At 40.5% G+C, this 142,131-nt stretch overlaps 2 protein-coding genes and 1 long non-coding RNA gene across 4 annotated transcripts in view; 2 read left to right on the top strand and 1 right to left on the bottom strand.

Annotated features, from left to right (window-relative positions):
• The window catches only part of LOC122554097 (putative ATP-dependent RNA helicase DDX60), a 101,391-nt gene extending 50,696 nt beyond the window's left edge, over positions 1 to 50,695 (top strand). The window contains exons 14-37 of the mRNA XM_043698564.2: positions 920 to 1,089; positions 2,564 to 2,722; positions 3,237 to 3,386; positions 7,226 to 7,345; positions 9,487 to 9,582; positions 10,922 to 11,037; positions 12,518 to 12,651; positions 16,361 to 16,470; positions 17,195 to 17,299; positions 18,077 to 18,205; positions 19,404 to 19,531; positions 24,469 to 24,627; positions 28,285 to 28,423; positions 29,417 to 29,569; positions 31,704 to 31,808; positions 34,373 to 34,573; positions 35,447 to 35,551; positions 39,441 to 39,594; positions 40,257 to 40,381; positions 42,699 to 42,846; positions 44,066 to 44,214; positions 45,876 to 46,027; positions 46,116 to 46,178; positions 49,297 to 50,695. Coding sequence (XP_043554499.2) covers positions 920 to 1,089; positions 2,564 to 2,722; positions 3,237 to 3,386; positions 7,226 to 7,345; positions 9,487 to 9,582; positions 10,922 to 11,037; positions 12,518 to 12,651; positions 16,361 to 16,470; positions 17,195 to 17,299; positions 18,077 to 18,205; positions 19,404 to 19,531; positions 24,469 to 24,627; positions 28,285 to 28,423; positions 29,417 to 29,569; positions 31,704 to 31,808; positions 34,373 to 34,573; positions 35,447 to 35,551; positions 39,441 to 39,594; positions 40,257 to 40,381; positions 42,699 to 42,846; positions 44,066 to 44,214; positions 45,876 to 46,027; positions 46,116 to 46,178; positions 49,297 to 49,402 — 3,176 coding nt within the window. The 3' untranslated portion in view covers positions 49,403 to 50,695. The remainder of the gene's footprint in view (positions 1 to 919; positions 1,090 to 2,563; positions 2,723 to 3,236; positions 3,387 to 7,225; positions 7,346 to 9,486; positions 9,583 to 10,921; positions 11,038 to 12,517; positions 12,652 to 16,360; positions 16,471 to 17,194; positions 17,300 to 18,076; positions 18,206 to 19,403; positions 19,532 to 24,468; positions 24,628 to 28,284; positions 28,424 to 29,416; positions 29,570 to 31,703; positions 31,809 to 34,372; positions 34,574 to 35,446; positions 35,552 to 39,440; positions 39,595 to 40,256; positions 40,382 to 42,698; positions 42,847 to 44,065; positions 44,215 to 45,875; positions 46,028 to 46,115; positions 46,179 to 49,296) is intronic.
• A 5,573-nt stretch (positions 50,696 to 56,268) lies between these two features.
• On the bottom strand, positions 56,269 to 89,910 carry LOC122554085 (uncharacterized). Of its 2 annotated transcripts, XM_043698541.2 has the most exons (11): positions 89,254 to 89,910; positions 82,868 to 82,954; positions 82,369 to 82,602; positions 78,409 to 78,431; positions 73,711 to 73,865; positions 71,839 to 71,942; positions 71,616 to 71,699; positions 67,682 to 71,156; positions 63,695 to 63,850; positions 62,065 to 62,135; positions 56,269 to 59,125 (listed from the first exon to the last, which is right to left on the bottom strand). In XM_043698541.2, the coding sequence occupies exons 1-10, from the start codon at positions 89,776 to 89,778 to the stop codon at positions 62,077 to 62,079; spliced, it is 4,902 nt and encodes a 1,633-aa protein (XP_043554476.2). In that variant the 5' UTR covers positions 89,779 to 89,910; the 3' UTR covers positions 56,269 to 59,125; positions 62,065 to 62,076. The 2 variants fall into 2 exon arrangements, with proteins under 2 accessions (XP_043554476.2, XP_043554484.2); XM_043698549.2 differs by lacking the exon at positions 63,695 to 63,850.
• Positions 89,911 to 89,922: 12 nt separating this feature from the next.
• On the top strand, positions 89,923 to 102,826 carry LOC148152078 (uncharacterized). Its single transcript, XR_015752514.1, has 2 exons — positions 89,923 to 90,057; positions 99,859 to 102,826. It is a non-coding gene; the product is annotated as an uncharacterized LOC148152078 (long non-coding RNA).
• Positions 102,827 to 142,131: the final 39,305 nt, after the last annotated feature.

The raw sequence follows: 142,131 nt of genomic DNA on the forward strand, positions 1-142,131 counted from the left end.
TGATCTTTTGGATTTGTGGAAATGAAGTTTGGAAATGTACAAGGAATCAAGCAAGATTGGAGAGCATATGAATTTTGCTGCGTCATGAGCAGTGAAGTTGGAAGTAGGGCAGGGTCAGCTATCAATGGCAAGTAGTGTTATGAATAGAACATTGAAGACTCCGAGTTGTAAATAACTTGAAGAGTTGGACACAGGAGGAGATAGACTTAGAACCAGTCAGGTAATCAAATGATAGACACAAAGTGGTTAGCAATGACCTTGCCTGTGATTGAGATCATAATTGGGGAATCTATTTGGTGATATGGTCAAAAGAGTGGCTATGAAATGGATGTCAGTTTATCTTAAGGGAAGGTTAAGAAATTGGAGGAAAAACTAGGTGAGCTGTGGCTGATGGTGATTAAAATCAGTGAGTTACTCCGCAGAAGCGGAGGGGAAAAGGATGAAGCAATCTCAATAAGATTTTTTGAGGGGATGAAGGATTTTAAAGGAGAGTTGAGAACTTTGAAGGAGAAGGTGACAGGAGTGGATGTCATTACGGTATTAAACAGGCAAACTTTATATGAATAGGATTATCTAATGTTCTGTGCTTTCGAAGACCAGGCTCCTCACTTATCTATCCTTAGCTGTCAAATCTCTTGCACATCTCGTGATGGCAGTGAAACTTTCTTAAATAACGTAAAATACACCATTATAAACTTCTGTATACAAAAGCAAACCAGTAGCTCTGCAGGTTGGGATAAGGTCAAAAGTATAGCACAAGATAAACTGTAATTTAAGGGTCCATGTAATTTTGTTCAAAGCATTTCTATTTAATGGATCTTTGCCAGGAATGCAAAATTATAACATTTATCCCCATGTGTTAAGAAATTTTAAAACCAAGTAAAAGTCAATATTGATCAGATTATTTTTGTTTCTTTAGAAAGCACCAAGAGAAACAATCTTATAGCAGGTCGAGTGATGAAAAGAATTCACAATATTTTGGACAAGTACGAAAAGATGATGGAGAAGAACCAACTGAAATTGATAGCTACTTATCTCAAAGAGCTTGGATTTGACAAATTAGCGCAATGTCTCCCAGACATTGATCAGGTGAAGTGAAATAGCTTTAAATTCTCTGACCAAGCAACCTGGATTCATTCCCTTTTATGTTGTCATTGAAAACAAGCGGGCACTGTCTGAAGGTTAATTGCCAGTGATCTGGAGTTACTCGCCATGGTGATCTATTAAATTGACTTTTGCATGATTCTTAGTTTCCATTAATTTTCATGTTTTGAATGAACACAAATGAAAACAGTGACAGGAAGTTAAATTCTGAGTGGTTATTTTGTTTCATATTTAAGTTTCTGTAGGACTTAGGAGTTAAAATAGGACATTTGACCCATTGAATCTGCCCTATCATTCAATGCAATCATGGCTAATCTGGTAATCCTCAAATGCCCTTTTCTGTTTTATCTCCATAACCATTGATTCTCTTACAAATTAAACATCTTGTCTATTTCAGCCTTGAATGCCGATAATTACCAGCCTTGACTCCCATCTTCAGTAACAAATTCCATAGATTCGCTTGCTTCTGAGAGAACGAGTTCCTCCTCATCTCTTAACCGGGTGACCCCCATAATCTGAGATTTTCCATTCTGGTGTATCTGCTGTATCCAACCCCGGCAGAATCTTATGTGTCACACTGAGGTTTCCAGTCATCCTATTGAACTCTAAGGTGTACAAGCTGAACCCAATCAACCTTAAAATCTGTCTTGCCTGGGATCAATTTAATGAATCTCCGGGCACCTATAATGCCAGTTTATCTCTCCTTACATAAAGAGAATCAAAGCTGTTCACCGTTTTCCAAGTGTGATTTCCCAAGTGCTTTGTATAACTTAAGCAAGACTGCCTGTTTCTTTCCTTGGTTTTGCATTTGGAATGCTGCATAGAAATGTTAACATATTTGTAAAAAGTTCCGTAAGCATGAGGGTCTTGAAGCAGAGAGACAGTAGCAAATACGTTTTGAAAATATTGGAGTAAATTATGTAAATGGAAATTTGTTCTGTACTTTATTTGAAACAATAGAATGCTGACTGCACCAGTTTATAACTGCACATTTTAGTTAAAATCTGAAGCACTTCTGATCACGAACCGCATACTACAAGTAATATTGTACTTGCTTCATCTGAAGCACGGTGGGTGTGACTGTGAACGGGCGAGGGGCTGAAAGGAGGGGGCTGCTCCAGGATCTATCTTGTCGTCTTCCACAGTACCCCATGCACCCTCCCGCATCCTCACGCCATTCCCCAATTAAGAGAAGCATTTTCTCAGCATTCACCTTGCCAAGCCCTTTAAGGATTTGACGTTGTAATTCGATCATCTAACATTGCTTTGAACGCCAGGCCGTATATTCTGAGTGTATTAAATCTCTCCTTCTAGAACCATCCACTCATATCAGGAAACAATCGATTAAACCTTTTGGTGAGACTTAGCTGAAGAATGTGGTTAGTAATGATTTAAACAATTTGTTTCTTAATTGCTGTCTTAATAGTAAAACCATAATTTTCTTTTTACTTTCAACTAGAAAGCGGCACGTTCTAAAAATTCCAAGAAAGAGAACATGCTCACAGTTGGTGTTGAACCTGCTCGTTTCCAGCTGAAATTCATGGGTCCTTACTTGTTGCGCGATGAAAGAAATGATCCAGATCCTAGAGTTGCTCATTTCATTCCAGACACATGGCAGGTAATTATAAAATACTACTATATAAATTTACAAATACATTAATTAAGTCAAGAAAGGTTTCAAAATAAGTGTCATTGAAGTAAGATTACCTTGGCTTCAGCAGTAAATTTTATTTTTTGAATTCAAGCAAAATTCAAGTGTGCGCGGACATTTCAATTTGTTCAATTACTTTAAACTCAACTGTTAAATTTCAAATCAGTAACATTTACTGAAGACTTGTATGAGAGAGAGTTGAGGGATACTGGGTAGAGAAAACCTACGTGGAACTTTCAAGACTTGAGTCACATCAGGTCACCACTTTTGGCAGTAAGAGGTAAGATATCATTGGAGATAAAAAATGTTACATTAGAAAATACCAAGTTAGCACATATTTGCAACAGAAAAAATGAGTAGAATATACCCAAGTTTTCTGGTGTTGCTGTACCCCTTTTGGGAGCATGGACTGTTCTGGCGTAAAGTTTGAGCTAATTTTATAGTGGTTCTTAGTGTTGTTTTTGTGTCTAATTAATTACAGCGCGAACTTCTAGATGCTGTGGACAGCAATGAATCTGCTGTGATAGTTGCTCCAACCTCATCAGGAAAAACTTATGCCTCGTATTACTGCATGGAAAAAGTTCTACGAGATAGTGATGATGGTGTACTGGTGTATATTGCACCCACTAAGGTATAATTCATTTATTGTACATAATAAAACAAAATATGTTTAAAAACGAAATATCTAAAGTGGCAGAATTATGGAGTTGCTTGATAAATGGAAAATATTTATTTGAGTTCTGGTTTGGATTTGAAACATTGCTGTTGCTGCATTTAAAGACTTCTGAATTGTAGGAGAAAGCATATACTTCCACATGAGAACTAATGTTCAGTATACGAATACATGGAGAAAGTGGACCCTATTTTTAAAATTCAATTATGGGACAGCATTTCTTGCCCAGGGAGGACATTGCTGTGGATCTAGAGTCATGTATAGGCCAGATCAGGTAAGGGTGGCCGTTTCTTTCCTTAAAGAACATTAGTGAACCAGATGGGTTTTTCCAACAATAGACAATGCATTCATGGTCGTCATTTTTAAACTCTTAATTCCAGGTTTTTTAAAATTGAATTCAGATTCCACTATCCGCCATGAGGGAATTCGAACATGGGTCCCCAGAACATTACCTGGGTCCCTGGACTAACAGTCCAGTGACAATGCCTTTGGGCCATCGCCTCCCCTTGTAATATATGCTTAAAATATGGAAGCCTAAATGGTCTCCAAATCAACTGATAAGAACTTATTCGCAGCCCAATTCAATTTAATTTTCCTGGATCCCAGCACTCATTAGGCCTTCTCAGACTTGTCTGCAATAATTGTTGGGAAGACACCCCCACCCCCACCCCCACCCCCACCCCCACCCTCCTCTAGCTTATCTCTCCACGCTTCAGGCTCACTGCCTTTATTCCTGATGAAGGGCTTTTGCCCGAAACATAGATTTCGAAGCTCCTTGGATGCTGCCTGAACTGCTGTGCTCTTCCAGCACCACTAATCCAGAATCTGGTTTCCAGCATCTGCAGTCATTATTTTTACCCATAATTGTTGGCAAGTCTATCTGTCTGTTTCCAAGCCAGATCCAATATCAGTTGTAGGTTATCTACAGAGCTTGCTGTGATATCGTTAAGATCTCTTGCTCTCTTTGGTCAGTAAAAATAACAAGTAGTCTGAGAAGTCAGACCCCTTTAATCTGAATGAATCCTTGAAAAAATTATTCTGGGATCTAGATCTGTGCCTCAAAGTAGTATTGAGAGTTTTTATAGATGAGTCTTGTCTAAAATAGGGGGTCATTGCATATTTTGGCTCCTGCTGGAGACTGCAAAGGCTTCAGGGGCAGTTGTGCCCACATTGTCAAGAGCATTTAGCTCTGGTATGAATGTAGGCGTAAGCTGATTTGGTGTCTGACCAGTTTAATACGGCATCTTTATCAATTTGGGTTCAGAAAAGATTTACAAGGATGTTGCCAGAGTTGGAGGAATTGAGCTATAGGGAGATGTTGAAAAGACCTTGATTGTTCACCCTGCCCATGCCCCTCATGATTTTATAAACCTCTCTAACATCACCCCTCAGCCTCTGATGCTCCAGGGAAAACTGCTCTAGCCTGTTCAGCCTCTCCCCATAGCTTAAATCCTCCAACCCTGACAACATCCTTGAAAATCTTTGCTGAATCCTTTCAAGCTTCACAACAGGTTTTCGATAGGAAGGAGACCAGAATTGCATGCAATATTCCAAAAGTGGCCTAACCAATGTTCTGTACAGCTGCAACGTGACCTCCCAATTCCTATATTCAATACTCTGACCAATAAAGGAAAGCATACCAAACTCCTCCTTCACTATCCTATCTACGTGCGACTCCATTTTCAAGGAGCTATGAACCTGCACTCCAAGATCTCTTTGTTCAGCAACACTCCCTCTGACCTTACCATTAAGTGTATAAGTCCTGCTAAGGTTTGCTTTCCCAAAATGCAGCACCTCGCATTTATCTAAATTAAACTCCATCTGCCACTCCTTAGCCCAATGACCTATCTAATCAAGATCCCGTTGTAATCTGAGGTAACCATCTTCACTGTCCACTACAGCTCCAATTTTGGTGTCATCTGCAAACTTACTAAGTAATACCTCCTATGTTCACATCCAAATACTGATATAAACGACAAAAAAGTAGTGGACTCAGCACCAATCCTTGTGGCACTCCATTGGTCACAGGCCTCCAGTCTGAAAAACAACCTACCACTACCACCCTCTGTGTTCTACCTTCTGTATCCAAATGGCTAGTTCTCCTTGTATTCTGAGATCTAACCTTGCTAACCAGTCTCGCACGGGGAAACCTTGTTGAATGCCTTACTGAAGTCCAAGTAGATCATGTCCGCCACTCTGCTCTCATCAATCCTCTTCATTGCTTCTTCAAAAACTCAATCAAGTTTGTGAGGCATGATTTCCCATGCACAAAGCCATGTTGACTATCCCTAATCAGTCCTTGCCTTTCCAAATACATGTAAATCCTGTCCCTCAGGGTTCCCTCCAACAGCTTGCCCATCACCGATATCAAGTTCACCAGTCTGTAGTTCGCTGGCTTATCCTTACCACCTTTCCTAAATAGTGGTATCATGTTAGCCAACCTCCAGTTTTATGGTAACCCACCTGTGGCTATTGATGAAACAAATGTTAGATATCTTAAAAACAAATGCAGGCATTTTACTTCTCTGAATTAACAAAACACAACCCTTCAAACGTGCCTACACTGCCAAAAATGTAAACATGGTGTTCACTTTTTTTTAATGCATTCTGGTGAACTGAATTGTCATGTCATAAAATTGAGTGTTCATGCTCTGAAGTCATACCTCAATGTCATGTCCTAAAGCCACTCAAGTGAAAATCAGGTGCTGTTCCTCAGATTGTGTTGAAACTAGCTGAAATGCTGAAACGGTCTCCTTTCAGTTAGCTGATCTTGCTAACTAAGTTAATAGTATTGATTTGAATGAAGGGCATTCTGCTGTGATTCATCCACTCTAGATAAGTCTCTGAGTCAATTGGTGGAGTCTAAAGTTGCTTTTTGGACACAATCTGCAAATAAAAATTGATTTCAGGTCATTTGGTCTTGTGCATTTTGTGAATGTATTTTGAAAATTGGAATGTGTTTAATTGGTATCTGCTTCCTGTTGTCTGTTCAGCTGTGTAAACTAACCTTCATAGAATAACTCCTTTGCAGAAATTGGCAGCTATTGTGTTGCCCATGATATAAATGGAATATGTTTTAAGGACAATGCTCATTGCTGGCTAGCAATTGAAGCTTCTCTGCATAGCACTTGAGCCATGGGACCAATGCCCCCACCTTTATCTTTGATAAAATATTAACTTTGAAATGTTTCTTAATGCAAGAGCTTTTCAATTAAGGGGAACTTTGAAAGATGTATATTAACATTTAAAGCATCGGTATGCATGCAAAGAGCACTAACACACTGGAATAAACTAGTTAACATTGCTCGATAGAAGCAGTCACTTAAAAGGATTGCATTATCATTATACAAATTACATGCTAGTTTTTTTGATTAAATTTGTTTTGCATGGGATAAGCAACAATGCTAAACCCGCAGTGATGAACTGTGCCTGGAAACCATAACTAACATTAAATGCACTTGAAATATGGATGAATTCAACTGAAAGCAAAAGATAATAGTGAGATGTATACAGGTAGCTGATTCTCCACTTGTTTTGGGGGCTGGCAGGCAAAATAAAAAACAAAATAAAATCTACCATAGATGCACTGCCCCTTTCTCAGGTGCAGTTATAAGAGCTGATCTGATCTGATGCTTAGCTTCATTTGGTGTTTTGCAGTTAATCGTCATTCTGTTGCTGGTAAATGTGTTTACTCAAAACAACACCAATCATACCTTGGTGCTTAAAATTATTTTCATTGGTTATTTTGGAGGTTTAACGGTTTTGAAGTACAATCTATTTCATGTTTTAATGACTAGGCTCTTGTGAACCAAGTGGTAGCAACTGTTTATAACCGATTCAGCAAGACTTTACCTGATGGAATGGTGGTCTGTGGAGTATACACACGAGACTATCGCCAAGATGCTTTAAACTGTCAGGTATCTTTTTTGCTCATAATTAAGCTAGAAATCTGTGACTTTTCTCCCCCTCTCTTAATTTATGTGACACCATTGTTTTGTTCCAATTGTTTGGCTGGTAATTTATTTGCCTCATGTCCTGATCTTTTGGCAGGTGGTAGGAGACTTGAATGCATTTTTTCTTCAATTGCTTTGCTTAATTTTCACTGAAAATATTTAAATATTCCTCATCTTCTAAAATTGCCAAATTTGTACAACTGCGCATTGTAAGAAGCAGGTCCTATGACTTTAGAAGCTACTGTAAATTTAAGATGGGTCATTCATTTTCAGATTTATTTGGCAGTTTTCCTGATGGGATGAGCATCGTTTTAAAATGGACTTCCAAAGAATTAAGTACTTTTAGGTTATGGAAAGGGTGTATGTATTCCAAACATGTCTTCAATTTTTTTTTTAAAGTTTACGATGTTTTTTCCTTCCCCTTATTATATGTTCCCATGCACCTTTATTGATCTAACTTGTTTCCACTGCCACTGTGCCTGACACCAATCATCTGCTCAGATGTGCCTGTATTTAGCATGTTGGGAGTTCGAGTTGACTTCATGGGAGAGATGTCAGGCAGTTGTGCGTGCAAAAGACATGCTTTCAGCCCACCCAAAGGGACATATTCACATTTCGAGAGGTTAAAAATCTCCGATGACAGGTGGATGGCCCGTTAAGTCTGTTCTGCCAATCAGATGTCTAATCTGACACACTTCATGCCCACGTTCGTGCCCTTTTTATCTTACCTTTGAATTCCCTACATGTTCTCATATGCCTTTATTGGTCTAACTTGTATGTGACAGTGGTTAGCACCACTGCTTCACAGCGCCAGGGACCCAGACTTGGGTGACTGTGTGGAGTTTGCACATTCTCCCTGTGTCTGCGTGAGTTTTCTCCAGGTGCTCCGGTTTCCTCCACAGTCCTAAGATGTGCAGGTAACTGGATTGGCCATGCTAAATTGCCCATAGTGTTTAGGGATATGCTGACGAGGTGGATTGGCCAGGCTAAACTGCCCATAGTGTTTAGGGATATGCTGACTAGGTGGATTGGCCATGGCAAATGCAAGGTTACAGAGATGGGCTGGGTCTGGATGGGATACTCTTCTAAAGGTTGGTATGGACTCCTATATTTCTGAACCAAAGAAGAAATATGGCTGTGTTCCTAATGGGTGCTCATTATGCCTTTCTTTGGTTACGTATGTTAATGGATGCTTGAAGGAGAGAGGAAATGTAACCTGTACCTTGGCATTCAGGCAGGGAGTGATCAAGCTTGGGGCAGAAAGCGGAGGAAGTCCTTTGCAGTAATTGGTTGGATGTGTATGGGCACAAATAAAGGAGAGTCCAGTTTCAATAAGTTCTGGTGATGGTTTTGCAGGTGCTGGAAGTGTGAATGGTTTTTCGCCCTGAAATGGAGAGTCTTGGGGTTAGTTGTCCTACTGCTACCCTGACATTGAATAGGCACAAAGCAGTGATCACAGTTTGAACTTTCTACCAACTGTGTTGCTCAGCTGCTCACTGAATAAATTCTCTGAAGAATTAGGAGACCATTATTTTGTGTACTAACCCTTTTGGAGTTAAAGAACAAAGTAGGAACCAATTAAAATGGTTGTACCCTCCTGATCCAAATTTAAGAATGAAACTGGTGAGCACTTCGCAACTTTGGAATGGCATAATTTTCATCAGTATATTGTTACCCAAATGCTGTTGAAGCAAATAACTTGACATAAATTCTGCAAACGATCAAGCGGGAGTCTACATTAGATTCCTGAAGAAGGGGTTTTGCTTGAAATGTATGTTTTCCTGCTCCTTGGATGCTGCCTGACGTGCTGTGCTTTTCCAGCACCACTCTCATCTAGACTTTGATCTCCAACATCTGCAGTCCTCACTTTTGCCTAACAGATCACGCGAATCAACTTCTGGGGCTAAATCAATGAAAGCAGTTTTTGCAGTTTTTTTTAATCTTGAGTGGTAGTTTAGAGCGGATTGCTTGTCTTTTGTGGAGGTCACCTGACTTTGCCATGTATTTTAGGATTCCTCTGATCAGATTTATGCCGTGATATATTGAGACATGCTACAGATGTATTGAACTTGCCAAATCCAGTTTTGTCCAATTCTTTGTTTCAGATTCTCATCACAATTCCTCAGTGTTTAGAAAGTCTCATTCTTAATTCTCAACGACAAGCTTGGATTAAGAAGCTTAAGTATGTAATTTTTGATGAGGTAAGATGAAACTTTAATTGCTGCAATTTGAAAAGTAAAATTGCATTAATCTAGGAACAGAAATATTAACTTAACAGGTGCTTTTGCATTGCACCCCAATGTGAGACCACCTTGAGCTATCAGTGCGAGTACTGTGAGAAGAAATGATGTTGGAAATAAATGAATGCCCATCCAAATACCTGCTCCCAGAAAATATACAAAGCTGAACATTTATAATTCTCATGTTTGCTATTACTTCCCTGGTAGTATATTGAGTTACATACATTGAGCTGCGAGATCAGGCAATTCTTCTCTTGGGCCTTGAGTTAAGGGTTCTCAGCCAAATACGAGTTGGAAGATGTGGCAGTTGCTTGTCACTGGACTATGTTTTCTCTGTTAACATTCAATAAATGTTGTTCGAAGTGTCCATCCCTATTTCAGCTGATGGCAGAATCAAATTTATCTTGAATAATTTATTGTCATTTAATCCATAGTCAAATATATAGACTTGTACGTGAAAGGTGATTACTTAGATGGGCAAGCAAAATATCATCATGATTATTGAAACTATTCTCCGATTATGGCCGTCTTGAGAGGAACAAAGCAAGATTTTGCTTCAGAGGACAATGTGGAAAATACAATCTCACAATTGTATTGCTAAAGTGTTTTAGATAAGACTGCTTTATTTTGTACAGATAATATGTTTTGTAAGGTGAAAGTGGAATGTTTTAAGTGAATCTATGGTCATCTAATGTAACTAAATTTGAATTAGAGGACTCACCTTTTCAAATTCGATGTTTCCTGACTGATTACTTAAAGCAAAAATTAATATTGGGTCTCTATTATCCTGATGTACAGAGCTGAGTTCAGAAAACCAATTTTGCTTTCTGCTGTTGACCACTTTCTTTATTGATACATGATTCCACAAGATCGTTTACAGGTTCTGACAACAAAATATGGAAGCCTCATTTGGTAGTACTTTGCTGTATTACGTGAATGATCATAATGTTGCTGGAGGAGTGGCTGGGACAAGAAAATAAAAACAGCCAAATAAAGTGAATCTGAAAAATACATTCTTCTGACCTGCCATGACGCATTTCCGATCAGAGGAGGTGATAGATAGATACTTAAGAATCATCTATCAGAAGAAATCCTAGGCACATAATTTTCTTAAAAGGCTGACTCGAAATGACTAATTAATCTTTGCCATAAAACTTGCAGGATCCTTGCTATTTGATATTCTGAAATCCACCTCTATTTGATGTAATGAAATAAACTTGCTAAATTCTTGTTGGTAAAAATTACTTGTTTTGAGGTTTAGTAGTCTTAATATCAGTTAGTTACTCTGTTTTGTTCATAGGTCCACTGTCTCGGTGGAGAGATTGGCGCAGAAGTTTGGGAGCATCTACTAGTGATGATTCGATGTCCGTTCCTGGCTTTATCCGCAACAATCAGCAAACCGGAAGCGCTCTCCCAGTAATTTTTAAAATAATTTATACTTACTGTTTTACACAACAGCATCTTGCTACTCTGAGTAATACTAGTCGATGTGTCATACTGGTCAAACATGTGAGATTGCGAGCTGATAAACCATGGGTTCATGTGTGTTCCTTTTGTGAGGTTAAATTCTTCAATTTGCCAAATGTGTTAAATCCTGTGCACCAAAAGGTAATGAAATTCTACTTTAAAGCCATGTACACCGAGAAAGGGATGTGGAAAGAAATCATACGAGCTGTTTCTTTAGAAATTGAGGAATGATCTTCACAATTAGGTTCGACCAATTCTCTGACATAGGGTGGACCTCAAGTTTCTTGCTTGATCATGTTGGTCTGACCATTACCAATTTTTTTAGATTACTTAGTGTGGAAACAGGCCCTTTGGCCCAACAAGTCCACACCGACCTTCCGAAGCGTAACCCACCCATTCCCCTACATTCACCCCTTTTACCTAACACTACAGGCAATTTAGCATGGCCAATTCATCTGACGTGCACATCTTTGTACTGTGGGAGGAAACCGGAGCACCCGGAGGAAACCCACGCAGACACAAGGAGAATGTGCAAACTCCACACAGTCAGTCGCCTGAGTCGGGAATTGAACCCGGGTCTCTGGCGCTGTGAGGCAGCAGTGCTAACCAATTTGTAGGTTTAGAAGACATTCTGTGCAGATGTTTTTCTCCATCAGCGTCCTATTCCAATCCTGTTCATTATTTGTAGAGTTATTTTCAAAATTTCAAATGTTACGTTAAGTTAGAATTCCCTTTGTAGAACATCTGATCCAGTTAAATTGACACTACTGCATATTCTAACATGGTATCAAACTGAATTTGATTGCTGGGAGCAAATTAATTATTTATAGGTATGTGAATATTATGCTACCCATGCCAGTTTTCTGACTCGGTGCAATTGAGTCATTTGCTTAATGGGAAACTACTCTTCCCTCACCTCTTGCCAGGTGTTAATACCTTTTTTTCCTGGTTTCTACATTTGATCCTCAATTTCTACTGTTGCTCATAAACAAGTTATTAAACCCTGTTAAGTGACTTCACTACATTGATAGTAGACTGACTTTCATACCCAGCAGAAACTGAGTGGCCATTTCAACAGCATTTTATGAATTTATTCTTTATTTAAAGACCAGGGACAATGAGATTGACTCACACATGTGCAAGAAAAAACTCTGGCAGAGCAGTAATAGACGGACAGTGAATAGGTTAACAATAGAAATCCGAGGTGACAGAGGAAGAAAATGGGGAAAACAGAAGCAGAAACTTGTCATTAATGTTCTTTATTATTCTTCATAAGTAATTACCACACTGTTTCCAGTGTTGTCTTCTGTAGCAATGATAAGCATCACTTGACTGCAGAAAAGAGCATTGTACCTTAGAACTGAGAAGAAGGAAACTCGGGATGTTTTCACTTAATTTAGTTATGGTCTTACCGTGCCTGTTTTAATAGGTGGCTTCAAACAGTGAAGAATTTCTGGCAACGAGCAGAGAAGACCATGGAAAATCCTGTGAAAGTTAGTGGTGGAAAGAAGAAACAGCAAATTAAAATTCCAAGGGACCAAAAATCCTACAAAGTCAGACTAGGTATGGATGGCTGTTGCATTATTTTCTTGGGATACAGAGGCATCCACAATGATATTAGAATGGAAATTCCAGATTTTAAATCAGTGACAGTGATCTACTATAGCTTACAGGATGATGTGTGGCTTGGAGAGAAACTGGCCATCTTCCCATGCGTTCCCTTTCCTTCCAGGTGGAAGAGGATACGGGTTTGTAAGGTACTGTCGGAGGAGCCAGTCTGAGTTGTTGCAGTGCATCTTGTGATCTTACACACTGCTACCACTAAGCGTCAGTGGTGAAGGGAGTGATTGTTGAAGGTGTTGAATGAGGTGCCAGTCAAGTCATCTGTCTCTTTCCTGGATGGTTTGAGCTTCTTGAGTGTTGTTGAAGCTGGACATCAAGGCAAGCAGTGAATATTCCATCGCAACCCTGACTTGTGCCTTGGTGGGTGGACAGACAATGGAAGTCAGGAGGTGAGTTACTTGCCACATGATTCCTTAACCTTCTGACCTGATATTGTAGCCACAGATTTGTAAAACTGATATGCTTCAGTTTCTGGTCAACAGTAACCTTTCGGAAGGTTTGTAGTAGATGTTTCAGCAACACTGATGCCATTAAGTGTTGCATGATGATGTTTAGATTCAGGTGATGATCATTGGCTGTTAGTTGAGTAGTGAACATGTTACTTATCAGTCCAAGCCTAGACTCTGTCTTGCTGAATATGGATATAGCTCCTTCAGTATTTGAGGATTTGTGAATGGTGCTATGCCTTTTACAGTCATCAACAAACGTCCCTCTTCTGGCTTTATTATGGAGAGTGGATTATTGATGAAGCAGCTGAAGATGGTTCATCTTAAGTACCACATTGATTAACATCTGCGGTGATGTCTTGTGGCTATTAAGACCCTCAAATTTTCAGTTCTGTAATTTCCTTATTCGTGGGGTACGGGCAGCGCTGTCTAATGTTTTGACACTCCATCCATAATTGGTTAACTAAACCTAAATAGGTTACATTTTTCTCTTTCTGCACTTGTGTTGGATTTTCTGTACATGACCTTGAGGAAAACTGAGCGACATTGTACCCATTGCTTAGCAATTTTCTAATGCATGTGCACCTTTTCCGCATCCAAGAAATTTTGGAATGTCGCGGGCCTTGTGTGCAGTGATATTGTCCCTACCCCTGGATCTTTAAGAACTGTTCCAAAGGTGTATAATAACACCTCTGAACAGGTTGATTAGAAAAATAGGTTAGCTTTTTTAAAAAGCTGGATCGACTATCTCTGCTGCCATATCCGTTAAGACTCTAGGGCATGGCACGTTGTCTGCTTTCAAACCCAATGGTTTGCTCAGTACCTTTTCCCTAGTGAAGGTAATTATTCTAAGTTCTACCCTTTCTATAACCCCTGCATTTGCTGTTGTTGTAATGGTACTAATGTTTTCCACTTTGAAAATTGAGATGAAATAATTGTAACTCTGCCATTTGTGTGTGTGTGTCCCCCCCCCCACTATTAAGTTGCTGGTCTCGTTTTTCCAAAGACCAGCATTCACTTCAGCTACTGTCTTCCTGTTTTTAGACTTTGAAGCTTTTAAGACATTTTAAGAAGCTTTAAAGAATTTCTACTCTGCATGCTGAATTTGTGAAATTTTTACTACATAGGACTGTAGCATCTAGTTTGTTAAGAATATTCAAAGGTGTAATAAATTTTTAATTAGTAAGGGAATCAGGGTAAGGTAGGACAGTGGAATTCAGGATTAACAGATCAGCCATGATCTTATTGAATGGCGGAGAACACACAGATCTACTGGTCTGTAACGGCCTGGAATTTCACTGATTCACTACACTTGAAGGGAACATTCCTCGTCTATTCATCTGCGAATATATCATCTGTTCAGAGATTTCATCTTTCAGGCAGGTAATATTTTAAGGTGATTGGATGAGCACAGAACTCTGATTATCTAAATGGTGAAGCGTCTTTTATACCAGTCTTACCTTTTTTAAATCAAGCTACTGATTTTTATCATTTTAAAAAGCTGAAATGCCAAGGTGTGAATCTTCTAAGCAGTACTTTGTTGGATGGTGGGGGAACTTGTGTTTAATTTTTCAACCAGGCATGCTGAAGTTTGAATATTATGACTTACACTGCATTGATAACCTAGGTTCATGTTAAATACATGAGAATCAGCCTTTAATCCCATCAATTTCCCCAACACCATTCCCTTACTTTCCTTCAGTTCCTCCTTGTTCTCCCCAACATTTTTGCAATGATATTTATGTATGTCTTTGTGAAGGCAGAACCAAGCACATGCATTTAATTGATCTATCATCTCTTTGTTACCCATTATGACTTTCCATGTTTCTGACTGTAGGAGACCTACATTTATCTTCACAAATTCTTTTCTCTTCACCTACCTATCATGCTTCTCCAGTCCATTTGTATATCTCCACATGCTCACTCTGCTCTATTTTCTAGCTTTTCAATCAATCCCTTTGTCCTCCTTTGCTGACACCTTAACTACTCCCCATCATCAGGTCTGTTGCTTGCTTTTTTTGGTAAATCTTTCTAATGCTATCCCTAATTTCCCTTGTTGGCCATTGTTGGGCTACCTTTCCTGGTTTTTGTGTGTCAGAATATGCAAACTCCACATAGTCACCCAAGGCTGGTGAACCTTGGGTCCCTGGCGTAGTGAGACAGCAGTGCTAGTGACCATGCTGCCCAAGTTTCCTCTATCATGGTTTCCTATTATTTAGATTCGAGGCCGTAGCCTCAGAATCACCTGCATCACATTTCATCTTAAGGGAGAGTTTTTCCATATATGGTCACTTTCCTAAGGGGCTTCGCAGAGATAGATTGGCAGTGTAATGAGAAAGAAATAATTGGCAATGTATGATGGCCTGTTCTCGAGTTGGTTGCTCAACATATTGATGCAGAAAACTATTTTATACACACTTCTCTGGAATTCTTCTATGGTATTGTTACTGATTTGAGTATACAGATGAAAATTGTGTATAATTGTAGTTTACCTTCATAACATATGTTTCTAATTTCATGTTTAAAGCCTTCCCTAACATTGCCGCTACAGTTTTGGGGGCCTGTATACAATCCCCATTATTGTTTTCTGCACCTTAGTGTTTTGAAGCTCTGTCTATACTGCTCCATTTCACTGTATCTAATGTCCTTCCTCACTATTGCATTAATTTCCTTCCAAAAAACTGAAAACTCCTGGATGTTCAATTCCCATCCCTGGAAAGGCTGCAGCCATGACTCGAGCTAATTATTATCATACCCATTTATATCTATTTGCATGACACATTCAACCACTTTATTGCAAGTGCTTCATGAGTTAAGACACGATGTATTATGGCTTGTCTTTTTAAATTTTGAGTCCTGTTTGTATTACTGTGCACTGTAGCCCTGTTTGATTTTTGCCCTTGAGTTTTCTGCCTCCGACTTTTCTTATTTCCCATTCTGTCTTCTGTTTTTACTCTTGTTTCCCTTTCTTTTCTCTCCCTGTATAAATTCCTACTCCCTGCCATTTCGGTCCAAGCCAGCCCAATCGTAATTGGCAGAGTGCTGTGTTTGTCCAGCACGGTTTTTGTTTTAGATTTCCATCATCCACAGTTCTTTGTGTTCCTTTAAAAATCAGTTGCATCATCGTGGTAATTGGGATTTTGTTTGAATATCAGCATAATGGCAACTGAGCTCACTTTGGTATTTATTTTCAACTTTTTTAGTGGTCTATGGAGAACGATACAATGATCTGGAAAAGTATGTGTGTAGTTCAAAAGATTCTGGGCTTGACTTTGTTCCCTATCATCCCTGTGCTGCTTTAACTGTGGATCATGTAAGTACTTCAGTCACTTTAAGTGGGAATTCTACAGTAATGAATCTGCATTTAGCAGTTCTGACGTCTTCATAGTTTGTATGAATAATGACAAATACAAAAAAAATCTTCCATCCAACCAGGCCTGCACAATAGTGGTCAATACATAAACTCTCAATGTAGCTCAGTTTATTGCCACCAATCTTCAGAGAAGCATTTTATGTGATGCCTTATTAAAAATGCTTTTTAAAAGTTTTAGTGGAAATGTCTTGTAGTTTTTCTAAATCTGCCAATTTAGTAACTTGTATTGAATGTCCCAAGTGAGCAGCTTCTCCATCCAAGCACTATTTATACTCCAGGAGAAAGTGAGGACTGGAGATCAAATGAAGGGCTTCTGTCCGAAACATCGATTCTTCTGCTCCTTGGATGCTGCCTAACCTGCTGTGCTTTTCTAACACCACACTCATTACTTATACTCAACCTAATGAAATGTAAAGATCATTTGTTTAAGGTAGCAATTGCAAGTGAAGGTGGAATTGGTATTGTATTTTTTTTGGTTTAATGGAATAATTTGTTTAGCTCTTAAGTATTGGCCATTGAATGTGAGAAGAATGACTATTTAGCAAATTCAACTTTGATCCTTTTGACAAAGTTGAACAATACTTTAAGGCACAATAGTTCAAATAATTTTACCTGTTTTGTAACAAACGTGTATAATTAAATGATTGTTGTATTTGGTTGTTAGATTGAGACGTATGGTTTTCCTTCAGACCTCAGTCTGTCTCCTCCAGAGTGCTTACGGTTGTATGATACGATGGCTGAAACCTGGAAGCAGTGGCCTCGTGCGCAGGTACTTTGGCTAAGATCTTTCCATAATGTGATGGCCCATGTAGTCTTAGGGGAGAAAGCAAACTTTTATGTTGGAGCGATAGTCCCTTCAATAATTGCCTTTCTCTGAAATGTGTGAATTTAAAAAAACTTCTAAAGTGAAAATACATCCCATCTGCCATTTGACCTCTAGTTTTATCAAACATTAGAAGATTAACTATTTACTTTGAGTACTGTTCCAAAAATTTGTTTTAGAATTGAAATTTCTATAAACAACTACTTCCTTTTGGTAAGGTTTTTGTTCAAATTCCCTCCAACCATCTTAGTTGTAGTTTTGATTTCAGCGTAGGTGTTACATCTGTCTTCAACATAATCACTTCTGATTGGGACACTCCTGGTTCTAATGTTCTTTAACGCTGGTATCTTGTCAATAGTGTTCTCTCTCAGTTTCTCCTTCCATTTTTTTTCTTTCTCAATTTGGCTTTTCTTGAAGTCAACTCAGATCGTCTGTTGAAAAAACTACCTGCAGCCAGCTTTCACAAAACTTAGTTGTTAACGTAGATGTTCCCTGCAATAAATATCATGTTTATAATGTTGGAAAAAGAAGCTTGTTTCAAAAACTGATCCTGTGATTAGGCTAACTGACAAATAGAAAAGCTTTTAGTAAATATGTGAGGGTTTTCAGATATTAAAATGGAAAAAAGTTTTTTGTTTCTCCTGGCATCATAACGATATGGTCTAAGTACGCTTCTACTTAAACCTCCATGCTTGTTGCTGATTGCTTCGTCTTTCCTAAAAGGAGCTCGAGCCGGAAGAATATAAGGGATTCAAGGATAAAATTGTTATTAAAAAGAATGATGTAAGAAAATATGAGGCAGAATTAAAACAAGAATTGGAGAAATGGATCACTTCAGAACAGAAAAATCAGGTATTAAATCATTAACCTGCGTGTATTAAGATAAAAAAATTAAAAATGAGAGAGATAACGTACAAGGTAATATTGATCTGATTTTCATGGTATACTTGTACTGAAGTTGCATGGTTGAATATAGTGCAAAGTAGCTATGAGAATGTGGTTTTGCTCATTAGAATGATAACCTGAACAGAGGCTTATCTATGTTCAAGTGATACACTTGTGGATTGCCAAAAACCTTTCTGCTTGCTGTAAAGCAGAGTTCAGAAGTGTAATGGAATCCTATCGCTTGGGTAGTCCAGTTGCATTTGAAACTCTACTCCATCCAGGAAAAATGCCTGCTTAATTGACCCCCCTTGCCACCACCATCACTTCATAGCTGCAGTCTATAGATATTTTCTAATTGTTCTGTACTGATGTGTTAACATGCAACTCAAGCAATTGAGACTTAAATCTTCTAGCTCGGAGAAAGGGGCTCATCCACTGTAACACAAAGACGTTTTTGGCTGTTGTGTATGCTTTTTTGATAGTTCCACCCAAACCAAACACTCAGATGGACAAGTGCATCTAAACTCTTAGACCAAAATAAAACGAAGTGGTGGGACTGCTGGAAGCCTGAAGCAGAAACAAAAATTGCTGGGACAACTCAGTCTGGCAACAGCTATGGAGAGTAAACAGGGTTAAGGTTTCAAGCCCTGAAAGGAGCACTGGACTTTGTCTACACAGATGCTACCAGACCTGCTGAGTTGCTCCAGCAGTTTTTGTTTCAGAACTACACCATCTGCAGGTTATCAATGTTCACATTCACTTTCATTAAAATTCCAGAATAGAAATCATCTAACCCTGCAGGTCCCTGACTCTTGAGTGCCATTGTTTTTCTTCATTGCTGAAGGTATCTGACATCTGGCTCATGCTAAAGAAACAATATTTAATATTTCTTAACAAGCCCCTGCTCTGCCTAGAATTCTTCAGTGTGTTCTCCATCAACCTAAGATCAGCAAAATTGTTAACAACTCCACTGTCATTGTCTACACATGAGATTTGCTGTATGTATCTTGGTATTGAGATCAGACCTTCTAGCTGTGGTTTTAGTAATCTTAATGATCAATTAATTGAAGTATTTTTGCAAAATGCTTATGTAAATTTGTGTACTATTAATGATTTATTTTGTGCTTATGTATCTTATTAGTAATTCTGTCAACATTACCTTAAGGCTCTGGAAGTGTTAGACAAGCTGAAACCCACAAGTGTTGTGAATTCTACAGCAACAATGGTGAAGCAATTTCCCATGTTGGTGGAAGCCTTACAGAAAGAGAACCAGCTGCCAGCTTTGTTTTTCTCGTAAGTTTTAAAATATGTGCAGTTTTAATATTTGCTGTTGAATAGGGATTTTCTCCACTCTGTTGCTGTAAATGTTGAAAATAAGGTGTTTTCTTAGGGTGGCGGGAGTTCACCACCAAGCATTGCACTAAAACTCGTGAACAAGGGTCATTTACATAAAGTAGGTGGTTGAAAGTACTGGCATCACTCCCAGTAAATCAGCTGCAGTGTCAAAACACTGCAGAAATATTGTGCTCCCTCACAGCAATGTTCACCAAACCTTACCCTCCCTAACAGACCCTACCTCCCAACACAACGTCCTCTCTCCCCATTGAGCAGTTTGAATATTTTCAGCATTCAGTGAAATAATGATGTACAAGTACCAGAGGGTAACCTGCAAATCATTTGGCATATGGTTGCCAGGAAATCATAGCTTAGAATCCCTACAGTGTAAAAACACGCCATTGGCCCAACAAGTGCATACTGAATGTTAGAAGAGTAACCCACCCAGACTCATTCCCAAACCCTATTACCCTACATTTACCCCCTGACTAATGCCCCAAGCTACATATCCCTGAACACTATGGGCAATTTAGCATGGCCAATTCACCTGACCTGCACATCTATTGATTGTGGGAGGATGGAGGAAATACACGCAGACACTAGGAGAATGTGCAAACTCCATACAAACAGTTGCGCAAGGCTGGAATTGAACCTGGGTCCCTGGCGCTGAGGCAGCAGTGCTAACCACTCAGCCATTGTGAAATGAACTAATCTACAACATGATAGCTTTTGTTAACTTGTCTAAATTGACTGCTGTTTATTGCTGCCTTCAATTAACTAATTATTGTGGATCAGAACATGGCTTCAGTTGGATCACTGGTCTTGTCTTGGAGATCAGTTGAATGATCGTAAACTGATTGCAGCAAGTGAACATATCTTGGTCAAACTTAAGCTAATTTGCAGTATCAGTCAACTAATTTAGACAAGATCCAAGTAACTTGTGGTGGCAAAAATTTAGTGAGCATTCGCAACAAGCAAGAACTCAAAGCGGAGATGTGGACAGCTTTCGGATAAAGGATAGTTGGTGCTCAGCTGAGGTTTGTTAATCAGATTACCACAAGAAAATATTAAACTATGTTCAGTGAGATAAGGGGGTGTTGGAGTGAGCACAGTTGGAGAGGGTGGTGGTTGGTGAACACTGCTGTGAGGGAGAGAGCATTGCTACAATGCTATAACACTCCGGCTGATTTCCTGAGAGTTATGCTGCTGGGCAGCCTTTAGACCAACTACTGTGTTTGAATCAAATTAGCCACAGGAACAAGTACAAATAAAAGCAGTGAGTACAGTTACTTCAATTTATTCGAATTTATTTATTTGCAATGAAGAAAAGCTGGCTACAGGAGCATCTGAAAGATCATTCTTTATAGTTGGGACATGTGATATTGATGCTAAATCAGGAATCAGATCTTTAATGGTTGGTGTGCTTTGTCGAGAACCCTTTTTGAAAAGTTCTTTCAGCATTATCTATCTCATTACCTTTGATTTTTCTTACAGCGGTTTGTCCTTTATTTTACACCCAGGTGTTATTTTCTGCTTGTAAAGCCATGTTGTTCCAGTGCATTTATCAAATTGTCTCACTTCTTTACGTTATCATCTATGTATGTTTTTATTGTATCCATGTCATCATCTTTGTTTCTTTTATTTTGCCCAAACATCATTTGTGAAATCTTTGTCGGTCATTAAGTTCGAGGTGGGAAATATCATTATCAGAGTTACGCATTTCTTTGATATCCTTAGCATCAAGCTTGTTTATGCATTTCAAAAATATACATTTTGTATACTCTAAAATTTGGTTGACAATTTACTTGCTCACAAACTGTTCAAAGTTGTCGTCGATACTGTTTTTTATTCATTTGAGCGTTGTTACAGGCCAAAGATTATGTCAAGCATTTGTCAAAGTTGTTTCATCATCAAAGCTTCCGACGTTATCTGATACATAGAGGGCATCTATGACTGTAAACTCTTTTTGGAAGCCTACCACTCAAGGCCTCTGTTTATGGCACCAAGTGTATTATTCACAAGGGTCTTTATATTTACATAGAAGGATGACTTGGTCCACAGGCTGAATGAATGATGCCTCTTTGGTGAGGAAAGTAAACAATGAAAACATTGTCCAGATGCTGATTTCGCAATATTCTTGAGATCGAACTACCTGACAATGTGAACGTTCTTCTGGAGCCAATCAAAAAAAAAAATTTCCCTGGTTTAGTAATGGGCTGGTAGTGTCTGAATCCCTTCAGTTACTTCATATTTGGGTGTGCCAATGAAGCTGGCGTACCCATGAAAGGATATTCAACTCCTCTTTGGCATCCTTGACATCTATTGATTCTTTCTCTTTGGCTGCTATTGGCGTTTCCCTAGGGACATAGTACCAGAACAGACCTGTTTCATCTGTATTGTATATTTGTTCTGGTGAAAGATTATTGTCCGAAATTAGCTTTGTAAGCCTATCAATAAATTTTCAACCGTCTTATGGTCTGCAGATGCCATCTCACTACACACTTGAAAAAAAATTATACCGTGATGCTTCTTGAATTTCTGCAGCCAGCCAGTCGTGTACTTATACCTTAAAGCTTTTGTTCTATGTGGAGGATCTCAGTTGACTTCATGATCAGTGGCCAGACAATAGAACAGTTTTGCTGCTTTGTTGACAGATCCACTCCAACATGACACAGCTGAGTTATTTTTTGACCTGTGCATTGTTTTTCTATTCATTAATGATTGAAATTCACTTTTGCTACAAAATTTCAACAATTGCTTGTCATTATTAAATTTTATATGGTAGTGACACCAACACTATACTCTACACCCAGTCACTTCACAGATGCATCATGGTGAAGGATTTGTGACAGGTCTTTGCTATTGGTAATGCTTCCTTTGTCTTGTACCATTACTAGGGGCATTTTTGGCCTATGACATGTTTATTGGAAAAATAAAACTACTTTTGCACTGCGAAGCATCAAAGTTATGTGATGTCAATAGTGTTACTAAACAGCTGATTTTGACTGGCTTCAAATCAGAGTTGGTGACGGCCCTTTGTCGAGGTTGGTGACGGCCCTTTGTCGAGGTTGGTGACGGCCCTTTGTCGAAGCATCAAAGTGCAAACAAATGACCTTACATTGACACTAGTATGTTTTCTGGGGTGACTGCAGTACTGGAATGTAACATTGAGGTTGGAGGAAAATTACCAACTGAAGTGTTCAGGTCCCAGATTTCTTACTCAAATTGACATGAGGGTGTGTTTGAAAAAATCTGTTTTTAGTCATTTTAGGTTTACAATGTGCGGTTAAAGGATACCTGACCTATAAACTCCAATCTAAAGTCATGATGGATGCAACTCCATTATGCTTAAAAATATCTTAAACTTCAATATTTATCATTACTCCCTGTTGTAGGTGAAAATTATGCATTAACTACTGTTTATGATGTTTCTGCATTAAGCTGGTCTAAGGATTTAAAATAAAATAAATCACTGTGATGGGACATGTAGGAAATAACCTCGTGATTCACCAAGATAAAAATGAAACAGCATTTTTTCGTGCTTTGCTATTGTCCCTCCATTGACTATATTAAAGTCATGGAATTGCATATAATTTTATGCATATATGGAAAATTTCCATTCTTATGTAGACATTATCCATTGTGTAAATGCACGTTGGCAGCCTCTGTGGGGGAGCAAAATTAATGTTGGATATGACTTTTGGCAATTGTGTTGAGTTCACTCCTATTTGTATGTGAACATTATCCCTTTTATGTAATGTATTTGCACCTTCACATAGACACTGTCTATTCTATGCATTATAATTCTATTTGTGGCTGCTGTTACTTCTATACAATCCGGTTAAACTTGTGTATGATTGTAATTCCCCCAATTTTATTGACCGTTCCTCCAATTGATAGGAAGTAAAATTAGACATGGATGACTACTCTAAATTAGGCAGGTCTATTAGCCCAATGGTCATTGAGCCTTCAGTGATTGAATTCTTAACCCTGCAAATGTGTTCATGATGCCTCAGAAATGGTTGTCAACTGACAGTGGTTCATTCATAAGCTTTTTTTTAAGTTTAAGTTTAAAGAATGCTTCAGTGCTTTAATCCAGTCCATAGTTTTACCCTTTTATAATGTGTAAAAGGATTTAGATGGCAAAGGACTGTTTGGAGAAAGGATATTAGTAGCCTTTGAAGGCAAGCAGGACAATAGGGAATGTGGTTTAGAAGCGACCTTCTTAACAAATGACAAATTCAATAATTTTAGAAAAGTGATTTATGCTCTGAGCTGCAAAGCTAGTAAAATTTCCTAATTCACTTATGGTACAGTAGTTCAAATGATGGCCACAATGAAGTATGTTTGATGTAGCCCAAGTGAAGCTATGAGTCAGCTGAACATTTGTCATTTGAAGTTGTGCTGTGGTTGGAGAGGTTTATGTGCAAATATACATTTTACCAACTGATGCAGATTCAAGAGGTAGCTCATTTTATTTCAGCAGCAAACCTATGAGGAAGTTTTGGAAACTGTGTTGGTGAATTCATTGAGAAGGTACTGGGTGATTTTCACATCAAGGATATTTGAACACTGAAACATGGGATTGAAGCAGCTGTTTGAGGAGTGGCAGTATTGTTTATTGCATTGGGAATGCAAAACAATACTCTGGTTAGAGCAATATGAAGGGAATTAAGACTGTAGTCTCAAAGATTTATTTCAATAAGATGGAAATAATGTGCTAGTTGAAGTGAAAAGATGTCTTTAATTTGCGAACTCCAATTGCGAAATGATAAATGTTCCGATGTGCTAATATGAGAGATGGCTTGCTGAATTTCTGCTTGTTTTAATGTTGCACGAAGACCATAGTTATATCTTGTTTTATTGCATATTGTCCTCTTTCTTTTTCATTGTAGATTTAGTGCTTCTGTAGTGGAGCGTTTAGCCAAAGAAACGTTCGTACATGTCACCAACAAGGAACAGATGAAAAGAGGTTCAGATGATGCAAAGAAAAGAATTGAATTTGAAAACAAGCTTCGCAAATTATCAAAGCGTGCTGGAAAAAAGCAACCCTCGTAAGTGCCGTTGTTTGCTTCATGTTGGTATTTTCAGATAGTGTAACCTGATTTAACTATGTTCATTTGAGAAGGCAACTCAGCACATTGAGAGATACCACTTAACGCTAGACTGTGCTGGATTAATGCAGAACAAACTGAGTTGTGATCTTAGTCTGAACTGTTCAGAAGACTAACTTATATACTATATTTAATTTAGCATTCTGTATTGAGTCAAGGCAGGGTAGAATTAAGTGGTATGAAAAGATCGCGGGCGGCACGGTGTCTCAGTGGTTAGCAGTGCTGTCTCTCAGCACCAGAGACCTGGGTTCAATTCCTGTCTCGAGCGACTGTCTGTGTAGAGTTTGCACATTCTCCCCATGTCTGTGTGGGTTTCCTCCCACAGTCCAAAAATGTGCAATTGGCCATGCTAAATTAACCATAGTACATTCGTTGGGGGTAATTTTAGAGTAGGGGAATGGGTCTGAGTGGGTTGCTCTTTGGAGGGTCGGTGTGGGCTTGTTGGGCCAAAGGGCCTATTTCCATACTGTAGGGAATCTAATCTAATCAATATTTGATATGAGCTCAATAAAAACATCGGAACAGCCTATCTGTTATTCAGTATTGTTGTGACTCATTCAACGCGTCGATGCCTTTCACTCACCCATTCCCATAAGCCTGTACATCACTAGAAATTGAAATCTATCCACCTCTACCTTAAATACACTCGAGCACAGTCTCCATAGCCCTTTCTGGTAGAGAATTCCAAGGGTTCAGAAACCTGATTGAAATGATCTCTCAACTTCAACCTAAGTGGTACCCCCTTGGTTTTAGGCTCCCCAATATGGAGGAATGTCTTATTTGCAGCTACGCTGTCTATCCCATTAAGTACTTTGGAGGTTTCAATGAGATTGCCCCTCATTCTTCAGAGTTCCAGAGAACACAGGCCCAATTTTCCCCAATCTCTCTCTCTCTAAGGCATTTCTGATGTTCTGTGAATAAGTCCCGTGAAATTTTGATGCATTCCGTCAATGGCAAAAATATCCTTTCCGAGATAAGGAAATGAAAGCAGGTCCAGGTACAATCTAACCATGCTTTCATGCAACTCAAACAGGACTTCACTGTTCCTGTACCAGTGTAAGTAGCAATCCCATTTCACAACACAGAAGCCCGAAGGCAGAACCAAGAGATAAGCTTCAGCCTTAGATATTTCTAATTAATCTGTTCAGAACTGTTATGACACACCTCTGGAGTAGCTGGGATTCACATGAGAATGACTGGCACAAGTCCCCAAGTGCTTGGGAAGCTCACTGTAATGGCTTAATTTTGTGTGGAGCTAAGAAAAATCCAGGGAGAACTACATTTTACATTTGTATGCATGTTTATGGATATTGATTACTTGTGAATAAACTGAGGCTTATTCATCTAAATTACTATCCAAAATTAAATTATTGCAGTAAAATGCAAACTGGAGAGATTGGGGTGGCAATCCCAGAAGCCAGTCAATTTGAGGGTTGATCACTTGGCCTGGCAACATTCAAGCATAGCCCTAATAGTGCTGAAAATGTGTTGCTGGAAAAGCGAATCAGGTAAGGGAGCATCCAAGGAACAGGAGAATCGACATTTCGGGCATAAGCCCTTCTTCAGGAATGAGGAAAGTGTGTCCAGCAGGCTAAGATAAAAGGTAGGGAGGAGGGACTTGGGGGAGGGGCGTTGGAAATGCGATAGGTGGAAAGAAGTCAAGGTGAGGGTGATATTTCCCTTCCCTCCCCTCCCCTATCAGCGTTCCGAAAAGACCACTCCCTCCGTGACTCCCTCGTCAGGTCCACACCCCCCACCAACCCAACCTCCACTCCCGGCACCTTCCCCTGCAACCGCAAGAAATGCAAAACTTGCGCCCACACCTCCCCCCTTACTTCCCTCCAAGGCCCCAAGGGATACTTCCATATCCGCTACAAATTCACCTGCACCTCCACACACGTCATCTATTGCATCCGCTGCACCCGATGTGGCCTCCTCTATATTGGGGAGACAGGCCGCCTACTTGCGGAACGTTTCAGAGAACACCTCTGGGACACCCGGACCAACCAACCCAACCACCCCGTGGCTCAACACTTCAACTCCCCCTCCCATTCCACCAAGGACATGCAGGTCCTTGGACTCCTCCATCGCCAGACCATAGCAACATGACGGTTGGAGGAAGAGCGCCTCATCTTCCGCCTAGGAACCCTCCAACCACAAGGGATGAACTCAGATTTCTCCAGTTTCCTCATTTCCCCATCCCCCACCTTGTCTCAATCAAATCCCTCGAACTCAGCACCGCCTTCCTAACCTGCAATCTTCTTCCTGACCTCTCCGCCCCACCCCACCCCACTCCGGCCTATCACCCTCACCTTGACCTCTTTCCACCTATCGCATTTCCAACGCCCCTCCCCCAAGTCCCTCCTCCCTATCTTTTATCTTAGCCTGCTGGACACACTTTCCTCATTCCTGAAGAAGGGCTTATGCCCGAAACGTCGATTCTCCTGTTCCTTGGATGCTGCCTGACCAGCGCTTTTCCAGCAACACATTTTCAGCTCTGATCTCCAGCATCTGCAGTCCTCACTTTCTCCTCGAAGAATTTAGCCCTAATAGTGGTAAGGTCCCCTTATTTCTGTGTGTAATCCTGTTCCAGGTGTCCGGATGAGTGCTACTGTTCTCTCTTCAATGATGGTTTTATGAAGCCTGGTAACTGTAACAAAAAGTCATGAGGCCAACAGAAACTTATTAAAATTAAACCAAAGTGTCACTAACTAATGGTGGTGATGCACTTCAGAAGCGTAGTGTTTCTCTACCTCGACCAATATCAAGATAATACACTGTAGTGTCCCTTTGTATTACCTCAATTGGATTTTTTTTAATATTGGATATTATTGGTGATCTTTGGTACCAAGAAAACTTTGTGCAGTACCATCTAATTTCTCAGCTCAATGAGTTATTACTGTAGTATTCCACGTAATAAATTTATCTATGTAGTCTGAAATATTTTCTGCCCAATCTTGTCCCCGTATCTGCTCTTCCCTTCTCCCTGAAAGTGATGAATTCATTTGTGGATATAAATGCATGATCAACCTTTTTATGGTGGCTTCGGGCTTTTGAATCTTTATTTCTAGAAGTCGCTTGTATTGGGCAAACAAAGCTAAATTCCTGTTCTGCTGAATTGGTTACAATGATGTGATTATTCTGATGACCTGAAAGTTGTTGGAACAGCATAGACTGAAGTTATGCATTGGCACTGCGTCAGATTTCCAATATAGCTGACTTTGAGAATTGCCCAGGAAATTGAAGATTCCACAATTTTCCTATGTCTGGAATCCTCAGAAGTTCCATTAAAGAGAATTTGATTGCTTGCAACTCTATTGGGCTTAACAGTTAGCCCCGAGGCTTGCTTTGCTCAGGGAATGTGGGCTTAATGTCTCAGCCAGCTTTTATTGCCCATCCTTAAATGCTGTGGAGGGCTTATGGTGAACTTTCTTAATGCTGTATCTATTTTCTTTGACAAATGGTTCCAAGACACTCTTGTCTCCATTATTGTGTTGCAAGTCACAGTATTTCCATTGTTTCCCAAATTACTTCATGGTCATTGGCTTATGCTTCAACCACATTGTGTTTGCAGTAAATGGTTACTTTTGGTTGCAGTGATCCAAAGGAGTCCCATGTATCTGACAACATGGTAATGAAAGAAACTGAGCAAGAAATGCTATACCAGAAACTTCAGGAAATGAGAAAGATTCCTGCGGACTGCACCTATGCAGTGGAAACTGCTGCAGACCGTAAGGTACAAATCTGCTTTGTACTATCAAATTTGGTTTAACTGTGTATAGACAATTATAGTTTCCAAATAATTGCATTTTTGTCAACTGTCTGTTGTTTCTGCAATTGGATCGCACTTGCTGAATGGTTCTCAGTGCACTAACAATGAAAACATTCAGATTTGTAACGTGGCTTAAATGTGGATGTAGGTTTGCTCGTTGACCTGGAAGCCTCATTTTCAGACTTTTTGTCACCATACTAGGTATCATCTTCAGTGAGCCTCCGGCCGATGCCAATGTGACCTAGTATGGTGATGAAATGTCTGAAAATGAACCTTTCAGCTCAGCGAGCAAACCTACATCCAGAACCTCAAACTGAGCTACAAATCTTCTCTAAATTCACTAACCGCTTAAATATGCTTGCTAGCCAAGATGTACGTTCGTATGCAAGTTGTGGTTTTCTGAAAACAAAAAGAATATGCTCTAGCTTTGAGTCTTTTTGAATTGCTTGTGGAGATGATCGCTCCCATTTGTTTCTACCATAGGAACAGCTCGGCCATCAAAGTCAGGCTGCCTACTGCTCAGCACTATTTTTCTCCTGTAATACGTTGTGTGGTGATTTGAAATTTGGCATTATTGTGTTTGATGTACTCAGTGCAAGACAAAAATGTCAGCTGCCTGTCTGTTTCCTCTAGTATTTTGTTTGCAATAGTGGAAAAACAATAAATATATTTGAGTCACACTCAGTACTTCTTTGTGAGCTATAAAATCTTAATATTTGAGTAAGTCTAAAAATGTAAAATTGAATTATCATATAACAATAGACACAAGAATTCAAATTCAGATGGGTGGGTTATAAAATTTGAATGCCATGAAGGGAAAGGTATTTTTGGCTTTAAAAAAAATCAGCACCATTATGCTCTCTTGTTTTAATTTGAGTTTTTTAAAAAAAGCTTTGTGCAGCATAGGAAAGAATCAATTTTTCTAAGTGATGCTTAACCAATTCTTTGTTTTACTAGATTCTCGATACAATCTTCCAACGATTGCAGCAAGTGAAAACTGCCAATCAGCTACGTTTTTATTTGGAAAGAGGCATTGGATTTCACCATGCTTCACTGAACAGTAAAGGAAGACAAGCTGTGGAGATGCTGTTCAGGCTTGGATTTGCCAGGGTGAGATTTAATGTTCTGTGTCTTTCCTTACTGTGAGACTGTTAAAGTCGGAATACCGATGTTATAACTTGGTCAGAGTTCCGCAGTGACCATTGCTGCCTCAGAGCTCATAGCCCTACTTCAGGAGGTTTGGTCTCAATGTTTGTAGAAGGTAGGCCACAGCATGAATAAAATATCGAGAGGATTCGGAATCCATTTCATCGATTGTTTGTGTTCTTTTGCGGTTAGCTTTGTACTTCATTGTGTAGAGACCAATTCTTTTTTATTATGCGTTTTTCACTGAATTCAAAAGAGAACAGGATTGATTTTTAAAAATAGAATCAAGGATTGTAGAATTTTGCACAAAGGGAGTGTGTGCAAAATGGCTGACAAGTCTGTGATTGACTCCCAAGTAATTGAATGGCTTGTGGGTGAGAAATGTTTGGTTCTTTGGACCTCTGGGAAAGGCATGTGCTGTCCCTCACCCTGCAATTTAAAAAAAAAACCTAAAGGCAATTTATTTTCTATGATCAGTTGCTGTAAACTGGCTTCTAACCAATAAGTCAGAAACTTTAAACATGTGAACCAGTTGCATGTGCCTTTTGCAGGCAAGTGAAAGTATCTGGAAGAGGATTAAGTCTTGATAAGCCAAAGGGATAGCCTCTGTGGATGGACATCATTGAACCGCCTTCCCCATCTTACCCTCCAACCACAACACACACTGTTTCTTTTCTGTCTGTCTTTGTGTGTAGGGAGAGTTTTATCATGTATTAGAGTTTTAACTGATAGTTGTATTTGTCAGTTCAGATTTGTTGATTTCTAGCTAGAATCTATTTATTTCTAACAAATTGTAGTCCTTGTTAGCACAAAAACCTGGTCCAAAAGTCAAGTAAATTGGGGAATTACTTCAATTAAAATAACTTTCCGGCAATTCATGGAACAGAGAGGCTTGAAAACTAGTGCAAGTACTTCAGTGAGGCATAACAGTTGTTTGTAACTACGTGTCTGAATTTGTGCTGTAATCTGCTATTAAAAATGTTTTGTAACTAGCCATCACCATTGATATTCTTTTAGATATATGATTAATTGAAAAAGAGAATCTTTCAGGTTTGAACCGCATTTCTGCAGCGCAGTGGCATGTTTGATTAGTAATCGAATGGGGTTATGATGACAAGGAGATTAGTTGAAGGTTGGGGTTAGTCTTGCATTAACTTTTGTCTGGTACATTTGGATTTGCTGGATCCAAAGACTAGCGGGGACATAAGAGATTGGTCTCCATTATCCCTTTGTCAGTAATCCGTTTGCAACTGACTCACTATTATCAAGCTGTATGGAATCCCCACAAGAATGAAATCTGCCATGTATGAATTCTAGCCTAATTTGCAGCCCGAATGGTCATTTAAGACATCTATGGCAAGGGTGCACTGGGAAGATTTCCTATGAGTGCTGCCATTGCTGCTTATCAGGAGTGAAAATTCATAATATTCATATGACAGTCTACTGAAATTGTACTTGAGTCCATGTCTATTAACTGTTCTTCGTTAGGATCAGAATCAGATCATGTGAGGAATTCTAACATTGGTTGGTATTCCAGTTATATCCTCATCAATAGGGAGACTTATTTTCTATTTGCATCCAAGATATGCAAATTAATTATATTTGAGAATGTTGTTATAATTACTTTTTCCTTGTCCTTTGTGCGTCATCTACATGACCATTTGGTCTTTATTCTGTTAGCAATACTGAGATGATTAGCAGATCTTTATTCTAACAGATCAAGGAACCGTTTCTTACAACATGAATCTTCTATGTATCTTTTGGATACTTTTAAAGTTTCGTATTGGTGAGATGAAAACAGTATGAAAGCCTGTTTCCTGCTTTTATTTTTGCACTGGCTACTTGTTCTGTTATGAAAATGCTACCATTATTTTTGAAAAGCTGCAAATTTGGTCACTTTACAGCTAATGCTGATTCTGCTATATAAAGTAAAATTATGTAAATTAAAGTAAAAAAGAAAATTGATTTCTGAATTGAATATTGGGAGTAACTTACTGTGGAATTGACTGACCTCTGTACAGTCATTCGGATTCAGTATGTACTTCAATTAAACTTGCTCTTTATGGAGCACTTATTTAGAGAAATATTTTTTCCACAGGTTGTGACTGCGACTGGAACTCTTGCTTTGGGAATTAACATGCCATGCAAAACTGTTGTCTTTCTCGATGATTCAGTATTCCTGGATGCTTTACAATACAGACAGGTATCCACATCCCATTCTTTCATTGGGCTTGCTTTTAAATAATATAGTGAAGTTTATAATTTCTAAGTTAAAACATGTTCACATTTTGATTCTAGACTAACTTCTAATTTTCTAACAAATAATTTCATATCAACAACTCTGGTTGTTTCAAACTATTGCAGCAATTTTTAATCTTTTTAATGAAAGTCATTTCAGCTTTTGATCATGTATTATCATTGCACAAGATCATGACTAAGCATGGCATCCATTTGCTTGCTTTTTGCTTCATGTCACTTGTCTGTTAATATCTGAAACTTTTGGCTGTTGAGTATTCTGTTTGATACTGTCAGATATCTTTCACAGATATAGTCATGTGCTTGGGCATTACTTTTACAATACAATCCATTATTTAGAATTTTATTATGTTTACATGAAAAACCTAGCTCTTAAGCCTTTCCTAAGCTTACTTGAAAATTATCCCATGTTATGGTATCCAGACACATGCTAATTACTGATATTATCCCGTGGTTTAGTTGTCTTCCTTGAACAAATGTGAGATATCCTCAGCCCTTCATTATTCTGTTTGACCTTTGCATCCTGTTGAAATATTTTGTCAGACTATTGTTTTCTGCTATTACTTCCTGTGACTTTCCTTAGCTTTCTAGGATCTGTGCAATCAGGCCTCTAGTGGCTATTTCACTGAGACCCATTTATTTTCCTTTCAGTCAAACTCCTTGTCTCTCCTGTTAAATTTGGCCCAACATTTCACAGGTCGGGCACAACGTCGAGGGCCGAAGGGACTGTACTAAGCTGTAACGTTCTATGTTCTTTGAAAACCAGGTTGAAGTACCCAGTATCCCTGCGATTCTGTCATCACTAATCTACCCTGTCTGCCAACTTTTTACTTGAAACCCATTGCACTTTGTCATTTATTCATCGTTCTCTTAGTCTTTCTAATTTTTGATTTGCTCCTCTGCCTTCATTTTAAGAATGTCTGAGATTTGTTTAGTTAATTCTTAATTTTTTTTATTTCTGAAGAAAACTTGAGCTTTTGCTGAACAAATGTTGAACTAAGCCACCATATAAACCTAAGAACAGGAGAATGCAATTCAGCCCCTCTTGCATCAAATACAATCATGACTAATCTCATCTCAGCCTCCCCTCTCCATAACTTTTCAACCTATTGCTCGTTAAAATCTCTCTCTTTCCTCCTCAAGCTGCTTGAGTGTCCTGGCAGCTACTGCACTCTGGGTCATCTGTGCATTTCACACCCCCTTTCCTCCTCATCTCTCAAATCTGCCACCCCTCAACCTAACAACCTAACCTAGATTTGTCTCAAAAGGAAACATCTATTCAGTGTTTACAAACACTGTATCTCAATTTGATCTCCTCTCAATCTTTTAAACTCTACTGAGTATAGGCCTAACTGCTCATTCTCTCTCAGCAAAGCAAACTCCTCATCTCTGGAATTAACCTAGTGAACCTTCTCTGATCTGCCTTCAATGCAATTATATTCTTAAATAAAAGGGACCAAAACTGTATGGTCTCATCAGACTAAACCAGCAACTTAGAGTCATAGAGATACACAGCACAGAAACAGTCCAACTCTTCCATGCCGACCAGATATCCTAAATGAATCTAGTCCCATTTGTCAGCATTTGGCCCATATCCCTCAACCCTTCCTATTCATATACCCATCCAGATGCCTCTTAAATGTTGTAATTGTACAACCTCCACCATTTCCTCTGGCAGCTCATTCCATACACGCCACCCTCTGAGTGAAAAGGTTGCCCCTTTCATCCTGTTTAAATGTTTCCCTTCTCACCTTAAAACTATGCTCTTTACTTTTGGACTCCCCCAATCCTGAAAAAACACCTTGGCTGCTTACTCTATCCATGCCTATCATGAATTTATAAACTATAAGATCACCCTTCTGCCCCCCCCCCCCCCCCCCCCCCCCCCGATGCTTCAGGGAAAATAGCCCAAGTCAATTTGGCGCCTCCCTATAGCTCAAATCCTTCAACCCTGGCAAACATCTTTGTAAACCTTTTCTGATACCTTTCCGGTTTCACAATGTCCTTCCTACAGCTGGGAGACCAGAATTGCATGCGGTATTCCGATAGTGGCTTAACCAATGTCCTGTACAGCTACAGGATGACCTCCCAACTCCTATAATCGATGCTTTGACCAAAAAGGCAAGCATACCAAATGCTGCCTTTACTATCCTATCTACCTGTGACTCCGCTTTCAAGGAACTATGAGCCGACACTACAAGGTCTCTTTGTTCAGCAACACTCCTCAGGACCTTACCATTAAGTGTATAAGTTCTGCCCTGATTTGCCTTTCCAAAATGCAGCACCTCACATTTGTCTAAATAACATTCTATCTGCCACTCCTTGGCTAGTTGGCTCATCTAATCAAGATCCAGTTATACTCTGAGATAACCGTCGCAGTTCACTCACCTCCGATTTACTCTTTAATCTGTTGAAACAAATTTCTTTCTGCAAATAATTATTGCAGTGATCTCAAATGAATACAGTAATTTAAATTTGTAACAACTAATCTTGCTTATCTTCTCTCTTCAGATGTCTGGTAGAGCTGGAAGGCGAGGTTTCGATTTGATTGGTAATGTGGTCTTTTATAGTATTCCAATGCCGAAGGTACAGAGACTTCTCAAAGCAAGTGTTCCCCTACTGAGTGGCCAGTTCCCTCTATCTGTCTCCCTTGTGCTTCGTCTTCTGCTGTTGGTTGCTAAAGCTGAGGATGTGATGGATGCAAAAGCTAAGGTATTCAAATGTGAAAAATTGATGAAGCAAGCATTGTATTAGTTGGATACATAAAGCTGTATTGTAACTTTGCAGAAGCTTGTTTTTTTGTTTACCCATACCATTTAGAAATGTTCATCGTAGTTTAACTATTTCCAAATTTTTGGATGCTGCCAAATTTGGGGAATAGTCGATACTGAGGAAAAATGAAACAAATTGCAGCAGGACATTTGCGTGCTTGCAGAATGGGCCAATAATTGGCAAATGATCTTCAGCCAACATAAATTTGTTGGTATATCTAAGTAGGAAGATTAGGAAGGCCACTTAGTACTTGGAAGATGCACATCTATGTAAGATGGAGAAACAAAGGAAGTGGAGTACAGATATATTGTCACTAATAGGTTGTAACACAGTTTAATGTGACCTTAACGAGAGCAAACCATGCCTTTAAAATTATGAAGCATTTTGATAGAGAGAATGCTTCTCCTGTTACAGAATTAGGAAGAGAGAAATAAAAAAAGTGTAAAAAGAATAAGTAATTAAAATTTGGCCTTTTGTTGCTCTTCTTATCTTGCATTCAAAGTTACAGAAATCAAATGAACTGTTCTATTACATTGTAATAGCTGGAGAAAGTTATCGGCATTTCTTCTGTAGCTACTCCAGTCACTACTTTGGTTATCTCATTCTACATAATTTTAACTTTTAATTACTAATTTGATTATTTATCAACAGTGCTGTTTAAATAAAGTTTTGACTCAAGATATTTCACCATATCTACAATGCACTTATAATAGAAATGAGCAGAATAAATTTATAGCTTGACTAAACCTATTAAATAAGCTTATGAAACCGTTGTATTTTGACAAGCATTGACAAACTCACTTCTTTCCTCAGGCTTTGTCTCTGTTGCAGCATTCGATGTTGTGTTATAATAACCCGAAAAAGCAATGGGTATTGAAGCTCTACTTCCTATCCTGCTTGCAGTTTCTTCTCAAGGGGGTAAGATTTAAAGCTTTTGAGAAGATTTATAACTCGGGTTGAGGTTCTGGATATAGGTTTGCTCGCTGAGCTGGAAGGTTCATGTTCAGACGTTTCATCACCATACTAGGTAACATCTTCAGTGAGCCTCCGGACAAAGCGTGGGCTTCGTCCTGAGGCTCATTGAAGATGTTACCTAGTATGGTGACAAAACATCTGAATGTCAACCTTCCAGCTCAGTGAGCAAACCTACATCCAGAAGATTTAAAGCTGTCTTGCCAAACATGTCAACAGATAAGATTATCCGAACACAACGTGGGCTAAGAAATTAACCCAAAATATTTCTTTTTATGACCTCTTATTTGATGGGACAATATGGGATCTATCTTATGACTCTTTTAAAGAAAATGATGAAAATTTATTCTTTATAAATAAAATGTTTTCTAAATCAAGAAGAACCACCAAAACATTTGACAATTTTGTCGAATCAGGTATATCGTTTTGAAAAGTTAAGTATTGAAAAGACCGTTAAATACAATAATCCCATTTAATACAATAATCCCATTTATTGAAGTAAAAGCAAAATGCTGCAAAGCTGGAAATCTGAAATTAAAAATAAAATGCTGCAGAGGAGGGGGAAAGTTTTATCAGACTCAGTGTGAACTTTATTTTTCTCTCCACAGATGCTGCTGAGTTCCTCTAACTACTTTGTGTTTAAACCCCATTTGCTGACTTTCTCAACAGAGCTTTCCACTCCTTTCAGGAAAAAACATTGCTCTGATGTATGAACCAGCACCAAATTTGTTAATATCTTATAATCTTAAAATCATCACTACTTAAAAGTTCTTGTCTTTCAAAGTGTATATTTCAAGCTTCTGAGGCACTCTTCAAATTCATAGAATCCTTACAGTGTGGAAACCGGCCATTACGTCCAACATGTTCACACTGACCCTCCGAAGAGTAACCCACCCAGGCCTATATGCTACCCTATTATTCTACGTTATTGTATTCTACTAATGCACCCAACCTACACTTCCCTGAACATTGTGGGCAATCTAGCATGGCCAGTTCACCTAACCTGCACATCTTTGAGTTGTGGGAGGAAACCGGAGCACCTGGAGGAAACCCACGCAGACACAGACAGTAACCCAAGGCAGGAATCGAACCCAGGTCCCTAGCCACTGAGCCACCGTGCCACCAAAAACTTGTTTGATTTACTTTTATTTTCTTGTTCTTGTTGTGATTGTTACAGTTTTTTAACATGTTCTATCAGGTTTCATGAGTGCAATGACAGTGCCCAGTTCTATTTCACCACTACCTCACTCAACTCTTGTACTACTGTAAGATAATGAGACAGCTTGAATCACATCCAGGACAAGAAGGGCTTATGCCCGAAACGTCGATTCTCCTGCTCCTTGGATGCTGCCTGACCTGCGCTTTTCCAGCAACACATTTTTCAGCTCACATCCAGGACAGTGTGATTAGTTTCATCCGATTAAAAGGCATGTGAATGGAAGAAAGACTGAAACCATTGTCTTCGGTCCACATTACAAGCTACATTCCTTTACTAATAAGTATATCCTTGTTCTTAGCAACTGTCTGGTTGCTGAACCAGATTGGTCTTGACTTTGGTGTCCAATTTGAACCCAAGCTTCCACCTGCATGAGACAACCTGGCTTTGCCCATACTTCCACCTGACTATTGCTGAATTCCTCATTCATTCGTTTATTACTTCCAGACTTCACTCAATGCACTCTGCCAACATCCCGCATCCTATTCTCCATGAATGGTCAGGGCATCACCTAAAACTCTATTGCATGTGTCCTTACTTGCTTTATTCATGTGCTATCCCTGTGCTTACTGACCCATATTGTCTCCCAGTTAAACATCACCTCCATTTTAAAATTCGCAACTTCACAAGAAACTGACTTCAAAGTCCCCCATTTTCAGTAAAGCACTTTAATGTGTCCTTAGGTCATAAAATAGCTTGTATAAATGCAAGTCTGCCTCTTCTCTTTGTATTTGAGCCTCTCCCTGACCTCAACCTTCCCATTCTCTGTAACCACTTTTAGCCCCATAACTCTAAAATATCAAATCTCATTCATGTCTGCCCTTGTGAGCATTATTTTGTAAAGACTACATTTTTAAAAAAATTATTTATTTTTGGATTATGAACGAGGAAGTGAAAAGAATATTGCTTTAAATGAAGGAAATTGTGGAAGGAAGTGTTGCATTTTTAAATAAGTTACTGGAACTAATCATGAATGCTTGAACCTGATAATGTTAATATAAATGGTGACAGTTGCTGAACTCATCAGCACAATCGGTGTATGTTCAGGGCAGTTGCTGAGACACATTGATGTTTGGTTTTTCAGTCAAGACCAGGAATCATCAGCATGACAGCAACTCTGGTTTCTGGCAGGTGCAGAGCCTGTGTGCACAATACAGAGGCAGAAAGCCTCCAGACTCTAAAAAGACAGCATCTCTCTTTTCAGACAAATAATTTGAAGATAACTATTCTCACTCTGTTTTCCTATGAGCTGCTGCCTCTAGCTCGTGACTGGAAGACTGAGTAATTAGTATGCTAACTGCCCAGTGTCCTCAGTAAATAACTGAGGAGACTTAGGATAAAGAAGGTTGGTGATTAGAAGAAATTTGGACATATGTGGACTAGTGCTGTTGAACTATGCATATCTTTTTTTCCTAACATCTATTTTCTTCTGCTTGTCATGTCTGTGTGTGTTAATCATAAGGGTTTAAGAAACGGTAGGGTTTAGAGAGGTAAAAGTTTGTTTTTGAATTCATTCATGGGATGTGGTCGTTGCTTGAGGCCAGCACTTGTTGCACATCCTTAATTGCCTACAGGACGGTTAAGAGTCAAGCACATTTCTGTTGGTTTGGAGTCACATGTAGGCCAGACCAGGTAAGGGCAGCAGTTTCCTTCTCAAAAAAAAATTAGTGAACCATACATGTTTTTTTCCACAATTGACAGCTGTTTCATAGTCACCATTAGACTCTTAATTCCTGATTGTTAATGAATTCATATTCCACCATTTGACATGGCAGGGTTTGCATTCTAGCCCCTAGAATAATATCTGGGTCTCTGGATTAATAGTCTATTGCCACTAGGCCATTATCTCTTAAGTATAGAAACCTGGTCTGGCGTTTCCGTTAACCAGAATTGATCATACAAGAATATTGAGCACTTTAAATAATTTGATTAAGACGTTATGCCCAGAATTATCACAAAAGCTAGTTGGGCTCAAGTATAGTATGCTTTCATAAATAATTTGGGACACTTTATTTTAATTGCTCCACCTTTGGTGGACATGCTTTCAGATATCTAGACCGTAAAATCTGAAATTCTTTGCTTAAAGCTCTTGCTTTTTTGCTCTGTCTTGATATTATTAAACTATTCCTGACCAGGTCTTTTACCACCTGGCATGATGTCATTTGTGACTCCTGGCATTTTGTTTCTCCATTCATGTGAAATGCTTGGGAGCATTTTGTATTTAAAGTGACATACAAATAGACTTGATTTTTCATGAGACAGTAGTTATGGTAAAGAATACACACCACTCTGGATTCTGTCTTCCTATGTATCTGTGCTATTCTGATCCAAATGTTTTGAGACTTGAGTAGTGGAATGGTTGGAGTTGTATGTTTGTCAGTTCTGTTCAAAATTATTAAAATTTTTAGAAAAACTATAAAATGTGCAAATTATAAGGAATGAAAATTTAATCATTTGAGCTTTATCTGAAACCTCGTGCGTTTTCACTTTGGTGTTTATGTATTTCTGTTGATTTAAGACGACAGTATTAATATCCTGATCATGGTAATGTTATACTCCTGTGACTGAAAAAGAATGCATGTCTGTTGCTAAAATGAATAGTTACCTGTATTTTTGCAGGGCTTTGTGGATTTAGATGGTACACCCCAAGGGCTTGCAGAACTGGTGACCCAGTTGCATTATCATGAGCCAGCAAATTTTGTTTTTGTCAGCTTCCTGGTAAAAGGTCTGTTTCACAAGATTTGCTCACAGCCTGATAAATCGGCAGGAAAAGGTAGGATTTCAATTTTGTCAGTTTTTAAAGCAGCAGTGTGTAATGTTTATGAACGGAACTCTGATCATGTCTTCTGCTGGATAACTTTACGATTTCAAAAAAACTAATTTTTGAGCTCTGTTGTTATTTTGAATGTTGTTTGTGACCAGGTATAATCAACAATGCACTACACGGTAGCAGTATATTAATCTTGCACATTTGAGTCGACTTGCAAAAATCAAACTATGAATAATTCGTGAGTCAGGTGGTCAATGTGGACTTGCATTGCTGAGGGGACCAAGAACAGTGTTCATCAGCCCTCTTGGGCACAAACGGTGCAAGTCCCAGGAAGTCATTAGAGAGAGTGGGTTTGGTAGTTTCACAGAATCAATAGATATGATTATGCTGGTTTGACTTGATTTTGATAAAAGTAATAATTTGTAATCTGCAATAATTTGATTGGTTTAATAGATCTGGTAGTGCATTTCAAGATCAGTCAGAAAGGTGAAGTTGAAACCACAATCAGAGGTGCCATGATCTTATTGAATGGTGGAGCAAGCTATAGGGATCAAATTACCTATTACTTATTATTTGTATTTGTATAGCTATAAATGAGAATAACGTGAGTTTTACCAAAATGCCAGAATAATGATCATTTGTATATTATTTCAATAATTTTATAGGTTCAGACTGCTTTTCTGATGAAATTATGGAGTCTTTACTTCTGGTCCTGTCAAATCTCTTTGGAAGGGTATATCTTCCATCATGTTCAACCGAAAAGGAGTGGGCTACACTCCACCAGTCAAAGGTACGCAAGAGTGAAGTATTAAATTTGGAACACAAAGCCATGAAACTTAATTTACACACAATTAATTTGTTACATATCTCAAATCTCTTATTTGGCTTTTTAAATCTGTGTTACAGTCATGATATCTGCTTTATTTGTATTCCTACTCCATTGTCTGTGCCTTCCTACTCTGTATTCCCATTGTCATTCCAATGGTTGTTCTTGGTACACACCACTTAAGCTAGCCACAGATTTTTATTTTTGTACTAAGAAAATTTGCTTTGAAAATTGGTTTGTAAAGGTCTGTTTTTTAGTTATGGTTTATTGCTGTAGACTTTTATGTCGCAGTCTTGGGTTTATATCTAGTTCTGATAAGACAAAAATCTCTTCGCTTTTCAGCCATCGTAAGCCAACTTCTGGCGCAGGCTTTTAGTAGATCTCTGGAGAGGTGCTGTTGGGGGCCTTTTGTGATGGTGAGGTGGGAGAGTCCCAATGCTTCCAGGTGCCATGAGTGTTAGCATGGATAGATCCTTTGCTATTTGATGAGACTTTCTGTGGCCTCCCAGTTGGCTCTCGTTTAGGATGGGTAGATCCAATTGGGTGTTCGACAGAGCAGCTCTCTGCAGGAAACACCTCCCCATGGAAACATTCTTCCTCTTCATCAGGGTCTATCAACTAGCCCTAGTGTTTCCTGATGCCACTCAGTGAGAAAGAAATATCCAACCTTGTATCTTCTCAGCTGGATGCAGTCCAGTGATGGCCAACACTCCTGGTGGTGCTGGGAATGTGTTGTGTTAATAGCCCTCCAACTGGCTGACAGCCCCTGTCTGTGTTGTCATCTTTTAAAGGAACTAGAGCCATGATGACAGCTCATTAGAAGCCAGATAGACCTAAAATATGACCCAAGTCCAGCATGTGGCTAAGGCTGATTGTGTCCAGCTTTTGGCCCCCTCTAAGGGCTATTTTACTCTTACTATATTCAGCCCTGATTGGGCATTTGACCAAACCTCAAGGTTGCTTTGGTTTGCCATTAAGTTGACCTTCTATCGGCATGTCGGCGGAGTGCAGGTTTGACAAGTAAATGTTAGAATGATATATGACTGGCATAGTAAGTGATTTGCTGAATTTCGATCAAATAATGTTGTTCCAAAAACTGGCAGATTATGTCAAAAATCCCCTTTTGGCTGTTCACAACAAACGAGGTACCAACCTTCCCAACCAGCCTGTGCTTGCAAACCTTTCACACAGTGACTTGCATTGAGATGTGATTCCGCAATTGGGCAACATTTACTGGATAATCTTACGTGTTAAGGAATTACATGGACAACAATTTAGGATTGTCAGTTGGAGTTGTTCTGTGGTGTTTGTCTGTGTGTTCTGGAAGCTGCATATTAGTACAAAAATAACAACGCTGTGCCTGTTTCAACTCATCAGAATATATGGCAGCAATTCTGTGGTTCATTTCTCAGGGCAATGCCTTGATTTATGTTTTTTTAATTGAGATAAAGCCGAGCATTTTACTGTGATTCAGCACTACCAGGTACATTCTCCATGACAGCATCTGTGCCAAGTAGAGTCAACTGGCCAATCCATTCTCCTTTCCTACAGAATAAATATTGTTTTCTCCTTAAGTTGGTATTTTTGCTAATTGTCCTGATTTTTAAACAATGCTGGAATGTTATTTACTGGTGCAAATGTGGATCGTTAATGAATGAGAAATATATAATTATCACTTTTTTTAAAAAACAAATTGTGGAATCCAGTAATGTTTTTGCAATAAATTTTGCAGTGCTTCAGATTGTGCTTGCAGAATTCTGCATGGACAAAAAGTTATATTTTAAAAAGCACAACTATGATGCAAGTTTAAGATATCTTTTGACCCTTCAGTGGATATTTCAGAGTTGCCATTGAACTCCTTATCTGGCATTATTGAATGCCAATTTACCATTTATTGGCGCAATTGAAATGCAAATTAAAAAAAGCAGTTGTAATTTGGAAAATATGTTTGATAAAGCTTATTTATCTGAACTAAGGGATTGGATGAGTATGAAATGATAACTCTTTGAACTTGTTTCTTTCTAACTTTCAGTCCTAAAGTCAACTTGCTTTAACCCTGTTGTGTTATTGCTTCATGATTCTGATTGCAGGAGTGTCAGTGTTTTAAAACCAGCTATAGCAATTATGGACCAACATTTCATTGTTATATAAAGTGATCAGAACAACAAAGTTGCGTAGAGGTTTCATTTTCCTGGGGAGCCAGATTGTAGAAACACTGAATGAGAAACATCCTTTGATTATTATGATAAAATGTATGAAAGTGAGCTTTTTTGTTCCCTAGGTGTTTCTGGAGGATCTTCCAGAAGATTTTGCAGCTGTAGTCGATGAATATAACAAAACTATCCAGGAGATCTTTGGATGTTTTCTTCTTTCTGCTTCAACTCAAGCTGATGTTGTGGAAGAATGCTGTCTTCCTCTTTCAAGAATATGTAAAGAAAACATTGAGCTAGTTAACATATTTATGTTCAGCTACATTTTAATTTGCAAGTTGGAATATACTGCTGAGCCTGAAGATCTATTGAAGAAGTAGGATTTGAGATGTGGTAGTGATTAGTGTACTGACCAGCAAACTATAGGTTTGAAATTCACTTGCCCCACCCTAAATCTGGTAATTTGTAGATCAGTGCCAAGAGAACGTAACTGTGAAAGCATAATGAAAATATCCAATGGGGTCTTGTCCTTTAGGGACTGAAATTCTCTTCCCTTCACTTGCTCTGACCCAGCGATGATGGCTGTTAATGCACTTCGAAGTAATGTTTGGTCTTTCTTTAGGTGCCAAAAGAAGGCCTCTGACTAATAATGAGCAATAAATGTCAGCATCCTCCACATCCCAGTGGCACTATTTTAAATGAAACAGCTGATGTAAAACCAGTTCAATCTTCCCAGTTACTCTGCTTACAGTTGACTACGAGGATCAATAATAAACCAATAATTGGTTAGCCTCTTGGCTGAAGGTGGTTTGGGAAATAAGAAAATATGATCTTTATTTTGCATAGATGCTGAGTGAGGGAGCTTAAATTAGCTTAAATCATAACTCTTAATTTCTCTAACGCTACCCTTCATCGCTGCTGAGGGGATTTGTCATCCCTGGAACTTTGTTTACAAACATCTTTGAACCCTCTTGTTTCATCCTTCATCAGGTGCAGTATTACAATTAAATACGGTTCTCCAATTGAACCTAACCAATAATTTATAAAGGTTTAGAATAGTGTCTTTTGACTTTTCCCTTTTTAATCCTATATTTATAAAGCCAAGAGTCATGTATATACATTCTTATCAACAAGATCATCTACCTTCGAAGATTTGAGAGTTTAAGTTCCTGCATATGCCTTCAAAACCATTTGGTTTCTATCACCATAAATTTTATTAATTCGCCAATAGTATATCCACTTTTTGAATGTTTGATGTGCATCTCAAGGGGTTAGTAGAATTATATTTTACAAATTTGCCTTTCTGCAATTTTTTTTTTTAGAAAAAGCTACACTGCTCCTTAGTCTTGCTCTTTGAAATTATATGGTTGAAAATGCAGCATATTGAAGATACAGACCCTGTAATTCAGATTATTTGACTCTGATTATTGTGCAACATTTAAACAGCATGAAAACCTACAGCTGTGCAATTCTAATCATTGGGTTTCCTTCTCCCCAGCTTTTGAAAGTGTTCAGCCTCTCCAAAATTGCACATTTGTAACTGAGTTGATTACATCTGGAAATCATCCAACAACAGCTGTATCTCCATTTACATGTTTATCTGGGATTACCAATCTTGATCTGTTCAAAACGTACAATATTGACAATGTAAGTTTCTCCTTTATTACCCATGAAATTAATTGTTTTACAGCTGCACCAACTAGGTTTTAGATTGTTCCCTTTGGCACTATAAGGTGAATCAAGGCAGTTCTTAGAGATTTAATCAGGCAAGAGGTTGACACTGAGCCGAAAGAAAAGATAGTGGAACTTGTGATTGTAAGTTTAATCAAAGGTAAATTTTAAGGAAAGCCTTAGAGAAGTATAAAGAGATGGACAAGTTTGAGGAAATACTTCCAGAACTTGGTTAAGACTAATCAGAAAGAAGTGATTTGGAGATGCCGGTGTTGGACTGGGGTGTACAAAGTTAAAAATCTCACACCACCAGGTTATAGTCCAACAGGTTTAATTGGAAACACTAGCTTTCGGAGCGATGCTCCTTCATCAGGACAACCACCTGATGAAAGAGTGAAGCTCCGAAAACTAGTGCTTCCAATTAAACCTATTGGACTATAACCTGGTGGTGTGAGATTTTTAACAAAGAAGTGACTAGTGTTGTCTTAGAAATCTGTTCTGGGGCCTCAACTAAACTCTTGACTTGAATAACAGCAGTGACATACATCCAGGTTTTCTGATGCCTCTATGATTGATGGCAGTGTAAGCAATCTGGAGAGGAATATAAAATGACAGACATAATCAATTGAATGGGTATGCAAAACTAGCCACTGAATTTTAGTGTTGATAAAGTGAGAGCTTATCTGTTTTGGCCCAAGAAAGAAAAAAAAGTATTAATTAAATGGTGAAGTGCACAAAGTGGAGGGAGAAAAACTTGGCACATCCAGTTATCCAGGCAAATGTCACCTGAACATAGGTACAGAAAGTAAATAAAATAGTTCATGGAATGTTGAAGCGAAAGGTTGAGGCTAAGGAGGTTTTTGTCAAACTGAAACTATGTGTAATGAATTGTATAATGACCTTGGTGACAAACAATTCCCTTGTTGGTTGAAGCATTACAGAAAGAAAATCAAAAGGCAGCATTTTCCTTAAGTTTCAAAAGTACACATTTACTTGATCTGTTTGTTGCTGTTGTGAAGCTACTGTTGTGTTTCCACTAGCGATGTAACTAGCAAACTATGAAGAACACCACGATTTCAGAAAGGCTGGTATGAATGTGTTAGAGGAATTTGTTTTTAATTAGAGAAAGTAATCTATTAGTATGCTAGGTCTGGCCGAGATGCTATTCAGAGGGTCAATGCAGACACGATGGACCAAATGGCCTCTTTTTGTATTGTAGGGAGTCTATGATTCTGACTTGTCTGAAGAGCTTATTATTCAGGAATTCTTACTGAGGGAATTTCCAGAAAATCTTCAAGGAAGGCTTCAGCTTTGACTGGCAGGCTAAATGCACGTTTGTACAGTGCCTGATTTGGGTGGGAAAAGACCTGGTATAAACTTAATGATCCAAGTTTGTACTTTAGTCAACAATTTGCATTTATTGGCACAACTACTGGGGATGGTACGAATTGAGGAAATAGAAATTTCTTAATTGGATTAGGAAGGCTAGCCCATAAATTGAAAATCTCAGTAAAATTCACGATGGGTTGAATTTTTGAGAGTGCGTTTTATTTTCATGTTTGAGTGAAATTGAGCTCAAAACCTACTTCTTGGTGAGAAAACAAAATCTCTCAACTGTTGTACTTTTATCATTGCAGATTGCTTTACGCACACTTGAACTTAGCTCAAGCAACATCCCTGTGTTAAATTTAAGGAAGTATGACCAGCAAGGCAGGAGAATGCCACTGAACGCTTATGCCCTGGACTTCTACAGACACGGTTCTTTAAAGGCTTTATTAAGTGACAACATGTAAGTTGAGCTGCTGTACAACTTGCAATGTTGACATGGAAAAAACAATTCAATCAGTTTAATGTTTCATTCTGTGTATTCCTTTTAGGTTGCATTTGGGAGAAGCCTATAATGTCCTTAACGAGTTCCAACTAACTCTTTCTTCAATCAGGTATGAATGAAAATCTATTTAGTTTGTAAGGTATTTTGGCAAATAATGGATTATATTTTAAATCCATCTACCAGAAGAGAAATTCATAAAATGTCACACATTGATATCTAATGCTGATGTTTGAGAGATTAGGCATATGTTGTACACAATGCTGTTGGACATATTGGAAAATTATCCCTGTAAAGGACCCTTGCAACACTTGAAATGTAGTTAAATTGGATCTGGTGTCTTACGGTTGTCTGATCATTAATCTTATAAACTGTAAATTCTGTAAAATAGCACACTGGATAAACTTGCTAATCCTTGATCTAAATTCTTAAGTGACAGTTTGACCGTTGAAGCTTGTATATGTTTTGAAATAAAACAACCTCTGGGAATGCTAGTAAAACTCTGCAGGTCTGCCAGCATCTGCAGAGAGAGAAAGTGTTCAGATTTTGAGCCTGGTATGACTCTTCAGAACTAAGTTCTTATGATGCTACTGACCTACTGAGTTTCTCCAGTATTGTTTGGTTCACATTTCCAGCATTCACAGTATATTGCTTTTATAATTTTTGTTACTTACCTTGCAGAAGAAATATGATTAAGCTGCATATTTTGGTTTAAGCAATTTTCTCCAGTTGTGCTTTGCCATGTTGCATGCTGTTGTGATGGATAAGGCAGTGCTGATGTATGACTGTGCTCACATATTGCTTAATATTGCCTTACTGTTGTAAAATGAGAGACTTCTACAAAGATAATATTGTATGATTATAGAAATTACAAATTAATGTCACTTAATAACATTTTTAAAAAGAAATAAACTTCTACCAATCTATATGGATTTACTATAGTACTGGTACCCATCATTTTTACCTTCTCATCTACATGTGGGCGGCACGGTGGCACAGTGGTTAGCACTGCTGCCTCACAGCGCCTGAGACCCGGGTTCAATTCCTGCCTCAGGCGACTGACTGTGTGGAGTTTGCACGTTCTCCCCGTGTCTGCGTGGGTTTCCTCCGGGTGCTCCGGTTTCCTCCCACAGTCCAAAGATGTGCAGCTCAGGTGAATTGGCCATGCTAAATTGCCCGTAGTGTTAGGTAAGGAGTAAATGTAGGGGTATGGGTGGGTTACGCTTCGGTGGGTCGGTGTGGACTTGTTGGGCCGAAGGGCCTGTTTCCACACTGTAATGTAATGTAATGTAATCTAATCTAATCTAATCAACTCCCTTGTTTTTTGCAGAATATTTTTGCTGCAAAACAATGAAAGGAATTAGGAAAATCAAGTTTGCAGTTTAACTGCAACTCCCTCAGTTTTGTTTGTATTTAAACAGAACTTCAAGTTTCCTGTAAATTTTGTGATAGGATCATTTATTTCACCATTCTATTTTGTAAGTTTATCGGTCAGCCACACATTCTCGTTATACAAAAGCAAAGTGCTGAAAATATTCAGGACAAGCAGAATCTGTGGAGAGAGGAATAGAATTGATACTTCAGGATAACAACCTTTCATCTGAGCTGGAAAAAGTTAGAAATATAGTGAATTTAAATAAACACAAGGCATGGGGAGGAGCGGTTGGAAAGGACAAAGAGGAAGGTCTGTAATGAAGATCAGAGAATTAATGATTAAAGCATTGGTAGGACAGGCTCTTGGGAGTGCTAATGGTGCAAGTAATGAAATAAAAAATGTGTCTGGGAGGGATATGGAAGGCAGAATAATGAACAACTGTTGACAAATCAAAAACAATTAAAACTGAAACCTGCAAAACAAAAAATGATTGTTGCAATATGAAATTGTTGAATTCTGTATTGAATGCAGGCAGCTGTTGAATTGCAAAATGAGGTGCTCTTTCTTGAGCCTGTATCCAAATTCATTGGAGCATTACAGATTATTGAAGAAACAGAAGTTGGTCTTGAATACATTATAGGGTGTTAAAATGACAGATGATAGGAAGATCAGTATCAGCTTGCAATCTGAATGGAGTTCTGCAGAGCAGTTACCCATGTGTGCTTGGTCTCCTCTGTAGAGCAGGGTACATTATGACCAATAAATTGACAACATAGAAAAAGTATGTTGCAAATCACTGGTTCCCTGGAAGAATGTTTGGGAAATTTAGACAATGGAGGAGGAGATGAAAGAGTAGATGTTGCAACTATTATGATTGAATGGAAAGATCGTTTAGACACAAATAAGGTTGAAGAGTGGATCAGGAAGTGATGGAGGGGACAGTCTCCTGCTTAAAGGGATGGGGACTGGCTGCAGCAGTGAAGAAAAAGCACAGCAGGTCAGGCAACATCCGAGGAGCAGGAGAAGGGCTGGTGATGAAGGGCTTATGCACAGCTCCTCGGATGCTGTGCTTTTCCAGCACACTCTACTCTGATCTTCAGCATCTGCAGTGCTCACTTTCTCCATGCAGCAGTGATGAATGCTGTTGTGTTGGTGAGGAGGCAAATAGGGTCAAGTTGAGGACAAGGCAAATCCTATCTTGGTTCTGGGAGTTGGGGTGAGCAGTTATGGGAAATGTGGCAGAGAAGGCTGAAGTTTCTGCCAACTATGGAAGGGAGAATTCTTGGTTGAAGAAAAAGGGAAACCTGCCATAAATGCTTCTGGCCAGGAAGGTATTAACACAACAGGTGCAGTGGGAAAGTAGTAAAGGTTCTCACAGGAAGCAGTCTGTGTGGAAGGACAAGTCAAAAACTCGGTGGGCTTATAGTGAATGTTTGTTGGGCTTGGTAAGGAGAATGGCTACAGAGGAGTTGGGGAAGGAAGGAATTGGAGATCGGCTATATGAAGGTGAAAGAAGGATGGAAATTGGAAGTAAAGTTGAAGTTTTCTAAGTGAGAGCAGAGAATGGCTTGTTAGTCATTTCCATGAATTTGTTGAAAATAATGGAAACTAGCAACAATTGAGCTTGGAGCAAGCATTTTATTCTTAAAGGTGGGTTGTAACATTTATTTAATGAAACTATCCAGTTTTACAAACAGGTGATTTGTGAAATTTGAAGTTTACCATTTTCCTCACTTGCCCACTTCCATTGTTTTACACATCCTTGATCAGAAAATTTCATATGCTACATATTATGGTGACTTTGAAGTTAATTCACAGCTGTATATAAAAAAAACTTCTTTTTTTTTTCTCCTAGCACCTCTCTCAAAGAACTATGTGACAACAAAGATGACATCGTTGTTTTGGCTTTTGAACAACTGAGAGATACATTTTATCAAAAATTCGAAAAGATCAAAAGTTAATATCAATGCAGTTAGAAAACAAAACTGTCATCCACAAATGCTTTGTGGATTCTTGCTCCTGACTGTGGGGACTGAATACTTATACATGACAAAAACAAGTTGTGAAGGGCATATGAAACTTTAAAAAAAGCCCAATGATGTCAACAAAAAATAAAATTAAATAGTAGATAATTTAATGTATTGTGTTGAACTTTAATTGCACTATGTACAAACTGTTAAAGCTGGACAGCTTTATAGGGAAATAACTTTTAATGCCAATCTTCACATATGACCTCTGCACTGAATTAGTATACACTTATCTCCATTCTCTTCTGGAAATATTTTGGTTAAAGGTGTGCCACATGACAGGAGGCATTGATCATGCTTGTTGCTATCCCACGTGCAATACTGATATTTCAACTAAGACAGTTGGGAAATTGAGTTCTAGTTGAGGTAGCATAGAAGTGCCAATGCACTGTGCCACAAAATGATATGATTTGAGTTTGGTCCTCAGAATTCCCACGAGCAGCGTTCTTGACTTTGGCCATGCACAGCTGAAGAATAAAACAAACCATTCCTACAGGTAAAGCGAGTTGGCAAAGAATCAGCCTTGGCCACTCTTCCATTGTCCAGTTTCATTGACATTGATTGTGTTAGATCCTCCCTCTTGGTCATACCTAGGCATTATAATAAGGCTATCTGTGGCATTGGCACATGGAATCGTTTCATTCCTATAATTCCTTATACTTCGAATTCAATAATTTCAACGGCACAGGCAATGAGTTAATGCATGAAAGTCAGGATGTTCCCCATACTGACATTTTTTTCCTAGAAACTAAAGATAAATGCCCTTCAACTGCTTGCGCCATGCCTCCTAAACATTGGAAAAAGAGCAGCAGTGGTAGAAGTCTGTTAGGTATGCATTTTTAAAAAGAGCTTCTAAGTTTCATTGTTCTTTGTGGTCAGAAAAGCGAAGTGGAGTTGGCAACTAGCTTCCAGCTGGAAGATAAAAGTCATGTCAAAAACATTTTAAGGTATTCTACACCTCGTTATCATGTGTTAAGTTTCTGATATGTTTTAGTATTTTAAGGTGATTTCAATAGTAAGGTCTAATAAATTGCAAAATATCTTCACTTTTTAAAAAAAAATCATAAAGCATCTTTTTAAAACAATATTTTGCTCAAATAAAGATGTTTTTTGAAAAAGCTTGATATTTGCTTAATTGTGACAACCTGTTTGTCCTTGGCTTATTGCAAAACAACTGTTTCCTTCTCATAAATGGCTAATAAATGAGATCTTTTCAGTAACACTCTACTGACTCCAATATGAGATTAACTTGACACCATTAAGTATTGCAGTTTGGGTGTTGCTGACTGGGTTTAAGTGATTCCATTTCATTTCTGCTGAATTTAGACCTATGAGCTTGAGGTATGCCTAAAAGACCTACAAGCTTTACCGCAATGATTATGCAAAAGTCAGCAATAGATTCAGATATATCATTAATTGAGGCAAAATAAAAACTGGTTGCAATGTTAAGTATTTGGAAACAAAGCAAAAACCTGCTAACAGAACTGTGGGTATAACAATACCTGACAGGCTACAGTAGCTGAAGGAAGCCTTTTCAAAGGTAACACATGTTGACCTTGCTCGCAACATTCCTATTCACTGAGAGAATTTAAAAAGTTGCAAATAGTCTATTGTAAATATAGATGTGCTGACAGCATATGAAATAGAGCTCAGTTTTGTTCACTATTAATTATGAAAAACAGTGGAATAGTGCGATCATTGACTGCTATTCCATGAACATAAATTGAGGAGACTGCAATATATACTGTGAAGTAGAAAATATTGAAATGAAACTAAATGAATCATTTAGGGGAATAATTCAATAGAAAACTTGAGGAATAACCTTGTAATTTGCTCTTAATTCCCAAGCTATGGAATAAGTAATGGATGTCGGAACTAAGGAAACCATTCAAACACATTACGTAGGAGATGGCACTAATGGTCTCCATTGTTATCTTTTATATCTTTTTTTTGACAAACATCAATAACGCCTTGATAGTGGAGTACCCAGTGATGTGACTGAAAAACACTTTTGAAGGTTGCATTTGCTGACACAACTTGTCACCCACCTGGTTTCTGGGCCTTCATCCCTCCTCACCCCAAGGGACGCCCCTCTATCCTATATCTCGTGTCTGCTCTCCCCATCACTGAATCTATTTCAAAAGTGTGCATTCCCCTCTGCATATACAGTGCTGCATTATTTTTGTATGATTATACGTAAACTGTGACATATTATTTGGAATTGTACACATGCATCTTCCCAAATTAGTGGCAATGTGTAGTTGTCTGCAGTTGTGGGTTTCAGCAAAGTTTTTTTTGAATAGCTTTATGTTTGTACCTTTGTACTGTACAAAAAGAAACAGACTGAGAAAAGAAGTCAATGAGAAAGCAACTTCTAGTCACATTCTTTCTCAAAGCTTGAGTTAGAACATAGAACATTACAGTGCAGTACAGGCCCTTCGGCCGTCTGTGTTGCATCAACCTGTCATACCAATCTGAAGCACATCTATCTTACACTATTCCATGTACGTCCATATGCTTGTCCAATGACAACTTAAGTTGTAGAAAGAATTCTGTATTTCACTTAAAGCGAGCGAACTAACTTCCACCTGGTTTACATTGCTTTGTCGTCTTTGCACGTCACAAAGATTTCTGCTAGACACAATTGTGTAACTTCATTGGTGGTTGACTTACTGAACTCTGATTCATGTGAACAAATGCCAATATCCCTGATTTGTAAGTGATTTGTAATTATAACTTACTTTCCTTTTCTGTTGTTTCTCCCTTGTATACTAATGTATCTGTATGCATGTTATTCTTGATGATATGATTTAGAGATGCCGGTGTTGGACTGGGGTGTACAAAGTTAAAAATCACACAACACCAGGTTATAGTCCAACAGGTTTAATTGGAAGCACACTAGCTTTCGGAGCGACAATCAGACAATCACCTGATGAAGGAGCGTCGCTCTGAAAGCTAGTGTGCTTCCAATTAAACCTGTTGGACTATAATCTGGTGATGTGCTTCTTTCTTGATATTGTGTGCTTGGATGGATCATAGTTTATAACCCTAGAGAATTTGTTGAGAGTGAATGTCACAAACTGGGCTTAGAAAGGATGGCTGGGGTGTGGAGGACAACATTTTCAAAATGGAAACAGTATGATTTTTTAAGAAACATTCCATTATGGGCAGAAAAGGAGATTGGTGAGGTTATTAAATTCACATCTCCTTGTCAGAGCCAACAACAGTGAAAATGGAAATGAATGATCACAGATGAATTTCAGTAGTTCTGCAGAAAATCTGGAATTAAGAGTCTAATAATGACCATTGAACTGTTGATTGTCAGGAAAAGGCAACTGCTTCACTCATGTCCTTTCAGGAAACAAATTGCAGTCCTTACTTGCTCTGACCTATGTGTGACTCCAGACACATGTGGGCCTCTTAGTAACTGGGAGTGAACCATTGCCAAGGTGCAACAAAGGCTCACAAATTGTGGAAGAACAGATGTATCAGCAAGTGCAGAACCAGCAGCTGTATCCAACAGTTACCAAAATACCACCAAATGAGGAAACTCTACAGGAGACCCAGAAACCTGAATGGCCTTCGGATGTGCAGGATGCATTGCCGTTACACAATGAGAATGGCCCAGCACACTGTCTCTGAAGTGTGCAGTCTGCTGGAGCAAGACCTGTGACCTGAAGGTCATCCTACACAAGTGGCTGTCAAGGTGAAAGCTGTGTTAAACTTCCATACAATTCGCTGCTTCCACTGATCCACTGAGGAATTGTGCAAGAGCTCAAATCTCAATTTACAAATATATAAACTTTTCCAGTGCAATTTGTGTCCAATTGCATCATTTTTTCCTATGTGTTTCCCTATGACAAGGTCAGGCTGTATAATCATCGTGGTGGGAACTCCATCGCATGATGTGACAGATCTCATCAACAGAAAAGGGGTTCCATGCCATCAATGCACAGTTCATTTCTAATCATTAAGACTTTTTTAGAAATTTGTACCATTTACTCAGAGCGACCAGGGTTTTTATAAACCTCTATAAGGTCACCCCTCAGCATCTGACATTCCAGGAAAAACAGCCCTCGTGTATTTAGCTTCTCCCTATAGCTTAAATCCTCCAACCATGGCAATATCCTTGTAAATCATTTCTGAACCCTTTCACGTTTCATAACATCCTTATTCAGTTTGGTAGCAAAAGCAAGGCAGCAGATCGCTTCCTGAATGGGTGTAAACTGGGAGATGGGAGTGTGCTGCAGGACCTAGTGTCCTTATGCACCAGTTGCTGAAGGTAGCTATGCAGGTGCAGCAGATGGTAAGGAAGGCAAATGGTGTTTTGGCCTTCATTGCAAGAGGTTGAGTACAGGAGCAGGGATGTGCTGTTACAGTTGTACAGGGCCTTGATGATGCCACATCTGGAATACTGTGTGCAATTTTAGTCTCCTTTTCTGAGGAAGGATGCATTTTCTCTAAGCTCAGCTTTGCTCTGGTCTGGCTATTCACTGAAAGCAGTCAGGCAGTTGTACAAGAAATAGATCCATCCTGATCCCCTCTGACATTTCTCCTGTAATACACTCTTTGATTTTACCTTTTGTGCAAAGGGGTATTTATGGGGATTGTTGTAGGTATTTGGAACAGCAGCATAAAGTTGGGATGAACTGTTGCATTTTCAGATAGGTTGTTATTATAGTACTTTTCGTTTGCGTTTCATTCAGTAATCTTGTAAGTAAATTCTCGTTTGACAAGTGCATCCCTCCTGGAATATCCACATAACACCTGCTTAAAATAACTAGCAAAGTTAGGATCTGGGCTACTTTCTCAATGTTTTGAGGGGGTCTGGCCTGGCCTAGTCCATAACAAAGTTCCAAGTCTTGCAGTTTTCATGGATTGGGTACTTGTAGTACTGGATAAAGAGTGTGCCATATAATCCTGGCATGCTGCACTCTGCACAATTGGAACAGCAATGAGGGGAGTGATGGAGAATGAAGAGCTGAGAGAGTGACAGCAGTGTTTCCGAGAGGAAGATATGGATGTTAAATAGGCGGGGCATCATATTCAGCTAGGCAGGCACAACAGGCCAGAAAGAAATGAACTGAAACTTCCTATTATTTAAGTGCTGATTCAAAAATCATAAATTACAGGTAATTCTCTTGTAATGCTGCAGTTGCATCGTTTTGTATAAATAATAGGGCCGGTGCAGACCAGCAACAAATACCATACATGCTTGCTCAAAAATCACACAAAAGCCTAACATTACAACACAGCCTAAATGAAGGTGTACATCATATTTATCAATGAAACAAAGGTAAATTTACACGTTTAAAAAATGTTGTTAATGCAGGGACAGAGGGTCATCATTGCGTGTAAGATAAACTCTTATTCCTGTTAAGCAAGCTATATATTCTTACGCTCAAAACACTTTAATATCTGACTTCTCTTCCAGTGTTACAGCCTTTCTTTTGCATTCACCATCGCAATTTTATTACCAGGATGTTTCTTGCTAACATTCTTGTCACTATGCTCCTCCATTTTTGTTTCAAAAAAGGGATATTCTAGGAGTGTACCTTTCATAGGAAGCTGCTCTCACGACAGTACCTCACAGGAAACTGCTCTCTCAACAGTACCTCGCACAAAGCTGTTAACAGCTGACATCGGTGCATGCGCAGAATGAAGTGTATAAAACTATCACTGCTAGCATAGTGCTGTTGCAAACAGAGTTGTGTTCTCAAATATCGTTCTTTTAATTCCTCAGCAACATTATAAGAGAATCATGTTGCCAGAATGTAGGTTATCTGAGAGCTACCTGTAGTCTTTGCTTTAAAGGCAGGCAGCCTATTTCTGAACTTTCTTTGCTGCTTTTCCTGAAAGTTAATAAAAGTCACTGTTCTCAACTGTTTAAAGGCTTTCCATAATGCAGTGCTCCTACGTTGAACAATAATGTGTTTTGTTATACTGGGTAGTAGAGAAGGAGTAGCACTTAAGTCGGGTGCTAACATAGTATGACAGCAAGGTCAGGTAGTCTGTCAATTGATTCTTATAGCTGCAGTTACAATGATAGTCAATCAATCAGGCAGATCTGATGTAAATAGCAAATGTTTACAGATCAGAGATTCTATTTGCAATGAAGTGTAACCTCTACCATTTGTGCACATTCAGAAGCTTTTCATTTCCCTCACACTACACGTACTCATGGCTGTTATGATTGACCTAGTGCATAGCTAGGCTTAAAATACAGTACCGGTTATCCCTGCAACAGAGTGTATTTCTGTTGCTGGTTAGGTCAAGATAGCTTTGCAAGGTGCAACAGAACCATGGTGCATACAGCAGCATAAAGACTGAGACAAATTGCCAGAGCCAAGAGAGAAATCATCCTTAAAACTCCCCAAAATTGAGGCTCGGCCAATTTTTAGCAAAATTCAGTCTAAGGAACTTCTAAAGACTGCAGTTTGAGCAGGAGCTAGACGTCTATTTATATACTATGTTAGCACCCTACTTAAGTGCTACTCTTTCCCTACTACCCAGTATAACAAAACACATTATGCAGACAACTAGGAGAAATTCCTTCTTCACCAGAAGAACAAATCAAAGAATAGAATAGAATAACCTACATTATAAAAACCTGAGGAGGGATTGTACGTCCCTCCTCATCCCAAGTCTATAACATTAAACTCAAATGCAAATCATAACTCATTTGAATTAACTGAATGGATGACATCATAGTCATGGTTATAGCTCCAGTGTTGCAAAAATAAGAGCAGAATCACTAAAGGAAATCAAATGATATGCAATAATGACTATAAATATGAACCTTCTTTTCAAAATTCTTTTATTATAGTAAAGCATCACTTAAGTTCAAATATAACATAAAATAGATGAGACTGCAATGATGGTTGCCTGTCCTAATAATACAGCCAGACTGTGCACCTACCCAGATGGCACTCAACATGAGTACAATTAAGACCTTTGCTTTTAAATATAAAATAATTCCTCATCCTAAAGTAATTGTCGTCAAGTAGCCTTGTAATCTTGCTGCACTGATGTTCTGCCTGAGCAGTTATAAGTACATTAAAATTTAAACATACAAAGGGTGAAAATTTGCTAAAAAGTTATTTTCCCTCAACCAAAAGCTCCCTGAGATACTGCAAAAATCCATCTCTTTTAAGTGTTAATATAAATCAATAAAGGGGAAGGAGTATTTTCATTGATAGAAATATCTGTCTGGATATTGAGGAATCACCATCCTATTTATCTGTTTCCAATGACATACCACATTTGGAGCAGTGGAGGAAGATCCAGTCAGGTGTGTCAAAATGACCCCTCAATGCACATTTTATTGATTATATGGTGATATCAGATCACTCCCATGGCTGAACTTGTCTGGCATGTTTTTCTCAAATTCCCTGGAATATTTTCTATAAGAATAATCACTGTTGGAAGTGTGTTCTAAATTTAAGAACAAGCTTTACAGGTTTAGCTATTAAATGGATTCTTTATGTCCTACAAAGGTTCTGTTTCTCCAATTCTGGCCTATTGTATACCCCTGACTACCTGTGCAATGCCATAGGTTTGTGTGTGTTTAGTGATCCATGCCCTAAGCTCTGGAAATTTGTCCCTAGACTACTCGCTTCTTTTGACGCTCCTTAAAACCTCTTTCTGGCCATGGGGTTGGTCATCCATCCAAAATGTTTCCTTCTTTGATTCAATGCCAATTTTGTGAGATTATGGTCCTGGGAAAGGCTATATATAAATGCAGTCTGTTACGAAGTTCTCTTTATAAAGCTAAACATTTATGTGTTTACAGAGAAATTAATAATTTTCTTCATGGCATCAGTTTTAGAAACAAGCAATATATTAGAGGATTATAAGGACCATTCAGATAATATGGATTAGAAATCAATCTAGAGTGATTCCCTTCCCTGAAGAATGAAACTGAAGTAGTTGAATTTTCTCAGTGTTCAGTTTGCAGGCACAGGCAGCCCTGTGAAAAGGATCTGATAGTTTGGCAGCTCTGGCTTCTGGTTAGAGAGGGAGTTGAGGCACATTTTCTTTTATCTCACACAGTAGACTGAAGCTCTTCTTGAGCTAATAGACCTTGTATTTGTACTGTACCTTCAAGATTCTACCCCCCTGCTTAACTAGATAATGAACACACTCTTTGACTACTAATTTGGTAGTTCATGAATAATAACTGATGGGTGACTGTACCCCACACAGTTCAGGGTTGGGACTTCTGTTTGATTCTAAAACCCTATCCAAGATCAATCGAAGAATCTTTACAAAAGAAAAAAAGAACACTTCACCAAATCCTTTGACAGAAGGGGCAGACCAGAATATTTTGAACCAATTCTAACAAGTTGTAAAATTAAAGTTAGAAATATTGAATATATTAATCCAGAATTGAGTTGCCACATAAAATACTGATTAGCAAGAACTGAAATATGTTCTTGAAAATCACCACAAATCATAAATATGTACACTAGATATATCCCTAATTGATCTGATGAATTTTTTCAACATATTTTTCTAAGAAACATTTTATCACATCCAGTTTTGATACAATAAATAATCTTATAATTTTATCAGACCCAGAGGTGCAACTAACATTTTCAACCCTGCTTCTCAAAACCAGAACTTTACTTAGTTAACATCTCCAAGTTGAATCAGACATAGTTGAGCAATGAAATATTTTCTTTTTGCTTCCAAGTATGCAATGAAATCCAACTTGATCATGCAATGTCGGATTCTGCTCCTCTTACTTTAATCTTAGCGGCTGATAAATGCTGTCTTTCGTTACATTTCTTCCTACAAAATCTTTTTAAGATTGTGCTTCTGTCTGATACCAAATTAAGGAAGATTTTAGCACAACAGACTTGTATAAACCAGGCGTGTTAAAATTCCTTTCCAATCTTAATCATGATTAGAATGAAATGTTTTGTGCAGTACTAATGTTCTGGTTACTGGACTATCACTGAATTTTGCCTGATCATCTATTTACGAATTCAATAACATGCTCCCATAATGCCATACAAGACAGAGTGTACACATTTAATTCCACAAAACGCTAACACCAGTGCAAATAGAAAGTTAACAATTCTCCAAGGTTTAGTAATGAACAAGCCAGAGCAATACTGAATCATACATATCAGGATGAGCTTAACCCAGGAATGATGGGACTCTACAATTAGCCACTGGTAATTTCCAGGTGAAGAGGAAGAGAAGATCAGCCATGTTTTGTGCTTCTGATTGATATTCAGTGATTCATGCTGAAAAGTGCAGTATGAGCTGTTCCAAAGCCTTCCAACAACTAAGGCTCAAGCTGAAGAGAACAAGATTTCAGTCTGAAACTTCTACAGAAACACTTCTGGACATATACTCTTGTATGTTAAAATGTAAAACTAATTAGTTTTAAAAGCTTTTGAAATGAAAGTTGGCACATGGAAGAGGTAAGGTGCTCTTTGGGAGTGGTCAAATACATGAGTAATGAGAGAATCCAGTTACAGAAAAATCAACATTTTATCATATCAATAGATAAAGCAAAAATGAATTTATAGTCTATACAGACAAATGAGAAATACTTTAATTTATGGATAGCACATAAGTAAACATGACTTTGATCCACTCAGTACTTGAAGTATCCTTGGCACTCTTCGATTTCAATTCCAGGCACTGAATGAAAAGATATAAACAAGCACATAGGTATACATTAGGTTCTGTTGGCTTTGGCCCTATCTATTCATCTACAAAAGCAGTCATTCAAGTAGAGTTAAAAACACACACAAGTCATTGTTAGTCAACTGGTTCAAGAGATGTTTGGCCTGGTAAGGGCATGTGGGAAGATGAGAGAGAAGATCAAAACAGACCCAGATTCAGAGCTAAGGCGAGGTCAAGCATCAACACTACCAGCTGAATTAACAGGCTTGACCATTGCGACTAAAAGATCCATGATCTTTGTGTACTTATTGTGAAGGGGAGAGTGGAACAGGGATGACAGGATTTAATCAGCTGGCTGCTGGTGGCAAGAAGAAGCCGGGGTTTATTATCGCTGCTGACCAGAATAAGATAGTGATGGTTTTGGCAGAGGACAATGGCAGCATTTGATGTGATCAGGCCATTTTTGGTCACAAATGCCAAAGAAATGCAAAGTTTTTTAAATTAGGGAGATAAATAAATAAAACTGTTTCTTATGTTACTTTATCCAATCCAGTTTTGTTTATCTCCCTGCGAGGACTTCAACTAAGGTGCAAACTTGTGAAATAAATGGAAATCAGCCTAAAAACTGACCTTTTTTTTGGTTAGCGAATGTTTAAAATAGGATTTGTGGGTTTTACACATTTCAAAAGAATGCTTATTTTACACATTTCAAAAGAATGCTTATAGGGTACTATTTTGGAGGAATAGGTCCAGGGACCCCTCTCGAAGAGGTAAGGTGCTCTTTGGGAGTGGTCAAATGCTTTGGATTGTTAAATGCAGACATGGATATTGTTAAGCATATTCGAACTGTTAAGCTGTCAAGCCATTTAACTCTCTGCTTCTTAACTAAAAATAAGTTTAGCGTTTATAGTGTTTGCTATTTCATTCTGCCTGTTGATACAACCCTGAAAACAATCATTATTGGATTAGTGCTCAATGACAACCTATCATTATCACAGTGGGGTGCATGTGTTCAAAGTTTGATTAACAGCTTCAATTGGGTTTAAAGTCTTTGATGTGGAGTTATGAATACAATGCAGCTTGTTCTGCCACAGTGTGGGTTTCGTTAGCGTGAATTCACTATAAAGGTTTGACGAATTGGGGACAGTTTATAAAGCACGAACTTTTAAAACCTGTGATGGCTGTAACACAATTGTATCGCCAACACTTTGTTTCTAAAGTGCGATTTTTCTATAACATGGGGTTGCACAAGAAAGCAACTATCACATTATAGAAGAACTATCTGTACTCGTGTTAATGAGAGATTAAGTAATTAGAGTATTTTAAATATAGGCTTTCAATCAATGAGTTTTCAAATATTAAAGTCATCAATGTACATTTAGACCTGTTTTGTTTAATCTCAGCATGGCTCTTAAGGCGTTTTGGTGGTGAATACTGGGTAAATTAGCAAAGAGGTGCATTATGAGAAAGTGACATGTTCGTTGGGGAGCCATGGGTTGGCAATGGAGCAATAAAGGCCCATGTTAGTGAGGGCTTAAGGGCTTCTCTTGTTGCCTTTTTTTGTAAAGAGCTGAGCCAGAACACCAAGATAGGCCTTTCACACAATCAGCCTTAGAACGGTCAGTATCCGTGGCTAACTCTGCATTGTTCTTTTGGTTGATGATTGTGACTCCCATGAACACATATCCATGGCAGCAACAAAAATCAGACCACATCGGGTGCTTAGTCCCAGGTCCAACTTGCTCCTGACTCAGGATCAAAAATTCAGTCCCAAGAGAGAAATAAAAAACGTTCAAGCTTCTAGATACACAGAAATAACCCTTTCATTTTGTATAGAATTCTATAGAGCTAAGAGCATTACAGCATATTAGGGGACATGTATAATAATAGATATTCTGCAGCTAAGGTATGCTGGGATTGCTTCATTCTTAGAGGTCACTGAACATTTTTTTCCACACCTTTTCCTGAGTTTGACGCACAGTTTCATTCCTTTCTTCTTTCTGGTTGGAATTTGCAGTAGGTAATTGGGTGAATAGTTTTGGTGGATAAGCACTGATGAACTTCATTGTTCCTTCTCTTCATATGTTCATAGATCAGTTCTCAAACAGCATGACAAAACTGACAGGACACTGGACAATAAGCAGGACCTTTACTAATACAGAGGAACCTCAATTATCCGGCATTCAATTGTCCGGGTATCCAATTATCTGGCAAAGTCCTGATGCTTGGCTAAACTGTTATCTGGAATTCGATTAATCGAACGAAATACTACCCACCATATCCTTCTGATAATTTAGGTTCCTCTGTCCATACTGGTGTTCAATTACACAATTTAACTTAAGTCAATGTCAGCTTCCCTACGTTTTTCTACTTAAAATCTCCAAATTTTTTTTAATAAGATTAGTGTGGAAACAGGCTCTTCGGCCCAACCAGTTCACACCGACCCTCCGAACAGTAACCCACCCAGACCCATTTCCCTCTGACTAATGCACCTAACACTACGGGCAATTTAGCATGGCCGATTCACCTGACCTGCATATCTTTGGATGGTGGGAGGAAACCAGAGCACTTGGAGGAAACCCATGCACACACGGGGAGAATGTGCAAACTCCACACAGACAGTCGCCCAAGGCTGGATTTGAATCTGGGACCCTGGTGCTGTGAGGCAGCAGTGCTAACCACTAAGCCACCATGCCGCTCTATGCTAAGTAGGCTGTACCTTTAAGAGAGGGAGAATGCACTCTATAAACCCACAAAGTTAACCGTAAAACCATATTTATTTCAATGTCATGAGAGATGAATCTTTGGGAAAGTGTCACTCATCACTGTGACACCGTGAAACAAGTACAGAATAAGACAGGAGAAGACACATAACAGAGCCAGATGACAAGATTGCAAGTTCCGATCACATCAAAAAACTGAATTTTTAAAGTGAAAAAGTAGCTGAGACTTACCAGGAGAAGGTATTAAATGAATTTATTGTAGTTAGGGTAAAGCTTCTTTACTGCTGTCTCAAAACTGTCCTCTGGAGAAGAACAAAATGAAGATTGAAACACGTTCATCCAGAAATTGACAACATTCAATGAAATGATGGTGCAATTATACAGAATTTCTGTATTTATACATATTTCTGCCTATGATGAATGAGTTTCACAAAATAAAATCCAGAGAGAGAGAGAGAGACACACACACACAGAAAGAGAGAGAGAGAGACAGACAGAGGCTAAAGCTATTAATAAAGTAAAACCTCAGTTGCGCTGGTGTGTAATACAGTATTAAGACTTCCAGAATCAACAAAACCACAATCTTCACAAATAAATGCAGAAATGACAAATATATCCCATCACAGTAAAATCCAATGTTGTCTATCACATACCAGGAACATGCCAGTAAACAAAAATGTCAACTGATGGAAAGTATATCGATTTTGATATTAATTATTACTATTCAATCATTTGAATCCTGTCAATAGCTAATGGGCCTGGAGAGCTGCACGAGGGCAAAAATCCTTTTTGGTGGGTGCAGGAGGGTGGAGGTGTTGTGATGGCTCCCTGCTCCCCCCTCCTCCAAATCTGGAAGTGGAAACGTCAATGCCTAGAAGAAGCCTGTCCCATTTGGAGTCCTATGGAGGGGCTAAACTGATAGAGTGGAATTTTCACCCCCTCAGTGGAAGTAAGTTTCACCCTTTGAGGTTGCTTGCAATTCTGATTGCTCAGTAGGTCTGATTGCAGACAATTTGGTACTGCAGACTGAAACCTGCCTCAAGAAGATGGCATGCAGCTAAACAAAGGAGAACTGGGCAGGAGTTTTAAGGTCCAGGTGGAGAGTGACGGGAGATATTAGCTTCTTGGGTGGAAGTTTATTCAGTGTTCCGGTGCATGCAGGTTATCTTCAGATGATATTCCCTATTCTCTGCACTTTAAAAATTTGTCAAAGAACAACAACCTTCCCATTTCTGCTTGGCCACCCACAACATTATGGCCCTGGAAGCATAATATTTTAATATAGTGGTCAGGCTGCTGATTTCAGTGCCTGAATAATGGGAGTGAGTTAGGTACCAATCCTATTTTATCCACATCCCTAACTCCCTCGACTCCTTAAAACACATACCAGAGGCAAAGAAAATGCAGCTCTTGGTTTTGGAAATTGCTGAATGAATATTGCAAAAAGAAGTGATCATATTGAAGGAACATCAGTTACTTTTAGCTGATGGCCTGTAGAGAGTTGTCTTGCTGTAACGAGAGTGCTTGGTTGCTGCTTATCATTGGTGCAATTTCCAGGTAGCTAGGTGCTCATGCTCATTGGGGTTGATGTTGGAAATACAATGCCGAGGGCAACATTTCAACTTTCATGGAAGTAGATAATAGAAATTTTACTGCATATGGGTCTCCAGAGAGTACAGGACTCTGGATTTCTTTCGCCGTAGGTAAAAGTTTCCTCATATTTTAAAGTGGAAGCAGACAAATAGTTGATGCTTTATTAGAATGTCATGAAGCCATCACCAGTTTATTTCAGCCTTTTTGTAAATCTTATATTCATAAATTGCAAAATCTTGCAGAATTACAATGTCACTTAAAATCACACCTTCGTCATCACTGCTTTGATAACCTGGCCTGTTCTTGTAACAGAAGAAGGTTGGTGGAAGAAACAGCTCTAAGGCAAGGGCCCTCTGTTCTGGAGTTGGTTTGACTTCACTCAGCATCACCACATCGTCTCCATCTTCTTCCTGTTCTTCCATCTCTGTAAAATCAATCAGTCATAAAAAAAAATCTAAAGGAAATGCTGGAAATACTCAGCAGATCAGGCAGCATCTTGGCAACAAAAAAACAATTTGCATTTCATGCTGATGAACCTTTTAGCAAAGTTCATTAACCAGAAATGCTGGGGGTTTCAAGAATCAGTAATTTCCTGGAGCCAGCCTCCCAGCAGCATTGCAAACCCCTCTGCCTACTTCAGCCGCAGTCACAAGCCTTGTTGAGACGTTCCCTGGCAGGTGGCCCGATGTTGAGGCTATTTTTAAAGTTATTAAACATGGAGACTTTTTACCTACAAAGATCAGTCTGTTGCTGCTTCTTCACAACCGCAAGGCCCCCTGTTTTCAATCGGCTCAACAGCTTTGAGAATTCCATCCATTATCATTAATTGGAAGGTGAACCTAGCCTCTGGCTAATAATTGGCCAGTTCAGGGAGACTCACTATTCCCTCCGCACTGCAGGCTTCTCACCCTTCATTGCCCATGATAGCAGGGATCGGAAAACAGATGGGCAAATTAACTTGATGGTGTGGTTCTGTTCGCCGAGCTGGGAATTTGTGTTGCAGACGTTTCGTCCCCTGTCTAGGCGACATCCTCAGCGCTTGGGAGCCTCCTGTGAAGCGCTTCTGTGATCTTTCCTCCGGCATTTGTAGTGGTTTGAATCTGCCGCTTCCGGTTGTCAGTTCCAGCTGTCCGTTGTAGTGGTCGGTATATTGGGTCCAGGTCAATTTGCTTATTGATTGAATCTGTGGATGAGTGCCATGCCTCTAGGAATTCACTGGCTGTTCTCTGTTTGGCTTGTCCTATAATAGTAGTGTTGTCCTAGTCGAGTTCACGTTACTGGTCATCTGCATGTGCAGCTAATAAGGATAGCTGGTCGTGTCGTTTCATGGCTAGTTGGGTGTTCATGGATGCGGATTGTTAGCTGTCTTCCTGTTTGTCCTATGTAGTGTTTTGTGCAGTCCTTGAATGGGATTTTGTACACCACATTGGTTTTGCTCATGTAGTGTACAAAATCCCATGCAAGGACTGCACAAAACACTACATAGGACAAACAGGAAGACAGCTAACAATCCGCATCCATGAACATCCAACTAGCCATGAAACGACACGACCAGCTATCCTTATTAGCCACACACGCAGATGACAAGCAACGTGAATTCGACTGGGACAACACTACTATTATAGGACAAGCCAAACAGAACAGCCAGGGAATTCCTAGAGGCTTGGCACTCATCCAAAGATTCAAACCAATAAGCACATCGACCTGGACCCAATATACCGACCACTGCAACGGACAGTTGGAACTGACAACCGGAAGCGGCAGATTCAAACCACTACAAATGCTGGAGGAAAGATCACAGAAGCGCTTCACAGGAGGCTCTCAAGCACTGAGGATGTCACCTAGACAGGGGACGAAACGTCTGCAACACGAATTCCCAGCTCGGCGAACAGAACCACAACAACGAGCATCCGAGCTACAAATCTTCTCACAAACTTTGAATTAACTTGATTTCTCTTTGCACAGATGATCTCTGGCCTGTTTCGTATTTCCAGCATTTTCTGTTATTTCAAATTTCTTGTCTCTCGAGGATTTCGTTTTTGTCACAAAATCCAAAATTAGCTCCATTCCTGCTTCGATACAGGATGTGTTCTGATGAAAAGTCACTGGACTTGAAAACTCTACCTTTCCCCCCCCACAGATGTTGCCAGACCAGCTGAGTTTCAGCATTAATATCCATTTTGTTTCAGATCTCCAGCATATGCATTTCTTTGTTTTCTTATTGAGGCGGATAGTAAAAGCACTCAGATATTTTCTTGAAACCATGGCTAAATTCATAAAAAAAGTGCACAGATCAAATTGTGATGGTAGAATAGAAAATTAATTTCAAAGTTATGACAGGACATCTCTGCATGAGTTCTGCAGGGTAGTGTCCTAGGTTCGACAATCTTCAGCAGTTTCATCAATGATATCACCGCCACCTCACGTAAAGTCAGTAGTTGGAATATTCACTGATGACCTCACAATGTTCAACAACATTGGTGACTCCTCAAATACTGAAGAAGTCTATATACAATTGCAGCACGGCCTGGACAATATCGAGGTTTGGGCTGACAAGTTAACATTTGTGCCACACAAGTGTCAGGGATGAACATCTCCAACAAGAGAGAACTTAATCATTGCCCTTGATATTCAATGCACTACTATTGCTGAATCCTCAATTATCAATATCTTGGTGTATACCATTGACCAGAAACTGAACTCAGCTTGTCATAATAATGTTGTGGCTACAACAGCAGGTCACAGACTAAGCAAGTAACTCATCTCTGATCCCCAGGCGTTGTTAACCATTGAAACAACACAAATCAGGAGTGTGATGGAATACTCCCCACTTGCCTGGATGAATGCAGCTCCAACAACACTCAAGAGGTTTGACACCATTCACAATAACAGCTCACTTGATTGGCACCACATCCATATCCTCCACTACCAACGTTCAATAGTCGCAGTGTGTACCAACTACTAAATGCATTATAAAAATTCACTAATCCTTCTAAAACAGCTCCTTCCAAACCCACAACCACTACCACCTAGAAAGACAAGCAGTAGCTACATGGGAGCACCAACATCTGCAAATTCGTCTCCAAGCCACTTAGCATCCTGACTTGCAAATATATTGCTGTTCTTTTAGTGTCGCTGGGTCAAAATTCGGAGTCTCCGTCCCCAACAGCATTGTGGGGGTACCAATACCAAATGGATTACAATGGTTCAAGAAGGTGGCTCATTCACACCTTCTCAAGGACAAGACATAGGCAATAAATGCTGGCCCAATCAGCTAAGATTACATCCTATTAATGAATGAAAAATGAAGTATGATCGTCAAGTGGCTCATCTAAGGCATAGCCCATTTTCTTTAGCACTATGGAATAAATGAAATCAGCTCCAGCCATCATAAAGACCATTTTAGCAGTAACTTTTACTGATGCAGATGAATGTGTGCCTTCAATTATTAAATATTGTAAGAACAGCAGCAGAGGGTGGTACGTGTATGGAATCAGCTGCCAGAGGATGTGGTGGAGGCTGGTACAATTGCAACATTTAAGAGGCATTTGGATGGATATATGAATAGGAAGGGTTTGGAGGGATATGGGCTGGATGCTGGCAGGTGGGACTAGATTGGGTTGGGATATCTGATCGGCATGGACAGGTTGGACCAAAGGGTCTGTTTCCATGCTGTACATCTGTATGACTCTGTAGCAGCCTTCTGAAGTGAAAGCCAACATAAACTATTGACGGTATTATATCATCAGATGAATCCCTCAGATGGATTCCTGGCTTATAACATTGTTTTGTGATTGACTAAGGTGGAAGAATCATCCATCAAAAAAAAGAGATTAGAATCAGTACTTCACAGTCAAATTGTCGGCTGATACATTCTATGGAGGAAATAGTTCTATGGATAACATGCCATAAGATGACCCCTTTCCAGCAAGGAGTCAAGTGCAAGATGAAGTAGGTGAGGACAGAAAATTAATGGGGAAAAAAAAAACTTTACAAACAAGTTTTTTTATATTTGCTCCCAAAAACTTGGAATTCCAAGCACTTAGGCTGTTACATTGTGTTTTATATTCTCGAGTAAAAAAATACGATTTACACTGCTGCTCAAATAAAAACAAATGTCTATGGTTGTTAAAAATGCTACTAATGTGGATAAGCATTCCATTAATTCTTTTATTGATACATATACAAGCAATTTGAGCAGCACAGACTAAAATAATGCTGTATTGAAAGATTTATAAAGAGTCATGAGATTTACCTCGTAGAAACTTTCCTCCTTGTTTCAATTCAGATGCTCCAAGTGAAGTATGACCATCATTTCCATTTTGATCATTCTTTTGTTTTGTTAACTCAGCAATCCCAGTTGTGCTCTGCACTGTCTCAATGACTTGTTTGAACAGCTGAGCCATTTCTTTTAGTTTAAAGTGCACAGCAAACTCTACAAGGACCTGCTTATTCTCTGAATAATCCAGTGCGTGCCAAGTCCAGATGCGATTACTGGTCTTTGCATGCTTTAGTTCCAGATCTCTTGTGATCCAGTGATTGGCACAGCATTTATTAGATGCATTCCACATCACTAATCTTGATAACTTTGTTATTTTATCTTCTAAAACTCTGATTTCTCCAAATGCTCGCTCCTTCCACCGCAAGGACATCCTTTCAAAGCAGTACAGCTTTCCTCTGTTAGAAAAGAGAACATTTTCTGCATCTAAGACGGTAGCTGGATCATTAACTGGTGGAGGGGATGGTAACATTGTAAAGCTGCACAGAAAACAATCTTCCTCGTTCTTCTCTTGCGGTTCTGTGGAATTTGTTAGTTTACTTGTACCCAGTGTGAATTGAAAATCATTACCCGCACCAAATTTAAAAACTGGGCAAAAAACTGGAGATGTGGCAGTAAAGAGTGAGGAATCTGTTGCTATTCTCTTGATGTCCTCTTGTGCATTACCATTACTAGCTTCTGCAAAACTACTAGCAACAGATGCAATAGACTGTGGAATACATGCAGAATCTCCTGTGTGTGACAAATTTAGTGGTTCAATATTTGTCCATCTCCTTCTGCTAAGATATGGGCTCTCTTTAGCAGTTAAGCTATCTGGATGTTCCATCTCACTAGTGACAACAGAACTCTGGCGGTCATCAGAATAACCTTGATTTTCAGTTATATGGGATACTTGTGTATTGCAACTTTGCTCACCAAATATTAGAGGGTTTTTGCCTTCTTCATCTGTATCACTACAACGTCTCCCCAAAGGATTTTCGGGGATAGATGTTGCATTACCAAGTTGCGAGAAAGGAATTTTCCCAATTACTGATTGTTGTGTAGATTTTGGCACTTCAACTGATTTTGTTTTGCAAGTTTTGATATCATCATCAACAAATGGAACTTGAGTTTGTTGTGTACTGATTGAAGGGAGCCCTTTGTTGAAACCTGCTGCAAAATCCACACAGCCAGAGTTAGCAGATTCGATCCTGTGAAATATTTCTGGTTCAGAAGTTAATGTTTCTGCCAGCAAAGTTTCTTTTAGTTTGTGGGTTTCAACACCAATATCAGTTGGTGCTTTCTCAGAACTCTGCTGATTTACTACTGGTGACGAATCCTTGCAATTCAAACCGAATGAATGTGCTCTGTTAAACGTAGATGGTTCAGCATATATTGACAACTCTGATGTTTGTATTTCATTCACTTTGGCAACATCAGCTGGCCTAACAGTGTTCTGTTGCTGACTGACTGTTGGTGTGCAACCTTGATTGAGACTGGTTACAGCATTAAAGCAGATTGAATTTGCCCTGGAGCAAACAGAGGTCGTTTCAACACATCTAGCAAAAAGATTCAATGGCTTTGTGCTGTTTTGAGTTGGCAGAACATTTTGTGCAACAGGAGTTGACAATGATGAGGAATTGGAGTAAGTTGAAACAAATGATGGTGAAGCAAGCAAAAATGGAGGAGACAGGACAATATCTGGATTTTCTAACTTAAAATCGGAGTTTGATACAAATGGCTTTTCATTCAAATTAGGAACATCATTTTTGGATACTTGGGTAAGTGTAACAAGGTCAGGTACATCTCTTGCTATATCTGGAGGAGTGATTGGAGTTAAACCTTTACAGTTTCTTAAAGCAACTGTTTCAGCACTTATTGACAGTCCTGAGGTTGACATTTCCTTCACTTTGGTAACACTGTCTAGTGTTGCAGTGCTCTGCTGCTGAGTGATTGAGTAAGTGGGTTCTTGACCAAAGGCAGGTGTAAAAACCATTGAATTAGAACCAATTGAATTGGTCCTGGTGAAAATAGAGGATGTTTCAGCAGAACTAGCAACATGCTTCAAAGGGTTAAAGCTGCTTTGAGATGTTACACAGCTTTGTTCACACAGTGTTCGGCTTGAGGTTGAGGAACCTGATGATGGCGAAGTGAATAAAGTTGAAGCTGATGTGACAATACCAGAATCTGCTAATTTAAAATCAAAACTTGGTGTGGTGGATCTGCTAGTAGTCGACAAACATTGCTCTTCATTCAAAGTTGGAACATTGCTTCGGGGTACTTGTAAAAACTTAAAGGGGCTAGCTAGATCTCTTCCAACAGTTGAACCTGTCAGACCAGCTGGATTTTCTGGGTTTCTCAAAGATTCACTTGATTTGGTTGTTGATTTTATACTGGGAAAAGGTTTGGATGAAAAATCCAACATTCCAGTTCCAGAGTTGAAAAAGGAAAATGACGCCGCTGGCTTGACTTGACCACTCAAGAGTCCTGAAGTGCCAAACAAATCAGGTTTTGGTGAGCTTTCTTGTGAACACTGTTCTTTCCCTTTCCCAAACTGAAAAGAGGATGATGTTCCATTTGAATCCAAAAGCACTTTGCTAATGCAAGTGGATGATGTGCTGTAGCTCGTTTGGCTATTTTGATGTTTCGTATGTTTACCAGTTGACTCACATATAGTTTTATTGTGTAACACAGAAGTTGAAGTACTGGTTGGAATTCTCATAAAACAGCATGAACCAGGCTTCTCAAACGTGAAACTCGTTGATGTTGACAGTGCTTGCTGATCCTTTAATTTGTTGGCGGAGGTATCTGCAAATGTCAAGCCACTGGGCAACTTGGATGACGGTGAACTTCCACAGGTGACTGTGGGCTTAAGGAATCCAATACCAACATTTGAAATACTGGATTCTTTTTGCTTGGATGGTGAGCTGGAGCACTTAGATACAGCAAAACCAATTGCATCAGAGCTAAATAGCTTTTGCTGACATTCACCTGTTTTGTCAGAGCTCGCCATTGTTGAACATAAGCTCAGAGTAACTGGAAGAGATGCTGTTACTGCTGTTGGCAGGTTTTCGACAGTGCTTGTGATGCTCGAGATGGTTTCAGATGGAACTGATGTAGGAGGAACAGGATCATGTTTTTGCTTTTTATCTTCCACAATAAGCGATTTTTCAAAAGCACAGGGTGATGACATCTCTGAGTTTGAAACTGATGGGATACTTGCAGTGGATCCTGAATTAGGAGGCAAAGGCACATATAAATTGCCACGGAATTTCTTTTTCACTTTTTTAATGGATTGACCAAAACTGAATAATTTAACATGAGGCTTCTGTACTCCATTAGGTGTTTTGAGCAGCTCTACAGGAACTGAAGACAGTGAAGGCTCGAGATTATTTTCACTATCAGCATACCCTTCAGTCACAAAGCAGTTCCAGTCTTTTCTGTAGGATTGATAGTGTTTATAGCGCAGTTCCTGTAACAACAACAGAAAAAGAACTTGTCATTTTGCTTTTGAATGCATCAATGATATTTTACTCAACCAGTTCCTGTGATAGCTAGTAACGTCTTCTACCCATGATGAAGGAGTAGTGCGCCAAAAGCTCGTCATTTCAAATAAACACGTTGGACTATAACCTGGTGTCATGTGACTTCAGACCTTGACCACTCCAGTCCAACACTGGCACCTCCAGTGAAACACTTTCAAATGACTTAAGAACATTGAACTGTTACATAAATTGATCTCATTATTTATTTCTTAATTTCATAACTAACTTTAATACTTCATAACAACATAAAGTTTCTGGTTTGCAGAGGACAAGTTACTTATAGGAACTGGTGTTAGGTGGTTGTTGGAAATGTTCCTTCTGTAGAAATCCTAACAGTGACAGCTAAATGAACGAACAGTGTAAAGATCCAAACTGTACTAACATACCTCTGGACTCATGTTTTGATGGTCTTCTTTTGCAGAAATACACCAAATCTGGTCATAACAGCCATATTCAAAAATAGTTTCTGGCTGAAAAAGAGGTTTGTTTAATTCATAGATGTCTTAATATTTACTTTAAAAATTATTACTTTGCATTATAAAAAAAACTACTTGCAAATGTAATCCTGGTTATGTATATAATAATGTCAAGCTGTTAAAGTTAACTTACAACAAACTTTGGCTCTTTAAATTCCTTGGGCTGCTTCCACATTTTTAAGGTAGTTTTAAATTGGTAGCCACCTGTGCGTAGCTCACTTGCAGTATTGCCAGTATCTGGAAAATAAAATTAACAGATATAATCTGTAGTATTCCTGCCATTTCAAATAGCCATACACAGTAATCTACTACAGTGATGTAATATTGATTGCATATGTTTCATTATTTTTAACTACAGACTTTCTCAGCACAAAACCCTATTTGAAAATGCAACCTAAAAATTCATCATAAAGTTAAAGGAAACCAACTTTATTAAGTACATTTCTTCAAGTACAAATTCAACCCTCATTCACATTGAGCTTCAAGAGCTGGACAGAATTTTAAGCTCCCAGCAAAAGCATCTAACTCTGACAGACTATTACCTATTGAACTATGCTAACAGATTTAACCATGTTCTGTTTTGACAGGCTTAGATTTCTTCTCAAGATTTATCACAGGCAGCAACACAAACTATGTTAACAGTGTGCTGTCTGCTAAAATCTGCCCTAAAAACAAGCCTTAACTACAAGGATTACATTGCTAATGAATCAAGTTCATAGTTACCCACACACAATCTCCATCTGTGAGTATTCTAGTTGGCATAGGCCACACGTACAACATTTGTCACTCAGTCCAGGCACATCACAGATGCTTTGCATGTTACTTTATTTATAAGAAACTGGATTTAATCACGTTTGATAAGGAAATGAAAGAATCTGAAAGATCAAGACATAATGAATGCTGCTAATCAGAAGAGTTGCAAAGAACACAAGACAATGGGGACAACAAATGTCACAGGATACGACTCATTGATATCCAGCTCAATATCATGTAGATCAGTGCCTGCTCTTCATCGAAAATCCATGATCCTTCTATTTTATGAAAATTATCAATGCCTGGGCCACTTAAATGAGAAGCTAGATTTGAACTCAGAATACAGAAGGCACATTCTGCAGCCCTGCAGTAGCAAGCTTGCAAGACCTGTAACCAAAATGTGCCAACATCTTCAGGTGACCCCAGAATCAATACTGTCAAATTGAAAAAGCATTTTAGATGTATTACACTAGAACTTCCAAGAGTAGGTTATGAGATAATTAAGGCAGTATTAATACCAGATCACTATACTGGGATGCTGAAGGGAAATGAAAGCAAGAAGGAGTGAAAGACTGAAGAGAAGTTACAGAACAGTAATAAAAATTTCAAGAGTTAAATCTTGAAAATGATAGAAAATATTTAATCAGCATTAGAAATCTTATTGAATTGAGTGGGTCACAATGACAGACCAATGTGCTTTCATTTGTAATAATCAAAACTAATCCTGTTTTGTGATGGTCAAACAATGGAAAAATTGGTTTCAAACTGTTCCAATTTGCAAAGTCATTAAACATATCAGACAAAGAAACAAATATTAAAAACGAAACCACATCAGGTGCATCTTCCATTTTAAGCCCTCAGTGCCAACATCACTAGCTCACAGGTTGAGAATAAATGGTTACAATTAGCATAAAGACCTCTTCTGTGTCCCAAATAGTTTACCTCAATCACAACTTCAGAATAGTACTTCTATAAAATTCTTCCATTTACCACGACAACCATTTTGTGGTTTCTGTGACTGATTATGCCAAATTTGTTCCATTAAGACCTGAACAGAAAAAGGTGTAATGCTACCACTCTGTGTTCTCTTGGTATTGAATAGACATTGCCAATGCTTAAGATTTAAGTGATGCTTACAGCCAGATAAAACTTGCATCATATTAGTGAAGCTTCATTCAGATATGAAAGACAAAATCTTTTAATATAGAATCAAATTACAAAAATCTACATTTTTTTAAAACTGAAAGCTTACCCAAGATGCTATTAGGCTTTTCGGTATCTTTGGTCAACTGAAGTGCAGAGATACTGTCCAACACTGGTTTTACAAGAAACTGATGTGGTTGCAGACAAGTCAATTCATTATGCTTCTCTAAAGTAGGAAGGACGATAGCAAGGTTGCTCTTTACCCTTTAGGGAATAAAGTACAAATGAAAACTACAATAGACAAGATATAGTAATAAATAACTGCAATATTAACGAAAAGCTAATTTATTTAGCTCATCAAATGTAATGGCAAACTTACTTAAGAAGGTCATGCTACAGAAACCACCCCGTAACAGTACCAATCAAACTTTACAGTTGGGAACACTCAATTCTCAATGCCAAAGTTCATAGTCTGGAATAATTTTGTTTTATTATTATACTTTGTACATTAAAAGGAATGGACTGCTCTGAAAAATACAGTCCAAAGGGTAATGAAAAGTGCATTATCAAGTGTTCAAACATTGCTAGAAATGCAACTACCGGCTATTAGATTTAAAAATTAAAAACATATTCATAATATCAGCACCAGCACTGAATGTAGAAAGAAAATATTTTATTAAAGGCAAAGAGGCTAACCTGGGTTGATCTGTCATGTTCATAAAGTTAAGCACCTCAAGGGGATTACAACATTTCTGGATTTTTACTGATCTAAATCATACAAACATATGAACAAGGAACAACAATAGATCACCTGGACCTTCGAAACTGCTCTGCCGTTCAGTAAGATCATGGCTGATTGGATTTTAACCTCAACTCTATATTCCTGGATATTGCTGATAATATTTCATCCACTTGGAAATCAAGAATCTCTCTACCAGTGCTTTAAAAATAAAATTTCTTCATCCACGCCTTTTGAGAAGCATTCCAAAGACTCTCAACTCTCAGAGAAAAAAAACTGTTTCCTCATTTTTGAGAGTATCAGGCAGGAACTTTCAAAAGCTGATTGGGGGCGAATGTTCACAGGTGAAGGGATGGCTGGAAAACAGAAAGACTCAAAAATGAGATGAGAGTCCAGAGACAATATGTTCCTGGTAGGGTGAAAGGCAAAACTGGTAGGTGTAGGGAATGCTGGAGGACAAGAGAAATTTAGGTTTTAGTCAAGAAAAGGGACGCAGATCTCAGGTACAGGCAGCAGAGATTGAGTGAATCCTTAGAAGAGCGAAATCAGAAGAGCAAAAAGGGGACATGAGATAGCTTTGGCAAATAGGGTTAAGGAGAATCCAAAGGTATTTTATAAATACATAAAAGACAAAAGGGTAACTAGGGAGAGAATAGGGACCCTCAACAATCAGCCTGAATATGGAACTGCAAGAGATGGGGAGATACTAAACGAGTATTTTGCTTCAGTGTTTAACGTGGAGAAGAACATGGAAAATACAGAATGTGGGAAAATAGATGGTGACATCTTTAAAAATGTCCATATTACAGAGGAGGAAGTGCTCGATGCCTTAAAACACAAAGGTGGATAAATCCCCAGGACCTGATCAGGTGCAGCTTAGAATTCTGCAGGAAGCTAGGGAAGTGATTGCTGGGCCCCTTGTTCAGATATGTGTATCACTGATAGTCACAGGTGAGATTAGATTAGATTCCTTACAGTGTGGAAACAGGCCCTTTGGCCCAACGGGTCCACACCGACCCTCCAAACAGTAACCCACCCAGACCCATTTTCTTCTGACTAATGCACCTAACACTATGGGCAATTTAGTATGGCCAATTCACCTGACCAGTACATCTTTGGACTGTGGGAGGAAAACGGAGCACCCGGAGGAAACCCACACAGACATGGGAAGAATGTGCAAACTCCACACAGACAGTCACTCGAGGCTGGAATTGAACCTGGGACCCTGGTGCTGTGAGGCAGCAGTGCTAACCACTGAGCCACCATGCCGCCGTGAGGGTCCAGAAGACTGGAGGTCAACTAACGTGGTACCATTATTTAAGAAAGGTGGTAAGGAAAAGCCAGGGAACTATAGACTGGTAAGCCTGACATCAGTGGTGGCAAGTTGTTGGAGGAAATCCTGAGGGACAGGATTCATACGTATATTTGGAAAGGCAAGGACTGATTAGGGATAGTCAACATGGCTTTGCACTTGGAAAATCATGTCTCACTAACATGATTGAAATCTTTTTGTAGTAATAACAAACAGGATTGATGTGGGCATGTAATCTATAAGGACTGCAATAAAGCATTCCAGGTATTCGTCCAGTAAATCTTTTCTGAACTGCGTTTTATACATTAACATCTTCTCATATATGCAGTGACCAGTATTGTACACAGCACTCCAATTCCCTGGATAATTGAAGCATAACCTCCTTACTCTTGCATTTAATTCCTATCACAATAAACATAACATTCTATTAACTTTCCCAATTACTTATTGTACCTGCATACTAACGTTCTGTGAATCATGTATTACTAACCAGATCTTTCTCTGCATCCCAGAGCTCTGCAACCACTCACCATTTAGATAACATGTTTTTAAAAAAATTCTTTCTGCCAAAATGGACAAGTTCACTTTCCAGTGTAATGCTCTATTGCCAGGACTTTGCCCACTTACTTAATCTATCTACAGTCCTTTGTAAGCTCCTTCACAACTTCACTTACCTATTTGTGTCATCTGCAAATTTAGCTACCAAAACTTTGATCCGTTCATCCAAATCATTTTTATAAATTGTAAAAAGAGTTAAGGCCCCAACACTGACCCCCATGGTATATCATTTGTGACAAACTCTGCAAGATGGAGGCAGAGTTGGATTCCGCAGTCAGAACTCATCCGCTCTGTTCATTTCTCTTTATTTCCTCCTTTCGTATTTTTTTCCCTTCTTTCTTCTTACCTCCTGCCCTTGAGACTCGAGTGAAGTCGTAGCAGATCCAGGCATCAGCGTGACTCCTAGCCTCAAGAACCTCGAAGCGAAACTTGCACAGACTCCCGGCCTCGAGGCAGAGCCAGCACGGACTGAAGATCTAGAGCTCTTGTGGACTGGGTTGGAAGGACTTATTCTGAAATTTTTATTTCTTTACTTTTCTCACTTTTTACTAGGAATTTAAGATTAGATTCTATACAGTATGGAAGCAGGCCCCTCAGCCCAACAAGTCCACACTGACCCTCTGAAGAGCAACCCACCTGACCCTATATTTACCCTTGACTAATGCACCTAACACTATGGGCAATTTAGCATGGCCATTACACCTGACCTGCACATCTTTGGATTGTGGGAGGAAACCCACGCAGACAGTTGAGAATGTGCAAACTCCACACAGACAGTTGCCCGAGGCGGGAATCGAACCCGGATGCCTGGTGTTGTGAGGCAGCAGCGCTAACCACCGAGCCACCGGCCACCATGCCACCCCAGTATTTATTAATCTGTATCTAGGTACATTTGTACTAAGATGTCCTAAGTGGCAACTTGCCAACTTTTCACTGTAGTCACATGAGTGCATGTGACAATAAAACTAATTCTAATTCTAGCCTGAAAATGTATTCCTTCTTTGTTTGTTGTTAGCCAGCCAAACTTCTATCCATGTCATATGTTACAGCCTATGTCATGAATACCCTATTTTCACAATACCCTTTGATGCGCACCTTCTCAAATGCATTCTGGAAAGTTAATGCAATTCATCTACTGATTCCCTTTTATTTACAATATAACTTACTTCTTCAAAGAGCTAAATCAAATACCAGGAATCATTCATTTTATATTCATTAAAACATTATTTCTATAACAATGGATAAATCATCAATAATTACACAATGATAGTATCATCTAAATGAAAATCATGCTATGACAGCAAGTAAGAATTTTATAAAATGATGGTATAATCTTCAATTAAAAGTTCCTATTTACATATTACATGTATATTTTATTAATGGTTTAAATTTTGATTCTTAGAATTTTACTCACACTCAAAGAATTGCACTTGGTTATCACCTTGAACTAGCAGCAATTAAGTATTGGAAGACTAACTCAAGTAATAATAGCTAGAAATTACATGAGTGCTTTTGATGAAGTAAAACATAGCAGTTGCTTCACAGAAGTAACCAAAGAATACATGCAGGCATCAGAAAAAATGAGGTAAAGTTTAATGTTTCTTACAGAGTGGTGCCTTAGGTTTCTTGTGGTGCAATAGTAGCATTCCTGCCTCTGAGCCATGAGACCTGCATTCAAGACCCACCTTCTCCAGAGGTACATCAGTGCATCTCTGAACTGGTTGGTTAACTAAATTTCTAAAGAGTGGTAGCTTCCCTCATGGTCTAATGTTTGGGATCTTGCCATTTCACCACCATGATCCTAGTTCGATTCCCAGTAAGGGAATTTATGTTGGGGCCTGTTGTGGTGCAGTGGTAGTATCCTTAGCTCTGAGCTAGCAGATCTGGGTTCAGGTTCCACCTGCTTGAATCGTGTGTAGTAAAATTTTCTAATCAATCTGTTCAGATATCTAAAGGAAGAAAATTCCAGAGTTTACAACCTAAACAAATGAAAACATGACTGCCAATGATGGAATAAAAGAAGTCAGGAATGCACTAAAGTCCAAAAATTAAAGATGGAGAGTTTGTGAAGGGTTGTATAACTGAAGGAGGTAATAGTTATAAAGATGCTCTTAACATTGAAAGAAAGCTGGACTGAAAAGGCAATTAACACAGGAAAGCATCTGCAAAGCTAATGTACTGTAGACTTTTTTAGTTACCTTTCATTTAGGTCACAGGCCACCTGTAAATGAAACAAGCAATGCATTAGAAATATTGGCATAATAAATTTTACAGTTATTTCTATGCCTTTATTACATAGAAAGACCTCAATCCTTCAAAACTCAGTTTCTGGTTCTCTGATCTCTGCAGAGATCAACTTTGTAGTCCTCTCAAGCCTGCTTTCCAAAGCTGGCACACTTCCTTGGTTCCTCCAAGACCAAAATTTAACACAGAATTCAAGGTACAACCTGGCCGGAGCACTATACAACTCAGCACAACTGCCTCAGTCTTCAAATTGATTGTTTTCATTATCAGATTTCAGCAGTTAGTAAATGTAATCAGAATTGAATCTACTCTTGTACTTTCAGCACTGTTTTTCTAGATAATTCAATAGCAGTGTTAAACAGCTTTTCAACATACATGGAATGTTAGTTAATTATGCGGAGTTTCATCTGCCACGTTTCTGTCCACTTGCAATTATTTTATTTCTACTGTAACTCCACAGTAATTTTCTTAAACTCTTTGGCAGCCATCCTACCACAGCCCCATGACTTTTCCATTTTTAATATCATTCACAAATACACAAAAATTATGAAACCAGGTTATTAAAGATCAGAGACAATCGAGGCTGAATTAAAGTCATAAGTTATGGGTTGGGTAGGTGGCATTGGCGGGGAGGGGTGGGAGCTGTTCACAGAAGATTGATTGCAGTCATAATTTTATTGTATTATGGAGCAGTGGAGCAGGCTCAAAAATACTCTTGCTCCGAAGCCCAGCATTCTTGGATGCTTATTCTTCATGACTTCCTCGCTCTATGTATAATGCTCAAGCTACACCGTGCCTTTCTTGCAACAGGCCCTGTTGTTACCTTTAACAACTGCTTGAAAAGATCACTTGCCATGTGTTTGCTGATTTCAACAAAGTGCCGAAGTCCTCCTGAAGGTCTATTACTATAACTCCAATATTAACGACTACAACTCACCCTCAATACTAGATTAAAATTCTGTACGAATAGCCTGATTTGCATCGATTAGGAACTCAATGTAGGAAAATGGCAGTGTTTCTCGACTTGCAAGAGGAAAATCCAGCCATATACACAATACATTCACCACTCCACCCACATCAACTTTCTCGACCATTCATAAAAAGAACAAAAAAGTTCATCAAACATGATGTATGTTTAACAAATTCATTCTGACTTTCTTTTATTAGCCCAGATATTTCTGAATATTAATAAAAAAAAGTTTCAGATTGTTGACTCTAAAACTTTACAAGTTGATTGTAAGCTAGATTGCTTGCCACATCCCCATTTCCTTTAAACAAATGCATAACATGTGCAATCCTCCATTCCTCTTGTATCACCCGGATATTGGAAGGAGACTGGAAAACAGTGGCACAGCCGCTACAACTTTAAGCCTTAGAATTCCCTAGAATGCATCATGTGTACCAGGCAACGTTTCTACATTAAGAAGTCCTAAATTTTTAAATTCATCTTTTTACTTCTCTCTAATACAATATGACTACTATCTCCAATTTTACTGCAACATTACATCTGCCTTCATTGAGGAGATGCTGCCAAAGTACATAAGTAGTACCTTATCTGCATTATCTGCTCCACAAGATGATCTCAGAGAATCATACAGCACAGAAACAGATCCTTTGGTCCAACCTGTCCATGCTAACCAAGTTTCCCAAACTAAACTAGTCCCATTTGCCTTCATAGGCCCATATCCCTCTAAACCTTTCCTATTCATGTACCTATCCAAATGTCTATTAAAAGTTGTAGCTTCCTCTTGCAGCTCATTTCATATATAAACCATCCTGTGTGAAAATATTGTCTTTCATGTCCCTTTTAAATCTTTCTCCTTAAAATACTCCCCTCGTTTTGAATTCACCCACTCCAGCATAAAGATCTTTGCTATTTACCATCCCAATGGCCCTCATGATTTTATAACCTTAAAAAGGTCAACCCTCAACTTCTTACACTCCAGTGAAAAAAGTCCCAGCCTATCCGAGCTACCCTTATAACTCAAACCTTCCAATCCTGGCAATATCTCAATGAATTTTTTTTCAGAACCCTCTCCAATTTAATAATGTCCATCCAATAACTGGGCAACCAAAACTCCAAATGTGGCTCACCAATGTCCTGTACAACCTCTACTTGACATACCAGTTCCTATATTCTGTAGTCTAAAGCAACTAAGGCAAGCGTACTAAACTAAACGCCTTCTTCACTACCCTGCCTGCATGTCCTACAACTTTCGAAGGACAATGTACCTGAATCTCTAGGTTTCTCTATTTGATAACACCACCCAGGGCCATACCATTAACTGCATAGGTCCTGCCCTTGTTTGTTTTACCAAAATGCAATACCTCATATTTATCCAAATTAAACTATCTGCCATTCCTCAGCCCATTGGCCTAATTGATCAAAATCCCTTCCTAATCTTAGGTAACCTTCTTCACCGTCCAGTATACCATCAATTTTGGTGTCATCCACAAAATTACCAATCATACCTCCTAAATTCTCATCCAAATAGTTTAAATAAATTACAAACAAAAGTGGACCAATCCCTATGGAACATGACTGAACACAGGTATCCGATCCAAAAAACAATACTCCACTACCACTCTGTCCCCTACCGTCAAGTCAATTTTGTATCTAATTGGGAAGTTCTCCCTGAATCCCATGTGATCTGACTTTACTAATTAGTCTACCATGCAAAACCTTGTCAAAGGCTTTACTAAAGAACATGTAGACATCATCCACCACTCTGCCCTCAGTCATCCTTTTGGTTACACCCTCAAAAACTCAATTAAGTTTGTGAGACACGATTTCCCACACACAAAGGTCTTTGGTGACCTTTAAGCGGCAATTGGATAGGTACATGGATGGGTGCTTAAGCTAGGACAAATGTTTGGCACAACATCGTGGGCCGAAGGGCCTGTTCTGTGCTGTATTGTTCTATGTTCTATGTTCAAAGCCATATTGACTATCCCTAATCAGACCTTGCCTCTCTAAACGCATGTAAATCCTATCTCTCAGAATCCCCACTAACAACTTATCTACCACTAATGATAGACTCACAGGTCTACAGTTCCTAGGCTTCTCCTTACAGCCTTCCTTTCTGTCCCTCTTTTGTCCCAATCTTTTTCTGACTACACTTCAAATATTTCTGTTTTTATACAAGATGTTCAGAGTTGCTTTTATGTAAGCCATCAATCGAATTTCATAAGTGAGGTTTTAGAAGAAATCATTCACATTCAAGACCAGTGATAAGTCAGATTAACAGCTATGATAAACCTTCCAATTTTCCTAACTTAATGAACCAGGAGCAATCATTCCAACAAGCACGACTGTTCAATACATCAAATTGAGTGGAATGAACCAAGTCAGACACTTTCTTTTCTATGATTTGATATAGTCAAGAACCACAGTCTTATATAATGTTGCCACAGTTGCCATGCAGTGAGTGTGCTGAGAAAGGCCATGAACTTGTTGCAATAAGTCAACCCACATTAGCTAATTATGCCAGGAGGACTAACTAAAGCAAGTGTTGCTAAACGTGAGGATTTACTTAGTGATTGAAATTAATGACCGAACATCTAAACAAAACAAAACCTTATCCTTTTTTGGTGTAACTGAAACTTAGCAGCACTGTTTTTACTCAAACCAAATCCCATGATTTTCCCAACTCCATCTGTAACTTTCTTGTAAGTCCCACTGACAAGTCAATAACATCAGCAGTTATTAAAAATACATCAGCTTTGCCAGATGTTTACCTCCCAAGTTTCCATATCTGTGTTTCAAAAGTGAATAGATATAATTTCTTATGAACAGTTGGCTGCATACTGATTTTGTTACTGGATGAGTAGAGTAATTTAAAAATTAATCATGCAGAGACACGAGCCGCTAACCAATTATCAAATTCACACAATGAGCCAGTAAGATGACTTACCTTCAGAAAATTCACAGGGTTACATTCGTTTACTAATTTTTCACATTCCTTCAGGTACTCCTCAATTGTTTTCTTCTGTGTTCGTTTTCTTTCCAGTCGAGCTTTACGCTCACGCTCTTTCCACTCTTTCTTCTTCTCAATTTCATCTATCAACTGCCTTTTCTTCAATTCCACTTTCTCCAAAATCCTATCGATCTTAGTTATAATAATTTCTTTGTCATAGTCTAAAACGTACTAGATAAACAGATAAACATCAGCTTGTGCCAATCATTGGATTATAGTTTCTGCATAATATAGTAAAAATTGTAAAACATTTCACCACCAAGTATCCAACAGTCAATTCTGAAAAATTACTGAATTTCCACTGTGATTTTAGCATTTCACATTGAGATGAGCACTAGGGTTTGGTCCAATCTGTCTAACGATAAGGAAGAAATTAACCACTTGGACTATGGAACTTTAGGAGAAGAATATTCACTTAACAACCAACACTTCTTACCTCCAAATCTGATGGGTTGTCTGCAATTTCAACCTTTAGTCTGTTATTCAGCTGCCTCAGTTCTCTCAGGTTATTGAAGTATTCAAGCTGTGAAAAGTGCACATGCATGTTTCGGTTTTGCAGGTACAATATTAAAGTCATTTTCCAAACTTAAATTAGCTAGTAACAATATGAAAATTTTGTAATACTGCTCTTCCACTCGGTAGCACATCACATAGCAAACTGTACACTTATTGAGAATGTCATTGACTGGTACTATTATCTCTCGATTAAAGAAACTGTTACATTTAAAAAGCTCTTTTCACAACTAATGGACATCTCAAAGTGCTATACAGCTGATAAAGTCACTGTTACAATGCAGAAAACATGGAAGCAAAATTGCTCCCACAAATGTGATAATGGTCAGATTATCTACTTTTTTGATTACTGGATAACAATTGGCCAGAACAGCCGGGTAATTCACTGTTTTTCCTCCAAAATAGAACAAGATCATTTACATCCACCTCAACAGGATGATGGGGCCTTAGTTTAATGGCTCATTTGAAAGATAGCACTTCTGACACCCTCCGTACTACATTGAAATGTCTACCTTGATCTTGATGTTCAAGTCCTGGGTTGAAACGTCTACCCAGAACACTTTTATGACTCAGTGGCAAGAGTGCAATGAACTGAGCATAGCTGGTAAAGACTTCAATGTGTGAAGTACCAGGTGTTATCAACTGAACTTGGGTCAAGAGTGTGGTGCTTATGCCCGAAACTTCGATTCTCCTGCTCTTTGAATGGTGCCTGACCTGCTGTGCTTTTCCAGCACCACACTCTCGACTCTGATCTTCAGCATCTGCAGTCCTCTCTTTTCCTCTCAACTGAATTTGGGATGAGGATTAGACCATTTAGCCCCTTGAGTTATATAGATCATGACTATACTGCACCTTTACTCCATTTACTTACTTAGGTTGCATAAACCTTTATATTCAACAAAAATCTATTAACTTCAGATTTGAAGTTTTTAATTGACAATTTTTTAAAAAGTTTTTTTATAGATCGGAGAGAGTTCCAGATTTCCACTACCCTGTGGAAGATAACCAAGACCAGAGGAAAGTCAATTAAAGAAGTTAACATGTCTGTGAAGGTGCAAGACGAGGACATGGTTCTCAATGAATACTGTATATTCCACAAAAAAATTATTGAAAAGCAATAGAAATAGCACATATTGAGATACAAACAGAGAGGAAGCATAAGCGGAAAACCATCAGACCCAGATAAAATGTATCATCCAAGGTTAGTAAGGAATTCAAACTAACAGAGGCTACAAATAGCAGAGGCTCTGATCATAATTTTCCAATGCCCTCTGGTTACAACTACGGTCCCAGAAGAGTGGAACATAAATGTTTAAAAATTGATGAATGGCCAGTAATTAGTTGGGTGTCCAGTCAGTGGTGGGCATGTTACTGTAAAAGTTCTGAGAAAAAATGTAAATCATAGCTTAGAGAAGCACAATCTAAATTCGAACATTCAGCACAGATCTGCTGAGGGAAAGTTGTGGTCTGACTAGTTTGATTGAAATTTTTGAGTAAGCAACAGGAAGAGCTGATGAGGGTATTTTTAAAGTTGTGTACCTGGAATCTGGCAAGGCTTTTGACCAGGACTCGTGCAGTAAACTGATCATAAATACTTATCAATGAATGAAGACTTAAGTATAGGGGGTATTGATTAAAAAAAAATCTGTAAATTACAGCAAAATTGATTGATAGGAAAATTGGAAAAAAACAAAAAACTGTACATAAAATGAATAGTTCTACCATTACATCCTTGCTCTTGTATTCAATAGCTTGCCCAATGCAGGAAAGAATCCAATACTTCTTCTTTATATGTATCTATTCTACTATTTCCAGAGACCTATGGACATACACTCCAAAGTCTCTTACTCCCGCTACTCCCCTCAGTACCCTTGCTTTGTTTGCATAACCTCCACAGATGCATAACCTTGTGCTTCTCTGGATCAAATTTCATTTGCCACTTTGCCAGCCACTCAATCAAACCATTGATATCATCTTGCATACAACAGCCATCCTCTTCACTATCAACTACCCAGCCAACTTGTGCATGGTTTGCAAATTCCCAATTGTGCCGTCTACAGTTAAGTCTAAATCATTAATATATATGACCAATAGCAAGGGAGCTAACACTGACCCTATAGAACACCTGTGGAAAACAATTTTCATTCACAAAAATAGCCATCAACCATTACCATTTAATAAACCAAAAAAACTGTGGATGCTGGAAATCTAAACAAAAACAGAAATTGATGACTATTCACCTTTGTTTCTATCGCCAAACCAATTTTGGATCCAACTGGTTACAATCCACTGTATCCTTTGCACTTTAATTTTTCTGATCAGACTGTCATGACAGACCTTATAAACTGCATTACTAAAACAGCTCTGATGAAGGGTCATCTAAACTCAAAACGTTAGCTTGCTTTCGCTCCATGGATACTGCCTGGTCTTCTGTGATCTCCAGCGTTTATTGTATCCACTGTAGTACCTTCAATTTTCCTTGTTACTTATTCAAAAAATTCAATAAAGTTAATGACATTGCCTAACTTACTGCAAAAAGATAATACTCACTACTCTGATCAATCTATGCCTTCCCAAGTAACACTTAATCCTTTCTCTCAATATTCGCCAATCATCAAAGTCAGACTGACCAGTCTACAATGATTTAGCTTATCTCTTGCACCTTTTTTGGATAGCGGTACACCGTGCACAGACTTCTAATTCTCTGGGAGCTCACTTATATCGAATTAGGTTTGGAAAATGACTCTCAGAGCATCTGCTATTTCTTCCCTGCTTTCCTTGAACAGCATAGGATACAACTCATCCAGCCCTGGCGATTTATCCACCTTCAAGCAGGTCGATCCCGCCAGTATTTCCCATCTGATTATGCTTATTTACTCCTTCACATACCTCCTCTTTAACTGGAATGTCTGCAGCAAACCCTCTTTCTTATGAAGACAGAGGGGAAAAAAAAAGACTCATTCAGAGGATGTGAGCAGCACTTACCATATACATCACTGAGAGGCCCAACCCTTTTCTTAGTAATCCTGTTACTCTTAATTTACTGAAAACACTTTTGGATTTTCCTTTATTTTCCAAGCCAAATTTTTAAAAATTATTCTCTCTTTGCTTTTCTAATTTTCTTTTTCACTTCATCCCTATACTTTCTATACTCTGAGTTTTCTGAAGTTTACTTTTTTAGAGGCTCTTTTTTTTTGCTTCAGTTTAAATTGTTAGCTTCTGGATAACCAAGGTAATCTAGATTTGGTGCAATTACTCTCTCTCTTTGTGGGGTCACACCTACATTACATCTTTTGTATCTTGCTTTTAAACATGTCCCATTGATTTGTTATGTCCTCAAGTTGATGCAAACAGCATTCCCTATAAATTTATTTTGCACTTGTATGTTTAAAAATAAAATAATATCTAGAATGGCATAATTATGGAATTTCTTGATAAGTGGAAAATGTTTATTTGATGACTTCTGATTTGGACTTGAAACATTGCACTTGCTGCATTTAAAGACCTGTGGATTGTAGGAGAAAGGATATACTTCCACATGAGAACTAACGTTCAGTATACGAATACATGGAGAAAGTGGACTCTTTTTTAAAATTCCATCATGGGACAGCATTTATTTCCCAGAGGGACATTGCTGTGCGTCTGGAGTCATACATAGACCAGGTAAAGGTAGCAGTTTCCTTCCTTAAAGAACATTAGTGAACCAGATAGGTTTTTCCAACAATAGACAAAGCATTCATGGTCATCGTTTTTAACTCTTAATTCCTGTTTTATTTAAAAAGTGAATTCAGATTGCACCATCTGCCTTGAGGGAATTCAAACACAGGTCCCCAGAACATTACCTGGGTCTCTGGACTAACAGTCCAGTGACAATGCCTTTGGGCCATTGTAATATATGCTTAAAATATGGAAGCCTAAGTGGTCTCCAAATCAACTGATAAAGAACCTATTCGCAGCCCAATTCAATTTATTTTTCCTGGATCCCAGCACTCATTAGCCCTTCTCAGATTTGTCTGCAATAATTGCAGACAAGTCTGTCTGTTTCCAAGCCAGATCCAATATCAATTGCCTGGTGGTCATCTATAGAGCTTGCTTTGATATCATTCAGATCTCTTGCTCTCTTTGGTCAGTAAAAATAACAAGTAGTCTGACAAGTCAGCCTCCTTTAATCTGAATGAATCCTTGAAAAAAAATTCTAGGATTCAGATCTGTGCCTCAAAGTAGAATTAAGAATTTTTATAGATGAATCTTGTCTAAAATAGGGGGCCTTTGCATATTTTGGCTCCTCTTGCAAAGGCTTCAGGGGCAGTTGTGTCCACATTGTCAAGAGCATTTAGCTCTGCTACGAATGTAGACGCAAGCTGATTTGGTGTCTGACCAGTTTAAGACAGCATCTTTATCAATTTGGGTTCAGACAAGATTTACAAGGATGTTGCCAAGAGGATTTGAGTTAAAGGGAGAGGTTGAATAGGCTAGGGCTGTTTTCCCTGGAGCGTCGGATGCTGAGGGGTGACTTTATAGAGGTTTATAAAATCATGAGGGACATGGATAGGATAAATAGACAATGTCTTTTCCCTGGGATGGGGGCATCCATAACTAGACGGCCTAGGTTTAGGGTGAGAGGGGAAAGATATAAAAAGGACCTCAAGGGGCAACTTCTTCACGCAGAGGGTGGTGCATGTATGCAATGAGTTTCCAGAGGAAGTGGTGGAGGGTAGTACAATTGCAACATTTAAAAGGCAGCCGGATGGGTATATGAATAGGAAGGGTTTGGAGGGATATGGGCCGGGTGGTGTCAGGTGGGACTAGATTGGGTTGGGATATCTGGTCGGCATGGACAAGTTGGACCGAAGGGTCTGTTTCCATGCTGTACATCTCTATGACCTCTGAGGTCTATACATAGTAGCAGCAGAAGCCATTCATCCGCACACTAATGGATGTGTGTGGAGCTTTCCAGCAGCTGTGTAGCTTAGAGAAAACATTGATGTAATCAGCCCATTTTTGCCAGATCATCTCTCAGCTTTGTGAAGGTTACCTATACTCTACTTTTACTCCTGTTCTAACTTTGTCCTCTTCCATAATGACGCTAAAGCTAACTATCATGATCATCACCTCCAAAATGGTCAACACTTCCACCTCATCATCTTGCCCGGCTCATTTCCTAAGACTAAATCTCGAACTGCTTCCTCTCTCATTGGACTGGTTACAAAGTTACAAAGACAGTAAAAAAAAAATTGTCCTCAGTGGTTTTCACACTATTCATATGTTAGTTCATATCTGGATAGTTTAAGACCCGAACAATTGTTGCCAAATTCTTTTGCACCTAGAAATTTACCTACACATTTGCTCCTTTAACTCCCTCCCACTGTTCTGGGGTCTATAGTAAACACCAATGAATGTGGATGATCCATTTTTGTTTCTGAGCTCAACTCATATATCCTCAGTCCAGATAAGGTCAAATATTCTGTACCTCCTTTAGTTGATTAATCTCCTCTCAGCTATGATTATTATTTTTTAAATAATAATACTACACCCAATTTGTTTTCACTCCTTTCTTTATCCTTGTTTCATAGCTCTATATCCAGAGCTGCCATACTTGAACCTCTTTAAGCAAGGTTTCATTTAGGTTTGGGAGGATATGGAAGTATTTCAGTTGTATAAAATTATGAGGGACACAGGTAGAGAGCATATAAGAACACATATCTATTAGCAATTAAATCAACAGCCAGAAGTTTTAGATGTACAATAACAGGTGAAAGAAACATAGCAGCAGGAATAGACCCTTCAGCCCCTCAGGCCTGTTCGACCAAGGATTAGAGGAATGTGGAGGATGTGGAAGTCTCTGACTGAGAGAGTACCAAGGAAATAAACATGATTTGGAGATGCTGGTGTTGGACAGGGGTGTACAAAGTTAAAAATCATACAACAACAGGTTTATTTGGAAGCACTAGCTTTCAGAGCGCCGCTCCTTACTCCACAACCACCTGATGAAGGAGCAGTACTCCGAAAGCTAGTGCTTCCAATTAAACCTGTTGGACTATAACATGGTGTTGGGTGATTTTTAACAACCTTCATCAATTTTAAAAATACTTGTATGTCCAGGTGACATATCCTAATTTACAGGGCATGCACCAAGAGCTAAAATGTAGAATTTGAATGGCCACTTTTTCAACCGTAAACATCCACATGGTGGTCTAACTGCAATCTTAAGGTCCCACCTTGTTTTGGATAGCGCCATTCGAGGGAGGGAGATAAAGGCTAAGATAAGAGAAGCCGGGGGGGGGTGTTCCCTTTCACCCAACCCCTTACCTTCTCCTCCTGGTAGATCATATCGACCAGGTTGACGGCGTGGAAGACCCCCCGGTGATCCTCGGAGACGCACTGGCCGCACGCCAGCTGCTTGCAGACCTTGCAGAAGAGCTGCAGCTTCCTGTGCGGGTGCCGCTGGCAGAGCTCGCGCTCGCCGCCGGGGGCCCGCGTGCCGCCCGCCATCGGCTCCAACGGCTCCGGCTCGCGCCCGCCTCCGCCTCCAACCGCCAGCTGCTGCTGCTGCTGCTGCGAGCGGAAAAGTTTCACCACCTCGGCCAAGGTGGTGTTGCCCGGCATGTTGACGGCTCCCTCGGCGATGAAGTTGCTCTTCCTGCAGAGGGGACACTCCAGCTGACTGTTCTTCCAGATGTTGTTGCTGCTGCCGCCGTAGTCCAGGCCGTACGAGAAGGATTTGGTGACACACTCCAGGATGCATTTCTTGCAGAAATTGTGCGAGCAGACGGGCAGGGTGGTGGGGTTTTCAAACACCGACAGGCAAACCGCACAGGTCAGGCTGGCCTCCATTTGCAGCTTTCAAACAACAACAGACAGAGACAAAAAAAAAACCCAAGTCTCCTCCCACCCTCCCCCCGCCTCGTATCTCTCTCCCTCTCACATACTCTACCGGTCCGTCGTCCAGGCTTTCTTCTTCTCGCCTGACAAGAAGTGCTCACCCACTCGTCCAGGAATTGAAAGTAAAACTCCAGCCCCTGTTACAACACGTCGCCAGGAAGTCCTGCCTTCAACGTGTCCGCCTGTCACGCAGCATGTCACAAAGAAAATACAGGAAATGCATCTGCAAAGGTATAAAAAGCTTGGGCGGTGGGTGCCTTTGCTCAGCATTATTCGTCCATCAGTGTCATGTCTTGAGTGACTTTCTATAAACTCAACGCGCTGCAGTAAAAGCAACAAAATTTAAAAAAAAAACAATGCGGATTCTGGAAATCTGAAATAAACAGAGAAAATCTTGCAAAAAAAAATTAGTAGGCCAGCCTGAGCTGGGGTGAATGGTTTCAGGTCTTTAGAACGGAGAAAAGTTAGATATGCTATTGAGCAAGTGAAAAGAAAAAGGCAAGGACAACAGTTGGAAGGGCAGGGTGAGAATAAATGACCTAGGGTGTCATTGATACAAAGACAAAGGCTGTGCTTATGTGTTAATATTTACATCATAACCCTTTTATATTTATTTTTCTGTTTTGTTTTTGTCCCCTTGTCTCTTTCGTGATCCATCTGGGTTTGGATAGTTGCTATTTTGCCACTCACCCCTCGTTGCAACACATCTTTTTGCTACTTTGTTTGTCCTATTATTGATTTTGGAGAGGGATGTGTGTGATTTGTGACCACAATTGCCTAATACAGGCAGTCAACAAATTGTAGCAATTTTCTGATGGTTGAGATTTGTTCAGAAGCAGCAGTCAAATACTTTAGACAAAACAGATGAACTGAGTGCACATATAGAATTGAATAAGATACAGGATGCTTCAGAATGACAGAAAATAAGGAAAAGATGGAGGGATGGCTCTTTTAGTTAATGTTGATATTAGCACAATAGAGAGGGATCACCAAAACTCAGTAAATAAGATGTGGAAACAGTTTGATGGAAAAAAAATGATAAAGACCGGAGTCGCTTTTAAGAATAGATGTATAAGCCTCCTAACAGTAACTACACAGTAATGTGGTCCATGAACAAAGAAATTACACCAACTAAGACAGCAGACTATACTAGATCTGGTTTGACCAACAAGATCATATTGATTACTGACCTCATAGTGAAAATGCTTGGATTGCACTAATCATGAAATGAAATAATTACCCAGGCGCAGGTGAAGAGAAAAATCCAAGGTGGGTGAGTCTAAGATTACTTTTTTGAATTTAAACAAGAATAATTATAAAGAATGAAAGCTGAGTTAGCAAAAGTGAACTAGCAGTCTAGGTTGAGGATAAGGTTAATAGAGATGCAGTGGTAAACATTTAGAGGATTATTCCAGAAAGTGCAGGATTGAAATATTTCAACAAATTTGAAAAATTCTAAAGGATGTACCTGCCATCTGTGGTTAACCAACATTGTCAAAGATTAGTATCAGCCTCAAAACTAAGATATATAACTACAAAATGGGCTGGCAAGTATGAAGATTCGACACAATATAAAGAAAAAGAAAGAATTACCAAAAGATGAATAAGGAAGGACAAATTAGAGTATGAGAGAAATTTAGCAAAAATATGTAGACAAATACAAAAAGGTTCTTTAGGTATTTAAAAAAAAGAGTTAACAAAGTAAGCTAGAGTTCTGAAGGGTCACTGGACCCAAAGTGTTACCGCTACTTTCTCTCCACAGATGGTGCCAGACCTGCTGAGATTTCCCAGCAATTTCTGTTTTTGTTTCTGTTGTCCAGCATTTGCTGTTTGTTTTGTGTCTAGTAAGTTAATTGATTTCCAAGTTAGTTAGTTGTTATTTTCCAAACCTCCTTTCATTCAGAAATAGCTCCATTATATTGAAAGAAAGAAAATGTGGCAGAGGAGAGAGAAAGAAAACTACAGGCCTGTTAGCTTAATATCTGTAGTAAGGATAATATTGGAAGCTATTAGTAGAGATGTGATAGCGAGGCAGTTGGATAAAATCAAGATAATTGGATGTAGTCAGTATAGTTTTATAAGAGGGAAACCATGTTTAACCAATCTATTGGAGTTCTTTGAGGAGATTGAACATGTGAATAAAAGGGAATTGTTTGATGTACAACACTTAGATTTCCAGAAGGCTTTTGATCAAGTGCCACACCAAAGTTATTTTGGAAAATAAAAGCTCATGTTGTAGTGGGAACTTATTGGCGTGGTTAGGAAATTGGTTGGTTAACAGGCTGCAAAGAGTAGGCTCAAAGGGTCTTTTTTAGTTTGACAAAATGTAGTGTTAGATCTTTAATAGGACCTCAATTGTTTCCAACTTACTTCCATACTTGCAGCTAAGTAATTTATGTAAGTTGCCAAATTTGCTGATGACAGAAAGATTGGTAGAAAAGTAAGTTGTGAAGGGGATATAAGGAGGTTACAAAAAGATACTGATAGGTTATGTAAGTGGCAAAAATTTAACAAATAAAGTATGACGTGACAAATAAAGTATAATGTGGGAAAATGTGAAATTGTCTATTTTGGTCAGAAGAATAAAAATGAAATTATTAGCTAAATGGTGAGAGGTTGCAGAGGGATCTGAATGTCCTCAGGGATGAGTTACAAAACGTTAGTGTGCAGCTGCAACAAGCTCATAGAATGATAACATTTATTACAAGGGGAAACTGAATACAAAGTAGAAGGTTTCCCTTCAGTTATATCAGGGTCTGGTGTTGTGGAAATTAAATCGACTTGACTCAAATGCTAACAAGAGCATAGAAAAAGTTTATTTTAGACCTTTGCAAAGGGACCCGATGCATTGGCACGACGCCTCATGTAAGGGGCGCCTGATAGCTTTCCCATATTTCCTTTATACTATAATTCGCTTCTTCTTATCAACACCTCATGGTCAGGGGTCTGGAACATTCGAGTTCCTTTCCAGATATGGAGTTTTTTTTCTCATTCCTTGACTGTTGATATGGTAGTTTAATTGGCCTTGTAAGTCTGCTGTTAGGTTGGTTTAACTGGCCTTGTAAGTCTGCTGTTCGGTCGGTTTGCCTTTACATTTTTTCTGTCTGTCTGTAATACTTGCCCGTAGTTTCAGTTAGGCCCATATTTCTTTGTTTTCCCAGTAAATGTTAATTTTCCATTACATTTCCTCCCTTTTTGTCATTTTATGACAACAAGGACAAAAACAAACATACAGAGCCAGATAGCTATACATCAAACCGCTTAGGGAGCACCACGCCTTTCCTCAGACACCACCTACCTGTAACACAGCTTTCTGGTGGTATCATCACTTGCTCTGATGTACCCTGTACATAGCCCATTTTTCACATGTTGCACACTTCAACGTTACGGTATGGTGGGATCCATGCAATCGGATTTTTCTGCTGTGGGGCCTCTGATCGTTTTACCATTTGGTGTCCTGCTGCACTCATAAGCAAATGCTGTAGGCAGGTACACAAGCAGGGTCCTATACAAAGCACTATGAGTAAGACCAGTCCTACAACTAGTAGAGCGTGTAGGATCCAATACCTCCATCCTTTCCAAAGGGAGGTAAGCCATTGGAATCAGGAGTCATCTGCTGGGGGAGGCAGTCTTATTGCTGCAATCATCTGATTTATTACACTAGTGATATTCTGGGACTCATCAGGAATATTAAAACAACATGAAGTACCTAACATTTTGCAGACCCCCTCTCTCTCGGCCATCAGTATGTCTAGTACTGCCATTAACTGAGTATTAATGAGTGTTAGACCTTCCTCCGTCTCATTTGCTAACAGTAATACACTATATGTGAGGCCATTAATCTTGTTTATTGCCACCATTGTCCCTGCTCCCAAGAGAATAGACCACCCAATGTTCGCTCCTAGTGTAGTCCAGGGATCTGCGAGTGTGTGCCCATTCCAATGCAGTGGGATGTCCCTTCGGGTTCGCCCGTTACTGGCCTTTGAGACGAGCACTGTCATGCCAGTAGGCAGTACTGTGGGGTAGCAGCACGCCTTCCATCACAGGAGGAAGTGGTGGTATCCTCTCTCTCCACAGGCCATCATGGTCTGATTATTGATAAAAGAACAAGTAATATTGATGATTGTACCATTTGCGTAGATTACTGAGCAAGAATCATTATTTAAGTACAGCATCATATTACACTGGGAGATCCCCTAATGGAGTCTCCCCCGAATTGTGCAAATACACGTTTCTCCCCTGCCTTTCACTATATGGAAGGCTGTGGTCAGCACCATGTCAGCATTGGGGCTGCAGTTAGCCTTGAGTTTGGGTGGTGGCGTGAAATTTGCCCTAATTGCTCCCCCTACCAGGATCAGGGTAGTCGCTGCCCACGGAAGCAGGCAGCTAGCATTTCTTGCCAGGTTCTCTGTAATTGGTTCAGCAGTCCACCGTTAGGCCGTGTGCAAACATATCCGACAAGGATAGCCGACCTCTAATCTCTGGTGTTGTATTAGGGCCAAGGCACAAGCTCTGTTCCCCTCACATCTAGCGATGGCCCTTCGCACCTCCCAACCTGCTGGCGTCGCATTTATGCCATTTATCTCATGAAGGGCCAATTCCACTACTGAGTTAGACCCGCTCCCGAGCCCCGGCCGACTCCTCCAGGTTCTGGCGTGACATTGATGCCCTCTGCCCTGCTTGGGGTTAGGTCCATGATTTGGTTTGGTTGGTTGCCGTGCCCTGGTGCTACTACTTCCTGTAGGGCCTTCTGCACTGCATCTCGGGAGGGCGGCTGTACCACTATATTCACCTATCTGTAGATGTCGGAGAAGGATCTATCTATTCCACACCACCAGGCTCACTCATCAATCTTCTGAGTCTTGATTATTATTACCCGTGCCTTGGCACCTCCTTCCTTGATAATAGAATACCTATTTCCCATGTCAGGTGTCCCTGTAGCTGTGGTGTCTACTACTAAGTGCCAGACACTGGGGCCACCAGGATCCTTGCAAAACTATTTATCATCGCATTTATAATAGTCCTGGTTACTAAACAGCCATGGGTCGCATATAAAGGTCCCCTTAGCGTCCTTGGTGAAGATTACCATCTGTCGCTGTATCCCAGACGCCCCTGCCTTCACGAATAGTTCTGCCAGGGTGCTTGCTAACAGTGTGAGCTGGGGCAGCCCCTGTCATTCGTAAATACTGAAGAAAAGTACTCATTCAAGACCTCTCCTATCTCTTCCAACTCAATACACAGTCTCCCACTACTGTCCTTGATTGGACCTACCCTCGTTCTCGTCATTCGCATGTTTCTCACATACGCATAAAATGCCTTTGGGTTATCCTTGATCCTATCCGCCAAAGATTTTTCATGCCCTCTCTTAGCTCTCCTAATCCCTTTCTTCAAGTCCCTTGTGGCTATCCTGTATCCCTCTAAAGCTCTGTCTGAACCCTGTTTCCTCAACCTTATGTAAGCCTCCTTCTTCCTCTTTACAAGACATTCAACCTCCCTCGTCAACCAAGGTTCCCTCACACAACCATTTCTTTCCTGCCTGACAGGTACATACATATCAAGGACATGTCGCATCTGTTCGTTGAAAAAGTTCCACATTTCCACGACATCCTTCCCTGACAGCCTATGCTCCCAACTTATGCTCCTCAGATCCTGTCTTACAGCATCGTAATTTTGTCAATTTATTTTTTAGGCTAGCATTCTCTCTTTCCACTGCCCCATTGCTCACTGGGTGGTTGACACAGTGTTGTCTCATGTTTATTCCCAAGTAGTCACTGATCTGCTGTAGGGCATTATTGACAAATGGTGTCCCATTGTCGCTACTAAGCCTTTCAGGGATGTCCCATCTCGGAATTATTTCAGTCACCAAAGCCTTGGCTACTGCACTGGCATCCTGTTTAGACGTGGGGAACGCTTCCACCCATTTGGAAAACATATCAACTATTACCAGATAATACCTTTTCCCTTCGCTGGGTGTTAGTTCAATAAAATCCATCTGTAAATGTTCAAAGGGTCTTTGGGTTGGGGGTGTGCTGACTGACTCATCTGTATTCCCCTCCTCTCATTATTAGTGGCACAGATATTTCTGGGAGTAGTGAGTAAATCCCTTAGTGTACCGGTGTGCCGAAATACTATCGTACATCCCTCCCTTTTGACACATGGTCCTTAACGTGTGTCAGTTTGGCATAGAACGAGAATAATGATCACGGTAGACAGGGTTTACTATTGGGGCCACACTACACCCCTTCCCTCATAGTGCACCCTGTCCTTGTCCACTCACGCTTCTCCTCCGGCATGGCCTGCGACTGTAACTCCTGTACGTCTGCTGGTGGGGGTACAAATTTTTGTCATACACATATCAAACTGTGGGATATAGGTAAATTAATGTTACTTCTGCAGTTCTGCAATTCTGCAATTATGATTTCTGATACAAAGTAAATGAACTCACATCAGTGTATGGTTGTTTCGGCCGGGAGCTGAGTCAACAAGAATGGAAACTATTTGGAGGAAATATATAATTGTTTTTGTATTAGCTAAAATTGTATGCCAGAATGAAACGTGATTGCAAAACAATGGTAGGTATTATGGGCAAATAGATAAGATGTTGTGAGGGGATGAAGTTAGGCCAGATACGTAGGTATGAACATCTGTTTCTCACTTTTACAGAGACACAGGAACAAACCCCAATTAAAGAGGTCATAAGGATCAGAATGGCCTCGGGAGAGGCCCAGATGGAGAGAGTAGATACTGATAAAGAAAGAATATGCCTAACAATGACCTGCAGCGGGATGGGGTCAAACGGCCTTGTGAGGCCAGAAATTAAGCATTTTATCACAGACAAGGCTGGATAAGGCAAGAGATAAACAGGAGTAGGGAAGTGGAGGATGTAAACAGGGGAGGAGCAATGTAAAACAAAAGAAACCAAATTATATAAATATTGTGTATGAATTGAATTTGGTGTGTATGTCCTCTGCCTTATAGGCACTGGACATCACACCCACTTGCAAGTGTGAAATAAATGACACTACTGATTCAGATCTTGTCTCGGACTGAAATTATTGAAGTGAGTGTCCTGGTTTGGTCCGCACCCTTGGGCGACTGGTACGAATCCCACTAGAGAGACATCTGAATCAGACAGTGATAGGAGCTCGATAGAAAATACGGCGAAAAGGGGCCAGGCAACTCTGTTTACAGACCAAGGTAAGAAAATTGACTTTTAAGTATTGCCTTGGTGGCCGGGATTGAGTTTTAGTAGTTAATAAGGGACTAACGAAGGAAATCAATTTGGGTTGTGCCGTGGGTAAGGAAAAAGCCTCTGGGAAAACAAAAGAAGAAAAAGGCAATGGAAATGGAGGCGGGGTCCCTTACAACATACCTCCAGAAAGTCCGTTGGGCAGGATGTTGTGGAATTGGCAAAATAATACTTGTACAAGGGAAAAAGATGATAAAATATTGTTGCTTTGTATGGACTAAGGAATCCATTCTTCGTCCCGCCATCTTCTGGCCAAAGTACAGGTCGGACGAAGACTGGGTTTGTAAATATCTGAATTTATTTGTCAAAGAGTGAGAGAGGGAGGATGAAAAGAGCTGTACAGCTAGTAGAAAGTTTAACCCTTTGTGATTTGGTTTGAATGCACATTTGTTTGTTGGTGATTGAATGTTTGTGTTTTATTCCCTGGAGCTTGAGTTCCAGGACTGTTTTGAATCTGATTTTTATTATGGAAACTTAACATGATTTCTTTGAAAGTTAAGGATTCTATAGAGATTATGAAAAAAAGAATGATAACTCCTGTTCTTTTTATAGATCATGACTGCCTTATTATCAGTTTCTAACTAATCTCTTTTATCTTTACATAAAAGCAATTTATGGAGGACAGTTGAAGTTTCAGTTCAACATTAAATTGTAGTAAAAACAAAATTCTATGGTTAATATCTGTGACCTTGGATTCGGCCATTGTTCATGCATTAGAAGTTTTATTTTAAACTTGAATAGACAAATTCTTTTAAGGCAGCTCTGATTATTTCACGACCTATAGTATTGTAATTGAGCAATGATTGGTCAGGACTACTTAAGAAAATTAATTTTGGATTTAAATTAAGGGACTAAAACTGGGTGATTACAGTGGATTTCAAAATTGGGAACTGTATGCATTTTACATTTTAAATATTAAATATTGAATAAATGAACGTAAATATATAAATATATTTACAAGTTAGGAACAGGCTTTAAAGTTAGTCAAGCATGAATTGATGAATTGGTGTTTGAAGTTATGGGGAGCTAGAAATAGTGCAATATTTCTTTAAGAAAAAAAAGGGAAGAATGTAATGACTTATCCCCTTCGGAAGGTACCAATAGGGGACAAAGAGATTGGGTTTGTGAGTGCCCCCCTCACCAGTGGTGAGGTCAGAACATTTAAAAAGGAGATGAAGGTCCTGGTTGAGGATCCGGTGGGGTTGTCTGAACAAATTGATCAATTTTTGGGGCCAAGTCTGTATACGTGGGCTGAGTTAATGTCTATTATGAATATACTATTTACTGGGGAGGAAAGGGGACTTATACGAGGAGCAGCCATTAAAATATGGGACAGGGAACACCCGATTGGAGATGGGAATGCTGGACAGGGAGAGGTGAAGTTTCCCCTCAGAGATCCCCATTGGGAAAACCAAAACCCGGAGCATAGAGAAGAAATGAGGGAATTGAAAGACCTGATTCTAAAAGGAATAAGAGAGGCAGTTCCGAAGTCGCAGTATCTGACTAAAGCCTTTGAAGTTAGACAGGAGAAAGATGAGACTCCCTCAGCTTTCTTGCAAAGATTAAGGGACTCAATGCGGAAATACTCTGGAATGAACCCTGAGGACCCAGTGGCACAGGGTCTTTTGAAAGTACATTTTGTGACAAAGGCATGGCCAGACATACAGAGAAAGATATAGAAGATAGAAGGGTGGAGTGAAAAACCATTAGATGAATTGTTAAGAGAGGCACAGAAAGTGTTTGTAAAGAGGGAGGATGAGAGACAAAAACAGAAGGTGAAAATGATGGTAGCTACAGTTGATGAGGTAGTTAAGAAAAGAATGGAACCAACAGTGAGCAACCGGAGCGGCGGGTGGCAGCATGTAGGACAGAGAGGGAGAGGACAAGAGGGAGCATTTGATAGAGGGTTCGAGAGACAGGGGCAGAGATGGAGGTCTCCACAGGAAGGATGCTATTATTATGGGAAGAAAGGGCAATTCCGCTTATGAATTTTGATGAAGAATAGGGGTGTCAGGGGTTCCTGCCCTCGGGGGCCCACCAGGAACCCTTGATAAACCTGAAGGTGGGACCCTATAGGGAAGAGGTAGTCTTCCTAGTAGATATGGGGGCAGCACGGTCATCGCTGAATTTTAAACCAAAGAAAGTAGAAATGTCGACACGGTCAATTACTGTTTCGGGGGTAAAAGGGGAAGGATTTACTGTTCCAGTATTTAAACCTATGATGATAGAAGGTCCTAAGGATAGGGTCACAGGGGAATTGTTGTATATCCCTGATATAGGAAGTAACTTACTAGGGAGAGACTTAATTATCCTCTTAGGACTGGAGATTGGAATTCAGGAAAAAGAATTAGTTGTACAAATGGCAATGTTGACAGAGGATGTGGAGAGAGAGATAAACCCTATTGTATGGGCGAGAGAAGGGAATCGTGGAGGACTACAGATCCCTCCCCTTGAAATAAATTTAAAAGGAAAGGGGACATTGTCTGTGAGCGACAATATCCTATTTCCATAGAAGGTACACGAGGACTGCAGCCAGTAATTGAGGGACTGATTAGAGATTAAGTAAGATCCCCCATGACCACAAATGGTTTAGTGTGATAGATTTAAAGGATGCCTTTTGGGCTTGTCCCTTGGCGGAGGAAAGATTGAGGACTATCCCCCTATGAAATCTTATTTGGATTACCTTATCTGGGAACGAATGGAGAATTGCCAATTCCCGAAACTAAAGATTTGTTTTTAAAGAAGTATATACTGGGCTTGTCCTCCTCTTTATCTTTCCTCAGGAAACAGGGTTATTGGCACAGACTCCACCCTTGAATTCACCGTTCATCCCATCCGGCCGGGCGATTGGATCTCAGTAAAATCATTGACAGAGACTAAATTGCAGCCGGACTGGGAAGGGCCGTACCAGGCTCTTTTGACCAAAACGGCAATAAGGACGGCGGAGAAAGGCCGGACTCACTACACTCGGATCAAAGGGCCAGTGGACCCTCCAGTTGAGGAAGAAGTCTGGACAGCCGAATCAATGCAAGACCCGCTGAAACTCAGGCTGAAGAGACTTTGAGTAACTGATTATACAATGACGATGCGAGCGCGGGGATTATTTCTGTAAGATTGTATATTAAGTCGTTTTGTGCTTCAGCATGATGTTTAAAGTACTGGGAATGCTTAGAGTTATGATGCTAGCCCTCTTAGTATTGGGATTTTGTCAAATATCATTTTCATATGTATTATTAACAGTTCCTGAGTCTGATAATCCGCAAGGAAGAGACGCTGATGCATGCAGTTTAGTAAATTGTGGGGATGTAGATAATCAGAGACAGTACCATAGCTTTGAGATACATCTTAAGTCCTATGGGGATGGCCTAGGGGATGGTACTTGGTATAATGGTCTCGTCACAGTACACCGGGCCCCCTTCCGACCAGCTCGCAATTGTTCCGATAAAAAGTGTAACCCAATATACCTGACAATAAGGAAAACCACATGGCACGAAGCAATTCTGGGGGGAGGGGGGAGGCACCTATGAAATACAATTAAATGAAACATTTGGGATAGAAATGAAAGCAAATGGGAAGGATTTCTTGGGCTGTTGTTTTCGAATTAGCGTAGGACAGGGAAAATGGGCGGAATTACTGGATAATAAGATACAACCTTTCACCCCTCCCGATGATCCTAAAGTAGTAAAAATTATAGAGGTAAAGGATTTGAAACAGACCATCAAAATAGAAACTGAATACGGGGATGCAAATGCCTGGGTTGAATGGGTAAAGTATACTGTAAAAAGTCTGAACAAAAGCAATTGCTATGCATGTGCCTCCGGTAGGCCAGTGGCCCAGGTGGTTCCCTTTCTGCTCAGGTGGAAGCGAGACAGGAAGGGCATGAAATGTATGATAGCCCTGTATCAGGATGAGATTGCATGGAATGATAGGGATTGTACCTCCCTATCTCTGATGTTCCCTCCCTTGGAGAAGAAAGATGCAAAAGTCCCCCCCACATTTTCCACCGCAGTTGGAAATCACACGTCGTGTGTACGCAGGCGAGGTACAAGTCGGTCGAGAGATTTGGGGGAGCTGAAATTATGTACAGAGATTAAGAATGTTACCGAAATGGAGAAGGGAGGGAACTACTCAGCACTAAAGTTCCCCGAGCGGATCTGTGGTGGTACTGTGGAGGCAAAATATTGAGACCCACGCTACCTCCGGATTGGAGAGGGATATGTGCAATTGTACAATTGGCAATTCCATTTACCCTGGCATTTGAGAAGGAAAAGATAGTAGGGAAAAAGGGAAGGGGTAAGAGATTACTGTTAGACACTTCTTTCGATGACAGGATTTATCTTGATTCGGTAGGAGTCCCTAGGGGAGTACCTGATGAATTCAAGGCTCGTAACCAGATTGCAGCAGGCTTTGAGTCAGCTCTCTTTTGGTGGGTAACAATTAATAAAAATGTAGATTGGATAAATTACATTTTCTATAATCAACAGCGATTTATAAATTATACAAGAGATGCGGTTAAAGGAATATCAGAACACCTTGATGCGACAAGTAGGATGGCATGGGAAAACAGAATAGCCCTTGATATGATTTTAACAGAAAAAGGGTGTGTGTGTGTGATGTTAGGAGGAAGCTGTTGTATCTTTATTCCTAATAACACTGCACCTGACGGTTCAATTACTTGGGCCTTAAGGGGATTGACTACCTTAGCAGAGGAACTGGCTGAGAATTTAGGAGTAGACACATCTCTCACAGGATGGCTTGAATCCTGGTTTGGAAGGTAGAAGGGGGTGGTGGTTTCTATCCTTACTTCCCTGAAAGTAGTAGTCGGGGTATTGGTGGCCATTGGCTGTTGTATCATACCCTGTATACGAGAGCTCACCCAAAGACTGATTGAAACAGCCTTGATGAAACAGATGCCCCGAAAAGGGAATCAGACAGAGGAACTTTATCGACTAAATGATGAGGAGATGAGTGAGACCAAGATGGATGAAATCTCCGGATTGATGCTTGCCAATTTCGGAGGCGATGTTTAAAAGAAAAATGTAGAAGATAACAAATGGTAACAAAAGAAAAAGGGGAAATTGTGGGATATAGGTAAATTAATGTTACTTCTGCAGTTCTGCAATTCTGCAATTATGATTTCTGATACAAAGTAAATGAACTCACATCAGTGTGTGGTTGTTTCGGCCGGGAGCTGAGTCAACAAGAATGGAAACTATGTGGAGGAAATATATAATTGTTTTTGTATTAGCTAAAATTGTATGCCAGAATGAAATGTGATTGCAAAACAATGGTAGATATTATGGGCAAATAGATAAGATGTTGTGAGGGGATGAAGTTAGGCCAGATACGTAGGTATGAACATCTGTTTCCCACTTTTACAGAGACACAGGAACAAACCCCAATTAAAGAGGTCATAAGGATCAGAATGGCCTCGGGAGAGGCCCAGATGGAGAGAGTAGATACTGATAAAGAAAGAATATGCCTAACAATGACCTGCAGCGGGATTGGGTCAAACGGCCTTGTGAGGCCAGAATTAAGCATTTTGTCACAGACAAGGCCGGATAAGGCAAGAGATAAACAGGAGTAGGGAAGTGGAGGATGTAAACAGGGGAGGAGCAATGTAAAACAAAAGAAACCAAATTATATAAATATTGTGTATGAATTGAATTTGGTGTGTATGTCCTCTGCCTTATAGGCACTGGACATCACACCCACTTGCAAGTGTGAAATAAATGACACTACTGATTCAGATCTTGTCTCGGACTGAAATTATTGAAGTGAGTGAGCTTTGTTTCTCACAAAACTGATCACTTGGCGACTGCTGGGCTGCCGTTCTTGCCGCTGAGTCTGCCTTCGCATTGCCTTGAGAAATGGAATAGTTATTTTTCATGTGGGCTTCACATTTACACACAGCGATTGATTTATGCAATAGGACTGCTTCCAGGTGGTCAGAAATCAGGCCACGGTTTGTGGTGGGCTTTCCGGTGGAGGTCAAGAAGCCCCTGTGTTTCCACAGGGTTCCAAAATCATGTACAACCCTGAATGCATATCTGCTGTCGGTGTAAATATTCACTGTCCTTCCCTTAGCCAATGTACATGCCTCAGTCAAGGTAATTAGCTCCGCTGCTTGCGCTGACAGATGAGAAGGGAGTGATCCCATTTTGACTACCTCGTGGGTAGTTACTACAGTATATCCAACACAATTCTGGCCTGTCTCTTTGCTCCTGAATGCTGACCCATCCACAAAAAACTCCATATCTGGATTCTAAAGTGGTGAATCCTGCAAGTCTGGTCTAGGGCTGCAAATTTCATTTGTTACAGCGACACAGTAATGTGGATCTCTGTCTCCTTCTGTGGGGAGAAGGCTAGCAGGGTTAAGGACGTTACATCGCTTTATTGTAATGTTTGGCATCTCCAATAACACAGTACTGTATCTGAGCCAACGTGCTGCCGACATGTGTGCTGTCTTTTGTTCGGAAAGCAGTAAGGATACTACGTGTGGGACCAGTAGGGTTAATTCACCATAGCCGACTATGTCCCAGGACACTACAACAGCCTTTTCAGCAACAGCCACGGCTTGCAGGCATTTAGGCAATCCTGCCACTACAAGATCTGGTTCAGCCGAAAATTAAGCTACCAGCCTCAATTTTCCCCCATGATCCTGCATCAGCACAGATGTCATGCAGCCACGCTTCTCATCTACCATTTGTACAAAAGACTTGTTTGGATTCGGAATCTCCAGTGTAGGTGTAGTTTGGAGTGCCTTTTTCAATTCAACAAAGGCACTCTCAACCTCTGGGGTCCATACAATGGACTCTATTTCTGCAACCCTTTGCCATGGGCTATGTCACTTAGGGGCGCCTCAAGGGTTGCGTAACGTGGATAAACATTCTACAGTAGGAGCACATGCCCAAAAAGGATAGCAATTATTTCTTCGTGTGAAGCATTGGAATTTGCTGGATTGCTTGAACTCTGTCCAATGGCCTTCCCTGGTTCAGATATTAAGTGGAGAAAGTGAGGACTGCAGATGCTGGAGATCAGAGCTGGAAATGTGTTGCTGGAAAAGCACAGCAGGTCAGGCAGCATCCAAGGAACAGGAGAATCGACGTTTCGGGCATGAGCCCTTCTTCAGAAATGGGGAAAGTGTGTCCAGCAGGCTAAGATAAAAGGTAGGGGGGAGGGGCGTTGGAAATCTGATAGGTGGAAGGAGGTCAAGGTGAGGGTGATAGGCCGGAGTGGGGGTGGGGGCGGAGAGGTCAGGAAGAAGATTGCAGGTTAGCAAGACGGTGCTGAGTTCGAGGGATTTGACTGAGACAAGGTGGGGGGAGGGGAAATGAGGAAACTGGAGAAATCTGAGTTCATCCATTGTGGTTGGAGGGTTCCTAGGCGTAAGATGAGGCGCTCTTCCTCCAGTTGTTGTGTTGCTCTGGTCTGGCGATGGAGGAGTCCAAGGACCTGCATGTCCTTGGTGGAGTGGGAGGGGGAGTTGAAGTGTTGAGCCACGGGGTGGTTGGGTTGGTTGATCCGGGTGTCCCAGAGGGACCAAAGGAGTAGTCATGGGCACCCGCATGGGCCCCAGCTATGCCTGCCTCTTCGTAGGATTTGTGGAACAGTCCATCTTCCGCAGCTACACTGGCACCACCCCCCACCTTTTCCTCCGCTACATCGATGACTGTATCGGCGCTGTCTTGTGCTCCCACGAGGAGATTCAACAGTTCATCCACTTTACCAACACCTTCCACCCCGACCTCAAATTCACCTGGACCGTCTCAGACTCCTCCCTCCCTTCCTAGACCTTTCTATTTCTATCTCGGGTGACCGAATCAACACGGACATTTATTATAAACCAACCGACTCCCACAGCTACCTAGACTACACCTCCTCCCACCCTGCCCCCTGTAAAAACGCCATCCCATATTCCCAATTCCTTCGTCTCCGCCGCATCTGCTCCCAGGAGGACCAGTTCCAATACCGTACAACCCAGCTGGCCTCCTTCTTCAAAGACCGCAATTTCCCCCCAGACGTGATCGACGATGCCCTCCACCGCATCTCCTCCACTTCCCGCTCCTCCGCCCTTGAGCCCTGCCCCTCCAATCGCCACCAGGACAGAACCCCACTGGTCCTCACCTACCACCCCACCAACCTCCATATACATCATATTATCCGTCGTCATTTCCGCCACCTCCAAACGGACCCCACCACCAAGGATATATTTCCCTCCCCTATCAGCGTTCCGAAAAGACCACTCCCTTCGTGACTCCCTCGTCAGGTCCACACCCCCCACAAACCCAACCTCCACTCCCGGCACCTTCCCCTGCAACCGCAAGAAATGCAAAACCTGCGCCCACACCTCCCCCCTTACTTCCCTCCAAGGCCCCAAGGGATCCTTCCATATGCACCACAAATTCACCTGCTCCTCCACACACATCATTTATTGCATCCGCTGCACTCGATCTGGCCTCCTCTATATTGGGGAAACAGGCCGCCTACTTGCGGAATGTTTCAGAGAACACCTCTGGGTCACCAAGACCAACCAACCCAACCACCCCGTGGCTCAACACTTCAACTCCCCCTCCCACTCCACCAAGGACATGCAGGTCCTTGGAGTCCTCCATTGCCAGACCATAGCAACACGACAGCTGGAGGAAAAGTGCCTCATCTTCCGCCTAGGAACCCTCCAACCACAAGGGATGAACTCAGATTTCTCCAGTTTCCTCATTTCCCCTCCACCCACCTTGTCTCAGTCAAATCCCTCGAACTCAGCACCGCCTTCCTAACCTACAATCTTCTTCCTGACCTCTCCGCCTCCGCCCCCACCCCCACTCCGGCCTATCACCCTCACCTTGACCTCCTTCCACCTATCACATTTCCAACGCCTCTCCCTCAAGTCCCACCTCCCTACCTTTTATCTTAGCCTGCTGGACACACTTTCCCCATTTCTGAAGAAGGGCTCATGCCCGAAACATCGATTCTCCTGTTCCTTGGATGCTGCCTGACCTGCAGTGCTTTTCCAGCAACACATTTTCAGCTCAGATATTAAGTGACCGAAGAAGTTCACCTATTGTTGCACAAATTGTAGTTTTGCAAGACTAGCTTTGTGCCCTTCCCTCGCTAGATGGCAGAGCAATGTAAGGATATCTTTTTCACATTGTTTCTCTGTTGGTGCTACTATTAAGCGATCGTCTACATACTGCAGAAGCGCTGACCCCGGGCTTAAAACAAGAGTCTCCAGACTCCTGCGTAGAGCCTCATTATATATGGTGTGGACTCACAGTGACCTTGACAAAATTGCGTGAAAGTATACGATTTGCCTTTAAGTGAAAAAGCGAAGCAAAATTGACTCTCTGGGTGTACCGGTACATTAAAGAAGGTATTTGCTAAATCCACAACAGAGAACCATTTACTGTCCAGTGGAATTTGAGCCAATCTAGTATAGGGGTTGGGAACATTTGGGGCGCATGGAACAACAGTGTTATTGACTGCCTGCAGGTCTTGAACAAATCTCCATTCCTCTAGTTCACCTGGAATGTTTGCCTTTTTGACCGGAAAAATGGGGGTTCTCTCCAGTGAGTTTTCACTTGAGCTTTAGGAAGGATTCAAAGACTGGAGTAATTCCTTCTATAGCCTCGGGTTTTAATGGGTATTATGCTCTGCAAGGACAATACTCAGACTTTGGGGTTATTCTTATGGGTTCACAGCCTGGTATGAGCCCCACATCATGTTTGCCTTTTGCTCACAACTCAGTAGGGACCCTTCTCAATCTTGGGTCTGAGACTTCTTTCTTAGGAAAACACCAGGCTACCCTCCTAGGCTCTTCAGGGCTAGCGGGGATTACCTGGACTGCCCTATCTGCCTTAGTTAGCCAATTTAGTTTCTTCCTATATGTCCGCGTACCTTTATTGAACCAGATACCCACATCATCCCTCCAGACCCAATCTTTCGTTTTTTGTGCCTTCAGTAGCCATGGTCCCAAATCCTACCACCTGTCGTTGGATGCCTTCGCCAATGACACGTAAGGAAAAGAACCTTCCACATCAAGAAGATAGGGTCTACTTGCCATCACAGATACTTTAGATAAGTTTACACTGACTGCAATCTGTGATCATTCCAATACAATTTGCACAATAACAACTGATCTGGTTTAACCAATCTCCTGAACTAATCCTTCTCATATGATTAATCAGGGCCATCACGGTGTATATGCGCTGTGCAGTGCAGCATATCCCCAGCAAGAAAATCGGTGTTAATAGGATTAACATGGTTACTTGCTTCCAGAGTGAGTGAATTGCTCACTGAACTTATTGCTCTCTGGCTTAATCGCCACTCATAGACATACATCAGGGGTCGTGAGTCGTATATTGCAGCCTGCACTGGTAAATCTTAGAGTCATAGAGATGTACAGCATGGAAACAGACCCTTCGGTCCAACCCATCCATGCCAACCCAATCTAGTCCCACCTGCCAGCACCTGGCCCATATCCCTCCAAACCCTTCCTATTCATATACCCATCCAAATGCCTCTTAAATGTTGCAATTGTATCAGCCTCCACCACATCCTCTGGCAGATCATTCCATACACATACCACACTCTGCGTGAAAAAGTTGCCCCTTAGGTCTCTTTTATATCTTTCCCCTCTCACCCTAAACCTAAGCCTCTAGTTCTGGACTCCCCAACCCCAGGGAAAAGACTTTGCCTATTTATCCTATCCATGTCCCTCATAATTTTGTAAACCTCTATAAGGTTAACAGTCTCCGCCTCAGCCACCGACGCTCCAGGGAAAACAGTCCCAGCCTGCTCAGCCTCTCCCTGTAGCTCAGATCCTCCAACCCTGGCAACATCCTTGTAAATCTTTTCTGAACCCTTTCAAGTTTTCCGATAGGAAGGAGACCAGAATTGCACGTAATATTCCAACAGTGGCCTAACCAATGTCCTGTACAGCCGCAACATGACCTCCCAACTTCTGTACTCAATACTCTGACCAATAAAGGAAAGCATACCAAACGCCTTCTTCACTATCCTATCTACTTACGACTCCACTTTCTAGGAGCTATGAACCTGCACTCCAAGGTCTCTTTGTTCAGCAACACTCCCTAGGACCATACCATTAAGTGTATAAGTCCTGCTAAGATATGCTTTCCCAAAATGCAGCACCTTGCATTTATCTGAATTAAACTCCATCTGCCACTTCTCAGCCCATTGGCCCGTCTGGTCCAGATCCTGTTGTAATCTGAGGTAACCCTCTTCGCTATCCACTGCACCTCCAATTTTGGTGTCATCTGCAAACTTACTAACTGTAGCTCTTATGCTCGCATCCAAATCATTTATGTAAATGACAAAAAGTAGAGGGCCCAGCACCGATCCTTGTGACACTCCACTGGTCACAGGCCTCCAGTCTGAAAAACAACCCTCCACCACCACCCTCTGTCTTCTACCTTTGAGCCAGTTCTGTATCCAAATGGCTAGTTCTCCCGTTATTCCATGAGATCTAACCTTGCTAATCAGTCTCCCACGGGGAACCTTGTCGAATGCATTACTGAAGTCCATATAGATCACATCTACTGCTCTGCCCTCATCAATCTTCTTTGTTACTTCATCAAAAAACTCAATCAAGTTTGGGAGACATGATTTCCCACGCACAAAGCCATGGTGACTATCCCGAATCAGTCCTTGCCTTTCCAAATACATGTACATCCTGTCCCTCAGGATTCCCTCCAACAACTTGCCCACCACCGAGGTCAGGCTCACTGGTCTATAGTTCCCTGGCTTGTCCTTACCACCCTTCTTAAACAGTGGCACCACGTTTGCCAACCTCCAGTCTTCCGGCACCTCACCTGTGACTATCGATGATACAAATATCTCAGCATGAGGCCCAGCAATCACTTCTCTAGCTTCCCACAGAGTTCTCGGGTACACATGGGGATTTATCTACCTTTAACCGTTTCAAGACATCCAGCACTTCCTCCTCTGTAATCTGGACATTTTGCAAGATGTCACCATCTATTTCCCCACAGTCTATATCTTCCATATCCTTTTCCACAGTAAATACTGATGCAAAATATTCATTTAGTATCTTCCCCAGTTTCTGTGGCTCCACACAAAGACCGCCTTGCTGATCTTTGAGAGGCCCTATTCTCTCCCTAGTTACCCTTTTGTCCTTAATATATTTGTAAAACCCCTTTGGATTCTCCTTAATTCTATTTGCCAAAGCTATCTCATATCCCCGTTTTGCCCTCCTGATTTCCCTCTTAAATATACTCTTACTTTCTTTATACTCTTCTAAGGATTCACTCGTTCTATTCTGTCTGTACCTGACATATGCTTCCTTCTTTTTCTTAACCAAACCTTCAATTTCTTTAGTCATCCAGCATTCCCTATAATTACCTGCCTTCCCTTTCACCCTGACAGGAATATACTTTCTCTGGATTCTTGTTATCTCATTTCTGAAGGCTTCCCATTTTCCAACCGTCCCTTTACCTGCGAACATCTGCCTCCAATCAGCTTTTGAAAGTTCTTGCCTAATACCGTCAAAATTGGCCTTTCTCCAATTTAGAACTTCAACTTTTAGATCTGGTCTATCCTTTTCCATCACTATTTTAAAATGAATAGAATTATGGTTGCTGGCCCCAAATTGCTCCCCCACTGACACCTCAGTCACCTGCCCTGCCTTATTTCCCAAGAGGACGTCAAGTTTTGCACCTTCTTTAGTAGGTACATCCACATACTGAATCAGAAAATTGTCTTGTACACACTTAAGAAATTCCTCTCCACCTAAACCTTTAACACTATGGCAGTCCCAGTTGATGTTTGAAAAGTTAAAATCCCCTACAATAACCACCCTATTATTCTTACAGATAGCTGAGATCTTACAAGGTTGTTTCTCAATTTCCCTCTGACTATTGGGGGGTCTATAATACAATCCCAATAAAGTGATCATCCCTTTCTTATTTCTCAGTTCCACCCAAATAACTTCCCTGGATGTATTTCCGGGAATATCCTCCCTTAGCACAGCTGTAATGCTATCCCTTATCAAAAATGCTGCTCCTCCTCCTCTTTTGCCTCCCTTTCTATCATTTCTGTAGCATTTGTATCCTGGAACATTCAGCTGCCAGTCCTGCCCACCCCTGAGCCATGTTTCCGTAATTGCTATGATATCCCAGTCCCATGTTCCTAACCATGCCCTGAGTTCATCTGCCTTCCCTGTTTGGCCCCTTGCATTGAAATAAATGCAGATTGATTTATTAGTCCTACCTTGTCCCTGCCTGCCCTGACTGTTTGACTCACTTCTGTTCTCAACTGCACCTGTCTCAGATCGATCTCTCTCCTCACTATTTCCCTGGGTCCCACCCCCCCACCTTACTAGTTTAAATCCTCCCAAGCAGTTCTAGCAAATTTCCCTGCCAGTATATTAGTCCCCTTCCAATTTAGGTCCTTCTTGTACAGGTCACTTCTACCCCAAAAGAGATTCCAATGATCCAAAAATGTGAATCCTTCTCCCATACACCAGCTCCTCAGCCATGCATTCATCTGCTCTATCCTCGTATTCCTGCCCTCACTAGCTCGTAGCACTGGGAGTAATCCAGATATTACTACCCTTGTGGACCTCCTTTTTAAAATTCTACCTAACTCTCTGTAATCTCCCTTCGGAGTCTCAACCTTTTTCCTTCCAATGTCGTTGGTTCCAATGTGGACAATGATCTCCTGCTGGCCCCTCTCCCCCATGCGAACATTCTGCACCCTCTCTGAGACATCCTTGATTCTGGCACCAGGGTAACAACACGCCATTCTGCTTTTTCTCTGCTGGCCACAGAAACGTCTGTCTGTACCTCGGACTACAGAATCCCCTAACACAATTGATCTCTTGGAAGCCGATGTACCCCTCGTTGCATTAGAGCCAGTCTCAATACCAGAAACTTGGCTGTTTGTGCTACGTTCCCCTGAGAATCCATCACCCCCTACATTTTCCAAAACAGCATACCTATTTGAAATGGGTATATCCACAGAAGATGAAACTTTATTGCTGGAACAGCACAGCAGGTCAGGCAGCATCCAGGGAACAGGAGATTCGACGTTTCGGGCACAGGCCCTCCTGAAGAAGGGCCTGTGCCCGAAACGTCATTCCTGAAGAAGGGCCTGTGCCCGAAACGTCGAATCTCCTGTTCCCTGGATGCTGCCTGACCTGCTGTGCTGTTCCAGCAATAAAGTTTCAACTTTGATCTCCAGCATCTGCAGACCTCACTTTCTCCTCGAAGATATCCACAGAAGACTCCTGCTCGAGCTGTCTATGTCTCTTACCCTTCCTGGAGTTAACCCATCTATGTGAGTGTAATGAGACTATCCACCCTTTCTATAACTGCCATCCATCGCATACTGTAGCTGTTGCAAATTCCTCATCGCTTCTATTTGTCTCTCCAACCGATCTGATAAGATTTGCATCTGACAGCATTTATGGCAGATACAATCCGCAATAACCCTTAAACTCTTTTTAAACTCCCACATCTGACAAGAAGTACATATCACTGCAAAGGCCATTTTTGCTCCTTCACAATCTACAGACCCAGAAAATAACACCGTCTTATTCCTCTACAAACACTTCCCCAGGTTAAATTAATAGCTATGGCTTATATTTTAAGTTTAATCAAGAGACTTATCTCCAAAAACAAATAATCAAGAAAGAATCCACTGTACCCACTACTGCAGTCTTTCTATTGGACCGACTTAAAACAACAATTAACTTATCTGATTCTGTGCTGTGAACTTCGCCCAACAGTTCCTCCAAGATGGGCGGCACGGTGGCACAGTGGTTAGCACTGCTGCCTCACAGCGCCAGAGACCCGGGTTCAATTCCCGCCTCAGGCGACTGACTGTGTGGAGTTTGCACGTTCTCCCCGTGTCTGTGCGGGTTTCCTCCGGGTACTCTGGTTTCCTCCCACAGTCCAAAGATGTGCAGCTCAGGTGAATTGGCCATGCTAAATTGCCCGTAGTGTTAGGTAAGGAGTAAATGTAGGGGTATGGGTGGGTTGCGCTTCGGCGGGGTGGTGTGGACTTGTTGGGCCGAAGGGCCTGTTTCCACACTGTAAGTAATCTAATCTAATCCATAAATTAGTTGTGAATTTTATTGTTTGTTAATTTTCCCAGATGCATTCCGATGTCCAGCGATACACAAATTCAAACAGCAAAGGTGGTAACTGTGCAGATTTTTTTTTCTCTCTCTCTCTCTTGCACTGTCCTCACCATGTGCTTCCTTTGTCTGCCCTTCTCCCTTTTAAACTGCTGTTGTTTTGACTTTTTTTTTCCCAAAGTTCCAAAACAATGCAACAGCATACAAAACAATATGTATGCTGCCCTTGGAATTTGAGGAAATCACCTCCAACACCTAAAATACCCCCCAAAAAGGAGCAGCTCTTACAGCCAGAAATTTTTCCCGTCCTCCATCTTGGATTACCTAGAATACTTTTCATATTACCTGCAAGCCCCTTGGGGTATTGAGTAAATCCAACCCCAGTCTCACTATGAGATCCCGAGCCATCAGATTTAAAGGACAGAATTCCGATAACAAAAATGGGAATTGGAATGTTTCCCCATTACTGATTTCGCACAACAAGGGTGCGGTAAATCTCTCTTGTATCATGATTCCTGATGTACCCGTTGAGTTCAGGAACCTTCCACTTATCCTTATTTGTGTCGACTCTCTGAACTAGTTTGACTTAAGGACTGAATATATTGCCCCTGTATCTACCAAAAAGGTAACTGGTGTACCTTCCACATATAACATAGAGGCAGGCATTGACTTATACGCATCGTTGTTATACTGAACATATGGTACATGCTCCACAATCTCAGCGCTCAATATGGAGGTGGGGTATGTTTCAGTGCCCGTAAGGTTAGTAGAAGAGATTAGCATAAGCGAGTCTTCTTTACCAAGCATAAAGGAAAGAGGCTAACCTGTACCTTGTGGGCTGCCCACCTCCACCTTAGCCTTCCCCCTGTCAGTCACCCTGCTGTCCAGCCTTGTAGTGAAGTTCTGTATTAATATCACCTGACTCACCATTAGCACCCAACAGCCACCTAGAAAATCTGTCCATGGATTGAAAAGTTAAGGTACTGGAGACTGCCAAAGGTTGAATGCATCATGGCAAATTCCTGAAATGTTCTCACATATTTGCAGAATTCTGTTCAAGTCTTCGAATGCCATTTCCACATTGAAGGAAGAGGATTCCTCCTTTTTTAAAAATACAGCTAGCTAGTCAGATAGAGCCTTGATGGACTTATTGGTGCTCTCTATTACACACCTTGTAATTGAGATTTCTAGCATAAGAGCAAAGTTATTAAGCTTCTGAGCCTGACTGATGGTATCCTCCTAATGTAGTTTGAGGTCCTCACATACAAAGTATCCATCACATGGAATGGCGTTATATATTTTTTACTTATTCACTTGCGGGCATCGCTGGCTGGGTCAGCCCTATTCCTGATGAAGGGCTTTTGCTCGAAATGTCAATTTCCTGCTCCTTGGATGCTGCCTGACCTGCTGTGCTTTTCCAGCACCACTCTAATCTAGACTCCGGTTTCCTGTATCTGCAGTCCTTGTTTTTACCTAGCATTTATTGCCTGCCCATAGTTGCCCTTGAGCTTCTTTCTTGAACCACTGCAGTCTATGTGCTGTAGGTTGATCCACAATGCCCTTAGGGAAGTAATTCAAGTATTTTGATCCAGCGACCTTGAAGGTATGGCAACACATTTTCAACTCAGGATGGTTAGTGGCTTGGCAGGGAATGCACAAGTTCCTATAGACACACAAATCTATATCATGTGTTGCATATTGCAAGATCCTATAAATGTCAGCAGTAGACGCAAAGATTCACACACAAATAAATTAATTGCCGAGATCACCTTGAAGTTATGTACAATTGATGTGCAATCTGTTTGTCTGCCCTCAGGTCCTCCACCAACAGGATGCAGAAGTTAGTGACTACCTCTTGTGACTCTTGGTAGGCACTGATGTTTAGAAAGTCTAAGAAGCTGAACCTTTGTCTGTACACCTGACACAGAAGTATCATTATCTTCCATCTCCTAGACCTCAAGTAATCTCTCTGTGCTATTCAATTGCATATGACTATATTGAGTTCTGCAGCTGCTCATCCTTTCCCAGGCTTTTGCCCTGTGATTGTGAGGTGGGTCATATTCCATGTCCCCTCAGTAGTCCACTTAACCTCACAACATCTCCCTTTAGCATCTCAAAAACACAGGCATCTGTAGCCCCACTGAACTGACAAACTGTGCTACTGCAATTCTGCAATTTTTTTTATAATGGTATCAGTAACAACAAATGTCAAGGATCTGTTTTGTAATAGGAAAGCTCTGCATGTACCTGACCTCAGGATATCTGCTTTTTCTCTTTACTGTTCTAAATTGCAGGTCAGATCCAAATGTCAATGACTTCCCATTGTCCCTTGTCTGAATTAACGAGTATCAGACACTGAGTGAGTCCTTTGTTACTGTCATGGGGAAAGTGCCTCTGTAACAGGTTCACTTGGCATCTCAGCTTTCTGTATGCATTGCCAACAAGAAAAGTAACCTGTCCCTGGGAAAGGTGGGATGAAGTAGAAATGCCACAAGAAACCTACTCTCTGACTTTACAAACGTACAAACATATGAATCAGCAACAGGAATAGGCTATTCAACCCTTCAACCCTACTTTGCCACTCAACAAGATCATGGCTGAACCAACTAACCTTAAATCAATTTTCCTGTCTACCCCTGCCAACCTTTCAAATCCTTGCTTAATAAAAATCTACCTACATCTGTCTCAACAATAATCAAGAACTCTGCTTCCATCACTTTTTCAAGGAGACAGTTCCAAAACCTGATGACCCCGCCTGGGAAAAAGAAAATTGCCTTGTTTTTAAATGTGTGCATTCTGATATTTAAGCAGTGAGCCCTCCCATAAGAAGAAACCTCCTTTCCATATCTACTTGTCAAGACCCCTCAAGGATTTTATGCATTCAAATAAAGTAACATCTTACTGTTTTAAATTCCAGTAAATATAAGCCTAGCCTTTCCAACTGTTCCTCATAAAACAACCTGCCCAGTCAAGGTATCGATCCAGTAAGCCTTCCCTCAACTGGCTCCCATGCATCCTGTTCCTCGGATGCTGCCTGACCTGCTGTGCTTTTCCAGCACCACACTCTTGGCTGTCATGCATTCACACCCTTTCTTAAATAAGGTGACCAATGCTGTACACCATAAGACTATAAAGTGTAGAAGCAACAATACCAAATTCAGCCCATTGAATCTGCTCAGCCTCAATTCCAGTTTCCTGCTTTTTGTGCATAACCCTCAATTCCAAGATGGGGTCACCCCGTGAGAAAAGGAACAGGAAGTGACTTCACCACAGGAAATAACATCACCACAGGAAATGACATCGTCAACCCAAAGAAACCCAAACATATAAATAGAAAGTAGGAATTTTCAGCAGTGCTTTGCCTGAGGCCCACTGAAGATGTTACCTAGTAGGGTGACGAAACGTCTGGAAATGAACCTTCAAGCTCAGCGAGCAAACCTACATCCAAAACCTCAACCTGAGCTACAAATCTTCTTAAATCTCGCCATGAGAGAATCCTTTTCACACAGCTAGTAATCAAAGTAAAGCACTGCCCAGACTGTGATGGAGAAATTCTACAGTGCTATTATCCAGGCAAGATTCATCTGAGAGTGGGGTTGCTATTCTACACACTTGATATCCTGGTCCCTGTGATATTAGTCTGACTGCAAAACCACAGCATTGCCCATAACAATTGCCTTCTGGATTATGACGCCCATGAAGATACTTTAAATGCAAGCTGGTTTACCTGCATCTCTGCAGAGTGACCTCGGTCATGGGTAGTGGATGCAGGTTTTGTGCCTGTCAGAAATGCCTAGAAACTAGGCTGGCTGCTATGAGGAAAGTCTAATTGCCTTCATCCCTGCTTTCCCCTGCTTTTTCAGGGCCCATCTGCATCTCCCTGTTAACCAAGATCTTGAGAGTATTTGGCTGCATGTCTATGCATTTCTGAGTCATCACTGTAACTGACTAATATAAGGTGCTGAAGCTTACTGACTATGTTGAAGCTAATATGCAATGGCCTTCCGCAAATAATTCTCAATGAAGGTGGCCAGTCTTTCACAATTAGTAATATTCCTGAGTCATCATACTATTCCTCTACCTTCTGGCCAAGGATATGCACTGTCACAGAAAACCCTGACTGATACTGTATAATTCAATTTACTGCTCTACAAGCATCCACTTCATATGTGACTTCATTTACATTGTGCAGTTGAAACTGTCAGTCCTTTGATTGTGGCTATCTACAGTTGTCATTTCCTCTGTAACCTGATCCTCCTTGCACATGATGTACTGCTCCATCCTGTGTTCTCCATCCAGGTTCTACAGAGGAGAGTGCATGTATATTGGTGGGCAGAGTGGATGTGAATAGATATCCTCAGACTGCTGGTTTTGCTCGGAAGTCTGCAGTCCTCATACCATTGCAGGTCTCCCACTTGTATTGCTGCTATAGGAAATAGTAGTGAAGCATCTACACTGTATCATTGCTCAATAACTCAACTAGTTATATGAATCTTCTGGTGCTTACCAATTAGAATCCACAGAGGTATTGTCAACCATCTTTGAAAAATGCATCCTCTGTCCCGAGTAGATCTCCTTTAAGATTGTGGATCTGAGCATAGTGAGGGTGTTGGACTGAAAGCCTCATGGTAGTTCAAGGGGAAACTGTGTCTTTGGTTTTTTATTCACATGTCACAAACTCAATCTGAAGCTAGGAAATCATGTTTGTGGCAGGCAGTAAATAAAATGATTTTGATATTTCCTGTGATTAGTTGGAGGAATTTTGTGTTCATCCAGTATTGGATGTTCGTCAAGCTGTGTAAAAATTAGAAACAGTGGAGAGATTGAAATAGGTGATGGTGAAATAGAGTTAAGTGTCAATAGTGTGCACATGAAATCTATTTTGCTTTCAGAAGATGTCACTGAGATACAGTGTGTAAATGAATAATAAGAGGAGCCAAGGATGGATACTTTGGGGCATGAGAGGAAACAGTACAGGAAAAGAAGCTATTGCAGGTAAATACTTGGCTACAGCTGGGTAGTTAATTTTGCCAAGTACAAAATCTGGAATTGGTTTCTTCAAGGCTGCTCCACCACTCAACAAGTTCATTGCTGATCTTCAACAATGAACTGGAAACTCTACCTTGGCAGATCCACTTTCAACATCTGCTGAGACATTTCTTATGCTATAGAATTAATAATATATTTAAATCCCTAGATTATCACTAGAAAATTAAGCTAAAATCAAAGCTATTTATGCAAAAGGGGAAGGTTGCACCTATTTTAATGACTGGAGTTTTATTGTCCTGAAAATTAATTCAGTACAATTGCAAGACATTGCTGCTCCCGTACCGAAAGCCTCTCACTATGAAGACTAACAGTCTACTGCCTACTACATCTGCAGAAAAAATTTCCATCAACAAGGACACCAAGGTCGAGTTGCCCCTACCCCTATCACAATTCAGATAATAATCTACCTTTCTGTTTTTGCTACCAAAGTAGATAACCGCACATTTATTCACATTGTACTTCATCTATCAAACATTTGTCCACTCATTCAATTTATCCAAATTACACATAAGCATTTCTATATCTTTCTCACAGCTCACCCTCCTGTCCAGCTTTGTGTCTTCTGTAAACCTGGAGACATTACTATAATTATGTATTGTCTGTAGATTCTTGTTTGTTTTGCAGACTGTCATATTGTAAGGAAACTCAGTTTTCCTTTCATGATGTTTGACCATCAATAATTCACATGTATTCTACAGACTTTGTAGTGTCTACAATAAATTTAAAGGGACAAAAGGGGACAGGCTACCCCCTTTAGGTCCTTACCTAACTCATTTATTCCATCTTTTTGCTATTGTCCTCTTCTTCTCTCCTGGTATATTGTTGTCCTTTACTAATGGGAGACTAGTTTTCTTTATAATGTTCATATAAAGTTGCTGGAAGGACCACTCGTTAAATTCATGCCATAGGAGCAAGTATAAAGTTTTGAGGGTGAGTAAGCAGAGCCTTCAGTGGAAAATATGAAAGGGATGAGCAATTGAAAAGTGTGGAAGAAATAACAGTTGAAAAGAAGGTGAGGGACAGGAATGGTTGGGGCAAAGTAATGATGAGGCTCGTGAAAGGAGAAGAAAGGAAAAGCAGCGAATAATACTGAGTGCACTCTGCACTTATAGATCTTGTACAAAAACCATATATTAGTGTGAAGTTTGTGTCATGACTCATAGAGTATCTATCAACCAGAATGAGAAGAGAACTCATGAACTCACATGTAGTATATTTCAGTAACTACTATTATACATGCGTATACATGGAGAGAGGGGGAGAGATAAGAGATTTCTGTTACAATCTTGAGGTTATGTTGTCACAATTTACGTTTTGACACTAAATAGTGCACTCTGAAGTTTTGAAAATGAAAGTGAAGCAGTAAATCTCACTGGTAAATGGTAGGAAACTTTAATAAAAACTTCAGTCTCATTGCATGCAATTGAATGTTACTAAATGTTATCATGAAAGCTAAAACTGTTGAATTCCATCTTCCATGATTCCCGAAGGCTCTAAAGTGACCGTTTGAAAGACTAGGTTTGTGAACCATAAATTAGGCCTTGCTGAAACTTGGCAGTAGGCTGTAGGTAGAAATGTCATCATGAGAGGTTTGGAATTAAAATGACAGGCTGTTGGAAGCTCTGAGTCAAGCTTATGGACAGAATAGAGGTGTTCCTAAAAGTCGCCCAATCTTGTGTTTGGTAAAGGTCACTGTATTTTTAGCAGCAAATATGATGACTAGATTGAAAAAGAAAATATATAATTCCTGCTTCATTTGGAAGCAGCTTGGATTGTGAGGTGATGAGGTAGAAAGACAGGGGTGCATCTCCTGTGTTTACTTGGAAAAGTGCTGTGGGAAGAGGGCAAGGTAACAGAAATGATGGAGGAGTGGATCATTATCTCAGGAAGGAAATGGTCTGTTTGGAATGCTGAAAGAGGATGGGAAGGGGAAGATGTGTTTGTGGCTTTACAATGAAGATACAAATGATCCATTGAACATGGAAGCTAGTAGGATGTAAGATAAGAGCAAGGGGAACTCTATCATGGTTATGGAATGGAAGGATAAACATGAGGGTAATCATGATAGATGTAAAGGAAACTGAGGAATTGGGAGAATGGAATGCAGTCTTTACATGGTGCAGAGTTTGCAAACGTAAAGTTAGGGTAGATATGGGAGTCACTGCCCATTTCTTATGAACTAGTTGATAGCCTTTTGCCAGAAATGAGAAAGAAAGTCAAGAGAAAAAAGAGTTGGCAATGAACCATTTGAGACTGAGAGAAAGGTAGAAATATGAAACAATACTGAAATTCCCCAACTTGGGGTGAAATGTGATATGACACCAATACAATCATTGGAGAAAGAGGGAAAGAGGCTCATTTTTTGGCCTGGAGGAATCTTCAATTCAACAGGCTCATTCACCCGAATTCAATATTGTCTCTCTATCTGAAACCCTAAATTTGGCCTCTTACCCACTCTTAACCTTGCCATTGAGAATTGCCAGTACATCATCAAGCCATTTCAATTTCTCTGTTCCCTCACTCACTATAACTTGTTTTCTGCACTTACTGCACTCTTACTCAGGCCTAAGCCTGACCTTGTTGCAAGGGTAGTGCTGTTGTCACCTAGAAAACTGAGCTCTATCATGCAGAAGTTGCACATCAACTCCCTGACATTTCCTCATTTAGAACTAAAATGAGCCATGTTTTATATAGCTACACCTTTTTTTTTGTAAGATAAGGTTCATGTAGGTACCTTTAGCAATTCTTTTTATTTGAGGTGAATTGCATTGATGGACAAATTTTGAAGTGAGAATGGTACACTGATGGATGGGGAGTGATTGGTTTTCTGTTAAAGGAAGAAACAGAGAGCTTTCAGACTGACCTGGTGGAGGATGAAGGTGTAGATGGTTTGGGTTTCTTTGTAAATTTCAAGGAAATTGTAAATTGTAAACATTGCTGATGCCCTCCATTATTTTAAGAGACATGGATTTAAGTGGGAAGTGACTGGACAAATAGAGAAAAATAAAGGTAGGAAGCAATCAGTTTGATGGGGCTGAAACAATATTTTTACCAGGTTGGAGTATGAATGGACTTTGGGAAGGAGATAGAAATGAGCTGAATGAGGTGGGAATCTAGAGGGAAGTCCGCAGATTTGATGAGGTCAGTGACTATTCTGGAAACTTTGGCTTGAGGCTCAGTGATGGAGTCAGTGTCCGGGGATAATTAGGAGGAAATGTCAGGGAGTTGATGTGCAACTTCTGCATGATAGAGCTCAGTTTTCTAGGTGACAACAGCACTACCCTTGCAACAAGGTCAGGCTTAGGCCTGAGCAAGAGTGCAGTAAGTGCAGAAAACAAGTTATAGTGAGTGAGGGAACAGAGAAATTGAAATGGCTTGATGATGTACTGGCAATTCTCAAAGGCAAGGTTAAGAGTGGGTAAGAGGCCAAATTTAGGGTTTCAGATAGAGAGACAATATTGAATTCGGGTGAATGAGCCTGTTGAATTGAAGATTCCTCCAGGCCAAAAAATGGGCAAGGAACTAAAAGTGACAGAATAAACCTAAGATGATTGTTTGACAAAAAAAGGCTCTTTCAGTCAATATTGAATCTGTCTTTGATTGAAAGCTACAAATGCACTGTGTATTGTGAATTGGTGAGGACAAACATTTAGGTGTGGGTTGTTTCATAATGATTTGAAAAAATTGCATTTTAATGTAAGTATGCAGCAAACAACACAAGTACTTTTTACAGAGGAGCATATCAATAACTGTATTAGCTAGCCCACTATGGTCATTGATATTCTAGTATATCTTCACCTCTGTAGAAAACTCATGAGAGTCTAGGAATTAGAATTAAATAGTGACTAACAATGTCAAAACTTACATGCACAATTTTTTTTGACAGCGCTAGTTGCTTTCTGAGTACATTAGATTTTGTGAACACCTGCATGGATTTCATCTTTCCTGATGTAAGTCTGAATCTAGAACCAAAATAAGGGATTGTGGGTATCCAATAATGGAGATGTCATCAAATAAGGTCAATAACCAGTCACATTGATGTATTCTGCAAGCAATAAAGAAAGTTTCATGCACTGATTATCCTTCAACTTTGTACTATAACTTTACAAAGTCCAAAATAAAGATTGGAGCATTACACAAACTGAGATAAAAGCTAAAATACCCTAAACCCTTTTTTAAAAAAATGTATTGAAAGTCTACTATCATATATAAATTTGAATTTCCCAATAAAAGTTAGTTTTCAGGGTCATAAAATTTATTGAACACCAACAATTACCTTTTCGCTTCATTTTAAGAATCTAGTTTCAGCTCATTTCAATAATTTCTTTGGGATTTTTACAAAGACTAACAGCATAAGAGTCGTTGTTCTAAAATGATTTCAAATTAATTGTGATTATATGACAACTTTCTTATAGAGGTTTATAAAATCATGAGAGGCATGATAGGTTGAATAGCCAAAGTCTTTTTCTAGGGTGGGGGAGTTCAAAACTAGAGGGCATACGTTTAAGGTGAGAGGGGAAAGGTTTAAAAGGGGCTTGAGGGGCAACTTCTTCACACAGTGTATAGTGCACGCATGGAATGAGCTGCCAGAGAAATGGTGGAAGTGGGTACAATTACAACATTTAAAAGACATCTGGATGAGTATAAGACTTGAAAGTGTTCAGAGAGATATGGGCCAAATGCTGGTAAATGGGACCAGGTCAGTTTAGGATATCTGGTTGGCGTGGATGAATTGAACTGAAGGATCTGTTTTTTTGATGTCTAACTATATGACTCTATGACTAATTAAATGAGTGGGTCATGAGCTATCAGATCCTTGTACATCCAGCAGAGCCTAATGTTCCCAAGAGGGATGAGCTTTTGTCAATGAGCCTTCAGTTGAAGTGCACAGTGAGGAGAGAAGGCATCTCAATCAGTTTGCAGGATTGCTCAGAGGAACTGAGTGATATATCATTGCAGTAGCTGCCTTTCAGTGGGGTAAGCAGCGGCACAGGGTCATGGGTAGCAGATAGATCCGAAGGCCTGGAGTCACCGAATGAAGTATTCAGTAAGTGCAGAAGACAGCACAGGGATACTAAAAATATAGTTATTGGCCTCGTGATCCTGACCAGGCTAATGCTCCAGGGTTCAAATGGTTCAATTTAAATTTAAATCTGGACTTAAAAGTTTGTCTCAATAATAATAGGCATTGAACTTAATGGGTTATTGTATAAACCCATCAGGTTAGATCTCAGTGAGATAACATTTAGGGGATAGTGATCACTGTGTCATAAGGTTTATGGCAACCACGGAAAAGAATAATAAGTAATCCTGAATAAGAATAACTAACTGAAAAAGCCAACTTCAATGGGATGAGAATAAAGATAGGAAATAAAATGATAACTGAACAATGGGTTTCAAAGAGGAGATGGCTCAGGCACTGTCAAGATAGAATCCATTTGAGGGAAAGTACAACAAATAAATCCATAGTCCGGTGGATGGTGAAAGAGGTAGCTGTTATGATCACCAAGAAAATAAGTTCTGATGTCAGTTGTCAGATAGAAATTACATTTAAGCACCAGTCTGAATACAGAAGGTTCAGGGGAGAGGTGAAAAAGCAAATAATAAAAAGAGAGAGTATGAAAAGAGACTGATTGTTAACATAATAGGGAATCCCAAAGATTTCTATAGGTCTTATAAATAGTAACTAGATAGCAAAAAGAGAAGTGGAGCCAATTGTTATGAAGTTGAAGGCATGTACTATACCTTTAAGAGAGAGAGTGAATGCTGTTCTTAACTGAGAGATTACAAGCACCTGTGTGTGTGACTAGATGGCAGTCCCAGAGAGTACTGGAAAATTGAAAATATGTAACATTTGGCTGTGAAATGGATATCTGAGTTTTGGTTGTTGTTTTGACAACAATGTGAATTAAACCAATCAGTTTAAATTATGTCCCAGGATACTAAAACCCAGTTGAGTTTGAATTTATCGTTTTGCCAACATCGAATCAATGAAACAAACCGATGTTGGTGGGGGTGGGGGATGATAAAATGTGGATCTTTTGAAAATTGGTAAGAGAGAGGATCTACTGTTGAGACAGAAATGCAGGGAGAGCTAATATCTTGCTCTCCAAGAAATTAGAAAACACTCGATCAAGAGTACCTTTTCATATGAAACATACTCGCAGTAAAAAGAAGATAGCTCAGGCAGATCTTCAGCTGGAAGAAGAAAGTCACCGAAAACGACAGCCAGTGTGTGGTTTTGAAATTAAGTTGATGTAATTTTAATAAATGTATTATTTGAACAGCATATTGTTATAGAGTTGGAGGCAGATAATAAGCAGTTAAAGAAAGGGGGGCTTGGAGTTGTGAATAGTTGTTTAATGTTCACTTTTAGAGTTAAAAAAATTGATGTTATTTTCTTTAAGTAATGGAATTTAGGAGTTCTCTGTCACTCATGTTCTGACAGATTATGAGGTGAGGTGAGCTTTTCTGGGTGTTTTTGGTTTAATTAACAGAAGGGTTCACCTCCATGTCGTAACAGTTTGGGGCTTGGGTCCGCGATTTGGACAGATTTGAACTGATTTAGGGTATGGAAGATCCCACCACATTTAAACACGTGATGATTAGTGACCTAGATCATTAAATAAAACTTAGCTGAGAAAATTTTTTAAATTGTTGTTACTTGTGATTGCTCAAAATAAAAGTGAGGGAAATGGCTGTTAAGGTTGCTAAAGAGATTCTGGGGTTTGAAGATGCTTCCCAAATTTACCAAGGAAGTTTAGAAAGACAGAGGAAGGACATACTGTCAGAATTAGCAAGTAGGTTAAAACTGGGTGGCACAGAAGGAAAGCTGCAAGTGTAATGATGTTGGTCAAGCACTTAGATGTATCAGAGAAACAGGCACTTGCAGTAGAGTTAGAAAAACCTAAATTGCAAAGGAGGCAACTGGAGTTAGAAGATAAAGAAATGAAGAGAAGGTTCTTAGCTGAGCATAAAGAGAGAGAAGAAAGAGAGAGGAAAATGAAAGGGAAAGAAGGTTCTTAGCTGAGTAAAAAGAGAGAATTTGAACTTCAAAAGTTGCAAATTAGTCAGGAAAATCAAGTTAACAGGATGGAGATGAAGAGAGAAGGTAGTGATCTATATAAATATGTTCAAACATTGCCACATTTCGATGAGAAACATGTGGAAGCCTTTTTATTTCATTTGAAAAATTGGCTAGGCAGATGGAGAGGGCAGCGAGTTTGTGGGTAATACCAGTTCAGACTAAGCTGGTAGGCAGAGCTAGTGAGTATTTGCAGTGCTATCAGATAAGGGTCAAGAGATTATGCAAATGTCAAAAATGCTATCTTGAATGCTTATGAATTGGTACCAGAAACTTATCAGCAATGGCTCAGAAACATAAAGAAGAAACTAATTCAGATTGATGTTGAGTTCGAAAGAATTAAACATAGCAATTTTGATAGATGGGTGTGGGCCTTAAAAATAGATAAGACATAAGAGGCTCTAAGAGAGATTATTCTGCTGGAGGAGTTTAAAAACTCACTTTCAGAGATGATAAGGATGAACAGAAATTTCAAGAAGTGAGAAGAGTGGCAGAGATGGCAGATGAATATGCATTGGTACATAAGGTGAAATTTAGCATCTGACAGGACTTCCATCCTGTGAGGGATAGGAATTGGGAGAAGGGAAGATCCTTCACTACAAAACAAAGAGTAGAGCACATTGGTAATACTTCACCATGGGTGATAAAAGAAGTCCAAGAGGATGGAAAGGAGGTGAAAGGCCTGAGGTGTTTTCGCTGTAATGGAGTGGGACACATAAAATTACAGTCCCGATGGTTTAAGAAGGGCACTGGGAAAAGGTGTTTTCACTGCCATAAAGTGGGACACATAAAATCACAGTGCTGGTCGTTGAAGAAAGGCACTGTGGGAAAAGATGTGGTAAAAGACACAAAGCCAGGGACATTGGCATAAGTAGTAAAGGAAACCCCAAAAAAGTTGAGGAGCTGCAGGAGAGTGCACAGCCTAGGCAGGGGCTGGGTAATGAGTTAGTGTCTGATCTCTATAAAGACTTCAACCTCTGTGGGTAAAGTTTACTTGGGGAGAAGGGAAAGAAGTTATAATTTTGAGAGATATGGGAGCTTATCAGTCTCTAATAGTAAGAGATAAACATATTTGCACATTTTCTGACATGTTATCCAAGAAAGTGGTAATTTGTAGAATAGATGGACAGAAATTTAGCATTCCCCTATGTAAGATCAGGTTGGAGAGCCAAATCCAAATTGGGCAAGTAACAGTGGGAATGAGTGACAGAGTGACAGTTCTAGGAATAAACTTTGTTCTTAAAAGCAGGATCCAAGATGGGAGTGATACCCCTTGTTGTTGGGACACCAAAGAAAAACCAGGGAACTGAGGAGTTAAAAGAAAAATACCCTGGAATTTTTCCAGACTGTAGTAACAAGATCCCACTGTCATAAGTCACAAGAAGCAAAAACTAAAGAGAAAGACGAAGGAGTTGAAGTTCAATTAGCTGACACCCTGTTTGATGTAATAGTGCAGGAAAATCCTAAACAGGTAGATCCTGATGCGATCTCCTCTACATTGGGGAGACTGGACGCCTCCTAGCAGAGCACTTTAGGAAACATCTCCGGGACACCCGCACCAATCAACCCCACTGCCCTGTGGCCCAACATTTCAACTTCCCCTCCCACTCTATTGAGGACAAGCAGGTCCTGGGCCTCCTCCACGTCCGCTCCCTCACCACCCGACGCCTGGAGGAAGAACGCCTCATCTTCCGCTTCGGAACTCTTCAACCCCATGGCATAAATGTGGATTTCACCAGTTTCCTAATTTTCCCTTCCCCCACCTCACCCCAACTCCAACCTTCCAGCTCAGCACCACCCTCATGACCTGTCCTACCTGCCTATCTTCCTTTCCACCTATCCACTCCACCCTCCTCTCTGACCTATCACCTCCAGGCCCACCCCCATTCACCTATTCTACTCTATGCTACTTTCTCCCCACCCCCACCCCCCTGTCATTTATCTGTCCACTCTGCAGGCACCCTGCCTCTATTCCTGATGAAGGGCTTTTGCCCAAAACGTTGATTTTCCTGCTCCTCGGATGCTGCCTCTCCTGGCATTGTTCTGTCCACCAAAACTTTGTGTTCTTCTTTAGTAAATCTGATAGTGCCACCACGTTGCTGAAGTTTGGAACAAACTTTCAAAAAATCCGCTTAGTCCCAAAAACTGAAGTATCTCTTTCTTCAAGGATCGTCATGGAAATTCCTCGATGACCTTCGTCTTTGCATTCCTTGGGGTCAACCTTCCATGACCGATGTTATGTCCCAAGTACATCACCTCTACCATCGCAAATTCTGTTTTCTTTAAGTTTATTACCAGTTTTGATTCTCATAATTGTTCAAAGAGCTCTGCCAACTGTACCATGTGATTTTTTGAAGACTAGCTAAAGAGCACTGCATCATCCAGATAAACTGCACTATTTGTTAATCCTGCCACAACTCTGTTCATGAGTCTTTGGAATGTGGCTGGTGCATTCTTCATTGCAAGGGCATCACTCTGAATTGATATAGACCATTTGGGGTTACAAATGCAGAAACTTCTTTTGCTTATCTGTGATAAAGGTACCTGCCAATAACCACGCAGTAAGTCCAACTTTATGATGTAAGTGGCTTGTTCAACTTTCTCAATACAGTCCTCCAATCTTGGTATAGGATAGGAATCCGATTTTGTTACAGCGTTGATCATCTGATAGTCCACACAAAATCATTGAGTCCCATCAGGTTTGGGGACTAAAGGATCGGCAACTCCACTTTGACTCAGTTCAATTACATCTTCATTGAGCATCACATCCACTCCCTTGTGGACCTATGTGGCGTTGAGAGGATTAAGCCTGTAGGGTGTTGTTTTATTGGAACAGCATTCCCTACTTTCACTTCATGCACAATAGTATGAGTCTCCCCCATCTTATTCCTCCACATATCCTCATACTGCTGCAACAAAATTATTAACTCAGTTCTTTGCTCCCGAGACAGATACTTCACTAATCTATCCCACTCCTCAAGTACGTCCTCATTACTTAACGTATTTTGAGGCACATCAAACTCTACAACATCTGGATTTGATTTCTCACTCTGGGGCAGTAAATAACACCTGGTTCTTCAGTTCCTTGTAAGGTTTCAACATGTTCACATGACATACCCAATAAAGTTTTTTTCTATCCAGCATCTTTACCAGATAGTTTACCTGACTCAACTTTTTCTCAATTAGATAGGGACTACTAAATCTGGCTTTGGAGGGATCGCCTACCACTGGTAACAATACTAATACATCATGCCCATGGAAAACGTCCGAATTTTAGAGTTTCAATCTGCCACCTGCTTCATTCTATGTTGTGCCCTCTTCAGGTACTACGTAGCTAACTCACCAACCCGTTAATCTCTCCCTCACCTCAGATATACAGACCAAGTGTGAGATCTCCAACTTTGGTCCAATCAATTTTTCTTTAATTAATTTCAAAGGCCCTCTCATTTCATGTCTGAATATTAACTCAAATGGAGTAAACTGAGTAGATTCATTTGGGGCATCTCTAATGGCAAACAATATGAATGGGATACCTTTATCCCAATCATTCGGGTAATCCTGACAGTATGCTCTTAACATGATCTCAGAGTCTGATGTAACTTTTCCAAAGCTACCTGAGATTCAGGATGGTACGCACTTTATTTAAAGTGCTGCATGTTTAAGCTATCCAAGACTTCTTTAAATAGCCTAGCAGTAAAATTAGACCATTGCTCTGACTGAATCTCTCTGGGTAGCCCATACGGGGTAAAGAAAGCTACAAACTCTTCCACAACCCTTTTGCCTTAATACTCCATAATGGAATTTCCTCTGGAAATCTAGTAGACACATCTATTATGGTTAGCAAGTACTAATTCCCACTTTTAGTTTTAGGGAGGGGATCTACACAATCAATCATAACCCGCGTGAAAGGTTCTTTGAATGCGGGAATTGGCAACAAAGGTGCTGGTTTTATTACCGCCTGTGGCTTACTTACCATTTGGCATGTATGACATGATTGGCAAGATTTAACCATATCCTTGAGCAGTCCAGGCCAATAGAAGTGCTTTTGTATCTTAGCCTGAGTCTTCCTCACACCTTGACGACCCCCTACTGGTAATTTATGTGCTACCCGTAATATTCCTGTCTGTATGTGACTGGCAACACAATCTGGTGCACTTTCGCCCATTTCTCCTCTGTACTAACCTGCCATGGTCTCCATTTTTACCATCGGATTCTATCTTTAAGATAATAACCCTCAGGGATACATTCTGATTCCTTTTCTGTGTATGCATCAATATTTATATCTTTTATTGTCTCATCTTTCTGTCTAAGTGCATTAACCTTTCAGGACTAAACACTTCTGCCTGAAATGGCGACGGATGATGTGGTTTATGCGAAGGTTGGTAGGGTGGAAGGTGAGCACCGGGGGCGGGGTTCTGTCCTTGTTACGGTTGGAGAGGTGGGGTTTGAGGGCGGAGGGGCGGGATGTGGATGAGATGCATTGTAGGGCATCTTTAACCACGTGGGAAAGGAAATTGTGGTCTCTAAAGGAGGAGCCATCTGGTGTGTTCTGTGGTGGAACTGGTCCTCCTGGGAGCAGATACAGTGGAATCGGAGGAATTGGGAATATGGGGATGGCATTTTTGCAGGAGGTAGGGTGGGAAGAGGTGTAATCCAAGTAACTGTGGGAGTCGGTGGGTTTGTAAAAAATGTCAGTGTCAAGTCGGTCGTCATTAATGGAGATGGAGAGGTCCAGGAAGGAGAGGGAGGTGTCAGAGATGGTCCAGGTGAATTTAAGGTCGGGGTAGAATGTGTTGGTGAAGTTGATGAATTGCTCAACCTCCTCGTGGGAACACGAGGTGGCGCCGATGCAGTCATCAATGTGGCGGAGGAAGAGGTGGGGAGTGGTGCCGGTGTAACTACGGAAGATGGACTGTCTATGTAGCCAACAATGAGACAGGCATAGCTGGGGCCCATACAGGTGCCCATGGCTACCCCTTTGGTCTGGAGGAAGTGGGACGATTCGAAGAAGAAATTGTGAAGGGTGAGGACCAGTTCTACCAAACAAATGAGTGTGTCGGTGGAAGGGTACTGTTGTGGATGTCGGGAGTGGAAGAAACGGAGGGCTTGGAGGCTCTGGTCATGGCGGATGGAGGTGTAGAATGATTGGATATCCGTGGTGAAGATGAGGCGTTGGGGGCCGGGGAAACGGAAGTCTTGGAGGAGGTGGAGGGCATGGATGGTGCTTGAACGTATGTGGGGAGTTCCTGGACTGGGGGATAGGATGGTGTCAAGGTAGGTGGAGATAAGTTCGGTGGGGCAGGAGCATGCTGAGACAATGGGTCAGCCAGTGTGGCCATGCTTGTGGATCTTGGGAAGGAAGTGCGGGGCTCCCAGACTATGAGGTTGGAAGCTGTGGGTGGGAGATCTCCTGAGGTGATGAGGTTCTGTATGGTCTGGGAGATGACGGTTTTCTGATGGGGTGGGGTGGGGTCATGGTCGAAGGGAAAGTAGGAGGTGTCTTCGAGTTGGCGTCTGGCTTCAGCAGTGTAGAGGTCAATGCGCCAAACTACCACTGCACCCCCTTTATCTGCTGGTTTGATGGTGAGGTTGGGATTGGAGCAGAGGGAATGGAGGGCTGCGCGTTGTAAGGGTGAGAGGTTGGAGTGGGGTAGACAGGTTGAGGCGGTTAATATCTTGGCGGCAGTTGGAAATGAAGAGATCGAGGGCAGGTTATAGGCCAGCATGGGGTGTCCAGGTGGATGGAGTGTGTTGGAGGCAGGCAAAGGGATCCTCGGAAGGTGGACAGGAGTCCTGATTGTAAAAGTAAGCACGGAGGCGGAAGAAGCGTTTGATGTCAGGGCATGTATTAAATTCATTGATGCGTGTTTGGAGGGGGATAAAGATGAGGTCTTTGCTGAGGACTGATCGTTCGTCCTCAGTGAGGGGGAGGTCGGGGGAATGGTGAAAACTTGGCAGGGCTGGGAGCTAGGAGCTTGGACCTGGTGCAGGTGTGGAGCTGGGGGTGGGGGCAGAGCCTGTAACTGGAGTGGGTGTGGTGTTAGGGGGAATGGGGGTGGAGTCATGAGCAGGGGTGGTGTTCCCCTCAGGGTTCTGGGGGCGGCGGGGATGGTGACAGTGGGATCTGTGGGGGGGCGTGTCAGCAGAATGCAGGTGAGTGGTGTTGGTGGGGGCCGAAGTGGTGGCGAACACAGCAGTGGAGGGGGGGGGGGGGGGGGCGGAAGTCACTGAGCATGTGACATCAACGATGATGTGAGGGATTGAAGTGATGTCACGTGAGGCGCATGAGGAATTGTGAGCGTGCGGAGGTGACGTCATCCAACACCGAAGGGATGGTAGCTACAGCAGCTGCATGGCTAATGGCGTCCAAGCAGTTCCAGGGGACGGGGAATCTTCTGGAATGTTTGAGGAGTGCTGGTTATGGAGGTGGGTATATAAAAGTTTGTTGTACTTAACAGTTTTTGATGTTTGAGATGGTGTTGAACTACTGTTTGTTGAGAGTATGAATTCACATGAGAATATAGTTACAGAAGGGGTCCTTTGCAATTCTGAGAGAGTGTGGCCCTCAGCTGAGGCAGGGCAGACTGTAGAGAGGTTAGGTGCTGGCGCATGGCTGCGAGTGTGGAGTGAAGGATCTTGAAGGGGAACCATTGCTGGTGTTTTTGAATCTGTAGTCTGTACTGTTTGTTCGGTTCCGAATTCTGCTGGTTTAAAGGTGGTGCGGAGTCCATGTGGGATGAGTTGGTTACGGAGAAACCAAATGTGGCTGTTTCAGGACATGGTTGAAGAGCTTCAGAGCAGAGGAGATGACCTGGGGGTTGCAGTGAAAGACTCACTGAGATTCTTGTAGAGAGAAAAGGAAAACTTCTTCAAGGCAGGCATCCTTGCAAGAGGATTCCAAAGCGAAAGAGACAGGCATAGCTGGTTTCCGCCACCTCCAAAAGGATCCCACCACCAGGGATATATTTCCCTCCCCACCCATTTCCGCTTTCCGCAAAGACCGTTCCCTCCGTGACTACCTGGTCAGGTCCACGCCCCCCCCAACAACCCACCCTCCCTTCCTGGCACACTCCCCTGCCACCGCAGGAATTGCAAAGCTTGTGCCCACACCTCCTCCCTCACCTCCATCCAAGGCCACAAAGGAGCCTTCCACATCCATCAAAGTTTTACCTGCACACCCACCAATATCATTTATTGTAACCGTCGCTCCCGATGCAGTTTCCTCTACATTGGGGTAACTGGACACCTCCTAGCAGAGCGCTTTAGGGAACATCTCTGGGACACCCGCACCAATCAACCCCACTGCCCTGTGGCCCAACATTTCAGCTCCCCCTCCCACTCTGCCAAGGACATGCAGGTCCTGGGTCTCCTCCACCGCCGCTCCCTCACCACCCAACGTCTGGAGGAAGACCGCCTCATCTTCTGCCTCGGAACACTTCAACCCCATGGCATCAATGTGGATTTCACCAGTTTCCTAATTTACCCTTCCCCCACTTCACCCCAGCTCCAACCTTCCAGCTCAGCACCGCCCTCATGACCTGTCATACCTGCCTATCTTCCTTTCCACCTATCCACTCCACCCTCATCTCTGACCTATCACCTTCATCCCCACCCCCATTCACCCATTGTACTCTTTGCTACCTTCTCCCACCCTCCTCTCTGACCTATCGCCTCCATCCCCACCCCCATGTACTCTATGCTACTTCCTCCCCATCCCCACCCCCCTCTCATTTATCTCTCCACTCTGCAGGCACCCTGCCTCTATTCCTGATGAAGGGCTTTTGCCCGAAACATTGATTTTCCTGCTCCTCGGTTGCTGCCGGACCTGCTGTGCTTTTCCAGCACCACTCTCATCTAGACTCTGGTTTCCAGCATCTGCAGTGCTTGTTTTTACCTAGAACAATGCCAGTAGTCATTTGAGAATTTAAAAGCAGTATTAACCATTGCACCCGTTCTAGCTACACCAAACATTTTGAAACTCTTTGAAGTTGCAATCGATGCTAACAATATAGGAATTGGAACTGTACTGCTACAGGAAAATGATGATGGAGTTGAATGACCAATTGGCAACTTTTCAAAGAAACTCAACATCCACAACAGAAAGTACTCTACCATCGGAAAATAATTATTGAGCTTGGTACTGGCCTTACAATATTTTCATGTTTATGTGTTGAACAAAGTGTTGCAGATGGTTGTGTACACGGACCAAAATCCTCTTATATTCTTGGAAAGATTTAAAGACAAAAGTATGAGACTATTTTGTTACAGACTTTCAATATACAAATTGTACATGTTGAGGTTCATAAAAATGTGATAGCAGATGTGTTATCGCAGATTTAAAGGAAAAAGAGTAGATAAGATTGGACAGATTCCAATGTTATGTATGTGTACAGAAACTAATATGAAAAATAGAACTTAGATTAATGACCTATGTATTTCATCATAATGGGATTAAGAATTAGAAAAAAAGAAGTCATCTTTTCATTATGAAAATATTATTCATAACATGAGCGTGCTATGAAGTTGAAGGTGTTACTGTACCTTTAAGAGACAGAAAATGTTGTTCTGAACTGAGAGATTACAAGCACCTATGTATATGACTAGATGGCAGTTCCAGAGAGTACTGGAAAATTGAAAATATGTAACATTTGGCTGTGAAATGGACACCTTAATTTTTGTTGCTGTTTTGACAACAATTTGAATTTAACTAATCCAGAGGTGGGAAACCTTTTCATGTTGGAAGGCCGCATTATGTTAGTTGTAATCTAATAAGACCGCATCCAAGAAACTTCAATTATACATTCTTCAAAATCCACATTTTTAAAATTGTGGCGGTCAGTCTATGAGGATTATTTCATTGAATTTTCTTTTACTCTCTGGTATTTTAAATACATTCATTTTAAGATTAAAATAAAAATAATAAAGGATGAAAAAAAGCATATTAAAAAATAAAAGATTTGTTCTGCAAAATTTAGATTCATTCAAAAGGCCACACACAATGGCCTAGAAGGCCGCATGTGGCCTTAAGGCCGCAGGTTCCCCACCCCTGAACTAATCAGTTTAAATTATGTCGCAGGATACTAAAACCCAATTGAATATGAATTTATTGTTTTGCCAACATCGGATCAATGAGACGATCCAATGTTGCGGGGGTATAAAATGCAGATCTTTTGAAAATTTGTCAGAGAGCAACTGCTGTTGAGACAGAAATGCAGGGAGAGCTAACATCTTGCTCTCCAAGCAATTAGGAAACACTCTATCAAAGGTACCTTTGTGTATGAAACATATTGCCAGTAAAAAGAAAGAAGACAATCCAGGGAGACTTTATGGTGCGACAGCTGATGAGCAGTGGAGGATCTTCAAAGACATTTTTCAAAGTGCTCAGCAAAAGTATATTCCGGTGAAAAGGAAGGACTGTAAGAGGAGGGGTAATCTGCCATGGGTGCCTAAGGAAATAAGGCAGGCTATCAAAGTGAAAGAGAAGGCATACAAAGTGGCCAAAAACAGCATGAAACTAGAAGATTCGGAAAACTTAAAGGTCAACAGAAAGCCACAAAAATAGCAACAAAAAAGGTAAGATAGAGTATGAGAAAAAACTAGCACAGAATATAAAGACAGATATCAAAAGTTTCTATAAATATATAAAACAAAGAAGAGTGGTTAAAGTGAAGGTTGGTCCTTGAGAGGATGAGAAGGCGGAGTTAGTTATGGGATATGATGAAATGGCAGAAGCATTGAAACAGGTACTTTGCATCGGAATTCACAGTGGAGGATACTAATAACTTGCCAGTAAGTGACAAAAAGTCGAAGGTAGGTGAGGACTTGGAAACAATTATTATTATAGAAGAGCTAGTGTTGGATAAGCTAATGGAGCTAAGGATAGATAGGTCTTCTAGCTCTGATGGAATGCATCCCAGGGTACTAAAAGAGATGGCGGGAGAAATAGCAGGTGGACTGGTGGTAATTTTCCAAAATTCATTGGATGCTGTGGCAGTCCCAGCAGATTGGAAAATAACAAATGTGACGATACCATTTAAAAATGGAAGTAGACAATAGATGAGGAATTAAAGACCAGTGAGCTTAACCTCTGTAGTGGGGAAAATACTTGGGTCTATTATCAAGGAAGAAATAGCAGGGCATCTCAAAAGAAATTGTCCCATTGTACAGACGCAGCATGGGTTTATGAAGGACAGGTCATGCTTCACAAATCCTTTGGAATTCAATGAAGACATTTCAAGCAAGGTGGATAATGGAGACACAGTGGGTATGGTGTACCTGGATTTCCAAAAGGTCTTTGACAAGGTGCCGCACATGAGGCTGCTGCATAAGAAAAGGATGCATGGTGTTAGGGGTAGAGCATTAGCGTGGATAGAGAATTGGTCGACTGACAGGAAGCAAAGAGTGGGGATAAATGAGTGTCAGCCAGAATAGCAATCAGTGATTAGTGGCATGCCTCAGGGATCGGTTTTGGAACCACAATTATTTACAAATTATATAGATGATTTGGAGTTGGGAGCCACGTATAGGGTGTCAAAAGTTTGCTGATGATACTAAGATGAGTGGCAGAGCAAAGTGTGCAGAGGAACATAGATACATTGAGTGACTGGGCATAGGTCTGGCAGATGGAATACAATGTTAGTAAATGTGAAGTCATACATTTTAGTTGGAGTAACAACACAATAGATTATTATAGTTGTGTAGATGACTTATAGCGTCATACAGCATGGAAACAGACCCTTTGGTCCAACTAGTCCACACTGACCATGTTCCCAAACTAAACTAGTCCTACTTATAACCCAAGATATCCTCAAACTCACAGTAAAACTTAAGAGCAGAGTTAATTTCAGCTTAACTCATCCAGATTACCTTCAATGTGTGATGGGAGGGATGTAAACTCATCTCAAAAGCACAGGATGTTCAGAATCAGACAATTTTATGACATCCACTGCCTTGATTAGATACTGTTCATTAAAATACGAGCTGGCCTGCAAAAAAAAAATTGATGCTAGAAAGTTCCTAGTTAGAAAGAAAATTTTAGCATATTAAGTATATATCATGCTTCCCTCTTTAAAATATTTTCCCAAGAAATTGACTGAAGATCTCTACAGAAGATCATAGATTCCCTAGTGTGGAAACAGGCCACTTGGTCCAGCAAGCCCACATTGACCCTCCAAAGAGCATCCCACTCAGACCCAAACCATATCCTATTGCTCTATATATCCCCTGACTAATGCTTGCAGCCGACATATCCCTGAACACTATGGGCAATTTAGCACGGTCAATTCACCTAACCTTTTGACTGTGGGAGGAAATCGACTGTGGAGTTTGGAATCGAAACAGGGCCTCTGGTGCTGTGAGGCTGCAGTGCTAACCACTGAGGCACCGTGGTACCCCTATGAAGCTGACGACATAATTGAGTACACTTACTTTGTTACTTAAGAATAAGCTTGTTGTCTAACATAATGAACTTGCTTTCCAATTTGTCCAAGTGTCCTTTTATTTGGCGAGGTTTGTCTATTTTCAATTTTTATTTTCAACTCTCTTCTGTCTACACTAAACTTACTGAGAACCATGCATGGAACCTATTGGCAAAACTTTTTGTTTTTGGACATGATTGCTTCCCACGTAGCACATTCACTACAGTAAGAATAGCCAGTGGACTGCAGACACAAGTCCAAGTCCAAGTTCATCATACCAGACTTTTGGACAATATGTCTCTTTGATATTTTGAACAATTCATTAACTTGAAGCAACCAACTCAAGTATACTGAAATGCCTTTCAACCACTGTTTCCTTCAGAAATACAGAAAAACATTAAAAAGTCTAAATAAACATTAACCCTTATAATCAAAGTCATTATTAAGACAGCTAATTAGGCTTTAGCAAATGCAAAACATTTAGGTTGCTTTTCCGGAATTAGCTATGAACTGATGAGAGTTGTGCAGTTCCATAAAACATGGTGATGTATAGTAAATGGAGATTACACTTTTTTTATATATAGGGAATTACTCTTACTATTCTATTATTTTCTCCTCTTGCTTTTGTCAAGTACAGCCATCAGGTACCCACCTATTTTCTCTATCACGTTTACACTTTAAGATGCAGTATTCACAATATTTGAAAGGAATCTGGGAGGGGGGTAGCTGGAATGTAAAGTATCCAGTACAAGAGGGTGCATGCATGGATTAACATCAATCTATTTCATTGGTGTAGTGGCATTTGTGGTGAGGACCCTTAATACATGGAATGAAATTTTTGATTTACTTACAAACAGGAAGTCCATAAACAATTACTTCAACTTTACTTTTTTTTACAGATTAGATTAGATTACATTATAGTGCGGAAACAGGCCATTCGGCCCAACAAGTCCATACCAACCCGCCGAAGCGCAACCCACCCATACCCCTACATTTACCCCTTACCTAACACTACGGGCAATTTAGCATGGCCAATTCACCTGACCTGCACATCTTTGTACTGTGGGAGGAAACCGGAGCACCCGAAGGAAACCTACGCAGACACGGGGAGAACATGCAAACTCCACATAGTCAGTCGCCTGAGGCGGGAATTGAACCCTGGTAAACCTCCTCTGCACCCGTTCCAGTGCCTCCACATCCTTCCTATAGTATGGCGACCAAAACTGCACACAATACTCCAGATGCGGCTGCACCAGAGTCTTATACAACTGCAACATGACCTCAGGGCTCCGGAACTCAATTCCTCTACCAATAAAAGCAGGTACGCCATATGCCTTCTTCACCGCACTATTTACCTGGGTGGCAACTTGCAGAGATCTGTGTACATGGACACCAAGATCCCTCTGCTCATCCACACTACCAAGTATCCGACCATTAGCCCAGTACCCCGTCTTTTTGTTACTCTTACCAAAGTGAATCACCTCACACTTACCTACACTGAACTCCATTTGCCACCTTTCTGCCCAGCTCTGCAACTTATCTATATCCCGCTGTAACCTGACGCGTCCTTCCTCGCTGTCAACAACTCCACCGACTTTCGTATCATCCGCAAACTTGCTCACCCAACCTTCTAGCCCCTCCTCCAGGTCATTTATAAAAATGACAAACAGCAATGGTCCCAAAACAGATCCTTGCGGAACACCGCTAGTAACTGCACTCCAAGATGAACCTTTACCATCAACTACTACCCTCTGTCTTCTTCCAGCCAGCCAAATCCTAATCCAAACCTCCAACTCACCCTCAATGCCATACCTCCGTATTTTTTGCAGTAGCCTACCATGGGGAACCTTATCAAAGGCCTTACTAAAATCCATATACACCACATCTATCGCTTTCCCCTCGTCCACCTCCTTAGTCACCTTCTCAAAGAATTCAATAAGGTTTGTGAGGCACGACTTGCCCTTCACAAAACCATACTGACTATCCTTGATCACATTATTCCTATCCAGATGTTCATAAATCCTATCCCTTACAATTCTCTCTAAGACTTTGCCCACAACAGAAGTGAGACTCACCGGCCTATAGTTACTAGGGTTATCCCTACTCCCCTTCTTGAACAAGGAACCACATTTGCTATCCTCCAGTCTTCTGGCACTATTCCTGTAGACAACGAGGACATAAAAATCAAGGCCAATGGCTCTGCAATCTCCTCCCTTGCTTCCCAGAGAATCCTAGGATAAATGCCATCAGGCCCAGGGGACTTATCTATTTTCACCCTTTCCAGAATTTCCAACACCTCTTCCCTACATACCTCAAAGCCGTCCATTCTAATTAATTGTGACTCAATATTCACCTCGGCAACAATGTCCTGTTCCTGAGTGAATACTGACGAAAAGTATTCATTTAGTGTCTCCCCAATCTCTTCAGCCTCCACACGCAACTTCCCACTACTGTTCTTGACTGGACCTATTCCTACCCTAGTCATTCTTTTATTCCTGACATACCTATAGAAAGCCTTAGGTTGTCCCTAATCCTAACAACTAAGGACTTTTCATGTCCCCTCCTTGCTGCTCTTAGCTCTAAACTTGAATGTTAAAAAGTTGCAGCATGCTGATTTGCAGAGGAACCTGGGTGTCCTTGTGCATGAAACGCAGAAGATTGCTCTGCAGGTACAACAAGTGATAAGGAAGGCAAATGGAATTTTGCCCTTCATTGCTAAAGGGGTTAAGTTTAAAAGCAGACAGGTAATGCTACAGTTGTACAAGGTGCTGGTGAGGTCGCACCTGGAGTACTGTGTGCAGATTTGGTTTCCATACTTAAGAAAGGATGTACTGGCACTGGAGGGGGTGCAGTTGAGGTTCACTAGGTTGATTCTTGAGTTGAGAGGATTGACTTATGAGGAGATGCTGAGTAGATTGGGATTATATTCATTGGAATTCAGAAGAATGAGGGGTGATCTTATAGAAACATATAAAATTATGAAGGGAATCAATAAAATAGAAATAGATAGAATGCTTCCACTGGTTGGTGAAACTAGGACAAGAGGGGATGGCCTCAAGATTAGAGGAAGTAGGTTTAGAACTGAACTGAGAATGAACTTCTTCACCCAGAAGATTATTAATCAATGGAATTCCTTGCCCAGGGAAGTAATTGACGCTATTTCAGTAATTGCTTTTACAGCTAAGGTAGATACTTTTTGAAAAATAACGAAATTAAGAGATATGGTGAAAATGCAGCTAAGTGGAGCTGAGTCCACAAAAAGATTAGCCATGATCTTATTAAATGGCAGAGTGGACTCGATGTCCAAATGGCCTACTCCTGCTCCTTGTTCTTATGTTCAGCTAGAAGAAGAAGGACACTGAGGATGACAGCAGCTGTATAGTTTTCAAATTAAGTTGATGTAATTTTAATAAGTGTCTTATTGGAACAGCATGTTGTTATAGAGTTGGAGGCAGATAATAAACAGTTAAGAGAAGGGGGGGGGCTTACAGTTTTGAATAGTTGTTTATTGTTCACTTTGAGAGTTAAAAAATAAATTGATGTTAATTTCTTTAAATTGTGGAATTTGGGAGTTCTCTGTTTTAACAGATTACAAGATGAGGAGAGCTTTTCTGGGTGTTTGGTTTAATTAACAGAGGGGTTCACCTCCATGACCAAAAGAGATTTACACGTGGAGGCAGATGGAATGACTGAAGCATTAAATGAATACTTTTAATCTATGTTTACCAAGGAAGAAGATGTTATCTAGGCCATGGTAAAAGAGGAGGAAATTCAGTTGCTGGAACCATTTAAAATTAAGGAGGAGGTATTGGGTGAGTTGTCTATACTTAAAGTTGAGAAGGCATCTGGACTGTATGAGATGCATAGACGGAGAAGTGAAAATAGTGACTTTGGAGGGACTGGCAATAGTTTTTCAATATTCCTTAGACTCAATGGTGGCACCAGAACACAGGAGAATTGCAAATGTTATGTACTTGTTTAAAAAATCATTTAGCTAACTTGTAGGATCGGTAAGGACAATACAGTTGATGCAGTGTATATGGACTTCCAGAATGCATTTGATAAAGTGCTGAACAATAGAGTTGAAAGTAAAATTAGAGCTCATGGGATAAAAGGGAAGGTAGCAACATGAATACAAGATCAGTTGAGTAGTAGGAAACAGAGAGTAATGGTTCATGGATTTTTTTGGGCTGTGGGTAGGTTTGTAGTGGCTTTCTCTAGTGATTAGTTTTAGGACCTTTTCATTCTCTGAGACATTAATAATCCATATCTTGGTATAAAGAGCACAACATCAAAATTTGTGGATGATACAAAATTTGGAAACGTTGTAAACTGTGAGGAACTTCAAAAGGACATAATTAGAGGAGTGAATGATTAGGTGGGACACGAGATCAATGCAGGGAAGTTTCATATGACAGATTTTGTTAGGAAGAACATGGAGGGACAATATAAAATAAAGGGTGCAACTATAAAGGGGTGCAGGAGAAGAGGGATCTGGATATATGTGCACATAGGTCATGAACGGTGGTGGGGCAGTTTATAAAGTACCCCCCACCGACCCAACCACCACTCCCGGCACCTTCCCTTGCAACCGCAGGAGGTGCAACACTTGCGCCCACACCTCCCCCCTCACTTCTCTCCAAGGCCCCAAGGGAAACTTCCATATCCGCCACAGATTCACCTGCACCTCCACCCACATCATCTACTGCATCCGCTGCAGCCGGTGTGGCCTCCTCTATATTGGGGAGACAGGCCGCCTACTTGCGGAGCGATTCAGAGAGCACCTCTGGGCCACCCGGACGAACCAACCCAACCAACCTGTGGCACAGCATTTCAACTCCCCCTCCCACTCCACCGAGGATATGCAGGTCATTGGACTCATCCACCGCCAAACCACAACAACCCGACGGTCGGAGGAGGAGCGTCTTATCTTCCGACTGGGAATCCTCCAACCGCAGGGGATGAACTTGGACTTCACCAGTTTCTTCATCCCCCCTCCCCCCACCTTGTCTCAGCCGGATCCTTCCAGCCCGGCACCGCCTTCCTGACCTGCAGTCTTCTTCTTGACCTCTCCGCCTCCACCCTACTCCGACCTATCACCCTCACCTTGACCTCTTTCCACCTATCACATTTCCAACTCCCCTCCTCCAAGTTCCTCCTCCCTACCTTTTATCTTCTCCTGCTGAACACTCTCTGCTCATTCCTGAAGAAGGGCCTGTGCCCGAAACGTCGAATCTCCTGTTCCCTGGATGCTGCCTGACCTGCTGTGCTGTTCCAGCAATAAAGTTTCAACAATTATAAAGTATACTGTATTTCAGACTATGTTAGTTGACGCATTTATTAGAAGAGCAAGAAGATTGTGTTGAACCTAAATGTTGTCTTGGCTTCACCTGGTGTATTGTATCCAGTTCTGGGTACCACAGTTTAGGAAGGATGTGAAGGCAGTGGAGAGAGTGCAAGAAAGTTTCCAGAGATGAGAAAGAGAATATCTAATTGAAGTATTCAAAATCATCAGAGATCTGGAAACAGCGAATAGGGAGAAAACACTCCCACTCACAAGAAGATTGAGAACAAGAGAACACAAATTTTAAGCAGTTGGTAAAAGATGTGTAAGTGATGTGAGGAAAGCATTTTCATGCAACAAAAGGTTAAGGCCTAAAAGCCACATGGTTGTATCAATGATCCACAGAAAACTCCAAAATGTTTATAATTGGATGGACCACCTCGCATCGACCTAAGCATTGGAAATGACAACAGCACATTTTGTTCAGTCACTCCTGCAAATTCCTCTTTACTACTGTCTGAGAGATTGCACAAAAGTTGGGAGAGCTGTGCCACAGTCTGGTTCTTATTGAATTATAACTTAAATTCGATATCCCAAAGAAAAACATAAACTGCTAGAGAAACTCAAAGGTCTGACAGCATCAGTGGAAAGAAAGCAGAGTTAATGTTTTGGGTCAAGTGTCATAGAGTCATAGAGATGTACAGCATGGAAGCAGACCCTTTGGTCCAACCCATTCTTGCCGACCAGATATCCCAACCCAATCTAGTCCCACCTGCCAGCACCCAGGCCATATCTCTCCAAACCCTTCCTATTCATATACCCATCCAAATGCCTCTTAAATGTTGCAATTGTACCAGCCTCCACCACTTCTTCTGGCAGCTCATTTCATACGTGCACCACCCTCTGTGTGAAAAAGTTGCCCCGTAGCTCTCTTTTATATCTTTCCCCTCTCACCCTGACCCTTCTTCAGAACTGATTAAAGCTAGGAAAATCTACTGAATACTACTGAATACAGGGGATGGGAGCAGACAGTAGAGGAATAAACATTAGGTGGTGATGGAGCCCAGAGAGACAGAAAAAACAGCAGTTAGCAGACATAGGAAT

Source organism: Chiloscyllium plagiosum, unplaced genomic scaffold (assembly GCF_037043375.1).
Source record: "Chiloscyllium plagiosum isolate Xiang-an unplaced genomic scaffold, Cpla_swu_hap1 HiC_scaffold_1, whole genome shotgun sequence".
Taxonomy (NCBI): domain Eukaryota; kingdom Metazoa; phylum Chordata; class Chondrichthyes; order Orectolobiformes; family Hemiscylliidae; genus Chiloscyllium; species Chiloscyllium plagiosum.

Bases quoted from the DNA above. Each gene is read 5' to 3' on its own strand.
- LOC122554085 (XM_043698541.2), bottom strand. From the start codon at position 89,778: ATGGAGGCCAGCCTGACCTGTGCGGTTTGCCTGTCGGTGTTTGAAAAC. The intron at 82,603-82,867 runs GTAAGAAGTGTT...CTGTTTATCTAG, and splicing joins ACAACCCATCAGATTTGGAG to TACGTTTTAGACTATGACAA. The intron at 71,157-71,615 runs GTATGTTAGTAC...TTGTTGTTACAG, and splicing joins ATCAAAACATGAGTCCAGAG to GAACTGCGCTATAAACACTA.